Here is a 121896-nt window from a genome sequence, read left to right on the forward strand (position 1 = left end):
GGAAGGGATACGTCATCTGTTAATGCTTTTGTGAAGTGAGTTAAACGAGCTTTCTGTATTTTAATGCTTTAGTGTTTCAGTTTTATAAGTGAAGATTTTATTTTAAAAACCAGTGGGAAAGAGTGGGGTTTCTTTTTTTTTTTTTTTTTTTTTTTGGTATGTCTGCATCATTCAGGCAGTACATCTGAATTGAGCTGAATGTAGACAAATAAAGAAAAAACAAAATTCTGCGCCCGTCGTAGCCCTGGGTGTCTGGCCCACCTGCAGCAGGATGGGCAGGGTGCTGCCACCCTGTTCCCAGCACAGGAAGGCAGGGTGTGGGGGCAGTGCAGCTCCTGGTCACCAGAGAGGTCCAGGGCCAGCGACCCAGTGTCCTGGGAGCTTGGAGACCTAGTGCTGCAGCGACCCCGCAACCTCCGTTCTCCCGATGGCCTGCAGGGCAGCTTCCAGAGGCCCACACTGCTGTTTGGGTTTTGCTCACACATAATTGGGCAGGGTTTATTTTCTACTCCATGAATTCTAATAGAGTTTTTAAGTGCAATTTCAAATCACTGTGGAGTAAGGTGATTCCCGTACGTCAGTACACATAGCCGACTTTGAAGAAGCCCAGCTGAATCTGGCTGAAGGTTCCCAAGATCTGGGGAATGCAGCCCCAGAACCATTGCTGCAAGCAGGGCACTTCGTGTCTCCAGCAGCCCCTGCCTGGGGCCTGTCCCACTGAGTACACTTTTGGGATGCCTCTCCATCTTGGGCATTTGCAGTGTTTGGGAGACATTTGTCACCTAGGGGTTATCAATGTGCAGATGGAGGAGTGGCCACCCCCCTCCCCAAGCAGCCCTTCTCAACTCCGGCCCTGCCCCAGGGAGAGAGTGGTGTTACCTGCCTGTCTGGAAGGAGCTCCTCGGTGAGGCCTGGGACTGCCTGTCTGCAGAAACCCATCTAGTCTTGCCTCTCCACTCTTAGACCGTGTACTGTTCATGTTCTGAGCCCCAGGTGGCAGCCTGGCCTCCCACGCTTGGTTAACCTTGGCCATTGGAAGAAGTGTGAACCATTCTTGATGCAGAGGCACTCAACTGAGGCAGAAACCATCCAGCATGCCTTCAGAGGATAAAGATTTGCCTCCTTGGGGAGGTGAAGGAAAGGTGATTGCACTAAAAAAAGACATAAGAATTTTGTCAACTGCCAGAGCAGAGGCAGCTCTGGATATCAAATGGTCCAGCTTAGGGAATGGGGCCTGAAGTGCCCTGGTATCCCTTCAGTATATGTGCTAGTGGAGATCGATGCAGGGGCTCCACCGAGAGAGACCCACAACGAGATCCCTGGGATCCTGTGCTTGAGATGATAAAGGTGTGGGCAGAAGCTGTGTCACTCAGAAGTCCGTGGAGAGGAACACTCCTGTGCCGCCTGCCACATGACTTTAGCTCTGGACCTGCATTCTCCACACAGGTTTCACCATGGGTTTCCCAACAGCATCCGCCGCCACCATTCACATTTCTGGATGCTGACACCACAAGGGACACCATCTTAAGATCAAAGAAAGCAGCGGAGGAAGATGTCCCTGTGGTGACGTCTTCACAGACTTGGGACTTGCTGCCATGGCCTTCTCTTGGGGGAAGGGCTGGGGCCCAGGTGGCTTATCTTTGATGGAGGCCTGACCGAGTCCCTCCCACCATCAGGACAAGTTTATTGGGAAGAAGCAGGATTGCCGTCTTGCCGCCTCCAGCTCCTGGTGGCTCCAGGCATCCCTTGGTTTGTGACAGCATAATGCCAGTCTCCGCCTGTGTCTTCACATGAACTTTTCCTGTGAGTCTTTGTGTAAGGATAACGGTCATTGGATTTGGGCGCACCCTGGTCTAGGATGCATTCTTGCCGTGATCCTTTTTGAAAAAAAATCTAAAAAGATATGTTCCCAGGTAAAGTTAGGTTCACAGGTATTGGTGGTTGGGAATTGGACAGACCTGTTTGGGGAAACACTTCAACCCAGTACAAGGCTGGGTAAAGGTTCTACCCTCCATTGGTGCCATAGCCCTGGAAGCTTGTCAACCACAGTTAGGATTACTGTAGTCAGGTGTGGGCAGCACAGAGCCAACAGCATCTTTTCAGCAAGGTGAGTATCTGTCTGAGGAGCCCACTTGTGATCACAGATCCCTCGTCACCCTGACTCTGCTCAGGGACCTTGGTGGCGGTGATGCAGCTGACCATGGACAGTATCCCAGCCCTTGGGACCTACCACCGCAGGAAGCTGGATTCAGCAAGATGTGGCTACACCTTAGCATGGAGAAGGCCTTGCTGCTCACACCTCACCTCTTCAGAGCTGATCCAAGCTTACCCAGGCCTGTTGCCCTCTAAGCCTTGGAGGCCAGTGTGGAGGAGGTGGTCTCCAGCTCCTCCTCAGCCATGGCCATGGTAGGCAACAGCTGGCTTATGGAGAGACACGTTGGCCCATGTGTTGCTGGAGGATGGTGTCGTGTCCTTGAGTCACCAGCAGACAGCACCAGGAGCCTCAGCACAAGGATCGATTGGTGGCCCACACCCTTAGCAAGTTGATCAGGACAGGGTACTTGGTTGGATAGGCCGTGGGGGTCAATGACCTGGGACCAGACACCACCCTGAAGGGTGTTTTTGGAGGGAAGGTAGGAAGGGAGAAAGTATTATGACTTAATGCCTCATGGTGGTAAGAGATGATGTCACAGGGAAGGACAGGGCCTTGCCAGGAATTTGAACTGGTCACAGGGTGTAAGTACTGGGGACTAGTGACCTCCGACGAAAGAGGGCCTTTAGTAGCAATGGTGGAGACAAAAATCGGGGACATACGCCTCTCTAGATTTGCAGTCACCGGGGCCCTGGTTGTGCCTAGGTGCAGTCTGAGCTGCCCGACTACCCTCTACCCTAACAGGGAGACATTCATTTGTTCTCTCTGACCATTAGCCCGTTCTGGTGTAGTCAGCTGGGCTGTCCAGCCTCAGGATTCGGTGTCCAGGTGTGAGCCTTATGGGGCTCTTCCTTCCCTTCACAGGCCTGTTCTAAAACCTCTGGACACAATTTTGTGCAGCAATGCAGCACACATTTTTGGCTGAAATGCTCATTCTAACCCACTCCAGAATAAATGAAAATTTACTGTGCTCATTTGTTTCATTCACATAACGTATTTATTGGGTATTGCGTATGTTTCAGCCCTGTACTTAGCACTGGGAATATGGCAGTGAACCTGGTCCTAGGCCTCAAGGAGCTTCCAGGCACCAAGAGGGCCCCTCCCAGCTTGGGTGGAGTGTTAGGGGAAGGCATTCTATGTCTGGAGTGAGACAATATGGTTGAGTGGGACCAAAAGGTGTGTTGAGGATTAGCCAAGGGACTGACATGCTCAGAAAATTCTGGGAGGTGTGAATGTAATTCAAGGAGCTATACTCAGGTGAGTGAGCATTGTGTTCATGAAAAGGGAGAAGTGTGACTTGATGTAAGCCTGGAGCCATCCAGTGCAGGGGCTTGATTGGCAAGCAGAGGAGTTCTCAACTTCATCCTGAGGACAACAGAGAGCCGTGGAAAGATTCTGAGCTAGAAAGAACGTGCTCCAGAGCAATTCTTTCCGATACTGGGCAAAGAACCTGTGGTAGAGGCGAAAATAGACTGAGAGACCGACAAAAAGGTCCGTTCTGCAACAACTGAGCTGAGGTTCAGAGTGATGCTGTGGTCAAAGTCCGCTGGACTTTGCGAGGGACCACCTTCCAGACCCAAGAGGGGTTAAAACTGCATATCCTAAACAGCTGACTGGGACAAAGAGTGATGCATTATCTTGGACCAAGATAAGGAGAGGAGTCCAGGCTCACTACTCTGTTCTGTTGTGGGGGAGACAGGCTGGAATGTTCAGGCAGCGGCCATAGAGGTCATGCCACACAGGTCGGAAGTCCTAGCCCGTGGCCTTTCTGGTGTTTCCCAGAAAGCTGGCCTGGCACCAGGCTGTGGGGGCTGAGACTAGCACACGAGGACTGCTCCCAGCCCTGTCTGAATGAGTCAGGGAAAACATCGTCCCGGCTCCTGGGACAACTGATCCGATCCTGAGGCTGCAAGGACTTCTATTTCAACGTCAGAGGTACCCCTAACTCCGCTCCAGAGCAAACCCAACTCCTGCCGTTCTGCATCTGAGAACCGTAGTAGCTACCCCGTAAGGAGAACCCCCTACTTCCAGTTTTGGGGGCTCTTCTGCACAGTTGCGTCGACCCCATGGAGGGAAGGGTTGGGGGATTCACTGAGACTTTCAACCTGGGAAAGTACACCGGCTTCCACTTGGGTGCAGAAACCATCCAAGGATCGGTTTTTCCAAATTACCGTTTCGAAAATGACCTCTTTCAAGCTCTTAGGACCGCCTCTTGAGCAAGTTCAACAGGGCCAATCAACAATCCCCACTCCGCCTAGAGGCTTTCCACAGGCTCTGCCTCTCAACGTCGTTCGGTGCGTCATCGCTCCAACGCTCCCAATTGGACAGTTCCTGAAGCTCCTACCTATTGGGTGAGCCCTTTGTGCGCGGCGCGCGGCTTTTAATAGGCCGCTTCTTCAGGCTCCGCCCCCAGGTCTGCAGCTTCCCTGGCCTGGGGGCGGGGGGGTGGGGTGGGGTGGTGCATGGCGCTGTCCAGAGTGCTGAAGTCACGCACCCTGCTCCGGACGGCCTTGTGGCGCCCCACCAGGCCTCCCTGCTGAACAGCGCTAAAATCTTAAAGCAGGTGCCACTGAGCCTCGGCTGCAACCTACCTCCAGCCCCCGATTTTACCTCTGGGGATAGGAAAACCTCTCTAAACGCTCCGTTAAGAAACCGCCACGCTCCTATCTAGCTCAGAGGAATCCCAGAGTCCCCAATGCTAACCAGGGGTCTTGCGCGATCTCCACCTTCTGCGCCTTCCCTCACTCCCTGCAGCCACATTGCTCTCCCCGCTGCACCGCAAGTGATCCGGGTTCATTCCTACCTCAGCAGAGAATGTGCTCTCATGGTTCCCACTGCCTAAAATGACCTCTCAGATCTCATTTGAGTCCCTCTTCATTTCCTTCAGGCCTTGACTCAAACCTTATTGAGGTTGATCTAGACCACTCTACTTAAAATAGTCACCTCCCAACTCCTCTCCTGCCCTCATTATTCCCCCAACACTCTTCACTACCTGAGACTGATATGTTCTACAAATTTTTCTTGTTCATACTTCCAGGGCATGGATTTTTGTCTGCTTGTTTGCTGCTATGTTACCAGCAGTGAGAACAGTGCCTGACACAGAGTTGGTGCTCCCTAATATCCATTGCATGTATATTCATGTGTGTGTTTTGGCGTTTACTGTTTACCTTCATCATGATGCTCTGCCCCATTTTAAAGATGAAGAAACTGAGGTAGAGTGCCCATGATTTGACCAAAGTCACCTGGTTTCTGAGGGGCAGAGCCTGAATCCCCTTTTCTGGTTCTTCTGGCTGTAACCCTTTTGTCTCTGCCCTGAGCTAAAATCCCTAATACTGCCTTATTCAGGAAAAAAAGATGTATAAGAGGGTGGCTTAATGGGGCTCGGACAGAACTAGATTTCCTTCTTTTTAAAAAACTTTCCTTATTTGACTGTGCTGGGTCTTCACTGCTGCTTGGGCTTTTCTCTGGGGCTACTCTCTAGCTGTGGTGTTTGGGCTTCACTACAGTGGCTTCTATTGTTGTAGAGCTTGAACTCTCAGACACACAGCTTCAGTAGTTGCGGTTCCTGGGCTCTAGAGCACAGGCTCAGTAGTTGTGGCACATGGGCTTAGTTGCTCCGCAGCACGTGGGATCTTACCGGATCAGGGATCAAACCCACGTCTCCCGTATTGGCAGGTGGATTCCTTGCCACCAAAACTAGATTTCAATTCCTGTTCCTTGATTACTACTCATGTGACCAGGAGTGAGTTAGAAAATATCTCTGCCTCAGTGACTTTATTCATAAAATGGAGATAATAGCACCCGCCTTGTTATACTGTGAGAGTCAAATGAGGCAATGACAGCATATGGCTTCGCAGACACCTGACACACACTGGCACTTGCTCTGTTAGTGTTGGCAATGTTGGTTCTTAAACATCACCATCATATTATTATCTGGCAGAATTAAAAAGAAATACTAAAAACTAGGAGATTGAGGCTAGAAAGTCTATAGGAAGAATGTTTCAAGAAGGTGGGAGTGAAGAATAGATGCCAAACCTCACTGGGAATAAGACAAATGCACATTAAAAATGGCACGGAGTTACCAGAGTTCTCCTTTTAATGCAGCAGGTGACGAGAGAGGGTGGAGAGGTTGTGCTTCTGTTCTGTCAGTATAGTTGCCACAAACTTTATAGAGGGCATTTGCTAGGATCTCATTATAGTCTTTGACCTAGTCATCCAGCTGCTGGAAAATTTTCCTAAAGATATACGTGTTGCCCTGTGAAATGGTTTAAATACAAGATTATTCATTGCAGCCTTGTTTGTAGAAGCAAAAGATTTTACTCACAACCCAAGTGAAAAACAACCTGATAAGCAAGAGGTGGACTATCCATACTCTGGGATACTGGGCAACTTTTTTTAAAATGTAAGAACAGAAATTCCCAGGCAGTCCAATGGTTAGGACTCCATGGTTTCACTCTGAGGGCCCAGGTTCAACCTCTGGCCAGGAAACTAAGATCCCCTCCAAATTTTTGCTCAGTTCAGTTCAGTCGCTCAGTCGTGTCCAACTCTGCGACCCCATGGACTGGAGCACGCCAGGCCTCCCTGTCCATCACCAACTCCCGGAGTTTACTCACTCATGCCCGATGCCATCCAACCATCTCATCCTCTGTCATCCCCTTCTCTTTCTGCCTTCAGTCTTTCCCAGCATCAGGGTCTTTTCAAACGAGTCAGTTCTTCGCATCAGGTGGCCAAAGTATCGGAGTTTTTCTTTTTCAATGAATAAATTTTAAAAAGAATAAGGAGACTATGTACTAACATGAAATAGCCTCCAAGGTGTACACAAAAAGTGAAGTACACTCCCTACAGTAACTAGCAAGCCTGCTTTCGTGAACAAAGGGATATATGTAAATAAGTATGTAATAATATTTGCTTCTCTTTGCATGAAAAAAAAGCAAACACTAGAAGGACATAAGAATCTGATAAAACATGTTATTAGGAAAGGCTGAACTGGAAAGTGGGTGGATATGTTGGAAAGTCTGTGGGGGATGAGGTGGGACTGAGTTTGTTCACCTTTTGTTTTTTGAGTTTTTTAATACACTTGGATATGCGGAAAATTAAAAATGCAGAAAAGTGTATAAAATACAAAAGTGCAGTTCAATGAATACTCTTGTATTTACAATCTCCAAAGATCACTATTTTGTATTTTTGTTCCATATGGAGATTTTATATATAAGCTCAGCTCAGCTCAGCTGTGTTGGATCTGCTACCAAATTATCTGAGTAATGAAAGATGTCAAGACCAATACAGTATACTAACGCATATATATGGAATTTAGAAAGATGGTAACGATAACCCTATATGCAAAACAGAAAAAGAGACACAGATGTACAGAACAGACTTTTGGACTCTGTGGGAGAAGGCAAGGGTGGGATGTTTTGAGAGAACAGCATCGAAACATGTATATTATCAAGGGTGAAACAGATCACCAGCCCAGGTTGGATGCATGAGACAAGTGCTTAGGGCTGGTGCACTGGGAAGACCCAGAGGGATTGGGCGGGGAGGGAGGTGGGAGGGGGGATCAGGATGGGGAATACATGTAAATCCATGGCTGATTCATGTCAATGTATGGCAAAAACCACTACAATATTGTAAAGTAATTAGCCTCCAACTAATAAAAATAAATGGAAAATAAAATAATAATAAAAAAAGAAAGATGTCAGTAAATGTCTCAAACATCTGAAAAGGCATTCAACCTCAGCAGCAATCATGGAATGTAAATAAAAACCAATGGAGAGACCATTTCACAGGCACCTTATCGGCAAAATTGAACAGTTCTATAAACATGGCTGGCAATTTGATCTCTGGTTCCTTTGCCCTTTCTAAAACCATTTTGAACATCTGGAAGCTCATGGTTCATGTATTGTTGAAGACTGGCTTGGAGAATTTTGAGCATTACTTTACTAGCATGTGAGATAAGTGCAATTGTGTGGTAGTTTGAGCATTCTTTGGCATGGCATTTCTTTGGGACTGAAATGAAAACTGACCTTTTCCGGTCCTGTGGCCACTGCTGAATTTTCCAAATTTGCTGGAATATTGAGTGCAGCACTTTCACAGCATCATCTTTTAGGATTTGAAATAACGCAACTGGAATTCCATCAACTCCACTAGCTTTGTTCATAGTTATGCTTCGTAAGGCCCACCTGACTTCACATTCCAGGATGTCTGGCTCTAGGTGAGTGATCAAACGATCGTGATTATCTGAGTCATGAAGATATTTTTTGTACAGTTCTTCTGTGTATTCTTGCCACCTCTTCTTAATATCTTCTGCTTCTGTCACGTCCAAACAATTTCTGTCCTTTATTGAGCCCATCTTTGCATGAAATGTTCCCTTGGTATCTCTCGTTTTCTTGAAGAGATCTGTCTTTCCCATTCTATTGTTTTCCTCTATTTCTTTGCACTGATCACTGAGGAAGGCTTTCTTATCTCTCCTTGCTATTCTTTGGAACTCTGCATTCAAATGGGTATATCTTTCCTTTTCTCCTTTGCTTTTCACTTCTCTTCTTTTCACAGCTATTTGTAAGGCCTTCTCAGACAGCCATTTTGCTTTTTTGCATTTCTTCTTTCTTGGGGATGGTCTTGATTCCTGTCTCCTGTACAGTGTCATGAACCTCCGTCCATAGTTCATCAGGCATTCTATCAGATTAAGTCCCTTAAATCTATTTCTCACTTCCATTGTATAATTGTAAGGGATTTGAACTTCCAGATGTTCAAGCTGGTTTGAAAAAAAGCAGAGGAACCAGAGATCAAATTGCCAACATCTGCTGGATCATCGAAAAAGCAAGAGAGTTCCAGAAAAACATCTATTTCTGCTTTATTGACTACGCCAAAGCCTTCAACTGTGTGGATCACAATAAACTGTGGAAAATTCTGAAAAACATGGGAATACCAGACCACCTGACCTGCCTCTTGAGAAACCTGTATGCAGGTCAGGAAGCAACAGTTAGAACTGGACATGGAACAACAGACTGGTTCTAAATAGGGAAAGGAGTATGTGAGGGCTGTATATTGTCACCCTGCTTATTTAAGTTATATGCAGAGTACCTCATGAGAAATGCTGGACTGGATGAAGCACAAGAGGGAATCAAGATTGCCAGGAAAAAAAAAAAAAGATTGCCAGGAGAAATATCAATAACCTCAGATATGCAGATGACACCACCCTTATGGCAGAGAGTGAAGAGGAACTAAAAAGCCTCTTGATGAAAGTGAAAGAGGAGAGTGAAAAAGTTGACTTAAAGCTCATCATTCAGAAAACTAAGATCCTGGCATCTGGTCCCATCACTTCATGGCAAATAGATGGGGAAACAGTGGCAGATTTTATTTTTTTGGGCTCCAAAATCACTGCAGATGGTGATTGCAGCCATGAAATTAAAAGACGCTTACTCCTTGGAAGGAAAGTTATGACCAACCTAGATAACATATTGAAAAGCAGAGACCTTACTTTGCCAACAAAGGTCCGTCTAGTCAAGGCTATGGTTTTTCCAGTGGTCATGTATGGATGAGAGAGTTGGACTATAAAGAAAGCTGAGTGCTGAAGAATTGATGCTTTTGAACTGTGTTGTTGGAGAAGACTCTTGAGAGTCCCTTGGACTGCAAGGAGATCCAACTAGTTCATCCCAAAGGAGATCAGTCCTAGGTGTTCATTGGAAGGACTGATGCTGAAGCTGAAACTCCAATACTCTGGCCACCTGATGTGAAGAGCTGACTCATTTGAAAAGATCCTGATGCTGGGAAAGATTGAAGGCAGGAGGAGAAGGGGACAACAGATGTGGTATAATATGATTTTATTAGTGGAATAGACAGAAATTTCTCTCATACCTCCTTGGTGCTACTGAGTTCTTGAAAAACTATTATGAAACTTATATTGGAGTGAGTTGTTAGAGTTTTGAAATGTTAGGCAATTCCATGGGTCAGTGATCCATGACTAGTGGAAAAGGATAATTCAGAAACATCATCAGTCTAGTATGAAAGATTCCAGAAGATTAAAAAAAAAATCATTAGTATACTGAGATGAAATCAACTCCAAACAAAACAACTGCAGAAATAAAGTACGTATTTTCTTTTATCATGCTGTAAAATATGTCTGTAAGTATACATAAGAATGAATACTAAACATCACTTAATATTAAGAGGTTAAAAAACATTAAGACTATTACATGGGACAGGCATGGGAAAGGTAATTCACAGTATACATTTTATCCATATTTTTTGAATTACGTATTATCTATTTTAAAAGCTTAAATTAAAAAAACTTAAATAAATCTACTTTAAATAAAATGGAATCATAAGTCAAGTTTATTAAATTCTCGACTCATTGGAAAAGACCCTGGTGCTGGGAAAGATTGAGAACAGGAGGAGAAGGGGAGAACAAAGGATGAGATGGTTGGATGGGGAAGGAAGTAGATTCCATGTAACACAACTAAGAATTTGCATGCCATAACTAAGGCTCCTGCATGCTGCAACAAAGATTGAAGACCCTGCATGCTGCAACTAAGTCCCAGTGTAGCCAAATAAATAGATCAATGTTTGAAAAAAAAAAAAGTGGGCATTGTCAATGTAGTGCTGCTGCTGTTGCTAAGTTGATTCAGTCGTGTACAACTCTGTGCGACCCCATAGAGGGCAGCCCACCAGGCTCCCCCGTCCCTGGGATTCTCCAGGCAAGAACACTGGAGTGGGTTTCCATTTCCTTCTCCAATGCGTGAAAGAAAAAGTGAAACTGAAGTCGCTCAGTCGTGTCCGACTCTTAGCGACCCCATGGACTGCAGCCTACCAGGCTCCTCCATCCATGGGATTTTCCAGGCGAGAGTACTGGAGTGGGTTGCCATTGGTACAGAAGTCTTTAAAAGCATTATATGACTTACAGGCTATGTGATATACACTCATGGGTGATGGAAGGTTCTTTTTAAATTGTTTTTGCTTATCTAACTGTGGGTTCTTAGTAGCAGCATGTGGGATCTTTTTAATTGAGGCTTGCTGGTTCTAGTTTCCTGACCAGGGATGGAACCCACGCCACCTGCATTGGCAGCCTGGAAGTCTTAACCACTGGACCATTGCAGAAGTCCCTGGAAGGTTCTTAAGATTGGGGAAGTCATCCCTGGGGGCTCAGTGGTAATGAATCTACCTGTTAATGCAGGAGATACAGATTTGATCCCTGATCCAGGAGGATCCCACATGCCACGGAGCCAAAAAGCCCATGGGCCACAACTATTGAGCCTGTGCTCTAGAGCCCTAAAGCTGCAACTACTAAAGTTTGTGCACCCTAGAGCCTGTGCTCCGCAGCTAGAGAAGCCAGCACACCACAACTGGAGAGTAGCCTGAGCAGCAGTGAAAACCCAGGGCAGCCATAAACAAATAAATAAATAAACAAAATTATTTTTAAAAAAGATTGGGGGATTTCCCTGGTGGTACACTGGATAAGAACCTGCCAACGCAGGGGACACGGGCTCAATCCGAAGTCCAGGAAGATTCCGCATGCCGCGGAACAACTATGCCCATGTGCCACAATTACTGAAGCCCAGGCACCTAGAGCCCCGTGCTCTGCAACAAGAAAAGCCACCAAATGAGAAGCCTGAGCACCAGAATGAAGGGCAGCCCCTGCTTGCTGAAACTAGAGAAAGCCCGAGCACAGCAACGAAAACCCGGTGCAGCCACAAATAAAAATGAGAAAATAAATTATTAAAAAAAAGATTGGGAAAGTCAAAAGGAATGGGGCAGTGAGAATATAACCCAGTCATGGGTATATCACATCAATGTCGCTGACAATGGCGATAGCAAATGCAAAGGCCCTAAGGTGCGCTTTATTGGTGGATGTTTTCCAGACGTAGCCTAAGTGAGGACTCCACCACACTGCGAAACCCGAAGCATTAACCCAAGGCTTCTGGATCAGCGTCTTGCTGAGGTGAGTCCAGTGTAGGCCAGTGGTCCTGAAAGGAAGGCTTCTAGGGCAAACGCGCCCTCTGCTGGCAAGAATAGATATCAGCTCCATTTCCAATCCTGAGATTAATAAAATATATATGAGAGTTGGATAGGACTGAGCCACAAACACTTATTGGACTTCCCTGGCTCAGCCAGTAAACAATCTGCTTGCAACGCAGGAGACCCAGGTTTGATTCCTGGGTTGGGCAGATTCACTGGAAAAAGGAATGGCTACCCACTCCAGTATTCTTGCCTGGAGAATTCCATGGACAGAGGAACCTAGTGGGCCACAGTCCACGGGAGATCGCAGAATTGGACAGCACTGAACGACTAACACCTTCACTTTCACATTGCTGTTATTATTAGTGAAACACAGCCAGTGCTTAATAAATTCGTGACCCATCCTCTCTCACCCCTGTGCGACATGGAGGCTGGCACTAGTAGGAATGTATCTATAGATATAAGCTGAATGAATGGTCGAACAGTCTCCCCTTCTGTAAATCTGTCGTTCTTTCATTGCATAAACTGATGCTTATTGAGTATGTACTATGTGCTATGTCCTGTTCTAAGCCCTTGGAGCAAGGCAATAATCAAGATAGATAAAACAGAGAATCCCGTGGTTGTCCAGTGGTTAGGACTCTGCCCAGGATTGAGTCCTGGTTGGGGAACTAGGATCCCGCAAACTGTGAGGCGCGACCAGAAAAAGACAAAAGACTACGTAAGGCACGGTGTAAAAATCTATATACTTAGATCTTGTCATTCAACATCCAAGACATCCTTATGTCTAGGTAATAGAATTCGTGCCATTTGATGAAGGATACAATCAGACCGTAGAGAGGCTCTGACCGCGAGGAAGTGGCAGGAATGGGCCTCCAAACCAAGAAAATTTTAGCACTTTGCGGCAGTGCGCTGCCTGTAGGAACAAACTGGGTATCCAGCGGAGAGATGCGGGACGGCGTCCGTTTCCATGGTTCATCTGACGCCAGTCCCCAAGCTTCCGCCCTCATCGCGCGCCACGTGACCTCAGCCAACATGGCGCCGCCCAGGATGTTCCACTGCTCACGTGGTTAAGGCAGGCAAGATGGCGGCAGCCGCCAGCCAGACTTCCCTGGAGTCGGCCCCGCGGATCATGCGATTGGTGGCCGAGTGTAGCCGCTCCAGGGCCCGAGCCGGGGAGCTGCGGCTGCCACACGGACCGGTGGCTACTCCAGTGTTCATGCCAGTGGGCACGCAGGCCACTATGAAGGGCATCACGGCCGAGCAACTGGACGCGCTGGGCTGCCGCATCTGCCTGGGCAACACCTACCATCTGGGTCTGAGGCCGGTGGGTGGGCTACGCCCCAGCGGGGCGGCGGCGGCAGAGCGTGGAGGAGTCCAGGAGATTCCCTAGACCTGAGCACGCCTCCCAAAGTCTATCGACAAACGCGTATCGAGGGTCCCGGGTGGCCCAGGCCTTGTGCTGGGCGTGAGGGACCAGCGAGGATGGAAGCTGGCCAACCTTGTCGCCCCTAACATTTGAACCCAGGGTTGCACTCACCCCTAATCTGACCCTTTCTTCCGCCAAACCAGGGCCCAGAGCTGATCCAGAAGGCCCAAGGTCTCCACGGCTTTATGAATTGGCCCCACAATCTGCTGACGGTAAGGTGGGGTCGAGGGTGGGGTTCGACGGCATTCCTTGAGGGTAGATATTCCCCATCCAGTACCTGACAGCCCTGCGGTGGGATCTCCCTCAGGACAGCGGCGGCTTCCAGATGGTGTCCCTGGTGTCCCTGTCCGAAGTGACGGAGGAGGGCGTCCGCTTCCGTTCCCCTTATGACGGTGATGAGACCCTTCTGAGCCCAGAGAGGTCCGTGGAGATCCAGAACGCGCTAGGTGAGTGGATCCTGGGGAGTCTCTCCTTCCCCTGGTGGAGGTGAAATGGGCCTGCTCCTTTGGTGATGCTGGCTTTGGGCAAGGTCCTCACCCTCAGTTTAATCATCCTGAATGGGGATCGTTTACAAAGATAGTGATGTAATTTCGGTAAATCTCTTATCACAGTGCCTGACTTATAGCAGCTTTTAGTGTTATCTTTATTGCGGTTGTTTCTCTGTTATTGTTGTTCACTTGCTCAGTCCTTTGCAACTCTGCAGCCTCATGGACTGCAACACACCAGGCTTCCCTCTCCTTCACTGTCTCCCAGAGTTTGCTCAAACTCAAGTCCATTGAGTTGATGCCATCCAACAGTCTCATCCTCTGTCACCCCTTCTCCCCCCACCCTCCATCTTTCCCAGCATAAGGGTTTTTTCCAGTGAGTCAGCTCTTCCCATCAGGTGGCCAAAGTATTGGAGCTTCAGCTTCAGCATTGGTCCTTCCAGTGAACAGCATTCAGGGTTGATTTCCTTTAGGATTGACTGATTTGATCTCCTTGCAGTCTGAGGGACTCTCAATAGTCTTCTCCAGCACCACAGTTTGAAGGCATCAATTCTTCGGCGCTCAGCCTTCTTTATGATCCAACTCTCAACATCCATACATGACTACTGGAAAAACCATAGCTTTGACTATGTGGGCCTTTGTCGGTTGTTTCTCTCAGATAGTAAATTAGCTGGGCAAAGATATGTTGAAATAATGGGGGTGACAAGGAGGGTATCTGGGAGGCTTTAGACCCCTTCCATTGCCATCAATAACCTACATTTTTTGATATAGACAATTAGCATTTCTCAATCTAAAGTGCTATGAAAACAGGTTCAAAACATTCCATCTTCCAAGCAGATTGATGCTTTTAGACCCCCTCTATCCAGATATTCCGTGGTTTCTGCTCATAGCTATGGGCCTGGGTTCTGGTACCATACTATCTATGGAACTTGCAGTCCAAAAAGGAGACAAGGAATGATGAAAATGTCTTTTTTTTTTTTTTTTTTTTTAATGTCTTAATTAGAAAGACAGAGGGTCTTTCAATCTTTGTTTGGGCATATGCAATCTTTTTTTTTTTTTTTTTCAGTTGTGACATCCGTAATATTTAGTTATGGCGGGTGAGCTCTTAGTTGCAGCATGTGGGATCTAGTTCCCTGATCAGGGATGAAATTCTGGCCCCCTGTATTAGGAGCATGGTGGCCTAGCCACTGGGCCACCAAGGGAAGTCCCTCTTTCTTCATTTATTAGCCAGATTACTTCTGTAAAGAGAAAAGTTTCTCACCCACTACTGGGAGACCAAGTATGAATAATTTCAGTCATGTAGGAAGAGTAGGATTCATTCTTTCCCCACTTACTAGTTTTCATGGGTTGATTACTTAGCATCCTCTATTGATGACAAACTAATGTTTGGTTTTTAAGGATTGCCCTGAACTCATGGGTTTAAATGTATTTGATACATCTCACTGCACTGCAGTTAAAATCCTTGTTGCTTCTCTCATCTCCCCATCTTTGGCTAGCATGGTTCACCGTGCTTTTTTCCTGTAGTGACACATTGTAGCAGTATTTCTTTGAGCTTTTCTGATCTATAAATCCACAGTTTCTAATCTGAAATTCTTGGGGCCAGATAGGTATCAGAATTCCTACATTTTAGAGAGATAATAGAGGGTATATACCATTCATTACATAGTACCTCAGTGAGGCCTCGGGCAGTACCCTGTGGTATTACACTTCATTTTTTTTTCTAATTAAAAAATTGTAATAAAATGCACATAACATAAATTTACCATTTTAACCCTTCAGTGTCCAGTTCATTGGTGTTAAGTACATTCACCTTGTTGTGTAACCATCCCCACCATCCATCTTCAGAACTTTTTCATCTTCCCACAGTGAAACTCTTGTCCCCATGGAATACTCACTCCCCATTCTCCTTCCTCCAGTCCCTGGTACCTACCATTCCACTATATGAATTTGACTCCTCTCGGAACCTTGTATAAATGGAAATATACAGTATTTGTCTTTTTGTGATTGGCTTATTTCACTTGGCATGATGTCTTCAAGGTTCATCCATGTTACATCGTGTGGGAGAATTTCCCTTTTAGGGCTCCGTAATATTCCATGGGAGTGTCTCTGTGCCATTTTGTTCATCTGTTCAACTGTTGATGGATACTTGGGTTGCTTTCAGCTTTTAACTCTGGTGAATTTTGCTATTGTAAACCTGGCTGTGCAAATATTTCTGGGACCCTGCTTTCAGTCCTTTTGGGTATATATCCAGGAGTGGAATTGCTGGATCATATGGTATATACACTTTACATTTATTGCATTAACGCTTACGAATCTTCATGGTAAATTAGGTTGTTTAATAGATAACAACTAAAAAAAAAATGATAACTGTGTCAAGTTTTTCTACCACATGGGTATCCCATTAGCACAAGAAAAATCCTTTGATTTTTGAGAAGTTTCTGGATTTTGGAATTGTGGGAAAGAACCTTAATTTGACCCCTATTGAAGGACGCTTAGACTCCCGACACACTAGGAGGAATTACTTGGTACATACATCGTTTTATTCTTTTTGTTTTTCTGTAATTTATTTTCTTTATTTTTGGCTATGTTGGGTCTTCGTTGCTGCAAAGGCTTTTCTCTAGTTATTGGCAGCAGAGGGTCCTCCCTAATTACGGTTCGCTAGCTTCTCATTGCAGTGGCTGCTTTTGTTGCGGACAGTGGCCTCCAGAGTGCAGGCTTCAGTAGTTGCAGCACATGGGCTCAGCAGTTGCGACTTTCTGGCTCTGAAAGCCAGAAGCACAGGCTCAGTAGTTGTGGTACATGGGCTTAGTTGCTCCCCAGCATGTAGAATCTTCCCGGACCAGGGATCGGACTTCTATCTCCTGCATTGGCAGGCGGATTCTTTACCACTGAGCCACCTGGGAAGCTTCTTGTTTTGTTCTTAAAGGATAAATTTGCAGAGGTGGGAATTTTTTTTTTGCTTTCTGCTTTTGGCCACACCATGGGGCTTGTGAGATCTAAATTCCCTGACCAGGAATCAAACCTGAGGCCACGGCAGTGAAAGCACTGAGTTCTAACCCTGGACCACCAGGGAATTCCCCAGTTGGGATTTTATTCTGTATCCAGGGCAGGGTTTTAGTTGACAGGTGGCAAAATAAGATGTGGATTTTGTTTTTAAAATTTTATTTATTTGGCTGCGTTGAGTCTTAGTTTTAGCAGGCACAATCTTTGTTGCATCATGCGGGACTTTTCGTTGTGGTTCACTAAATCTCTAGTTGTGGAGCATGGGCTTAGTTGCCCCAGGGCATATAGGATCTTAGTTCCCTGACCAGGGATCAAACCCTCATTCCCTGCTTTGCAAGGCTGATTCTTAAACACTGGACCACCAGGGAAGTTCCCAGGTGTGCATTTATTTTTTTAACATTTTTGTTTATTTTATTTTTGGCTGCACTGGGTCTTCATCGCCGGGCAGGTTTTTCATCAGTGAGCTGGCTTTTCACTGCAGTGGCTTCGCTTGTTGTGGAGCACGGGCTCTGGGGTTCTTAGGCTCCAGGGCAAGGGCTCAGCCTTTGTGACACATGAGCTTACTTGTTCCGTGGCATATGTGGTCTTCCCGGACCAGGGATTGAACCCATGTCTCCTGCATTGGCTTGGCAGGCAGATTCTTCACCACTGAGCCATCAAGGAAGCACCCCCCGTACCCGCTGCCCCAGATGTGCATTTCTTTGCTGCTGTATAAACAGATTGGGGTGGTTAAGTGGGAGTCAGCAAGACCTGGAGAGGGACTTGTGGGGTCCTGCTCGTCCTCAGCATGGGGGCTTTCCCAGTAACTGTGGTCCTATCTCTCCAGGCTCGGACATCATTATGCAGCTGGATGATGTGGTCAGCAGTACTGTGACGGGGCCCCGTGTGGAAGAGGCCATGTACAGGTATGTGTGTGTACAGGGGTGTGTGTGTGTGTGTGTGTGTGGAGGGGGAGGGCCTCCTGGTCCTGCAGCCTATTCTCCCTGCCCCTCACCAGGTCTCTAGGTTTCACAACCAGGGTCCTCTTACAGATCAATCCGCTGGCTGGACCGGTGCATAGCAGCCCATCGGCGGCCGGACAAGCAGAACCTCTTTGCCATCATCCAGGGGGGGCTGGATGCGGATCTCCGAGCCACTTGCCTTGAAGGTAAAGCCATGTGCCAACAGGACCAGGGCTTTCCTATCACAGAGAGCCCCACACGGGCCTGGCATGCTTAGAGAGTGTTGTTTTTGTTTTCATTTTAATTTTGATTGCACCCCGGGACTTGTGGGATCTTAGTTCCCTGACCAGGGGTCGAACCCTGGCCGTTGGCAGTGAGCTCAGAGTCCTAGCCATTGGACTGCCAGGAAATTCCCGAGAGTGGTTGTTACTAGGCGAAAGAGCATTCTAGGTGCAAGGAATGGCTGAAGCAAAGGCCTGAACATCATGGAATAGAGAGTGTTAGGAGAATAATAATCATTTCAATAGCTATCAATCTCCCAGGTGGCACAGTGGTAAAGAACTCACCTGCTAATGCAGGAGACATGAGAGACACAGATTCAATCCCTGCGTTGGGAGGAACCCCTGGAGGAGTCCATGGCAACCCACTCCAGTATTCTTTCCTGGAAAATCCCATGGACAGAGAAGCCTGGTGGGCTACAGTCCATAGGGTCGCATGGATTCAGACACGACTGAAGCGACTTAGCACACAGAAGACATCAGTTTCCAGGTGTTCACCAGGCGTTCTGCCAAATGCTCTTCATGGATTGTCCGGTGGAGTTTTCATAAAGATCCTGTAATGTGGGAACTTGCAGATTCCCAAGGTTACAGAAGGAGAGACTGAGGCACAGAACTGTTAAGTTCCCATACTCAGTCACACAGCTTGGACGTTTCAGAGCTGGGGTTTGTGCCCAGACTTGGGGCTCTGCAACCTACAGCATTAACTCATACATTGTGCTGCTCTGGCCCTGGGGAGTAGGTCAGGAGCAAAGGGTTGGCCCGAGGCATTGTGCTGACAGTAGGGGGCCTGGGACACCACACTGAGGTGCTGGGGAGCCGTGGAGGGCTGTTGAGTGGGAGAAAAACCCCAGTGGGGTGGGAAGCATAAGGTCCAAGAGGAAGCTGGAGTAGTTGCCAGGGGGGCAGGGTGGGCGACAGAGGGCTTGAACCAAGGCTGTGGCCCCGGAGACGAAGGGGAGGCAGAGATGGGGGCCAAAGGCAGTGAGGTGTCATAGGCAGGACTCGGCATTCTGGAGTCAACGGAACTGGATCCAGCCCCTTGATGTGTTGCCTCATGGCTGTGCACCCTTGGGCTAGTGGCTTGACCTCTCTGAGCCTCACTTTCTTCCTCTGTAAAAATGGAAACCCATTCCCAATGGCAAGGGGTCAAAGTGAGAAATAAAGGGGGAATTTTGTTCAAGGTGTCCCGCCTGTACCTGGCATCATTGTGTACTCTTATGAAGATTGTATGTTTTTTTTTTTTTTTTTAATTTAATTTTTTGGCTGCGCCGTGTGATATGTGGGATCTTAGTTCCCCAACCAGGGATCAAACCTGTGCTCCCTGCAGAGGAAGCACAGAGTCTTAACTACTGGACCTCCAGGGAAGTCCCAGTTTGCCCACCTCTCATATCCAAAACCTGCAGGGATTTGCAATTCATTTGGTGGCAAGACCAGACCTCTTGATCCCAGTTATTAGGAGTCTGTACACATTTTGCTGTCCAAACATTACAGCATTCGATGACAGGCAACTGCCTGTTATTCCTCATGTAGGACGTGCTCTGTTGTAAAATCTGGAAAATTCTGAAACATATCTGGCTTCATCTTGGGTTTTGGCTGAGGCAGCGTGGGCCCTGGACCTCTCCTGAGGACTGAAGGAGAGACTGAGATGTCGCAGGCATTCTATAGACAATAGCTGACATCACCAGCAGCCCCAGGACACACAGACACATAAACACACACCCACTCTTTCCTGGGGGTGAAGAGGAGGAGGCTGAGGTCTGATCACCCCTCCTTCTTTCTGCCTGATCACCCCTGCCCTTGCTTCTCCACCTCCAGAGATGACCAAGCGAGATGTGCCAGGCTTCGCCATCGGGGGCCTGAGCGGGGGTGAGAGCAAGGGCGAGTTCTGGAGGATGGTGGCGCTGAGCACATCGCGGCTGCCTAAGGACAAGCCCCGCTACCTGATGGGCGTCGGGTACGTGGAGGAGAGGGGAGATGCCGCCCGCCCCCCCCACCCGCCTGTGGGGAGTGGATTCCTGGGAACCCTTGCCCCAGGGTGTCGGGGACCGGGGAAGGACACAGCCCTGTCTGGGAGGGAACTTAGCCCTCTGCTGGGGGTGAGGGTGCCCATGTTGGGAGGGGGGCCCTGGCTGTGTGATCAGGGCTTGAGGCTCTCTGCTATCCACCCCACCCCCCAGCTATGCCACAGATCTGGTGGTCTGCGTGGCTCTCGGATGCGATATGTTTGACTGTGTCTTCCCTACACGGACAGCGGTAAGGCCCAGGGCAGAGGCAGAAGTGGGGAGGGATTCGGGGGGGGGCGGGGCGGAAGTAGAGGTGAGGCCAGGCAGGGGCAAACCTGATTGACCCCCCTCCCCCTCTCCCTCCCCCCCTCCCCCCCGCAGCGCTTCGGTTCTGCCCTAGTGCCCACGGGGAACCTGCAACTGAAGAAGAAGCAGTATGAGAAGGACTTCCGCCCCATAGACCCCGAGTGTGACTGTCCCACCTGCCAGAAGTAGGAGAGGATGGAGGATGGAGCCAGGGGAGGGGGGGCGGGGGCAGGCGTGGGGCGGGGCGGGGGCGGGGCAGGCGTGGGGCGGGGCGGGGGCGGGGCAGGCGTGGGGCGGGGCGGGAGTGGGTAGGACCTGTCTCCACTGAGCGCCCCCTGCCGGCCACCTCCTGTCCGCAGGCACAGCCGGGCCTTCCTGCACTCCCTGCTCCATAGCGACAACACCGCGGCCCTGCATCACCTCACTGTTCACAACATCGCCTATCAGGTGGGCCTGTGGCTGGGAGGAGCAAGGCCAGGGGTCGGGGCGGGGGGGTCTCCCAGTGGGCTGGTGGCTGGTGGCTGACCTGCCTCCCGCCTTGCTCCCACCCTGCAGCTGCGGCTGATGAGCGCCGTGCGAGCCAGCATTGTGGAGAAACGCTTTCCGGACTTCGTGAGGGACTTCATGAGCACCATGTATGGGGACCCCACCCTCTGTCCCACCTGGGCCACTGAAGCCCTGGCCTCTGTGGGGATCACACTGGGTTGACCCTGCTTGGGGGGAGGGAGGGGAAAGGAGGGGATGGAATATATTGAAGGACTTTTCCTTTTTTTTTTTTTTAAATTATAACATAGAATATGTCTGTGTCTTCTTGGGGAAGTGGCCTCTCTAGGTCCCCTTTCTGGTCTGAGTGTCACTGGGGCCCGTCAACTAAAAAAAAAGATGCAAAAGGTGAGAGTTGCGAGTTAACCTTTGTTTGGGTCAAAATGAGGACTGCAGCCCAGGAGACAGGACCTCAGATAGCGCTGAGAGGCTGCTCCGAAGAGGCAGCGTAGGGGGAAGTCAGTATGTATGATTTTGGTGAAGGAGGAGTTCAAGGCATTCAGGCACTGATTTTACGAAAGGTTTTCTGCAAGTAATGAGGAGCTGATGGCACCATGAAGGGATTTAGTGCTTTTCCAGATCTGAAGAGATGCAAGGATTGGGATCATGAAATCAGTTCCTGAAAATATCTGACTAGCCAAAGACCTGTTCCGTGTTTCCCTGGAGCACAGAGTGCCTCATTCTCCGACCTGAAGGGAGTTCAGGGCAGGTCAAAGGTCAGCAGCTGCAACAGCGCAGGATCCAGTCTCCACGGAGGCAGACGGCAGATGTCCTTGGCAAGTGACAGTTACAGGCTCCGTCATGGTAATAGATTCGACCATACTTGGGGAGGCATTTCATGACCATTTCGTCCCACGCTACTAGGAATGCTCTCTGGAGAAGAATTTATTGATAAGCCACTCAGTGTGCTATTACTGGACTAGGTCCTAATAATCAAAGATCTCTGTACAGCTGTCTTCTAGTTATGGTCCAGGAAAATATTCCTTCTTACTGCATCTTCCCATAACTAGAGTTACACTATTCTAATAGTTGATCATGTACAGAACTGTATGTTTCATCAACTGCTGCAAGTCATCTAGTCGTCATCATTTTCATTGGAGGCTCAGTTACACATTTGATAATTGTAAGAAACAACAATTTTGTAAAACTGGCAGATACAAATAACAGAGCCGGCGGCATTGGGGTTCCTTGGTGGCTCAGTGGGTAAAGAATCCACCTGCAATGTGGGAAACCTGGGTTTGATCCCTGGGTTGGGAAGATCCCCTTCTGGAGGGCATGGCAAGCCACTCCAGTATTCTTGCTGGAGAATTCCATGGACAGAGGAGCCTGGCAGGCTGCAGTCCATGGGGTCCCAAAGAGTCACGACTGAGCTACTAAGCACAGCTAGCAGTATTACCAAAGTCATAAGAGAATTAAGGGCCTGACTTCCTGCACACCCTGAACTTCCGTTAGGTGCAGCCCAGTATATTCTTGGCCTTTCCCAGTGGCTCAGCGGGTAAAGAATACACCTGCAATGCAAGAGACAAAAGAGACCCAGGTTCGATCCCTGGGTCAGGAAGATCCCCTGGAGAAGGAAATGGCAAGCCACTCTAGTATTTTTGCCTGAAAAATCCCATGGACAGAAGAGTCTGGTGATTTATATCCATGGAGTCGCAGAGTCAGACACAACTGAGCAACGAAGCACAGTATATTGTTAGGTCATTTTACTTAGTCTGTTCTGTACCCATCTTTATTATTTCTAGGTAAATGACATATTTGCACCATCCTTAAGATTCTCAGCCCAAATTTCCTAGTGTTGCTAGGCTGGTTAGTCTAAATTTAAGCATTTAATTTACTTGTTCCTAAGATAAAGGGAGACCTTTAATACTTAAATGACCCCAGCCTGGTATTAATGATATAGATCCATCCCATTATGGGGGTTTTCCTGTAAAGATGAGATGTTACAGTTTTTGATTGAGACTCAGGTTTTCATTCTGATAGAGTTTTGAGTGTGCCTAAAAGAAAATTTAAATCTATGGCCAGAACAAGTATTATTAATTGACTAGGTGAGAGGATCCCATCTAGTAGTAATACCATGAGTAGAAAGAACAGGACTGAACTCTTCTGAAATAAATTTCCTAAGGTCTATCTATTCAGAGGCTTGGAGGGGAGAAATCCATCAAGATAATCCAGAAATACCAGACACAGGTAACTGGCCACAAACCCAACAATTCGATTGATTTTTAAAACTAGCACAGAATCCTGTCCATGAGAAAAAACATTTGATTTATATGCAAAAGTCCAAGAAGTCAAGAAAACACTATAAATGATCATACAAATCAGGTCTACCATCTTGGGCAAGCTGTCTGCTTCTGATATTGTCTTCTCATCCTGGTGGAGTGGACCAACGGACCTTTTTATCCTCTGATAAAATGTCCTTCCACCCAGGTTGGAAACAGTCCCTTAAGTGATGTCTTTTTCCAGTCTTATTGCAGGTTATGGCATTTGATCTTCATCCAAAGATTACTGAAATCAGCTTCAGAAACAAACTTAGAGTGTCCTTTAATAATTCAATTCTTTTACATTAATATAGCATAATAACACAGAACTATCCAGGAGATGAGTCTTAGTAGATACAGACCTCCAGTAACAAAACTAGGATTTAACATTCATTGAACCATCTTTTTCTCCCTAAAAATACCCTCATTTTTACCAAATATAACCAAATTAAGACCAGTTTGTGAAAAAAGTCTGATTTCAATAAACTTTTCCTGATGATTTATATAAACATAATTAATGATAGACTTTTTTGTTTTTTCCTTGCTGAAACTTATAAAATGAGTCTTGGGCTGAACTTTTTTTTTTTTTTTTTTAAGTCTTGGGCTGAACTTTTTAAAAAACTTCTCAGGGCTAGGAAAGTCAAGCCAAAGGCTTGTCACAGATTTCACCTAACAGGTTTAAGGGATTTCCTCCCTTCTCAAAGTCTCCAAAATTCCTTGAGATTTCTGTACCTGTTAGTGATGTAACCATTCTAACTTACCTGATAAAGCTAACTGGAAACCTAGGAGTTTCCAATCTCTGGAGGGGTCAGATAGAAAGGTAAATGTTTCAGTTTTGCTTACAGAATTATAATTTTACCAAATTACTATAAGTCATAATTAGTTTGAGGGGGAGAGTTTCCTTACACCTGGAAAAACATTCAAACCAGTCATTTTTCAGATAGAAACTATAAAAGTTACAAGCATATTCATGAGTTCATTCAGTCCTTTTGTTAATCTTTGTGAAGCCATCAGGTTTCCCATTAGAATCCTTTAATTTCTTACCCAGTTCAGCATTATAGTTTGAAAGTCAGAAACTTGTATTTATCCAAAAGTCCTTTCTGTAAATCAAAAGAGGATGCATTTTTGCAAAAAATATCAGAATAAAACCGTAACTGTCTATAATGGTGAAAGACTTAATAAGGCATGCTTAAAATCTAATTACAATGCAGTTGACAAAGAAACCTTGTTATGGCTGTGACCAGCACTTCAAGATAGTAACTAGAATCATGACTGATAACCTTCTACCAGGACATATCAGAATTTTACGTACTCCATATAATTTATAGGTTATCTATAATAATAGCATTTACCATACTACATAACCTGAGGAGATTGATTACTCAATTGATTACTTCCCATGCACTTCAACATACCAAATGAGCCTAATTAGTTTAATATCTCCCTTTGGAATGTTTCAGGGGGCCCTCTGAAGCATGCCAAAGTTACCTAGAAATTAAAATAATTTTAATTAAAATTTGATACTTGGGAAGCTAGTCAAAAAGTTTTAAAACACTTGGTTAAATGTCACCATGAGACAATACTTATTCCTTAACCAAAGTAACCAGAGATCTCGAAAGCAAATAAAAATCACTTGAAGGCAAAGAAATTCATAAACTCTGTTATCAAAAATGTCACTTCAAGAAAACTTTTCTCTGAACAGAAAGAAAAATCCAAATCTTTAGTATACTCCCAATAAGAGTCATTTACCCAACTAAATTCAATCTAGTCTTAGGAAATCCTGATCATGCATAACTTTTCAGTATTTTTTTATTCCTCACACCTTCATTTACTGAAAACAAGTATCTTAGTTTCCTTAAAGTTTTTTTCCACGTTGAGTTACTTTTCTTGTGGGCAAATTTGTAACAGGTAGAATAAGGTATTATTTGACCTCCAGTAAACCTAGGTACAATAGGAATATTATACTTAACACTGATAACTCTAGACATGTCTATATTAATCAAAGCAACAAACTTAAGCCATCTTCAGTAGTAAATATCAACTCAGTACTGGATTATTTCCCAGATCATGGATCCTAAAATTTATCTTGTTCAATTTTCTATAGATTTAATTACTAAGTACTTACTTTCAAGTCAGTTAAAATAGTTCATTTACAAGGGAACTTTTACATAAAGACAACCAAAAATCTTAAGTCTTTTCTTCTTGAATTCAAAAGCCTTTTCCCCTGCTCCCCACTTTTATTTTTTTTTTCTTCTCTGAGGGCCTGGGCAAAGGGGAGAGAAATACCATTGCTTTTATTTATTTACTTTTGGTTCTGCTGGGTCTTCACTGCTGTGTGAGGGCTTCCTCTAGTTGCAGCAAGTAGGGGCTACTCTTCACTGCAGTACACTGGCTTCTTGTGTTGGCTTCTCTTGTGGAGCAGAGGGGTTTTCATTCCAATCCCAAAGAAAGGCAATGCCAAAGAATGTTCAAACTACTGTACAATTGCACTCATTTCACGTGCTAGCAAGGTAATGCTCAAAATCCTTCAAGCTAGTCTTCAGAAGTATATGATCTGAGATCTTTCAGTTGTATAAGCTGGATTCAGAAAAGGCAGAGGAACCAGAGATCAAATTGCAAACATCCATTCGATCATAGAAAAAGCAAGGGAATTCCAGAAAATCTACTTTTGCTTCATTGACTATGCTAAAGCCTTTGACTGTGTGGATCACAACCAACTGGAAAACTCTTAAAGAGATGGGAATACCAGGCCACCTTACTTGTCTCCTGAGAAACCTGTTTGCAGGTCAAGAAGCCACAGTTAGAACCAGACATGGAGCAGTGTGAAAGTGAAAAGTGAAGTTGCTCAGTCTTGTCCGACTCTCTGCGACCCCAGGGACTGTAGCCCCCCCCCAGGCTCCTTGGTCCATGGGATTTTCCAGGCATGAATACTGGAGTGGGTTGCCATTTCCTTCTCCAGGGGATCTTCCCGACCCAGGGATCGAATCCAGGTCTCCCGCATTATAGGCAGACGCTTTACCGTCTGAGCTACCAGGGAAGCCCAATGGACTGGTTCAAATTTGGGAAAGGAGTACATCAAGGCTGTATATTGTCACCCTGCTTATTTAACTTAGATGCAGAGTACATCATGAGAAATGCTGGCCTGGATGAAGCACGAGCTGGAATCAAGATTGCCAGGACAAATAGCAACAACCTCAGATATACAAATGATACCACTCTAATGGCAGAAAGTGAGGAGGAACTAAAGAGCCTCTTGATGAGGGTAAAAGAGGAGAGTGAAAAAGCTGGCTTAAAATTCAACTTGCAAAAATCTAAGATCATGACATCCAGTCCCATCACTTCGTGGCAGATCAGTCAGTTCAGTTGCTTAGTCATGTCCAACTCTTTGGCAACCAATGGACTGCAGCACACCAGGCTTCCCTGTCCATCACCAATTCCCAGAGCTTGTTCAAACTCATGTCCATCAAGTCGGTGATACCATTCAACCATCTCATCATCTGTCATTCCCTTCTCTTCCTGCCTTCAATCTTTCCCAGCATCAGGGTCTTTTCTAATGAGTCAGTTCTTTGTATCAGGTAGCCTGATAAAACTACTAGAAAAATAGATGGGGAAAAAGTGGAAATAGTGACAGATTTTATTTTCTTGGGCTCCAAGATCACTATACACGGTGACCGCAGCCATGAAATTGAAAGACAGTTACTCCCTGGAAGAAAAGCTATGGCAAACCTAGACAGTGTATTAAAAAGCAGAGCGCTAATACCTTTGTATTAGCTGCAAAGGTCTGTCTAGACAAAGTTATGTTTTTTCTAGTAATCATGTATGGATGTGAGAGTTGGACCATACAGAAAGCTGAGTGCTGAAGAATTGATGCTTTTGAACTGTGGTGTTGGAGAAGACTCTTGAGAGTCGCTTGGACTGCAAGGAGATCAAACCAGTCAATCCTAAAGGAAATCAGTCCTGAATATTCATTGGAAGGACTGATGCTGAACTGAAGCTTCAATAATTTGGCCACCTGATATGAACAGCCAGCTCACTGGAAAAGACCTTGACGCTGGGAAAGATTGAGGGCAGGAGGAGAACGGGGTGACAGAGGATGAGATGGTTGGATGGCATCACCAACTCAATGGACATGGGTTTGAGGAAACTCCGGAAGATGGTGAAAGACAGGGAAGCCTGGTGTGCTGCAGTCCATGAGATCACAAAGGGTCAGCCATAACTTAGCGACTGAACAATAACAACCTAAAGACCTGTTTCACCAGTTTCCCTGGTGCATGAAGGGCCTCATTCTGCACCCTGAATTCCCTTCAGGGCAGATTGAAGGTCAACAGCTGCAGCAGCAAAGATTCAATCTCTGCAGAGGCAGATGATCAATGCCCTCGGCAAAGGCCAGTTTGTAGCTGACAGGCTCATGGTCCCCACTCCCACCCCCACTGACAATAATAAGTAACCATAGCAGCACTGGTGTCTGGGAACCCCGCTTATAGGTAATGCCTAGAGTGGGAGCTGCATCCCTTTCCTGTGACTCAGACCCCCAAGCCATCCTGGGGGGTAGGTGGCATGAGGACTCTTGTCCTCCCCTTTTTATAGATGAGGAAACAAGTCTAGAGAGGGGAAATCACTGGCCCAAGGTCACCATTAAGGAAGTAGCAGCTTGGCTCCAGAGATCTGGCTCTTAGCCTTGACTCTTCAGACTTGTGGCTTAATTTCATTGTCAGTAAACACAGTGATGATAATACATGTGATCCAGAAGGTGCTTACAGGGCTTCCCAGGTGGCTCAGTGGTAAATAATCTGCCTGCCAATGCAGGAAACATGGGTTTGATCCCCGGGTCAGGAAGATTCCTGAGGAAGATCTCCAGGAGAGGGAAATGAAAACCCACTACAGTATTCTTGCCTGGAGAATGCCATGGACAGAGGAGCCTAGCAGGCTACACTCCATGGGGTCGTAAGAGTCAGATACAACTTGGCGACTAAACCACCACCACAGTATTCTTGCCTGGGAAACCCCATGGACAGAGGAGGCTGTCAGGTTACAATCCATGGGATCGTGAAAGAGTTGGACATGACTTAGCTGACTAAACAACAACAAAGAAGGTGCTTACACCGTGCCTGGCACTGTTCTAAACAGTTGTCAAATGTATTTAACTTTTGCAACCTTATGGTTTCCCATTTTACAGATAAGGAAATTGAGAAATGAAGTCACTTGGTCATTATCACCCATCAAAGAAACAGACCCAGGATCTAATCCAGATATGGCCAGTTATAGAGCTGGTACTCTGAGCTGCAGTGTTTTTAAGTTGAAAAGTAACACGTGTAGAAGGATGTACAGTCAAATATCATAAAAATGAAACACTTTTTCTCAATTTGTGTATTCTATAAATTTTCCATGTGTACTTTTTTTTTAAATGAATGTCAGCATCTTTTACATGCTGTTCTGTACCTTGGTTTTTTTTTTTTTGCCAGTTAACAACTTAGTCTTTTATTTGCCCAAGGTCAGCTATTACAAGCAGTGAGGCCCCAAAACTTCCAGAAGGGATGGGGGTGGGGGGAGCCATCCTGCCTCCCAGGTGCTATCTGCCCTATCCTGCTTCCTGCAGGAGATGGGAGAGTAGATAAAGTGTACCCTGCACCATCAATTATCTCCTCAATTTTGTGTGTCAGTCGCTCAGTCATGTCTGACTCTGCGACCCCATGGACTGTAGCCCACCAGGCTCCTCTGTCCAAGGGATTCTCCAGGCAAGAGTACTGGAGTGGGTTGCCATTTCCTTCTTTAACTCCCCTTTCTCTTAGTATACTGTATCGCAAATTGTTTACACTTTAGTACATGAAAATTTACTCAATTTTGTTTATGGATGCTACATAGTATTTATTTAATGAGCTCCATGGATGAGCAGTTAGCGTATTTCAAGTTTCTGCCACCGTGGTCAAGGCTGCAGTACCAAACACTGTCAGTCTTTTTGCTTGTCTCTGAGACCTGCAGTTTTGGGTCATGAAGCGGGCAATACCACTCTGTCATTCTTTTACCCCTTGTTTCTCCATTCACCTATTACTGCCTGGCCCAGTCAGACTACTTCCCCACCTCCTTTGCTCCTAACTCCTTACTGAGCTACTTCTCTTTGGCCTGTCTATGCCCAGAATCATCAAATCACTTGTCTTAAACTTCGGTCCACCTATTATTCCTGGCCTCTCTTCCAGATGATCAAGAGTCCCAGTTCTCAGAACCCTCCATTTTGCCTGCAAAATAACGTGTCTTTTCCTAGGGAGAGGATCCCTTGAGTTTCATTGGGTACTTAAGATCCAAGGTGAGCCAAGGTTGAAGAGGTAGCGGAACAACGTTGGAGCATTAGCCGCATCAAGAAAGGCCTGAGCAGAAGGTGTTCCAAGGAGAGAGCACTGCATTTGCAAGGGCATGGAGACGTGACTTAACAGGAATGAAAGTGGGAGCCACCGTGGCCTCGCTAGACCACCTCTCCGTAGGAACCTCTAACCGCTTGACTTTCAAAGTATATTGGGACCTTCAAAATATGTTGTGACCCCGCGCAGGCAGCTGATTTGCAAGCTCGCGGCTGAGATGCATTCTGAGACTTGTAGTTTTCTTTAGAGCCCAGGAACACAAGTGACTATCAGCACTGAGTCCTACCACGAGGCGGCGCGCGTTGCCGCGTACTGTGGACCTATCCTCTGCTCCAGAAGATCCTACTTGACATACAGCATTCACAAGCAAGAACGGGAGGAGGTTCTTTGATGGACAGATACAGCTTTCAATCAGAGTCAAGATTTGGAAGTTAAATCCCACCCTCTTTGACTTGTGGGGTGATGGAAAGGAGTGATATTTATATAAACCAATGGGAAATTTTTAGGGAACTAGATAGCGTCAAGTGAAGAACCAATCCCTAGTATCATTGGCCAGCTTTGTTGACTGGTGGGTCTGCCTGCCAATAAGACTGGCGGATGTTCCTTCTATCCGGGAACACCCCCTAGTAGGCGGGGCCAACATGCCTTTTCCCGAAACACCGCCTCCCGGCCGAGACAACTCTTTTGCCACTGCTATTGGCTCTTGCACAATAGGGACAGTTCTTGCGCCCAATGAATCAGAGAATAGGCCTCAGGGGGCGGGCTCATTCGGCCATCGGCCCGTGCCTCACTTTCATTGGCTTGTGTGCAGGAGTGACAGTCAAGCAGGCCAATCGAAGTTGGCGCGAGGGTTTTTGGCGCAGCCCCAGGGCTCCGGCGGGAGGTCGGTCGGGTCGGGTGTCGCTTGAGAACCGGATGAGGCGGCGACCGTGAGGCCGAGCCGGGAGCGGGCGTCGCGCCGAGGCCCGGGCGGGCGGGGAGCAACGGCCGCGGACGCCGCGGGGCCGTGTCGTTGAGGGACAGGGGCGGGCGAGGAGCGCGGGGCGCTCGGGCCGGGGCCACCGGCGCCATGGGCAACCGCGGGATGGAAGAGCTGATCCCGCTGGTCAACAAGCTGCAGGATGCCTTCAGTTCCATCGGCCAGAGCTGCCACCTGGACCTGCCGCAGATCGCCGTGGTGGGCGGCCAGAGCGCCGGCAAGAGCTCTGTGCTCGAGAACTTCGTGGGCCGGTGAGCGAGCTAGGTGGCGACGGCGGGCGGGCGGCGGCCTACGGCGCGGAGGGCAGACTGGGAATGGCGCGCCCTGCGCCGCCGGCGTAACTGCGGCGCTTGCGTGCCCGCGACCGGGACGGGGACAGGGGGGCGGGCCCTGTGGGACGCCCTGGGTGGAGGGCTCCTTGCAGGGGCTGGGGAGCTGGCCCAGACCTAAGGGGCGTCCCACGCGCCGGGGGGGCGTGGGCCAGGAAGTGCAGTGCAAGACCTCTGACTCTCTGGCCCCCAGCTCTAGTGGGTGAATTCTACCATCTGGTTGTCTGTCTGTCCTGAACCTGTCTCCTAGATATTTACTGGGCCGATCCCCGTGGTCTGGCCGGCTGTTCATTGATTTGGAGCAGTTCCTGTCATCTGGCTTGCTGTCTCTCTGTCCTAGATAGGCTTCTCTGCCACGACCATTTGGCTGTCCATCTGTCCAGAACCGCAGGGCAGCCCCCTGCTGCCTGGCTAGCTAGCCAGAAGGCTCTGTCCTGTCTGGTTGCCCATCCATGCCCCTCAGAGACTTAGCTCTTCCTCTGTTGGGTTACCCAGCTGGCCTGTGCTGTCTGGCTGGCTGGCCAGACCCTCGGAGACCCTGTTGTCTGGCTCTCCTGGGCTGCCTCTTCAACTTGGTGCCTGGCGATTGCTGGCTCTTCACTTCCAAGTGGATCCTTTTGTTTTTGTGTCCTGGTGTCAGTCCTTCTCGTCTCCTTGACCCCACCTCTGGACAGGGGATGAGAAGAGCTTGCAGAAGAGTAGGGTGCTGAAGGGTGAGACTTGAACTCCTCTTCTCTGAGTTGGAAGTAGGACCCTGGGGGGCAGACTTACTCCAGGAGTCTTTTCTTGGCCCATGTCAGGGTGCCTGCAGGGCCCTGGAACATAGGGACCAGCCCCCAAGCCAAAGCCTGCATGGTGGGGGTCCTCCTTGGATCCTGGGAAGGAACTTCTGGCCTGATCAGGCTGCAGTGTCAAGAGCTGGGATATAGCTTTCCCTGGGAAGCCCCGAGAAGTTTCAGTTTGCCCATCTGTCCAGTGGACAAATTCCACTCTGGGCTGTTTCCAGGATTCACAAAGCTGATGGAGGAGAATGGGCCCCGTGGCCACTGAGGTTGGTTACCTCTCCCCTCTCCTCCCCCCACCTCTTTTCCTTCTGCCTCCCAGATGGAGGGCCACTTCTCCATTCTGGGAAGGACTCCATTTGCGACTGTGGCTGCCAGATGATAACGTCATGGCGGTTGGTGGTTTACTTGTGAAGTCGTGTGTCTGACTCTTTGCGACCCCATGGACTGTAGTCCACCAGACCTCCTGGTCCATGGTATTTCCCAAGCAAGAATACTGAAGTGGGTTGCCATTTCCTCATCCAGGGGATCATCCCGACCCAGGGATCGAACACGTGTCTCCTGCATTGCTGGCAGATTCTTTACTGCTTAGCCACCAGGGAAGCCCTGATAACATCATAGTCATCATCATGTTCATGTTGTTATCAGTGTTAAAGAGGTTCATCCAGCAGCTCCCAAGCTGACTTCTCTCTTGGTTCAGCTCAGAAAAGACTTGCTGTTTGCCCAAGGCCACCAGGCTGGCACTCAGTGAAGCCCAGCCCCGCCCTGCCTTCCCAGTGGCCTGGGGTTTTGCTCCCAGTGGCATGAATTTCCTCCTTTGCTGCTGTGTCTCTGGCGAAATGCCCTCTTTCTGCTATGGCGGAAAGGTGTGGACTTGGGATCAGCCCAGCCTGGGTCCCCTGCTTGGCCATCTTCTTGCCTGCCCAGGCTCTGGTGGGTGTCTGCAAAGCTCTGTCCATTTCATCTACCTCATGACCTTGTACAGCTTGTTTGACCTCTCTGAGCCTCAGTTTCCCCTCCAGAAAAAGGGCTGATGGATCCTTAACAGTACTTGCAAGGATGCAGTGACACAGTGTGTTAAAAGTGCTTACTTAGCATAGTGCCTGGCACCTAGTGGGTCTTCTTGGATGGGGCTTTTGCTCACTAGGCTGATTCCGTTCATGGGTGTTTATATGCTTATTTGCTCAGTCATGTCAACTCTTTGTGAGTCTATGGACTGTAGCCCTCAGGTTTCTCTGTCAATGGGATTTTCCAGGCGAGAATACTGAAGTGGGTTGCTATTTCCTTCTCCAGGGGATCTTCCCAACCCAGGGATCATAACCAGGTCTCCTGCCTTGCAGGCGGATTCTTTACTGGCTGAGCCACCGGGGAAGCCTCAGTTCCTTTCATATCAATAACCAAAGCTAGTCAGAATTAAAGTGCTCTGAAGTTACACACTGGACTTCACTGAAGCCTCATGAGGCTGGCACTGCTACGATCCCATTTTCCAGAGCAGAAAACTGAGGCCCAAAGAGCTGAGCATTCTTGCAAGAGGTTGTTCAGTGAAGGATCAAGGTCTTTGGGTTGGGGAAACCCAGGGTCTCTCTCTGATCCCCACCTCTCCTTGATCCCTCTGTCCCTCATCATTCCCTCCCAGCCACCCTGGAACCTGGTGACTGCTAGCTGCTACTGAGCTGGCTCCTGTGGCAACCTCCTCCTGAGCCTGCAGCGTGGCATCGGTCATTACGGGCATTGACTCAGGGCTCGAGGACCAAAACTGTGAAAAGGCCTCGCTTTGGATAGGGGGTTCTCAAACGAAGCCAACTTCTTTTTACTTATGGGGCGTGGGTAAGGCTTCTCGGCTACAAAGCCCTGATACCGCAGGGTGGCAAGCAGACCTCGCTTTAAATCCCCCTGCCTGCTTCTTTCTGTGACTGTCGCTGAACTGTGCTGCAGTCAGGGACCCCTTTCCTCCTGTGTACATTAGACCCGCACGGAACATCTCCTGGCTGGTTTCAAGGGACAGACAGGAAAGCATGTCTTCAGGCTCTCTGTGCCTGGGGCCAGCATGTCTGCTCTGTTTCCTTCCCTCCTCAGTGGATTTTTTAAGATTGAGGTCTGAGTGAGAACAGACCTGTTAGCTTAGCTTGGGAGACAAGCAGGAGAGGGAGGCAGAGGTCTAGTCCTCCAGCTCAGAGTCCTCCAGGCTTGGACTCGATCCTGTGAGTCTTTGCTTCTGAGCCTCAGTCTCCCCAGCTGGGAAATGGGGCTGTTAACAGTGTCTACTCATGGGCCCCATGCAGGCCACCAGGCTGGGTGTGCTTCACCTCTTAGGGTATTGAGGGCGGAGTGAGGATTTAAAATCTCTTAACAAAATTTTTTTTTCATTAACTTAAAATTTTATTTGTTTATTTTTGGTTGTCCTGGGTCTTCATTGCTGTGTGTGGACTTTCTCTAGTTGTGGCGAGCTGGGGCTGCTCTTCATTGTGGTGCATGGACTTCTTTTCGCGGTGGCTTCTCTTATTGCTGAGCACAGGCTCAGTAGTTGTGGTGTGGGCTCTGTTGCCCCCTGTATGCAACTGTGTAGAAGCCTCCCAGACCAGGGATCGAACCTGTGTCCCCTGCATTGGCAGACAGATTCTCAACCACTGAACCACCAGGAAAGTCTGAATTTACAGTTTTAAATGGAGGGTCAGGGAAGGCCTACATGGGAAGGTGACATTTGAGCAGAGACTTAAGGGGGTAAGGGAGGACTCACCAGCGTAATCTGCAGGAAGAGCATCCCGGCTGTGGGAACGACCGCTGCAGAGGCTCTGAGGTGGGAGAGTGCTGAGCACAGTGGGAGAGGAGAGGAGATGAGTTTAGTGGGATACTGGTGGGGTGAGGTGCACACCACAGGGAGCCCTGGGGCCAGGGGTTGCTCTGGGGAGAGGGAGTGCCGCCGGTCATGCTGCTCGGATACTCCTGGACCTGGTCCGGGACAAGCTGTGGGCCCTCACCTTTGATTTCCAGCAGTACCTTGACACTGTAGTGCCTGTAAGCACATCTGGACCTGGTGCCATTTTTTGTTTAACAAGGAGTAGCTGCCCACAGGTGCAGCCGTTTCCAGATGCATTTCCATTCGGTCTTGGGTGACGGGTCCCTGCAGGGAGACATAACTGTATCAAGAGGCCATCCCCGGACACAGTGGGGGCCAGGTGAATGCATGTCGGATGAATGTTGGTTCACTTTCCTGCCAGACTTGGGGGTGGGTGCATGGTTTGCCCTTTGGTCTGGTTTGTCCCTTAACAGATCTTGGGGGTTCAGAGATGCTTGAAAATGACAGCTGCTGTTTCCAAGGCCTTTCCTGTTGGGCAAAGCCAAAGTGCTTTTGCCTGTGTGGTCTGTAGTACCCAGGCCAGCCGGATCATGGAGAGTCCCAAGGCGCCTGTGGGAAGGTGGCTGTCCATCAGCTGAATGACCTCGCTTCTTGGCCTCAGTTTCATTGTCTGCAAAATGGGGGTCGTGTGGTCCCTCTCTCCTGGGAGCAGGCTGAGATTTCAAACGAGCTAATCCTTGTGAAAATATTAGACTGGTGCCATTTTGTACAGTCCTGGGTCAGGACTTTTAAAGGTCAGTTGTTAATTTCTCTTTTCTGAAAGAAAAGGAATTTGTGGTTATGTTGTTAATACAAGTAATGCCTCTTTTTAGCACAGCCACTTATTAAGCCTCTATCAATGTAGTTTGAGCTGTGGGGATGAGTTAGAACCAGCTGGTGAACCAGGTCCTGAAATGCTAGTGGGAGCCCGTTCCTGCTGTTTCTAAGTGGGAATGGTGACTGTGAACAAGTACTTGGCCATGAGAGTTTCTTAACGTTGTTCAGTATGTGATGGTGGGAAGTCGGGAGCAGAAAGGCCCAACAGTAGCCAGGTGACTCCTAGCCAATGTGTCCAGACACAACCCACTGCAAAACAGCTACTCAGAGTGATCTAGAAGATTTAATGACCCAGAAGAAAAGAGTGAGGGGAGAAGGGGGCGGCAGAGGATGAGATGGTTGGATGGCATCACCGACTCAATGGACGTGAATTTGAGGAAACTCCAGGAGAAGGTGGAGGACAGGGAAACCTGGCAGGCTACAGTCCGTGGGGTCGCAAAGAGTTGGACATGACTCATACAACAACAGGAACAACAACAAAATGTGTATGAGACCTATTAGGGTCCAGACCGAGTGGACGAGTGACCCCATCTTATTCCAGACAGTTGTATTTTCATAGTAAAGAGCCTGGGAAAATGTACAGCTCCAAACCCTACCTGTGGGTTGTCTCCGCACGTGATTGTTGGTTCTTTTTTGTTCTTTGGGGGTTATGTGTATCACCAGGAAGACAGCTGGTGGGCTGCTCAGTTGCTTTTCAGAGCTATTTGTCTGGGATAATGGCCCTCGCTAGGCACATGGATTGAAATCCCCTGGTGATAAGTCCGGTTGATTGTGAGTGAGGGCAGAGGACGGCCTCATGGATGGTTCTAGATTTGGAGTTTTCCAAGGTAGGGTGAGTGGAAGGGGCTGGGCGCAGCATGGAACCCTGGGACTCTCTGGTGTGTGCATTTGGCTCAGAGACCCATCTGCCAAGCTTTTGCCCAATTTGAATGAAAATGCCTGAAATTACAGACCCCTCCACTGCAGGAAAAAAATGGGGACATCAGCTAACCCTTAATTTACTGGGGTTGCCAACCGCATGCTGTAATTAAGCCCTTATTGTGTGAAAGCTTCGGAAAAACGCAAGCCGATAATGAGATATTTATAGGCCATTAGCAACGATCTGAATAAAGAAAAAAAATCGCCCTGCCTCCGAAGCAAAATGGTAGTAGGGAGAAAAGACTCCTACTTCCCGGTGTGTTTGTGGTTTCTGTTAGTATTGGCAGTGAGGTGCCTGCTTGATGCTGGCGATTTTTCCTTTTGCAGTCACCCTCACCTTGAACAGGGAGCAGGGTGGCCCTTTCGGTTTCACCTGCTGTTGGATGTTCATGACCCAGGAAGGGCTGGTGTTGGTGAAGGATCACTTGGTGCCGGGGCCCAGGGACTTATGTCTACAGTCTGACTGCCTGGTCTCAGCAGTCCTGGGGGGCAGATACTGCTCTTCGCATCCCTGCTTTACAGGTGGGGAAACTGAGGCCTGAGAAGGGAATGAGCTTGAAGTCACACAGGGAGGAGGCAGGCCTGCCTCCTTCAGAGCCCACTGCCCAGTGGGGTTGGCAAGGTGTGGTCGTGGCTTTTGACAGTTGGGTCATTAGTGGATGCTGCGATGCTTGTATCAGGGTCAGGCTGGGTTGTTGAATGGAATGACTTCTGGTTTTCGGGATCTCTGGAGGCTATTAGCCATGTGTCCAACAGCTTGCGGGGTGCTGGGGACCCAACGGGGACTGAGATGGACAGAGCCCAGCAGAATGGTTAAATTAGCAGCCACATTCTAAAGATAGAGAAATACAAGGAAGGTGATGGCGGGGAGTGAGAGTGGCTGAGCGGGGGCTGCTTCAGATGAGGAGGTTGGGGTGGGCCCTGCCATGGAGCCAGCCCCGGAAGGCGCCAGGGAGGGGTGTCCCAGGCAGAGGGCTTTGCAGGTGCCTTCCTCAGATGTGGAAAGGGAGCTGAGTCGAAGGCACGACCACTGCTGCTGCTGCTAAGTCACTTCAGTCGTGTCCGACTCTGTGCGACCCCATAGACGGCAGCCCACCATGCTCCCCCGTCCCTGGGATTCTCCAGGCAAGAGCACTGGAGAGGGTTGCCATTTCCTTCTCCAGCTGGGCACATGAGGGTCAGGAAACTGCATGTCAGATGTCCGCTTTTCCTGAATTTTAATTGTAAAAATAGAACACTGAAGACCACATTCTCAGAAAAAGGGAAACTCGGACACAGGAGGAAGAATACTGCCCACTCTGCCCCTCCCTTCCAGCTCCACATGGGAACACCATTGTCAGCTTGGCGTATATCCTGCCAGACCCCTCTCTTGTTTACATACCAATGGGCATGCTGGTACTTAGACAAAATACACAGCACTGTTTGGGGTTGCTTCTTTTTCAGGCACGTCTTCTTTCCAGAACTGGGACTACCCTGTTTATATCTTTCAGTAGCTGGTTTTTCCATCGCTCAACGCATCCTAGAGATCCTTCCCTGTTGGAATGTTTATAACTCTGCTTAGAGCTTTCTGACCTTCCTAGAAGGGTGAAGATGAAGGCGGGGGGCCAGCGGGAGTCACTGGAGCCGTCCCAGTAAGAGAGGACAGCGCTGTCACGAGTGCTGTTTGTCACAATCCAGGCGGGGACCTGGGCATAGTCACCTCACCCGCTTCGAGGCCAAGGCTTGATCTCTGTTTCCTGGTGGGGAAACTGAGTCACCGAGGTTTGCCCCAGTGGCCAGAGCCCAGAGGCTTGAGCTTCATGCGAGTCCCCTTCCCCCAAGGCCTGCTGGCCTGTTTCTAGAGCCGCACCCTTACCCCTGGCTTTGTTGGACTCTCCAAGCCCCCTTTTCCCTTTGGTTTGGTCTGTAGAAGGTCCAGTTTCCACTCCTGCACGGCGTTTATACTTGACAATGGCCTCAGAAGTTTCTGGTACGAGGCCAAGTTTCGAGGAATAATCCGAGCCCTCGCGGGGTCCCTGCAGTGCCCACTGGGGTGTCCAGTGCCCGGGCTCAGCTGCCCGAGTTGCCTCCCCTGGTGGCGGTCGGAGCAGGGCTCTGTTCTTCCGCTTGCACTGAGTGGACTTCCTGTGCCCTTGACGCACTCAGCGTGGGCCAGGCACTGGGTACTGTTGACACATCACCTCAGCTTGGCCCCATTTTACAGATGAGGCAGTTGAAGGGGTGGAAATGGGGCAGGCCAGGAAGGACACTTGTTCACTCTGCCCATATCTGTCCTCACTGGAGAGTGGTGTCCCCATGGTGAGCGGCAGAGTCTGGGTTTGAATGGGGACGGCACAGTGAGTGAGGCCCGAGGGGTCCTTCTGTCGGGATGCACTGCTCAGTGAGAAGTGAGCGGCGGCAGAAGCCCCTTAGGAAGCCTTGGCATTGGAATGGTGGTCAGCGGATACCTCTTAGAGGCGGCAGTAGGTCTCTCTGCCTAGACAGGTAAACAGAGACCTTTGTGCCCATCCTGCCTGGCTTGGGCCCCGGCTCAAAGCTCAGGGCCTGTTTTCCACAGGGCACTCTCTTATCTTTTTCACGGCTGCATAATACTCCACAGTAAGAAGCCACCTTTAGTTTATTCACCAGCCTCTTGGTGATGGATGTCAGGCTGCTTTTCTTCACCCAGTCCCAGGATTTGCACGTGGACTTGGGGCACCTGTGTAGGACACGGGAGAGGAGCATGTGGGGAGACTGGTGGCCAGGCCTGAGTGTGGAGGCCAGGATGCCTCCCAGCAGCTGCTTCCCCAGGGCTGAGTGAGTGGACTTGGGATTGACCAGAGAGTCCTGCCTGGTGCCCCCGTATCGGTGTGTCCTCACCACTCTTCACCCCTCCCACCCCCTTCTACAGCCCGGACGGCTGCATTGCCTCTGCCCTGCTGCATTGCCCTGGCGCCTGACCCCCCGCCACACCTTCCAAACGGTACCTGTGAACACCCGAGTCTGGGCATGGCCCTCTTCTTCCTACCACCCTCTGTGGCTGCCATCTCACTTGGGGTAAAAGTCCAAGTCCTCCACTTGCCCCCAGCACCTCCCCACCCCCACTGCTCCCACTCTCCCCCGAGCTCATCCTGCCAGGCACATGGCCTCTTGGCCGCCCCTCAACCGCGCCCCCCCCCCCCCCCCCCCGCCCCGCCCAGGGTTACGCCTACCCAGGGCCTTTCCCTTCCTTCCTCCACATCTCCTCTTTGTCCAGAGTTCTCCGTGTCCTGTTCCTCTCTTCTTGGGTGGATCCTTGCTCAAACCTCAGCTCTCCGAGAGGCTGGCCCTGACCTATCCCAGTCACTCGGCTGCCTGCCTCAACATGGTTTTTTCAGAGTTCTTACTGGGGCCTGCAGCGGTTTTATGTTTTTGTCTCCTCACGTTGCAGACGGCAGATCCCCCGGGGCAGGGATCTCTGACTGGCATAGAGTAGGAGCATGAATATTTGTTGCATGAATGTCCCTCCAAACCAGAATTGGATTGGCTTCACTGCACAGATGTTTACTGAGAAGGGACCCGAGGACAGCCCTGGGACTTGCCTGTGGGGGCCCATAGCCTGCCCATGATATGTGGGACCAAGAACAGAAGAGGGGCTTGGGGTGCCCCAGGGGGGACAGAAGCACATGTATCCCCTTATAAGGAGGGCTGTGGTTTGCAGAGTAATAACAGGGCTAAGGCCGCAGGGCCAGCCAGGCATGGCTATCTCTCTGGACTGACTTCCTAGCTATGAGATGGGGCCAAGCTGCCCCCCGTCCCCAACCCAGGAATGTGGGAGCTAAGACCCTGCAGTTTCCGGTGAGCCGCCCCCTCCGACTCTTGCTTCCTGCTCAGGTGCCTGGCGGCCCAGGCAGGAGGGGGTCCCCCTTGGTCCAGGCGCTGGCATCTTCTCACAGCGGGGCCCCAAGGTTTGAAGGAGGCTTCCCTTGGCTCAGATGGTAAGGAATCTGCCTGCACTGCAGGAGACCTGAGTTCAGTCCTTGGGTCTGGAAAACCCCCTGGAGAAGGGAATGGCTACTCACTCCAGTATTCTTGCCTGGAGAATTCCAAGGACAGAGTAGCCTGTGGGCTACAGTCCATGGGGTCCCAAAGGGTTGTACACAACTGAACGCCCAACACTTTCCCCACCCCCACCTCTGTCCCTCTGCCTGTTCTTGATCCAAGTGCCTGCTTGGATCAAGAACCAAGGGAAAGAAGCCACTGGAGGCTGGCAGCCCCATAAGTGTCTGTGCCAGACCCCTCCTGACACCCACTGAAAACTCCCAGGGGGATTCCAGTCACGTGCTGGAGCACAGTGGAGAACCGGTGCTGTTTGTCACTGGAGACCTTCTCTGGCTCAACTTGAACCTGCTTGGACCACAGACCCAGAGGTTGTGGCCAAGTGACCGTCAGACCTATCCAGGGCCCCGGTGACACCCTCACACCCGTGGAAGAGGTGGAGGCACCCTGAAGACTCTGCCCCATGACACATTTTCCCAGCGATAAGAGCCTTTAGGGACTTGCAGGCTGGCAGGCGAGTCCGCAGAGCAGGCAAGAACAGTCTCAGCTGGGGTCACGCCCGCCTGCCGGATGATACGGCCTGGCACGGCTGGCCAGCCCTGGAGGAAGCCCCACGCTGGGTGTGTGACAAGCCTCTTCTGTCCTAGCCGTGGGGCCTCTGTCTTCCGTGCTGATGGCCAGGACCCTTCTGGAGGGTCACAGTCCCCCCTTGCCTAGAAAGCCCCCCGCAGGCCCTGCAGCCAATGGCTTGGAGGATGATACCCTCAGAGTGGTTCTTTTCTGGATGGTGGGGCAGTGAAGACCCAGGGATCTATGAATCAAGATCGGGGGCTATGAACCGCAGACTGAGCTCGGGGGGAGGCTGCCAGCGGTTTGGGCTGACACGTCTCTTGTCTTGCAACACTTACTTCCCATCGTCTCAGCGGAAGCCCTTTAGACGGAAGTGGGCTGCGGCGGCCTCTGTCCTGTGGCACCGCCTGTCACAGGTCACCCGGGAGCTCAGAGCGGGCCACTTTCTGAGGTGGGGAGGCCCCACCTGGAATTCCCTCGGGCAAAAGGATGTCCTGGCTTGATTTTTAATTACAAGCGTTCTTGAACTGTTTACTTGTGAAATACGATTCTCTCCTATAGGAAGAATAAGGCAGGGGCTCCTGTTGCCCTTTGCTTGGAACCACCTTCATCAGCTTGTGGCTCTTGCCAGATCCTTTTTCATTATTTTTATGTGTGAGTGTCCCCGATTCCCCCTCCACCCCACCCCACCCCCTTAAGTGCCACAGTTAAGTCTATCTTCGTTTTTTTGTTTTTTTTTTTTTGGTGCCTGGTCCTGGGGCTTGCAGGATCTTAGTTTCTGACCAGGGATTGAACCCAGGCCCCCGCACAGAGAGGGCTGTCCTAACCACTGCACCACCAGGGGATTCCCAAGCCTGTCTCTGATCGTCCAAAATCTCACCAGAATGTATCCCCCCTCATCCCAAGCTCTTTGCTACTCAGTGTCTCAAGAGGTTTTTAAAGGAATTTTTCATTTTGGAATAATTTTAGATTTACAGAAAATAAGTAAGCTTTAAATTTACAGAAATTGTGAGGCTAGTACAGAGAGCTTCTGTATACTCTTCACCCATCTTTCGCTAACGTTAACCTCCTACTTTGATGTGATAACATTTCTCACAACTAAGAAGTTAACCTTCGGAATTCCCTGGTGGTCCAGTGGTTAAGAATCCGCCTTCTGATGCAGGGGACACAAGTTCAATCCCTGGTCAGGGAGCTTAATCCCACATGCCTCATAGTCAGAAAACCAGAACATAAAACAAACACTCTTGCAACATTCAATAAAAGACTTTAAAAGTTGTTTAAAAAAAAATAGTGCATCATGCAGCTGATTCAGAGTTGTGCAGTGATCACTATTATCTAATTTCAGAACATTTTCTTACCTCTCCCCCCGCCAAAAAAAAAAAAACCAGAAGAAAAACTGTGTGCTTTTTAAGTGGTCATTCTCCACTCTCAGTTCTTGGCAACTGCTCCTCTACTTTCTGTGAATTTGCCTCTTTGGATGTTTCTGTTGATGAATCATGCACTCTGTAGCTGTTTGTGGCTGGCTTCTTTTACTTTGCATTAATATGTTCAGAGTTCATCCTTATTGTAGCATCTATCAGAACTCCATTTCTTTTTAATGGCTGCTTAATATTCCACTCTATGGTTACACCACTTTGTGTTTATCCAGTCCTCAGTTAATGGACATTTGGATCGTTTCCACCTTTTGGCTAATAGGAATTGTGCTCTACTAAACATTTTTGTAGATTTTTTTGGGGGCACATATGTGTTCCTTCCTTCTTGGTTTGTACCTAGGAGTGGAAGTGCTGAGTCATATGGTAATCTTGAGAAACCCCTAGACAGTTTTCCACGGTGCCTGCATCACTTTGCATTCTTACCAGCATGTAGGAGGGTTCTGGTTTCTCCACAACATCGTCAGCACTTGGTATTATCAGCTTACTAGTGGGTGTGAAGTGGTTTTTTGCTCATAGGTGTTTTTTTTTCTCATTTCCCTGATGAGCTTCTCATGTGCTTATTGGCCATTTGTAAATCTTCTTTGGAGATATCTTTATTCACATCCTCTGTCACACTTTTAAGTTGGGTTATTTGTCTTTTTATTTTTGATGTGTAAAAATTCTTTACACCTGGTGTCAAAATGAGACCTTCTGACATAAATGATTTGCAGATATTTTCTCCCATTATGTGGGTTGCTTTTTCACTGTCTTGTGCCCTTTGAAGCAGAAAAGTTTTAAATTTTGGTGAAATCCTATCCTTTTTTCCTTTTATGTGTTTATTTGACTGGGTTGGGTCTTAATCGCATCCCTTGGGCTCAGTAGTTGCGGCTGTTGGGCTCGAGAGTGTTCAGGCTTGGTTGCCCTGTGGCATGTGGGCGCTTAATTCCGCAACCAGGGATGGAACCTACGTCCCCTGCATTGGATGGTGGCTTCTTAACCACTGAACCACCAAGGAAGTCCCCTATCTTTTTTTTTTTCTTTTGTCACTTATGCTTTTGGTATTATAGCCAAGAAGCCATTGACTAGTCCATGAAGATTTAGTCCCATATTTTCAATATTTTGTAGTTGTAGTGCTTCCATTTAGATTTCTGATCCATTTTGAGTTAACTTTTGTATATGGTGTAGGGTAGAAGTCCGATATTCTTTTGCTTGTAGCTATTAATAGTTGTCCCAGCACCAGTTGTTGAAAAGAACATTCTTAACTCATTGAATAGTTTTGGCGCCTTGGGTTCAAAATCATTTGGCCATTAGGAGTTCCCTGGTGGTCTAGTGGTTAGGACCTGGGGCTTTCTCCACTGTGGCCCTGGGTTCAATCCCTGGTCGGGGAACTAAGATCCCCTAAGCTGCACAGTGCACAGCCAAAAAAAAAGAGAAAGCTCAGTTGACCATAAATGCAGAGAGTCCAGAGTATATTTCTGGACTCTCAAATCTATTCTGTTGATGTCTCTGTCTCCCCTACTGCCAGGACTACACAGTCTTCATTTCTGGACCTTTGCAGTAAGTTTTGAAATTGGCAAGTGTGAGTCTGGTAGCTTTGTTCTTTTTTCAAGCTTGTTTTGGCTAGTCTTGTGTCCCTTGCATTTCCGTGTGAATTTTAGGATCAGCTTATTCATCATTGCAAAAAATGCTGTTGAGATTTTGAGAATTTTGTTAAATCTCTAGGTCAATCTGGGGAGTATTGCCATCTTAACAATATTAAGTCTTCCATTGGGGAGGGATAAATTAGGAGACTGGAATTAGCATATACACACTACTATATTTAAAATGAAAGGTGAAAGGAGAAAGGGTTAGTCGCTCAATCATGTCCAACTCTTTGCAACCCCATGGACTGCAGTCCCCCAGGCTTCTCTGTCCATGGAATTCTTTAGGCAAGAGTACTGGAGTGGGTAGCCATTTCTTTCTTCAGGGGATCTTCCCGACCCAGGGATCGAACTAGGGTCTCCTGTATTGCAGGCAGATAAAATAGATAACTAATAAAGACCTACTGTATAACCCAGGGACGCCTACTCAGTATTCTGTAGTAACCTATATGGGAAAAGGATCTAAAAAAGAATGAATATACGTATAACCGATGCATTTTGCTACACATTTGAAACTAACACAACATTGTAAATCAACTATACTCCAATTAAAAAGAAAAAAAGTCTTCCAGTCTGTGAACACAAGCTGTGTTTCTATTTATTTAGGACTTTAATTTCTTTCAACAATATATTTTACTTTTCAGTGTAGAAATTTCATGCTTCTTTTGTTAAATTTATCCCGAAGTACTTAATTTTTTTCATGCTTTTAAATGGAATTTCTCCCTTAATTTCATTTTCAGATTGTTCACTGCTGGTGTGTAATAATATGACTGATTTTTGTATATTGATCTTGCATCCTGCAACCTTGTTGAACTCATTTACCTTTTTTTTTTTTGGTAAGTTTTAAGATTCCTCAACATATTCTGTAGACATGATCATGTCATCTGTGAATGGTTTTCCTTCTTCCTTTGCATGCCTTCTTTTTCAGCCTGACTGCTCTGGCTGGACACCCCCCATATAGTGTTGAACAGAAGTGAGAGTGGGCATCTTTGCCTTGTTCCGGATCTTTGTGGGAAAGCTTTCAGTCTTTCACTGTTAAGTATGACATTAGCTGTGGGTTTCCTATAGATACATCTGTCCTTTATTAAGATGAGAAGAAGAAGAAAGTCGCTCAGTTGTGTCCGACTCTTTGCGACCCCGTGGACTATACAGTCCATGTAATTCTCCAGGCTGGAATACTGGAGTGGGTAGCCTTTCCCTTCTCCAGGGAATCTTCCCAACCCAGGGATCGAACCCAGGTCTCCCGCAAGGCAGGCAGATTCTTGACCAGCTGAGCCACCAGGGAAGCCGATTAAGATGAGGAAGTTCCCTTCTGTTCCTAGTTTGTTGAGTGTCTTTTTCATGAAAGGGTGTTGAATTTTGCCAAATGCTATTTCTGCATCTATTGAGATAATCATACAGTTTTGTCATTGAGTCTGTTAATATGGTGTAATTTAAAAAAACAATAATATTTCGTTACTTATTTTTGGCTGAACTGGGTTTTCGTTGCTGTGCAGGCTTTTTTCTAGTCGCAGCAAGTGGGACATGGGGAGGGCTACCCTCTAGATGCGGTGCTTGGGCTTCTCACTGCGGTGTCTTCTCTTGTGAAACCCGGGCTCTGGGGCTCAGGTTTCAGTAGCTCCAGCCCCCGGGCTCTGGGAGCACAGGCTCTGTAGTTGTGGCACGTGCGTTTAGTTGCTCCGAGGCATGTGGAGTCTTCCTGGACCAGCCATTGAACCCATGTTTCCTTCATCGGCAGTGGATTCTTTACCACTGAGCCATCGGGGAAGTCCAGTGTGGTGTGTTATATTGATTCATTTTTCCCTTCGGACCAACACCGCACTCCTGGAATAAATCTCACTTGACTGTGGCATATTTTTCATGTTACCGGATTTAGTTTGCTAGTGTTTTGTTGTGGATTTTCTTGGGTGTCTTTATTCATAAGAGATACTGGTTTGTGGTTTTCTTGTGATATTTTTGTCTAGCTTTGGTATCAGGGTAATGTTGCCCTCACAGAATGAGCTAGAAGGTGTTTCTATTTTGGGGAAGAGTTTGTAAAAGATTGGTATTAATTCTTTACATGTTTGTGAGAGTTGACCAGTGAAGCTGTTCAAGTCAGGCCTTTCTTTGTGGGTAAATTTTTGCTTTACTTGTTTTGGGTCTATTCAGGTTTCTTTCTTCTTCTTTTTTTTTTTTTGGCTGCAGTGTGGGGCATGTGGGATCTTAGTTCCGCAAACCAGGTATTGAAACCATGCTCCTTGCTGTGGAAGCATGGAGTCAATCACTGGCCTTCCAGGGAAGCCCCAGTGGAAGATCAATTTTTTTTTTTTTTTTGAAGATCAATTTTAAATTAAAAATCTTTCTTCTTTCTAAAAACAAATTTAAAAATGGTTTTTAATTAGAAAAAAATTGCTAAAGCTTTATTGAGGTGTAATTGACATGTAGAAAATTGCAATCTTCTGTAACGTCAGTACTTGCATCCATACATTTCCCTCTGTGTACTGCTTTAGCTGTGCCCTACAAGATTTCTGATGTGCTTTCATTTTCATTCATCTCAACGTATTTTCTAATTCCCTTTGTGATTTCTTCTTTGACTCACTGGCTATTTAGGAATGTATGGTTTAGTTTCCACATATTTGTGAATTTCCCACACTTTCCTGCTGTTACTTTTTTCAAACTTGCTACAGTGTGGTCACAAAGCATACTTTGTATGATTTTATTCAGGCCTTTCACAGTTACTCAGTATCATTTTATGACCCAAATGTGGCCTATCCCAGAAGACCTATTCCAGGTGCCCTTGATAAGAATGTGGATTCTGCTCTTGTGGGTGGAGTGCTCTATACATGCCTTGAGGTCTTGTTGGTTTATAGTGGTGGTGGTTGGTTTATGGTGGTGGAGTTTACATTTTCTTGTTTCCTCAGCCATCATTGGTCCAGTGATTTTTTTTCTATTTTTTTGTTTTGGCCCCGTCTCTTAGTTTCCTAGCATCTTAGTTTCCCAACTGGGGATGGAACCCGTGCCCTCTGCAGTGAAAGCCCGGAGTCCTAACCACTGGACCACCAGCAAAAATGAAAGTGGTAGTCCCTTAGTCATGTCCTACTCATTGCCACCTCATGGACTGTCACCTCTGTTCACGGAATTCTCCACACAAGAATACTGGAGTGGATGGCCATTCCCTTCTCCAGGGGGATCTTCCTGGCCCAGGGGTTGAACCCGGGTCTGCCACTTTGCAGGCAGATTCTTTACCGTCTGCGCCACCAGGGAGGCCCCTGCTACTGAAGGTGGGGTATTGACGTCTCCAGCTGTTATCATTGACTCGGCTGTATTTCCCTTGCTCTGTGCTGTCTTTACAGCTGTGTCGTATTCCTCGGTCTCACTAAATCCAGTCACTCTCTTGCATGAGGTTTTTTTCCCTCCCTTAATTGAAATATAGTTTCAGTTATACACACAGAATATAGAAAAAGAATATACTCTTCTTTTTTAGATTCTTTTCCATGAAAGGTTATTATAAGATCTTGAAAATAGTTCTGTGTTCTATACAGTAGGTCTGTGTTATTTATTTTATATATAGTAGTATGGATGTGTTAATCCCAACCTCCTAATTTATCTTCCCCCTCCCACCCCTCTATCCTCTTTGGTAATCATGAGTGTGTTTCTGCATGTGCTTTTAGGTCGTTTCTTGTTTTCTCCACCTTGGAGGTCGACAGATTTGTGGGTCTGCTAGGCTAAGGGCTGATCCCTGGAAGGGGGCTGCTGTGCTGAAAAGGGGGCAGACTTAGAATCTTCTTGCCAGAGACCTGGGAGTGCCAGGGGGTGACATCCTCCTCCATCCCCTTGTGAATGATCCTGTGGGACAGGGCCCCACGTGTGCCAGGCGCTGGGCTTCATGTGACTCGTCCTCCTCGTCCTGCCTGCCAACGACCTGATGGGGCAGGCACTGTTTTTTATGCTCATTTTATTGTTTCGTTGCTAAATCGTGTCCAACTTTTTTGTGACCCTGTAGACTGTAGCCTGCCAGGCTCCTCTGTCCATGGGGTTCTCCAGGCAAGAATGCTGGTGCAGGCAGGGCCTTGTGGGCTGTGAGGAGGATGACACTGATTCTGTCCCAGGTGTGCAGGAATCTACAAATGAATTTTTGTTTGTTTTAATCTGGCTGTGCTGATTAAGTTGCAGCACGAGGAGTCTTTAATTGTGGCATGTAGGATCAAGTCCCTGACCGGGGATCGGACCCGGGCCCCCCTGTCTTGGGAGGGTGGAGTCTTAGCCTCTGAACCACCAGGGAAGTCCCTTCAGATGCGTTTTAAGCGTGTGCAGCATGATCTGGCCTTCAGTTTGAAAAATCCTCTTTGCCTGCTGCCTGAGAACATCAGGGACGACCTGGGGAGACAGGGGTGCGGGGGTGTGACTGTGACCTCGGGGACTTAGTCTAAGGATGTTGGGACTGAGCAGAGAGAAGGGGAGCATCTGTGTATGTCGAAGTCAGGATTCGCTGAGACGTGGGCTCTAGGGGGTGGGAAAGAGACCACCTGGGGAAAGGCGGGAAGGCCTTCCTGTTCGTGTGATACTGCGCCCTGCTCTGCCCGGGCCGGTTCCTCCGTGTGGCACCCCGTCACGCTGGGAGATGAGGAGACGTACTCATCCCCAGAGGCCAGTCATCTGCCCTCTTGCTCTTTTATTTTGTTGTTAAATAATTTTATTTATTTATTTGGCTATAATTAATTTATTTGGCTATATTAATTGGCTTTAATATTTATTTATTTATAAAATAAATTTTATTTCTTTATGCTGGGTCTTCGATGCTGCATGGGCTTCTCTAGTTGTGGTCAGCGGGGGGTTACTTTCTGGTTGTGGTGTGCAGGCTTCTCATGGCTTCTGCTATTGCAGAGCACAGGCTCTAGGGCTCAGTGGTTGTGGCACATGGGCTAAGTTGCTCTGCAGCGTGTGGGGTCTTCTTGGACCAGGGATCGAACCCGTGTCCCCTGCATCGGGTGGCAGATTCTCCACCACTGAGCCACTGGGGAAGCCCCAGCTTCTTGCTTGAAGGAAGCCTGCAAGGAGGATGGTTCTGGAATGCCAGGAGTGGCGTGGGGCGCTGCCTTGCCTTCCATTCCATGTATTTACCAACACCCTGCCCCTGGGGTCAGTTGGGCCCCTCTGGGTGGTAGACCACTGCAGAGCTAGAAATCCCGTGTGGCTGACCGCCGCCCAGGGGCTGCAGTTTCGCAGCGAGTACCCAATATCTCCGTGGCACCTGCGCTGTCTCCTCCCACCCCCACCACATCCCATTTTAGAGATGACACAAGGCCTAGGAAGTGGTGACCTTGCTGCCAAGGTCACACAGGTCAGGCCCCTGCTGCAGTGTAGAGCAGCCAGGAGGTGTCAGAGGGCCCCAGGAGGTGGAGTTGAGAGCTCGGTTTTCCAGTTCCCGGTGGTTTCCTCATCACCCTTAAAAATGCGGCTTGGCTGACCGGTGGCTTTGGAGCCTCACTACAACTGAAAAGTTACAAATTAGAATTCTCTGGCCATCCAGTGGTTAGGACTTGGCCTGTTTACTGCTGTGGCCCAGGTTCAGTGCATGGTTGGGGAACTAAGATTCCGCAGGCCTCATGGTGTGGCCAAAAAAGAACTTACAAATTCGTATTTGCTTGTTATAATGTTGTTGTTTGTTGTTCAGTCACTAAGTTGTGTCCTGCTCTTTGCAACCGCATGGACCACAGCACGCCAGGCTCCCCTGTCCTTCACTATCTCCCGGAGATGCCATCCAACCATCTCATCTTTGGTTGCCCTCTTCTCCTCCTGCCTTCAGTATTTCCCAGCATCAGGATCTTTTCCAGTGAGTCGGCTCTTCGCATCAGATGGCCAAAGTATTGGAGCTTTAGCGTCAGTCCTTCCAATGAATATTCAGGACTGATTTCCTTTAGGATTGACTGATTGGATCTCCCTGCAGTTCAAGGGACTCTCAAGAGTCTTCTCCAGCACCAGCACAATTCAAAAAATTATAAAATGGGATTTCCTGGTGATTCAGTGGTTAAGACTCCATGCTGCCAATTCAGGTGGCACAGGCTCAATCCTTGGTTGGGGAACTAAGATCCTCATGTGTATGCCTCATAGCACAGCCAAAAAGAAAAAGTTATAAAACACCAAAATCCAGATGGCATCGGAGATTATAAAATAGATAGTTTTCCATTCTCACGCCATCAGCGATCTCCATTAAGGGCTCAGGGTGTCACCTTCAAGCTTACTGTCCATACACAGGCAGAAAGGAAAAATTGGAGCACACAAACTGTTCTGCCCATCGCACTTTGCTTTTAGTGATGTGGCCTGGATTGCTCCTTGGGACAGTTCCAAGGCTGATTTAGCCAATTCCCTGCTGATGGACCTCTAGGTGGTTGATGGGCTTCACTCCAGAAAGCACTGCTGCAGGGAGTAGCTGTTCTTGCAAACCTGCTCAGGGAAACCCAAGGGCCAGGACAGGGGCCGTCAGAAGAGGACAGTCAGGCCTCTTAGGGAGGTGACATCTGAGTTGAGTCCTGAGTGACCAGAGGAAGCCAGGATTGTGGAAAAACTGTGGAGGGGGAGTTGGAAGTCATTCCAGGTGGAGAATGGGCATGTGCAAAGGTCCTGAGGCAGGAATTGCTTTGGTCTGCTTGCTCTACCTTTATCACCAGTGTGGCCAGAAGGAGTGAGCGAGGGGAAGGTGGGGATGAGGGCAGAGAAGTGATGGGATGATTGCTCAGGGTGGGGAGGCGGGGTGCTTTGAGCAAAGGTGGATGTGATCTGACTCATACTGTGTTGAGTTTTTCTTTTTTGTTTTTGATTGAGTTGCTAAGTTGTGTCCTACTCTTTGAGACCCTGTGGATTGCAGCACACCAGGCTTCCCTGTCCTTCCCTATCTCCTGGAGCTTGCTCAAACTCATGTTCATTGAGTTGGTGATGCCATCCAACTATCTTGTCTTTGTTGCCCCACTTCTCCTCTGCCTTTAGTCTTTCCCAGCATCAGGGTCTTTTCCAATGAGTAGGCTCTTCGAATCAGGTGGCCAAGTATTGGAGCTTCAGCTTCAGCATCAGTCCTTCCAGTGAATGTTCAGGATTGATTTCCTAGTGGGAACTCTTGCAGACCTTTCCATCTACCTTATCGCACTTGACAGATGAAGAAACTGAGGTACACAGGTGTGATCTGACCTGCACAGGTTGTCTGGAGTAGAAGTGGCCCCATCTAGATGCTAACCAGGATCTGAGTAACCCAGAGCCAGGGCTGCTCGGTCCCGTGGGCCACTTCCTGCCTTTGCTCCTGGCCTGGCCATGAGGGCACAGAGCAGGTGACCCGATGGCTGAGTGCCAGGGGTGGGGCCGGCCCTGGAACCTGCAGGATTCCTGAACAGGGAGGCACCTGCTGGGAATGTTGTGAAGGGTGGCACCTGGGAGTGGGATTGTGAAAGCCAGGGAGGGTGCCCACGACCTGTCCATCGTCCCATTGCCATCCGCGCCTCAGCCTCCTTACCTGTACGATGGCATGCTGCAAACATCAGTCCCCTGCCTCCTGCTGGGCTCTGTGCCTGGGAACTGGGGAGAGACGAGGGAATGAGCCAGATGGAGGACCTTTGCCCCACGAAGCTGCCACTCTTCTGAAGGGCAGTGGGTGGGAAAGGACAGACCACAACCATGTGAGCAAATCAACAAGCTGGAAGGAGGCAGTTATGAATAGAAATAAGAATTGAGCAGGATGGTGGGTAATGGATGGGGAGCTGCTTCATATCGGTGGTGGAGCAGGGAGGAGAGAGGCCAGGAGTTGCCAGCTGACTGTGTGAAGGCTGCAGGGAGGATTCCAGGTCCACGGAGCGGCCAGTGCAAAGGCCCTGAGGCACACTGTGAACATGGAGGAGGCCAGTGTGGCAGGAACTAAGTGAGCGAGGGGATGACAGGAGGAGGTGAGGGCAGCAAGGTGACGGGAAGATGACGCCGGGAAGGTCACATGGGCTGTAAGAAGGACTTGGACTTTTCTCCCCCCTTGGCTATGGTCTGCGGCATGCGGGGTCTTCATTCCCCAACCAGGGATGAAACCCATGCTCCCTGCAGTGGAAGCACGGAGTCTTAACCACTGGACCATTAGGGAAGTCCCCAGGACCTGGACTTCTAACCTGAGTTAGGTAGGAGTCCTGGGAGGGCTCTGAACAGAGGGAGGTCATGCCTGACTTGGTGTCCCCGGGTGGCCTGTGGATGCTCTGGGAAGAACAGAGTGTAGGGGTGAGGGTGGGCAGGTGAGGGGCAGCCACTGGTGGGCCAGGCAGAAGGCCTCGGATATGGAGGGAAGGGGGCCCATTCAGGCTCCATTCGGAGGTGGAGCCAACAGGACTTGCCCCTGGGCGGGGTGGAAGACAAGAGGCAGGAGGGGTCCTGTGGTCTGAGTCAGGGGTGTAACCACACTGCCTGCCCCGTGGGTTGACCAGAACACACAGTGGCACCTGCCTTGGGCCACTGAGGGCAGGCCGGTGACCGATGGTTACTGTTGGCTGGTATCCAGAGGGGACATGGACGAGGCAGGGAGCAGGGCTGGACCAGCGGGGTGTGCGCAGACTGGATGCTGTAGCCTTGGAGACTGAATTGTGATGACCTCTGTTCTAGTAATACCACAGAGAGGCCACTGGGTGGGTGACGGGGGCAACTAGGGGCTCTGCTTCATTGGTGTCCCACCCAGGCTCCCCTCCTGATTCTGCTGCTTCCTTGCTGAGTGGCCTGGGCAGGTCCTGAAACAGAGCCTTAGTCTACCTACCTGTGAAATGGGAGCATCGGCCCTGACATCATTCCTTTGGCATTGCTAGAGGGTTTGTTGTTGTTTAGTCGCTCAGTTGTGTCTGACTCTCTGCACCCCATGGACTGTAACCCTCCAGGCTCTTCTGTCCATGGCATTTCCCAGGCAAGAATACTGGAGTGGGTTGCCATTTCCTCCTCCAGGGAATCTTCCTGACCCAGGGATTAAACCCATGTTTCCTGCATTGCAGGCAGATTCTTCCTGTCTGAGCCACCAGGAAAGCCCAGAGGGTTTACCGAGATGTTACTCAGAATGGATTAGAGCCGGGCTGGGCGGGCAGCCCAGGGTTCTCTGTGTGAGAGCCTGAGAGAGGGGGTCGGTATTACTCTGGCACGTGGGGCTCCTAGCCAGGAACTCTTCCTGTGTCTGGCATTGGGCTGATGTTTCCCAGGCACACTGAGGCTTAGGGTGACCCCATGAGGATTTTTTTTTTTTGGCTGTACCTTGCAGCATGCAGAACTTCTTAGACCAGGGATCAGACCCACGCCCCCTGCAGTGGAAGCGTGGAGTCTTAACACCTGGACCAGCAGGGAAATCCAGCCTGGTGAGGATTTGATTATGAGGGAGGGATGGATCCCAGTCTGGGCCCTTGACTGGGCCCTCACAGGCCCTGGATTCGGGCTGGTTCATCCGCTGCTAACTTCTCTGTTTTCCCTCTCTCGGGGTCTTCTTGGTTTCTGTTGCTCCACCCTCCTGGGGGTGGGGAGAGGGGTGGAAGTCAAAGGGCTGCCGGAGAGGCCTTGTGTTCCCTTCAGAGGTAAATAAACAACCTGGGCTTCTGAGTGGCCCACGGTCCCTCCTGCTGCTGTGCCTTTCCCTCTCTGCCCCCACTGCCTTTCCAAGAGCCCGCAGCACCTTCTGGGGAGAGGTGGCCCCATTCAGAGCCTCCAAGAGGGTGTCGTGACTCGTGCCAGGTCATGCATCCTGATGATGGGTGGTGTCCTTCCATCCCATAGACAGCAGGACCAGTGCCCAGAGAGGACAGAGACTTGCCCAGGGTGGGAGCGGATCTGGGCGTCGAACCCAGGTTGTTTGGCTCCAGAGGTCATTCAGCATTGAATGAGCACCTGCTTTATGACAGAGCTTCCCAGGTGGCTCCGTGGTAAAGAATCCACCTGTCAAACAGGAGATGCTGGTTTGATTCCTGCCTTGGGAAGATCCCCTGGAGAAGGAAGTGGCAACCCATTCCAGTATTCTTGCCTGGAGAATCCCATTGACAGAGGAGCCTGGCGGGGCTACAGTCCATGGGGTTGGGAAGAGTCGGACACGACTGAGTGACTGAACGACGACAGCTGTGTGACAGGCGCTGTTCTGGGTGCTGTGGATCCAGTGGTGGCCAGTCTAGGTTAAGTCTTGTCCCAACACAGTCCTGGCCCTTCGCTGGAGGCCCTGTTGGTGGGAGTGGGAAGGGGAGGGTGTGCATTTGGGAGGGAGAGGTGCAATCCGCTGTACCTGCAGAGCCTGAGCGGAAGGGTTTCCTGGCAGAGGGAACAGCTTTTGCAAAGGCTTGGAGGCCAGAAGCACAGGGGAGAATCCAGTGGCTGAGGGGAGAGGGGCTCAGCTAAAAGGGGGCGGTCCTGGGGGGATGGGCAGGTGAGGGACCCTGTCAAACCTGGGATCAGTCATGTGACCTCTGCAGGAGGAAGGCTTGGAGGCCCAGGCCTCTGTTTTAGGAGGATAACCACCTATTAACCTGGGAGGAGTAGGGGTCAGACGCCTGGGGCCAGGGCTGGACCCAGTGGATTAGAGGACAGGGATGGTGCTGAAACTATCAGAGTTAACATTTATTGGAGGGCTTCCCGGTGGCTCAGTGGTAAAGAATCCACCTGCAATGCAGGTGATGCAGGTTTGATCCCTAAAGCAGGAAGACTCCCCTGGAGAAGGAAATGGCAACCCACTCCAGTATTCTTACTTGGAGGATCCCATGGACAGAGGAGCCTGGTGGGTTACTGTCCATGGGGTCGCCAAAGAGTAGGACATGGCTGAGCAACTGAACAACACTTACTGAGCACCTTCTGTGTACCAGAATAAACTCCAGATCATGTTCTGGGGAGCTGACATGGGGAAGCAGACAGGAAGCAGATAAGTGGCATGTAGAGTGTTAGTGCTTTGGAAGAAGATTGGGGGGCGGGGGGGGGGGGGCTTGGACCTGTGAACAAGAATGGGAGAAATCTCCCCAGGGAGGTAACATTTGAGCCAGAGCTTCGGAGTCATGGGCGGAGGAGGAGCCTGTTTGTCTGGTACCCAGCTGCCCTCTGAGATAAGTGGAATTTTCCCATTGTGCATGCATGCCCAGCCACTGAGTCGTGTCCAACTCTTTTGCGACCCCACGGACTATAGCCCACCAGGCTCCTCTGTTCATGGGATTTTCCAGGGAAGAATACTGGAGCAGGTTGTCATTTCCTTCTCCAGGGAATCTTCCTGACCCAGGGAAGGAACCTGCATCTCTTACGTCTCCTGGATTGGCAGGACATTCTTTCCCCATTACTAACTAGGAAACCCAAATCAGAGAGGCTGGGAAGCCCGCCCAAGGTCACACAGTACGAAGGGCAGCCTGGGGGCACAGTGGCCCTTGCGGCAAGAGAAGAGGAGGAGGGGCAGGAACACTTTGAATCGGGGGGAGGGACTTGGTGTGACCAGCGGAATGTGGGTGGGGCCTGGGAGGAGGAAGCCGGAGACAGACTTGAAAGTCTCTTGTTGAGAAGTGGATAGTCTGTGAAGCGGCAGAGGGGCCTGAGGGGGTGGGGGTGTGTGTGGCTTCCTTCCACCACCCAGACCGGGAAGGCCCCAAGAATGTCGCTGCTGCTGGGTGTCAGGAAACCCTGTGGGTGGGCCTTAGGGCACAGCTGAACCTTAGGCCTGTCACTGAGCCCCTCGGAGATTGTGGGGGGCGGGGACTGCTTTTTTTTTTGGCTGCTGCCAGGTCTTAGTTGCAGCACTTCGGTTGCATGGCATGTGGGATCTAGTTCCCTGACAAGGGATCAGACCCAGGCCCCCTGCAATGTGAGCTCAGAGTCTTAGCCATTGGACCACGGGAAAGTCCCTTTTATGAAGTTTTTGTTTTGAATTGGGGTATAGCTGACTAACGAACATTGTTGTGATAGTTTCACGTGAACAGCGAGGGGACTCAGCCATACATATCCATGTATCCATCCTCTCTGGGGACTGCTTTTCAGGGACTGTTGAGACCAAGGGTGCCTGGTGCTGTCTGAGGCTTCTAGATGCACAATCAGATGGATCCCAGGGCTCCTGAAACTCCCAGCCTGATGTGTGAGGCCCCCCCCTGCCCACCCAGCCTCGTCCCTCAGCCTTCTCCCCTTCAGCCTCTGCCTCCTCCTGGCCTCTACTCATCCCTCCCACTTGCCCACCAAGTCCCAGCCCCAGAAAGGCATCTTTGCCCGGCTAGGGCCCGGAGCACCCATCACACTGGCCCTCATGTTCCTCTGAGGCGCTCATTGTCCACAGTCTGTGGTGTCATCATTGTGCTCACGGTGCCCGGGCCCGTGGACGCACCCAGAGTGGTCACAGGACAGCATGTGCCAACAGCAGGATCGAAAGCCTAGTCATGGCCGGGGAGATGCCTGCAGCTTCCACAGCAGACGTGCAGGCCCAGTGGCTGGGGGCCCGGCGGTCAGAGGCTCAGACGCCATGGGCTTCAGTCCACACTCCTGGGTGCCGAGTGACCCCAGTGCCCAGCCTCCGGGCCTAGTGACTTCCATAAAATGAGTTCACAGACCCACCTCGTCGGACATTGTCATGGTTAAGTAGGCCAGAGGAGCCCTCGACAAATGTGAGCTACTGTAAAATAATTTTTTGGAGTCAGTAGTCCATGTGGATGATGCAGAATTCAAAGATGTTTCAGAACCTGCCACGACTCTCCCTCCCAACAGGCCCTTGGCCAACCTGGGCTCTGGTTTAAGGCTTTTTATTTACTTAGAAAACACAGGCTCTCTTCCGCACCTTTTGTTTTCCTTACTTGATACACCCAGAAGGAAGTTCCATGTCAGGAGATAAAAAGCTCTTTTTTGTTGTTATTCTTGGAGTATGTATTTGTGGATGTGTGTGTAACTGCAAAGTGACATGAATGGGTCATCATTTGTTTAATTAGCCTCTTCCATGGGCTTTAAAGTTCTTTCTGGCTGTTGTTTATTTGCTAAGTTGAGTCCAACTCTGAGGTCCCATGAACCATTGCCCTCCAGGCTCCTCTGTCCGTGGGATTTCCCAGGCAAGAATACTGGAGTGGGTTGCCATTTCCTCCGCCAGGAGATCTTCCCAACCCCGGGATCGAACCCACCTGTCCTGCGTTGCAGGCATATTCTTTACCACTGAGCCACCAGGGAAGCCCTTTAAAGTTCTTTAGAACTGAGCTATTCCCTCCTGGGAAACTAAAAAGATAATAATATGTCCGTGGACAGATTTTAATGGAGTGCTTTCTCTGTGCTTGAGTGTCTGAATCTTCGGGAGCGCATCTTCCTGGACCTCCTTGTATTCATGACCTTCCTGAGACTGAACTCAGATGTGGTACATTGTCCCAATTGTAGATGTACACCTTCATTGTTTTCTTTTTTGAAATAAATGCATGCACTGGTCAGATCAAGATAAGAGGGCGTTATCATCATCTCCAAAAGTCTCCTCCTGCCCCTTCTAGTCAGTTCCCCACCCCTCCCCCGCTACCAGGGGAGAGGGGGAACCAACTGCTCTGATTTCTATCAGCGGAGACTCATTTTGCCTGTTCAAGGTCAGGTCTGCCCTATGACTCAGCAAGAGAAATGAGGCATTTGTCAACAAAAGGCACAGGTGAGAACATTCAGAGTGGCTTTATTTGTAATGGCCCCGAGCTGGAAGAAGACCCCCAAAAGCCACATCAGCTAGTGAGTGGATGATCAGACTGTGGTCCACTCCTGCAGGGGCTTCCCAGGTGGCTCAGTGGTAAAGAATCCGCCTGCCAAGCAGGAGACAATGGGTCCGATCCCTGGATGGGGAAGATCCCCTGGAGAAGGAAATGGCATTCCAGTCCAGTATTCTTGTCTGGAGAATTGCATGGACGGAGGAGCCTGACAGGCTACAGTCCATGGGGTCGCCAAGAGTCGGACACAGTTGAGTGACTATAACGACAACGACAAATCTGCATCACTTAGTGGATGAACGCACCAGTCCATCCGTGCAGTGGCGCACCAGTCAGCGAGGAACAGGAGCCAGCTGCAGTCACACACAGCAGCGTGGGCGAGCCCTCGCGTGGGACTTGGGGACTCCTTCACACGTTGCTCCTGACTCGTTTGCTCACTGACCAAAGCCGTCCTACCCCCTGATGTGTCTTCTTTGTCCCTAGCACCTCCACTGTTGGGTTGGTGTGAGTAATACTTGAGTGAACAAGCTGGTGACCTTGGCCAGGTTGCAAATCCTCACTGATCCTCATTCTCCTTATCTGCCAAATGGGAGGATGGGAGTCACATTCAGACAGTTACATACACTGCATGAAGCGGGCGTGACGTGCTCTGAGCAGGGCAGGGGTGGCCCACAGATTCTTTGTCCTCTGGAGCGGGGCTCCGTGGGTAGCGTGCAAGAATCCCAGGGACAGAGGAGCCTAGTGGGCTGCCGTCTATGGGGTTGCACAGAGTCGGACACGACTGAAGCGACTTAGCAGCAGCAGGGTCTTTTCCAGTGAGTCAGCTCTTTGCATCAGGTGGCCAAAGTACTGGAGCTTCAGTTTCAGCATCAGTCCTTCTAATGAATATTCAGGATTGATTTCCTTTAGGATGGACTGGTTTGCCCTCCTTGCTGTACAAGGGACTCTCAAGAGTCTTCTCCAGCTCCACAGTTCGGAAGCATCAATTCTTTCTTTATAGAAGTGGCCAGAGGGGTCTTTTAAAGTCACACACCTTTAAAAGCAAATGAGATAGGGAATTCCCTGGCAGCCCAGTGGTTAAGACTCCGAGCTCCCACTGCAGGGGTTGCGGGGTTCAATTCCTAGTTGGGGAACTAAGATCCTGCGTGCTATGTGCTGTGGCCAAAAAAAAAAAACAACAAAAAACTCTGACTGTCCCTAAACCCCATCAGGTAGCTTTGCTTTAAGAATGATGACCTCTTAAAAAAAAAAAAAAGAAGAATGATGACCTCTCATTGTGACCTCCAGCGTCACCTCACGCACCCCTCTCGGCCTGTCCATTCATCCTACTCCAGCTTCCTACTCTGCTGCTTGCCAGTAGTACTCCCGTAGGACCTCCAGAGCCAGCCTGCCTTTGCAGGGTCCCTCATCTCGAAGGCCCACCTGCCGTGTGGTCACTGCAGCTCCTGTGTCCAGCCAGAGTGTGGTGGGACCACCCACAGTCCGATGGGGCTCAGACCTCACAGTGCATGGCGTGTGGCAAGGAAACGCTTCCTCCCTTATTCCTCCCACTGGGTGAACAGCTTCTCAGCCTGTGCTGAGAACCAACGCCCTCCTCTGGGGCTCTGTCGGTGTTCCCAGTCAGACAGAGGTGCTGGGGTGCTTCTGAGACACTGTCTGTCACAGTACTGGGGAGCCAGATGGCACCAAGGATGTTTGCTTAGTGTTTTGCACAAATTTCAGATCCAAAATGTTTACCTGGGTGCAAACTTGTTTAAAATTCCCTGAGCCTAGAGCCTTTCTCAATTTTACATGAAATAGAATCCTTTGCATGCCCTAGTGACCTCTGAAAATATTGCTTCTGCTCCTTTGCCCACCTGGATCCCCTGCTCTTTCCATTGCCTTTATTTAAAAAATACATATATATGTTTATTTGGCTATGCTGGGTCTTAGTTGTAACACGCAGGCTCTTTAGTTGTGGTGTGCACTGTCTCGCTTGCAGCATGTGGGATCTAGTTCCCTGCCCAGGGATCAAACCCAGGCCCCTTGCACTAGGAGCATGGAGTCTTAGACACTGGGCCACCAGGGAAGTCTCAGTTGCCTTTCTGAATGGTCCAGGGTGGTTTCCAGTTTTCCCACCCTATGTGAAACCAGGTGTAAGTCAGTGCAGGTAATGCCTGAATTTTTCCATAGTAAATCCATAGCATATTTTTTTCTAAATAAATTACTTATTGAGGGATCATTTACATGATAGGAGATTCACCCATTTCAAATGCAGTGATTTTTAAAGAAACTTACAGTATTAGTAAACAGTACCACAGTCCAGTTTTAGAACATTTCCATCCCCCAGAAAGCTCACCACTCTGTTTGTCATCCCCAAGACAACCAGTGATCCACTTCCCACCTCTTTCAATTTGTCTTTTGGGGACATGAAATACATTGTAATTCTTTTTAAGTCTGTTTTTTTTTTTTTAATTTGTTAAAACATTCTGGTGTTTTAAAAAGTTTTTTGTTGGAGTGTAGCTGATTTGCAGTGTCGATTTAGTTTCAGGTGTACAACAAAGACAATATTCTGTTTTATGTTTCGGTTTTTTGGCTGTGAGGCAGGTGGAGATCTTAGCTGTGAGGCAGGTGGAGAGCTTAGCTGTGAGGAAGGTGGAGATTTTAGCTTACCGACCAGGGATCAAACTCGCACCTCCTGTGTTGGAATGCAAGGTCTTAACCCCTGGATCACCAGGGAAGTCCCGAAACAGCGTATTTTGTCATTAAATAACTTTCCTTTTATTTTAGTCTTTATATCGTATGTATGGGATTATATTACTTTAAAACATGTAGGTCAGAAATGTACTGATCTCTGTTGATATATGGCAGAAACCAACACAATATTGTAATTATCCTTCAATTATAAATAAAAAAACTGCAGAATATATACTGATCTCTTTTGAGTCTGGGGGAGATGGTCCAGGCATTTGTCAGGACAAGGGGCCTCTGAGCGTGCTGGGGCTGGCACATAGCCAGCCAAAGGGAAAGGGTTCCCTTTGTCACCAGCCTTCAATCCAGTCCCTCCCCTGTCCCTCCGTGGCCTCAGGACCCTCCAGGGCCAGAGCATTCCCTGGTGCCCTGCTAGGGTGGATGTCTTTGCTGAACTCACCCAGATTGCAAGAGGGGATTGCTCCACCACATGTGGTCACACTTCCTGCCTCCTGCTAGCCGGCCTCGTGAGTAATTTCTGTCCATTTCCCCTCCCACAGGGACTTCCTTCCCCGAGGTTCAGGAATCGTCACTCGGCGGCCTCTCATCCTGCAGCTCATCTTCTCAAAAACAGGTACGCTGGGGCGGCTGGCAGCCCACACAGGAAACAAGCGTGGCGGCTGTGCCCAGTGGGAGCCCGGGGGCTTCCGAGGCGTCTCGGGTCCTGGGTGGCCATTTGGGTCTACATTCCCTTTTTCCCGGTGGGCAAGGAAGTTGAAGCATGGTTCATTCAATGCCTCCACCTGCCCCAAGTATCAGCTGTGAGTAGGCTGCCGGGTGCCACATTTTTTGCTCTCTCGTAGATGATACGTTCTTGCTGGACACTTTCAAAATCAATAGCAGACACTGACACGTCAGCCCGAAAGGCTTTGGTGCACTCCCTTTGCAATAAGGACACCCTCTTGCACTCACAGAACCACACCCAAGAAAAGTCATCATTTCTGCATGTTCCCTTACCCCAGTCCATACTCGGGTTGTCAGTTGTACTCCAGATATCTTCCCTGGCTGGTTCCACAACTGCTGGGATCAATACCATGCTGCCTTTCATTGTCATGTCTACTCTTTTCATGAGAGCAGCATTCTCACCACTTCTTCTTGTTTTTAATCTTGTTTTTCCATTACTTCTTTCTGCATTACAGCACTGACTTTAGGGAGAGACCTGACCTGTTGCATGTAGAATGGCCCACATGTAGACTTTTCCTATCCCCCCCTCTGTGGCCTCTGTTCTTCCTACACAAGTCTGATATGACATGGGCATGTCTCCCAGGATGAAACCCACCTAGCTTCCTTGTAAAAGCATCTCAGGTCAGAGGCTGGAAGGGGTGAAAAGGGCCATTGGAGGTGGGACCTCTCTTCTCTCCAGAGCCCCCAGGAGTCTTCCCTACTGACCTGGAATGTCAGCCACAGCTGGTTCAGCACTTGGGGTGCCGGTGTCACCCCAGGCTGTGTTAAACACCCCCACTCTGGGGAGGCCGCTGACATATCCCCATTTTACAGATGGGGAAACTGAGGTTTAACCACCTGCCTTTCTGGTGGGCGCCAGACCTGGGATGGGCACCCAGGCAGGGTCAGACCTCAGACTCCACAGCTCAGCTGACCACAGTCCCGCCCTCTCATCTTCATTCACCCAATCCACAGGATTGCAGGAGGGTGTGACACTAGTGAGAGACGGCAACAGATTGGTCCAGTGGCAAGCCAATCGGCTGCCTCTTCTGGGTTCAAGTGTCCAGTCAGCTGTGCCAGGAAGGCCAGTGGCAGAGCCTGGATTGTGAGATGCCAGTGGGATCCGAGTCACATAGGGCTTGGTACATTGGTTTTCTGTTGCACATTCACTGGGTTGGTGGCCGAGGGTGGTGAGAATCTGCATTTTCAATGAGTTTCCAGGTCATGCTGATGCTTTTGCTGATGCTCTGCCTACACTGGGAAAACCCTCTGCCCCCTGGTTTGTGGGGACTGAGAGCTAATACTGCCCAGGTTCAAACCCTGGAGCTGTAGCTTACTGGCTGTCTGGCCCCTGGGGAGGGAGTGCCGCTCACAGCTGTGCTTCCTGTCTGGACAGTGAAGATAATAATAGTACTGCGTTTGTCAGTTGCTGTGAAGACCATGTTATTCAATACATGTACAGCCCGTAGAGCAGTGCCAGGCACGCTGCAGGCCCTTGCTGTGTGGTGCCATCCCAATGGCTTCAGCACAGCTTGTTGGGAGAGCAGGTTGGCTGGCTTTCTGCACTGGAAGGTCGCAGGCTTCGTCATGGCAGCAGGGCTCCCCCATCACCTCACCAGTGACTGTCACCCAACAGTGGTCCAGGGAGCACTGGGCTCCTGCCACAAGCTGGTCCCAGGCTGGGGCACAGTGGTGAGTAGGACCAGGGCTGCTGCCACCACCTGTCGCCTTTCCTGTTCTTTAATGTAATTAAATTAGTTATTTGTTTTTGGCTGTGCTGAGTCTTCATTGCTGCGAGAGCTTTTCTCTAGTTGCAGCAAGCAGGGGCTGCTCTCTAGTTGGGGTGCCCGGCTTCTCATTGTGGCCTCTCTTGTGTAGCACGAGCTCTAGGGAATGCGGGCTTCAGTAGTTGCCTCGTTCAGGCTTCGGTAGTTGTGATCTGCAGTTTCTGGAGCACAGGCTCAATAGTTGTGGTACATGGGCTTAGCCTGCCCCGCAGCATGTGAGATCTTCCTGGACCAGGGATCGAACCTGTGACCCCTGCATTGGCAGGCGAGTCCGTCACCACTGAGCCACCCTGTCACCTTCCCTCTTGATGCCTGTTAGTGCTGGCGGTCAATGCGGGGGACCCTTGGGTGGGGACCAAGAGGGAGACACATAGGCGTGGCCCTCCCCTGATGGAAGTGCGTGTGGTGGTGGTGAAGGGAGTCTCGCACGACTTCTCTGAGGAAGTGATGTGTGAGCTGAGGCTGACAGGTGCTTGGGGGTGTGTTGGGGAATGGGAACTCTCCTTCACAGCAGAGAGGGGTTGCTTGTGAAGACCCTAAGGCAACGATGCCCATTGTGGCCTGCTGGAGGAACTGAAAATTCCTTCTAGTGGCGGGGAGGAACGAGAAGCATGTGACAAGTGACAGTCCCGGGAGAGCACACATCTGCTCACAGCCTGACCCGGAATGATGTTGAAATCACCATTCCTGTCGTCCCACCTCACAGAGGAGCGAGCTGAGGCCACTTGCCTGAGGATACGCAGGGAGGCCGTCCTAAAAGCCCAGTCGTGAACTCATTCTTAGGGGTGGTTTGACCAGATCCTGTGGCCACAGGTGGAGAAGAGGCCACAGGGACCACCAGCTCTGGGGCAGGGGTCCCAGGAAGGGATGGGATGGGAGCCATGGCGATGAAGACACTGGTGAATCCTGTTGGACTCGGGGAGAGAGGCCCGGGGTGTCCCACATGGGCATGCTCCTTTCTGTGTCCCAGCTTGCATATTCCACCGCCACCCCCATCTGACCGTGGCATTCAAAGTCCCTTAATGCAGACGTGAGCTCGGCCTCGGCCGGATGCCAGGGAGGCAGTGTGAGCTCTCCGAGGGGCCCGGCCGACCCTGAGCTCAGCCTGTTGGGTACGACAGACATGGCGTTGCTGTGGCCAGGCTGAGGGGAGAGCGCAGGGGATTGTGGGAGGGTACATCAGGCGTTGGGCTTCCTTGGTGGCTCAGAATCCATTTGTCAACGCAGGAGACACGAGTTCCATCCCTGGGTTGGGAAGATCCCCTGGAGAAGGAGACGGCAACCCACTCCAGTATTCTTGCCTGAGAAATCCTGTGGACAGGAGCCTGTGGGCTGCAGTCCGGGGGGGTCACAAAGAGTCGGACACGACTGAGCGACTAAACAGCAACCACAGTATCAGGCACTGGCTCTGCTTTGAGCCAGGGCTTGGGGAAAACTTTCCAGCCGGGGCAGCAGCTGTGCTGTGAAGCTGTGAGATGAGGCTGGGGAGGGGCCGGGAGGCAGGTGTGATGAGGGACCCAGACACTGGGAACCTGAGTGGTGTTCCGGGCATGGAGAGACTGGCTTAGCCCACTGGCTGACTTGTGGAGGAGGGCCGGGCAGAGGCAGGAGGGTGGGTGGGGAGGCTGGGGGTGGGGGGCGGTGAGCCTGGTGCCAAGGGAGAGGTGTTGGGGCCCGGGCCAGGGTGGTACTGTGGGGGCAAGGGCAGAGTCTAGAGTGACCTCGAGGTGGGGAGCACAGGTCCCTGGACTGGGGGAGACACCTTACCCCTAGGGAGCAGGCTGAGTGCAGTGCAGGACGTGGTTGTGGCTGGGGCTTTTAGAGATTCCTGGCGGCCACGCAGGGCTGCAAGGCTCCCCGAGATGGAAGTTTTGTTCAGCTGGCCCTCAGAGACAGGACTTCAGAACCAGGCTGCCACCTCTTGCTGTCTGGGCCCTCCGTCGAGCAGCTTCCCTCTCTGTCTCAGCCTTCTTACCTGAGGTGAGAAGGTAAAATGGGGGTGGTAGTGGTGACTGCCTCGGGGCCCTGGCACCCCATGAGACTGGGGTGGCCATCGCCTCTTATGGGGTCTAAAGTTCCTGGTACTTTAAGGTTCTAATCCTCTGACTCCTGGGACTCCCCTGGTGATCCAGTGGTTAAGACTCCATGTTTCCATTGCTTCTGGGCCTTTTGGCTAAGATCAAATGAAGACTCCTTGCTTCCACTGCAGGGGGCACAGGTTCGGTCCCTAGTCTGGAAACTGAGGTTCCACATGCCACACAGCATGGCCAAAAATAAAACGAAAAACGAATTCTCTGACTCTTGCAGCGCACAGAGGTGCCCTACTTCTCCTGGTCCACACCGGTCTCAGTGAGCCATTATTTTAATGGGCTTAGTTTAAAAATTACCTCAGACCGCAGCCACCAGGAAGTTCAGTGGCTCGTAGGTGAACCCTGCTCCTCCTTGCGAACCACCCCTGGACCTCGTAAGCCCTGAGTGCTGGGGACTGTTCTCGTGTGGAATGTGCCCAATCAGGGCCTCCAGAACCTTCCGTCCCAGCTCTGACCTTGGCTGCTGCTCACCGGAGCCAGAGAGATGTCAGGGCTTGGCTCTTGGCCTCCTTCTTGAGGCTTCGTGGCCCCCTGGGACCAGGCTGGCCTCTGAAACCTCACTTCCTCCTGGTGCCCCAGTCTTGCTCCTCTTCCTCCAGACCAGCTCAATTGTTTCCGCCTCTGGACCTTCCTCCTCACTGCCAACCCTGCCTGGAGCACCCTGCCTCCTCCCCCTCCTCCTCGGGGTGAGCCTCGCCCCCAGGCCCCACCCCAGTCACTGCTGCCTCGGTTATTGTGCAGCGTATGTTGTCAGGCAGCATCCTGTTCTCCCGGTTTCTTTCTTGTTGTGGTTTTAAAAGGTTTGTTTATTTATTTGTTTTATTTGTTATTTTTTGGCTGTGCTGTCTGCAGGCTTTCTCTTGCTGCTGAGCACGGGCTCTGGAATGCGCAGGCTCCAGTCGTTGCGGCGCTCGGGCCCTAGAGCGCAGGCTCAGTAGTTGCAGCACCCAGGCTTACTTGTCCCGTGGTATGTGAAATCTTCCTGGACCAGGGATCGAACCCGTGTTCCCTACATTGGCAAACAGATTCTTAACCCCTGGACCACCAGGGAAGTCCTCGTATTTTGTTGATGGTCTGTCTCTCCGCTGCAACATCAGTTCTGCCAGGGCAGGGCCGCTGACCTGCTGTCCATCACTCTTCTCCCCGCCCAGCATAGGTTCTGGCTCCCAGGAGGTGCTCCATCAGCCCTGGGCTGGTGCCTCACCATGCCCTAAGGGCCGCTGCCATGTCCTTTCCCCTGTGGGAGCGCAGCCATAACTGTGTGTACAGCATCTTTCCCCACCTGCCCTGGCCGCAGCAGGGCCCTCTCTGTAAAGCCTGTAGACCTTGCAGCAGCCTTGTGTCTTCACGTGGAAAACAAGCTGGGAGCTGATGAGGGTCAGGTTGGTAGCCTGGGGCTGTCACCTTCTGCTGCTGCTAAGCTGCTCCAGTGTCCAGCTCTTTGTGACCCCATGGACGGGAGCCTGCCAAGCTCCTCTGTCCATGGGATTCTCCAGGCACAAATACTGGAGTGGGTTGCCCTTTCCTTCTCTAGAGGATCTTCCCAGCCGAGGGACCAAACTCGCGTCTCCCATGTCTCCTGCATTGGCAGGCAGGTTCTTTCCCACTAGGTCCACCCAGGAAGCTCCAAGGGCTTCTCCAGGTGTATTTGTTTATTTTCCCCACATCAACAAGCAGTTCTCCAGTTCTTAGTAGACTCTTATCAGGTGCCCTCCAGTTTAACTCAGTTCTTTTTTTCTTTTTTTTTTTTTAAGTCTTTATTGAATTTGTTACAGCATTGCTTCTGTTTTATGTTCTGTGTTTTTTGATGGGAGGCATGTAGGATCTTAGCTCCCTGACTAGGGATTGAACCCACCCCCTGCCCCCCGCATTGGAACGTGAAATCTTATCCACTGGACCTTCAGGGAAATCTGCAATTTAACTCAGTTCTGACACTCCCTCCCTGCAAGTAGCATCACATCCCACAGGTTAAGGGCTCAGTCCCACCAGACTGTCCCCTTGTCCCCGCTTCCAATGCCAACCCCAAGTCCAGGCTGTCACCTGTGTTTCTGACCCATTGACTATAGATCAGATGTTCCAGCATGCCCCTCCTTGGGTTTGATCAGTTTCCTGCAGAACTCAAAACATTTCACTCCCAGAAGGGACAGAGGGGACTGCTGCATGAGGCAAGGTGTGGGGAAGGGGCAGGGATTCCTCACCGTGTCTGAGCTCACACACACTCCCCCTGCACCTGCTCCCCACCCTGGAAGCTCTCTGAATGCCATCCTTTTGGGGTTTCATCAGAATGGTTGATGAAATCGATCCCATTAGTGCTTCAACCTCCAGGCCCCGTCTTCTTCCCAGAGGTCAAAGGATGGGGACTGTAAGATTCCAAACTTTTTTTTTTTAATTTTTGTTTATTTATTGACTGTACCACGTGGCTTGTAGGATCTTAGTTCCCTGACCAGTGCTCGAACCCTTGCCCCCTGCATTGGAAACTTGGATTCCTAACTCCTGGACCACCCTGTCCTGTGTCACTGTGGGGAAAGTGAGATGCTCTCTACCTGACTCTGGTCTTTCTGTCACCTCCCCAAGTCGTGTGATGATGCCTGACTCGCCCTGTCCGAGCCTGAGGGGCTGTGGCTGTTTTGTTTGTTTTTTAAATATTTTATGAAGTTTTAGCATACCAAATTCTTAAAGATATACAGTAAATTCTTTTTTTACTGTATCATACATCTCTCCTAAATTTTTCTCCTTTTGTTTTCTTTCTATACCCTTGATCATTTTTTTTTTTTTTTTTTTGGCTACACCACTCGGCTTGTGAGATCTTAGTTCTCAGACCAGGGATCAAACCCACGTCCCCTGCAGGGGAAGCTCAGAGTCTTAACCAGTGGACCACCAGGGAAGTCCCTGTCCTGTTTCACTGTGGGAAAATTGCAGTGTTAAATTAGTTTTTGAAATATTTTGTCAAATTTTAGCATCCCATAGTCTTAAAGACATACACTAAATGCTTTTTACTTTATCACACATCTCTCCTGTCTTTTTCGTTTTCTCTCTATACCCTTGATCTTCCCATACCACCTGGCTTGTGGGATCTTAGTTCCCAGACCAGGGATCAAACCCAAACCCCCTGCAATAGAAGCTCAGAGTCTTAACTGCTGGACCACCAGGGAAGTTCCTACTTCATTATTCTTAAGCAGTGCCAATCCCTCGAGGGCACCATCTTGAGGGGTGTGCCTGGGGGATGCCCGAGGTGGGAGATTGGCTGTTGAACACAATGGGGACCCGCGTGGGAGTCACAGAGTAGGGAATGCTCTCTTAGGCTCTGGCACCTAATGCTTTGCAGCAGGCCGCTCAGTAATTAAGTTTTAAGCCGTTACTATTCACTGGGTGCCAGGGAGAGCAGAGACTGGGACCGAGTCGCTCACAGTCCCCCTTGCAGCTCAGTCCCCTTCCGCAGCTCTGGCTTTAGGCAGGGATGCAGAGCAGGTGCTGTGTCCACATGAGGAGCACCTTGAAGGGCTGGGTGGTCCAGGTGGGCCTCCCCGAGCAGCTTGACCTGAAGGAGACAGCAAACAAGTCCTGGGCAGAGGGCTGGACCTCCTCCTAGGAGAAAAACTGCAAGTGCATTCACAGACCCCACAGGACGCAGGAGCTGGCCCCTCGGAGTTCGCAGCTCGACGGCCGGATGAGGGCTCTTCCTGCTGTATTCCAGGCCCGGGACCTGATCCCACACGCCTGGCCCTCCTGCCAGGGAAGCGCTCCAGGGCTGCAGTGGATGGGTGGTTGTTGGGGCTGTCCAAATGTTATGGCAGGGGCCAGAGACCCAAGGGACTGGCAGTGTTCTGAGCACGAGGAAGGGAAGGTTTGAAAAGGCTATAGCCGCTGTGGGGACAGAGAGACCACTTCTGTAGGAAGGCCCGGGGATCAATGCAGGCAGAGACCTGGCAGTGGCCAGGGTGGCAAAAATTTTCTCCAGCCTCCAAGCATTTATAGAGCTGTGGAGCCGCAGGCTGAGCACTCTGCCTGTTTGTCTTTTTTTTAATTTTGTTGGCATTTTTTAAAAAATTGTTTGGCTGCACCACTCTGCATGTAGGACCTCAGTTCCCGGACAAGGATTGCACCCGTGTCCCCTGCATTGGAAGTGCGGCGTCTTAACTACTGGGCTGCCAGGGACATCCCTACCTGCATCATATCTTAACTTTCCTCATGGGGAAACTGAGGCACAGAGGGGTAGCCTGGCCACTGGGGACACCCCTGTGCTTTATCTCCCTTAGACCCCGCTGGGTCCGGAGCCTCCTCAGGGCCTGGGGGAAGGTCTTCATTTCAGAGAGATGAGGTGGATACCACCTCTGCCCACCCCCTCTAGGAGGCCCGTCCTGGTTCCTGGTATGTTGGGGCTCTTGGCTGAGCTCCCCAGGCACCTGCTATGACTTGCTCATGCCAAGCCTGTCTCCCCCATCAGGCCAGGCTCCTGGCTCTGGGTTGGGCCTGTGTTGACAGGAAGTGCATTGGGAAGACGGCAGATGACCCAACCGGACCCTGTTCCTGTCCAGCCTCCTGGTGTCCCACTTGGTGACCGTGGGGGCGCTGGGCCACCTCCCAGAAGCGGAAGCAGGGGCCGTGTTGCCCTTCCAGCAGCATTTTGGTTGTGCATGTGGTTGCAGAGCGCCTACTGTGCGCTCAGAGCCCTGTGCCCCGGACACAGAACAGCACAGATTCAGATCCCTGCACTGTAGGTTGACCTTCTCCTGGGGATCAGAGGAAATGCACAGGCTGACAAGGTCCACCATATTAGAAGGTGGTGGGTACTTGGAGGACCCTAAGGAAGGGAGAGGGGAAGGCAACTGAGGAGCTCTGTTGTCTTACTTGGGAGTTGGAGAAGATGAACCCTGGAGAGAAACCTGAAGGAGGAGAGGAAGGGACCCATGTGGGTGTCCGCAGGCAGAGAGAAGAGCCAGTGCAAAGGCCCTGAGGCAGGAATTCAAGGGCTTGGAGTGAGAAACCAAATAAGCCCGTGTGGCTGGCGGGGCGTGAGTTGAGATCAGAAGTGGGGGGAGGAAACTTAGTAGGGCTCTGTGGTGTTGGTAAAGACTAGGTCTTATTGGGGTGAGGTGGGAGCTCTGGAAGATTTCACGGAGAGGTGGCCGGGCTCTGGCTTTAAGAGGGTCAGTGCTCAGGGGTGGTGGGAAAGCATGATTGTAGGAGCTTTCTTACCTTGGTCTGATGCTGGAGTCTGGCACATGGTCCTCAAGTGACGAGGAGCCCAGGGAGAGAAGGCAGGCGGTGAGGGATGAGCCTGGCTGACTCCTGGACCTTCCGCTTGGGCACAGAGCGTATGATGTCTGCTGTCCACTGACCTTGTGGGGAAGATGTCATGGCTTTCTAGTACATCTCCTGCTCATCTTTGACTCGCACAAAGGGGCTGGCAGAAGGGGAGGCTGCCAGCACCTGCTGGGTCCCCTAAACAGAACCTGGCTCTGACAGGAGAGGAAAATGCCAAAATGCAGGATGGCGTGCCTGGTGATGTGGAGTCAGGAAAGGCTCCCTGGAAGAGGCAGCAGGCAGGCAGGCCCTGGAGGAGGAAGTGAGCTGCAGCAGGCCTGGCAGGGCAGAGGTTTTGCAAGGGACAGCGCCCATGTCCTGGTCCCCAACCCTGTTCCTGTCTTCCATCCCCCTGCACTCCTGAAAGGGGAAGGGGTCTCTTGCGAATGCTGAGCCCTCGGCCTTGAACCGGAAGAGAACTGAGGTTTGCTGTGGGGGTTGGAGGACCGTTCCATTTTTGCAGGTGGCTGCAGGAAGAGCAGCTGAGAGTAGCCGAGGATTTCCTCCTGTTCCCGTGGAGGGCTGGAGCCCGACCGTCCTTGGGAACTGGGTCAGCTGATGGGGGTGGGGTGGTTGATGCCGCACTCTCCAACCACTCTCCTCAGTGCCTTGCTTCCCGGTGACCAGTGTCTGTATTGATCTGAGCCCACACAGTCCCCTGACCCCTGCAACGGAGGTTAGAGGTGCAGAGTCTGCCTATGGCCTCAGGAAGCCCCTGTGACTTGAGAGCCACTACCTGAAGACAGATTATCTGAGCTCCAAATCCCAGCTCCACTGGTGAACTTGAGCCAGCTTGCTTCACCCCCCTTTGGCCTCAGTTTTCCCATCTGTGATATGGGCATCGTGGAGATGCCTACCTGCTAAGCTGCTGATTTGTGAAGAGCAAATGGGACCACAGACAGGGCCTGGCCAGAGGAAGCAAGCATTTGTTAGGTGACAAATGGAATGACAGACCTTGCACTCATGACTTTCTGCTGTGTTATGCCTCCGGGCAGAGATTCTCGACCTGCCTGGCCTTTCTCTGTTGCAGGGCTCTTTCTCCATCCTTTGTTCTGATGCAGCTGTAGCTATGTCTGTGCTGAGATTTGTGTAGCCAGGTTTCCTCCTGGTGGACATGAAGGCTATTTCCAGTTTTTTATGCTGAGAAGCAGTGCACATCTTCGCATCTCTGTCATGAGCTAGCTCTTTAGGCTGTTTGCCAGCCAAACTTATTTCCCTCTTTGTAGCATCACTTGCAGGAGCCATGATCTCTGGGCCTAGAAGGTTCCCCCTACTCCAACATTTACTATGAAATTCAGATATATGGAAAAGTCAGAAATTGTATAGTGAACACCCATCAACTCAGCACCTGTGTCCTGCAGTAAAAGTTTTTTTTTCTTCCTGCTTTACCCACATCTCTGCTTTGGATTTCTCTACCTTGATGACAGGACCAGCACTGTCATTAGTCTGTTTTTTTTTTTTTTTTAATATATATTGATTTTATTTATTTATTTGGCCGCACCAGGTCTTAGCTGCAGCACGTGGGATCTTCATTTGGGGTGTGTGGGCTCAGTTGCCCCGAGGCATGTGGGATCATGGTTCCCCAAACAGGGATTGTACCCGTGTCCCCTGCACTGGAAGGCGGGTTCTCACTGGACCACCAAAGAAACTCCTCTAGTTACTTCTTTATTCCCCTTCATCTCAGTGTCAGTAATGGCTTTCAGACACCTCGGGCTTAGAAGGCCTGAAGAGGCCAGAAAGCATTTCTTCTGAGAGGGTCATGTCTAAGGGCCCCATGAACAGCCAGGAAGGAAGGAAGGATAGCGAGAAGGGCTTTGGTGAGGCCAGCCGTGGTGGGGGTGCCTTGGGGAAGGAGAATGGTGAGTCCCAGGGACATGCGCCGGGGATCTTGCTACCCTGGAGGGCGCTGGTGGCTTAGCATCCCATCAGGGCAGCAGCTTTAGCCTGTGACCCACACGAGGGAGGTTCTGTGTCACCATCCAGGACTATCTCATGTTTAACACCAGAGCAAAAGCTTCATCAGTCATCCATCCCAGTGCTCCAAGGGATGCAGGTCAATAAAGAATAAAGAGTAATTTCTGGTCACACCCAGCTGTTGGATGCTGGTTTTTGTGGGGCTTTTTATTTTTGTTTTACTTGTAATATGTCATGACTTAAACTATGTAGTTCTGCAAAATGCTTCATGAGAATGTGCATTCCACAGAGTCAGCATTTTTGCCACTTTTCACCTTGTGGAGTAGCCGAGGTCTAGAAGGGAGCGCTATCTGTGGGAGGGCCCCCCTCAAATACCTGTTAAGAGAATGAATCCATTGCTCCCCAGTTTCCTGGAGGGCCTGTGAATGAGTCTTCACTTTCTCTACTTGACAAAGCTCTTTTCCCAGGAGGCCATCTGGTTCCCCCCAACCCTCCACAGCAAGACTGCTTCTCTTTCTCACTTGGAGCATCTTTCTTCCCTTTTCAGAATATGCCGAATTTTTGCACTGCAAGTCCAGAAAGTTTACAGACTTTGAGGAAGTCCGACAGGAGATCGAAGCGGAGACTGACAGGGTCACGGGGACCAACAAAGGCATCTCCCCAGTGCCCATTAACCTGCGGGTCTACTCGCCACACGGTAGGAAGCAAAGACCCCTCACTTGGGCTGGGGAAAGCTGACAGTGGGTCAGTCACGGGTTGGGGCAGCCTCACTCTCATGAAGAATACGCCTCCTCCTGGTTTTCCTCACACATACACAGAGCCCTCTTGATCCACATCTGATAGGAACGTGGTATGGAGAAATCGACCTCGGCTCCAATAAAAACAGCATGCCAGGGAGACTGTCGGGGGTGGTGGGGCGTGGGGAGAATTAATTGGAGCACGTATATCCATTTTAAGGGAGTAACCACAGCTTGGCTCCCCGGTAAATCTAGTCCACCCAGTGATGCCAGCCCAAGGCAGCCAGGTCTTCTGGTTCCTCGAGAGGAGGCAGAAAGCCAGATTTTGCTGCATAAGGTCCAGATTTTAAAACTGCATCGTGTAAACAGAACAGGCAGCCTGTAGCCACACACAGCCTCTGATTCAGCAGCATGGACTGCTGACTTAAATGGTGTTTGTTGAATATACCAGCCGACTTCTAACACCTCAGTATGGGTTCTTTATGATTTTTTTTTTTGTATATGAACTTTTATTTATCTTATTTAAAAATTTTTGGCCACACCCCACAGTGTGTGGGACCTTAGTTCCCCAGCCAGGGATTGAACCCGTGCCCCCTGCATTGTGGGGTGGAGTCTTAACCACTGGACCCCCAGCGAAGTCCCTGTGATGAGTTTTTTAATATATTTATTTTCAAATAAATGATTCCTGTGCATGATGCATATTCAGAAGTTATAAAAAAGGTATATCCAGCAAAAATCTACTTTCAAAAAATTACTTTCAAAATTACAGATATATTTCATGTTTTTCAAATGCTATACAGTGCATATGTAGGCAATTATGAATATGTGTGTACGTCACATATGTGTGTTTTGCTACTTTTACTCAAATCGTAGCCTGATAGAAAAGTTATTGATGTCTCTTTTCTTGTATGAGTGCATCTTCAAATGCGTTTTTATTTTTTTGGCCATACCACATAGTATGTGGGCATGTGGCATCTTAATCACCTACCAGGGATCAAACCCATACCCCCTTCATTGGGAGCACAGAGTCTTAACCACTGAGACACCAGGATAGTCCCTCAGAGTGTGTTTCTTACCAGAGAATCTTCTTTTTTGCTTTTAATTGATATTGAATATTGACTGAATCAACGTGCTGAAAGTTATTTAACCTTTGAGAGCAGTTCCAATCTACACATGCAGGTATCCAGATTTAAAATGGTATTGCTAAGAATAATTATAGATGGAACATAACCTTTAAAGATTGTGAATCACTGTATTATATGCCTGAAACTCATACAGTATTGTACTTTAGCAATAGTTCAATAAGAAAAAAATAACAGTGACTTCACTAAAAAACAAACTGGAACTTCTCTGATGGTCTAGTGGCTAAAATTCCGAGCTCCCGGTGTAGGGGTCCCAGGTTCGATCCCTGGTCGGGGAACTAGATCCCACATGCTGCAACTAAGACCCAATGCACTCAAATAAATATTTAAAAAGAAAACAAAACTGTCTCACTGAAATAGAGTACAGAGGGAGTGTCCATAGGATGGGACCCTAGGAGGGAGTTACCGAGTCAAGAGGTGGGATCCAGTTGAAACACAGGAATAATCCTGAGGCCTGATGCCCAGCACTGGGGGAAGCAGGCCAGGTCTCTCCAGGGCTGTGCACGCCTCCCCTGCGCCCAGCTCTTGACGGCCTCTCTCTCTGATTTCCCCCGTAGTGTTGAACCTGACCCTCATCGACCTCCCAGGCATCACCAAGGTGCCCGTGGGGGACCAGCCCCAGGATATCGAGTACCAGATCAAGGACATGATCTTGCAGTTCATCAGCCGGGAGAGCAGCCTCATCCTTGCCGTCACCCCTGCCAACATGGACCTGGCCAACTCAGACGCCCTCAAGCTGGCCAAGGAGGTCGATCCTCAAGGTACCCACCAAGCCCAATGGCAGCAGCTCCCTCTTCCCCACATTTCTTAGCATCTCGACTTGCCCCACATTCTCAACTCCGCATCACTGGCGATCTCTTTGACTCACAGTTTCCCCTAGAAAAGGCCTGGGACACTGCATTTCCCATGAGGGCCAGCTGTTCTAGGAGGTGTCCACTGGGAGGCCAGTGTATGGTGGGCGGCATCCCCCCTTGGCAAGCTGGTCCCTGCTTTGCCTGCGCAGAGAGCTGGTGTGGGGAGTTGGGTGTAGGAAGAATGCAGGCCTCTTTGGGCACAGATGGGAGTCCAGATCCCACTTTGAGAAGTTATTCTTCCCCCTTGAGGCTTTGTCCCTCCTGTTGAAATAAGAACTGCAGTCCTGATTTAGAGAGCTGCCAAGAGGACCGGGGGTCTCTGCATCAGTGCTCAGGGGCCAGTGGGAAAGGTGAAAGGATGATGAGGTAGTGAAGCCAGTGGGGCAGTAGGGAGTGGTGGAGACTTGGGCATCTCTGGGTCATCTCTGGCTCTGGGAATTCATTCAATAAATGTCAATTAAGCCCTGGCTGTGTGTCGGGATCTGTTACAGCCTTGGGGACCCTGCATGGGACAGAGTTGACAGGGAGCCCTGCCACCAGTGGGAGCAACAGACTCCAACAAGGAAATATGCACGTGGGATAACTTCAGGTAGTGGTAAGCACTAGGAGAAAATGGAGCCCATTGAAAGAGTCTGGGGTGGAAGGGGGTGGCCTGAGGCCTCTGAAGATGGGGGTTTTAGGCAGGACCAGAAGTATGAAAAGAGGCAAAGTCCAGGAATACAGACAGTGGTTGCTGAAGAGGCTGGGGTGCCCAGGACACAGTGGGAAGGCTGGTGTGGCTGGAGCAGAGTGAGCTAAAGGACAAGATGGGGAGGCTGCTGGGAGTGGCTTGGCCAGTCTTTGGGCCTTGGGTCTTTGGGCTGCGGTGGGGAGTTGGGTGTATTTTGACAGTGATGGAGGGTTAGCAGAGTCTGACACACACACAAATACATTTTCCGAATTGTCTGCCGACTGCTGGAATCCCACAGCATTCTGGAAGCAGTTAGGGACCAGTGAGGAGCTGAGGAAGACAGGCTCTGTGGCTCATACTACCCGGTTCACAGGCCTGGGAGACGGTCAGTGAAGGTGGCTCCTTTCTTGCCTTGGACCACGAGCTTCTCGAAGCTCAGGGCTCTGCCAGCTCCACCCCCAAGGTCATCCAGGTTCACTTCCCTGGGAGGACACCCCCTGCCCTTAGCCCCCCAGGCCCTCCTTGTCCCTCATGTCCAGTACCAGGACATGGTTGTGACTATAACTGAAGAGGCTGACCAGGCAGCAAGGAAGTAGGGATGAAAATGGTTAAGCATCATTGGTGAACTAGTTGCTGACCTTCTTCCTGAAAAAAAGTAGCTGTCTAACTTTGAAAGTATTCATGATGGTTACCCCTAAATGTCACTGTTGTGAAATGTCACCATTGTCACATCAGACCCTAAACTGACAGCTCCTCTCCCCCTGCAGATGCTGGTGGCCCCACTTGGCAAGCATTCTTTCAGAGTTTGTTCTTCCATGTCAAAGTGTTAGTCACTCAGTCGTGTCCAACTCTTGGCCACCCCATGGACTGTAGCCCGCCAGGGTCCTCTGTCCTTGGATTTCTCCAGGCAAGAATACTGGATTAGGTTGCCATTCCCTTCTCCAGGGGATCTTCCCTATCCAGGAATCGAAGCTGGGTCTCCTCCATGGCAGGTGGATTCTTTACCATCTGAGTCACTGGGGAAGCCCCATAAGCTCACGTGTTAACAAATGAGATGAAAAGAAAATGGGATGACCTTCCTTTGTTTTCCTGTTGTGTGAGTGTGTTTGCCTCTTGCCGTGGGGACATCAGTCGGTAGCCATCCATCGGACAGCCTACTGCTTCCTTTCTTTTGTTCTTGAACATTTGAGTTCTTTCTGATCTTTGACCTCCCCTCCCCCAATCACATCACATCCCTCTACCCCGGGCTGCGTCTCCCCTCCCCACCCCACACAAGCTTTGTGGGTGTTTGCAGTGGTGGTTCCTTTGACCTCCGCAAAGGTGATGCCAGCTCATGATCTCACAGCAGAATGTGGGCAGGTGGGCACACCGGGGGGGGGGCACAATTGGCACCTGCTTAATGCCCACTTTAGCACCCCCCCCAGAGACCTCCCTGGGCTTCCCTCTGTCCCCTGCATGCGTCTCACACACACACGGCTAACATGGGGGGGGTCCCTCGGGCACCAGTGGGGGACAGTTGGTTGGCAGGGTTCCCTCGATTCAGGGCAGTTTGGGACAATTTGGGATGAGCAGGAATTCCACAGGATGGTGTCCACAGTGTCATTCTGGCCATTCATATGAGAGATAACCCTGGAAACAGTTGTCTCAGGTTGGCGTGTTACGTTGGATCTCTGCGTGCCACTCAGAAAGCACAGCATGGAGATACTGACCTGGGTTCATGTTTGATAAGGTTGCCCCCCGATTCTGCAGCAGCAAGACTGGTCGTACACATGACCGACAATGGCCAGCATTGATTGATTGAACATGTGCCCTGTGCCAGGTTTATTGTCATGGACACACCTCTGAGATGGGTGTGTTACTGCCTTCATTTGACAAGAGGGAAACTAGTGTCTAGGCAGGTGACGTCATGGCTTCTCTCAGGTCACATGATCTGGAAGTGGGGGCCCAGCTGGACTCCAGGTGGCCTAGGGTTCCATGGCCAAGTTCAAGGCTTCCATGAGCTCCTTGCTCATGGTGCCCTCTGATCTCTGTGCTCTTTCAGGCCTGCGGACCATCGGCGTCATCACCAAACTCGACCTGATGGATGAAGGCACAGATGCCAGGGACGTCCTGGAGAACAAGCTACTCCCCTTGAGAAGAGGTGCGGCCCAGGGGGTCTAGGGGTCATGAGGTGGGGGCAGGGGGTTGATCAAGATGGGTAGACTTGAGCCACAGGAGAGCTGGGGCACCTCTGCTTTTGGAAAATGACTTGTTTGGTTGTTGTCTTGCCTGAAACCTCAGCAAATGCTCACAAATTCATTTACCACCCCACTTCCCCACTGCCCAGAAGAAACTGCTTCTTAATCCCATTGTAGACCCTTTTTCTCTGCCCAAGTGAACGCATGTAGCTTTTTCTTTTAAAAAAAAAAAAAAAAGATTTTATTTTTTGGCCGTGCTGGGTCTTCACTGCTGCATGTGGGCTTTCTCTAATTGTAGCGACAAGCGGGGGCTACTCTTCGCTGCAGTGCGCAGGCTTCTCCCTGCAGTGGCTTTTCTTGTTCTGGAGCATAGGCTCTGGGGTGCACAGGCTTCAGCAGTTGTGTGACATGGGCTTAGTTACTCCGTCGCATGTGCAATCTTCCTGGACCAGGGGGTCGAGCCTGTGTCACCTGCATTGGCAGGCAGATTCTTAACCACTGGACCACCAGGGAAGCTCTAGCTTTTTCTTCCGATGTGTGTACATTCTTTTTTCGGTTATACGATGAAGAGCTACTCATTTGGGGAACAAAAAGAAGTGTCCAGGAGAAGAAAACCGAAATCACTCATCACTGAGTTTCTCCCCATAGTTACTACTCTGGCTCTCCTTCCTAAGAGTTCCCGAGGATTTATAACTTTTCTTTTCTTAGATTTTTTTTTCTTTTGGACAGGGACCATTTTTTTTAAGTCTTTACTGAATTTGTTAACAATATTTCTTCTTCCTCTTCTTTTTTTTTCTTTTTGGGATTTTGGCCACGAGGCATGTGGAATCTTAGCTCCCCGACCAGGGATCAAACCTACATCCCCTGTGTTGGCAGGCAGAATCTTAACCACTGGACACCGGAGAAGTCCCTGTGCCTTTTAGTGTTCAGTACTCGCTATTAAGCATTTTCTCATGTGGAGAGAAAAATGTGAGGTGTTCCCCCCAGACCAGCCTTGTTGCTCATCACACACAGCTAATCATCACTATCCTGAATATCCTCTCCTGTTGTTCTTCCCTTCTTGGGGGATTATGAAGCAAATCCAGGCACCCTGTCATTTGACACATAAACACCTATGTTTCTATTCCAATGACTTCCCCCTCCGGCCATTTGATCTGTGCGCCTTGCTCGAGATCTGGCCAATTATAGTCCTTGTAAACCAGTAATTAGATCTAGACAGAGGCTGGTCAGTCTCGTGTTTAGTGGAGCTTCAGATTTTTAAAGAATTTTTATTTTTATTTATTTATTTTTTTCAAGAATTTTTATTTATTCATTCTGTTTTATTTATTTTGGGCTGGGCTGGGTCTTCCTTGCTGCATGGGCTTTTCTCTGGTTGAGGTGAGCGGGGCCTACTCTCCAGTTGTGATGCTCGGCCTTCTCATTGCTTCTCAGTGGCTTCTCTTGTCACGGAGCACAGGCTGCAGGCGCATAGGCTTCGGGAGTCATTGCCTAGTGGCCCCAAGGCATGTGGAATCCTCCCGGGCCAGTGATTGAACCCGTGTCCCCTGCATAGCAAGCTGGCTTCTTAACCACTAGACCACCAGGGAAGTCCCTGGATCCTTCTTTCTTGAGTTAGCAAAAGGAACCACAAAACAAGCCAGACACCATCTCTGCCCCTTGCTCTTTGCCCTTCGCACTAATCTGGGTTCGCACCTTGCTGCCACTGATCCTCCATGTGACCATGTGGGCAAGGGGCCCCTCCTTGGCCTACCTCGCTTCCCTCATCTGGAAGGTGGACTTGATGATAGATCCAGAGAGGACGAAAACCATCAGGTCTGCACAAGACTCGGCAGGATAGTTGGCTAGTGCCGCGCCCCTCCTCTCCAAAGAGGAGGTCCTCACTAAGAGAAGGGGGTACAGATATGTGTGTCTATCCTTTCGCCCTAGGCCCAGTTGACCTTTCCACCTTTCATCATATGGACAACAGTAACACCTGTTGACTCAGCACCTCCCATGTGTTGGCCACCAGGCTGTTTTCTGCTTCCCACGACGCCCATTTGTGCACCCGTGCGGCGGGGTGCCTTGTGTCCACACTCGGGGCTCCTGGCTGTTTGAATCCCTCTTCGCTCATCCTCTTCCAACTCCTTTATGTCCAAATATTGTAGATCCTCTTTTCAAAGTAGTTTTCTTATGCTAAAAGTGGTTTTTTGTGTTTAAAGAAAATTCCCGAATGGTACCTTAAACTGTCATTTCGGAACCTGGCTCCCAACCCCCTCCTGTATAAGCCCCACTTCTCTTACACTTAGAATTAATTGTTGCTTATGTTCTGTTCAGACAATTTTAATACAAATACAGTAATGTTGAAAAACCACCCATTCAAGTACTTCCAGTTATGTTTTATGTGGAAATCTATGAATCCCTAGAGAGTTCACTTTGGTGGCCACCAGACTTTGTTTCTTTGCCAACCGTTGTTGTTTAGTCACTAAGTTGTATTTGACTCTTTGGGACCCCATGGACTGTAGCACGCCAGGCTCCCCTGTTCTCCACTGTTTCCCAGAGCTTGCTCAGATTCATGTCCATCGAGTCGGTGATGCCATCCAGTCATCTCATCATCTGTCACCCTGTTCTCCTCCTGCCCTCAGTCTTTCCCAGCATCAAGGTCTTTTCCAGTGAGTCAGCTCCTCGCATCAGGTGGCCAAAGTATTGGAGCTTCACCTTTAGCATTAGTCCTTCTAATGAATATTCAGGGTTGATTTCCTTTAGGATTGACTGTTTGATATCCTTGTGGATCTTAGTTCCCTGACCAGGAGTCAAACCTGTGCCCTCCACATTGGAAACGCAGGGTCTTAACTGGACCGCCAGCTAAGTCCCCAGATATAATGGCTTTAGAATAAGTACTAATATCTGGAACAATCACCTTTTCCCATTGGCCTTCTTTTTCACATACTGTTTTCTGTCTTTAAAACTCAGATTATGGATTTCATCTCCTCCCGAGCTTTTCTCTCTCCAGCCCCTCTCATCAGGCTGAATGTAATCTCTCCTTCCTCCGAACACTCATGTTGCTCTGTGTTTGCATTCTCAGTGTTGCCTCTGAGTAATTCATAAGGTTTGTCACCTCATCTGTGAGTGACTTGTAGGGCGGGATCCATGTCTACACCAGCATGTTGCCCAGTCCCATGGCTGGCCTGTAGTGGGCATCTGGGTTCCTGGACTTTCCAGGCACTGCCATGACCTGACCCTCTCTCTTCACAGGCTACATTGGAGTGGTCAACCGCAGCCAGAAGGATATTGAGGGCAAGAAGGACATCCGCACAGCGCTGGCAGCTGAGAGGAAGTTTTTCCTCTCCCACCCAGCCTACCGGCACATAGCTGACCGCATGGGAACCCCGCACCTGCAGAAGACTCTGAATCAGGTACGGTGAGGATTTTGTGCAGTTGCTCAGGCTGTGCACTGCAAAACGGCTGCCTTCCACAGTGGTGCTGGCGTTAGTCTAGAGCAGCACTCATTTTAGCAAAGTTGGGTTCAGTGAACATTTGAATCAGTGCCTAGAGGAGAGTCAGTATTGGTATTATTATTACCATCACTACTATTGTTACCGTTTTTTAAAATTTTTATTGAAGTATAGTTGGTTTACGATGTTATGTTGGTTTCTTCTGTGCAGCAAAGCAGCTCAGTTATACATACGTGTATTCCTTTTTTTTTTTTTTTAAGTAGCTTATTTATTTAATTTGGCTGCACTGGGTCCTTGTGGCTGTGTGGCCTTTTCTCTTATGGCGCTGAGCAGGGGTCTACTCTCTGGTTGCAGTGCACGGGCTTCTCATTGCAGTGAGTTCTCTTGCTGCGGACCATGGGCTCTAGAGCACTGAGCCCGTACTTGTGGCTCACGGACTCAGTTGCTCTGCGACATGTGGTATCTTCCCGGACCAGGGATTGAACCTCTGTCTCCTGCACTAGCAGGCAGATTCAGAAAGATACAGTGAAATGCCGTGTGCCCCCTGCCTCCCACCCACCACTGTTAACACTGCCTGAGTTTCTCTCTGCCCATGAGCGCAGAAAGGACTTCTGAGAAGCACATTTCCCCCTTTATCCACAGTCATGGATGCCCCCCATTTCCTTTTCTTTTTTTTAACTCAACAGTATCTCCTAGAGTTCTGTCCCTATAGAAGCCTTCTTCACTCTTTTTCGTGGCCCTGTAGAAGCCTCTGAACAGATGGACCCTTGTCTGTTTAGCCAGGCTCTTTTTGGAGAGCCTCGTGGCTGGTCTCTGAGGCTCCCAGTCAATAAAGGGCTAATGTTTACACTTGATCTTAGCCCAAAGGCGAGAAGCTATTGGGCTGCTGTTTAATAGCATTGTTTTGCATATGTGCCAGGTTCTCTGAGAGTAAAATCCCCTATGTGGGGTTATGTAGCTGTGGTGTAGCAGGCAGTGTGGTCCTCCGTGGCCTTGGGGTTATGGGTTATCCCCCCTTGGTGCTATATAGTAGCACCTCTGGCCTCAGGGTAACAGTGTAAAAGTTCTTCCCGCCTGCAGTGGGACACCATGCCAGCAGGGGAGCTGGGCCCTATCCTGGGGAAAAAGCATATTTCTCTCTTTTTTTTTTTGGCCACTCCACATGGCATGTGGGATCTTAGTTACCTGACCAAGGATCGAACCTGTGCCCTTGCAGTGGAAGCACAGAATCTTAACCTCTGGACCACCAGGGAAGTGCCAGGGGAAGGCATATTTCTGATTGGGGGTACTGACTCAGGACAAATCCCCAGATAAAGGCTAGAAACACTTCAAGTCTTAGGAAGTGATGAGGCCTGGCAGAGGGTGCAAAGGCAGAGCATACCTCTCAGGAGAACCAACAGGGAAGTGAGTGTCTGGTGGGAGGGGCCCTGCAGGAAAGGAAGCGGGGGTCTGTCTGGGCAGAGGGGCGGGAGGAGGGGAAGGGAAGTAAAACTGCCCACAGGTGCCTGGGGCCTCCTCTGAGAGCCCAGCTGGCCTCCTGGGAGCCTGGGCCCACATCCTGGTGCTTCCCAGAACAGGGTTCCCCTGCCCCTCTATTGCCCCATGACCCTGTTTAGGATCATGCCCCAGAAAGGCGACAGGGACCAGAGTGGACTGCCACCCTTGGGGACCTGCAGCTCCCCCAGGAGGGGGCGCCCAGTCACAGAGGTTTTTGGGGTGACTGTCAGATTCATGCCACGATGCGTGAGGCTCCTTCACACCTTTTTCCTACATCAATAGATAGTTTGCCTTTTTTTTTTGTCTTGTAGGACAGATGGCCACACAGCAGTGCATTTCCATTTGGGTGGTTTGAGTTGATTTTATGGCTTTTATTTATTTTTTTCATTCCTTTTCTCTTTCTCTTTTGAAAGAGTATTTTTAAAAAGACAGTCCGGATACAATGAATGTTCCACTTCCTCCCATGCTGTGACAGGCTCCCCCGCTACCACCCCCAGGCGGCCCGTGTCGCCACTTCCTGGGCTGCTTTCTCAAGACTATAAACACTGGAGGGGCCGATGTGCCTGGACTGCTGGCCTCCCTCCTGCCTGCTCACCCCGCACGCCCCGCCTCCTCTCTTTTCCTATTCTGTCCTTTCTGTCTTCCTTCTTGCCACCTGAACAGTTAATATATTTACCGGCTGCTCTGTATCTGACTTTTTTCTGTTTTGGCCATGCCATGTGGCCTGCCGGACTTCGGTTCCCTGATCAGGGATGGAACCCATGCCCATTGCAGTGGAAGCGAGGAGTTCTAACCACTGGACCATCAGGGAAGTCTCTGCCTAGGTTTTTCTTGAACAGCTAATCTCAAGGCTCACTACCTAATCTTTTCTGCACCGCTGCCTCCTTTTAAAGTTTGTGAATAACAAACAAGTCCCCATGGTTAAAAACCAAACAATAGAGGGGAGTCTGCGGTAAGGGTCCTCATGACCCTCATGAACCATCCTGCACTCTGTGCAGATAAAAATGTGTTCTCGCTTTCTCCCCATCTTCTCAGAAGGGATCACATCCTACATGTGTCCTGCGCCTTTTTCAGTGAGCTGTTTCTGTCATAGTTTGTAGGGCCCATTCCTGTGGTCTGTCCATACACCATGGCCTCTCTGTCAGTCCTCCCGTGCCTGGGTCCTGCAGTGGCCTCGTAGTCTTTAAAACTTCATTTATTTATTTCTTTGGCTGCATCAGGTCTTAGTTGTGGCACGCAGGCTTTGTTGCCTCACAACCTGTGGAATCTTAGTTCCCCAACCAGGGATCAAACCCCTGACCCCTGCAGTGGAAGGTAGATTTTTAACCACTGGACCACCAGGGAAGTCCCTCCTAGACTTTGTTTTGTTTTCCAGTGAGCGACACTGGCTGTTCACGGCCAGCACTTGGGTCCTGCCGTCTTGACCAATGTGTGCACGGCCCAGTTGATCTGCCCTCTCCCAGGTCCCCGTGGGCTGTCTGCAGCCTTGCACTGCTGTGGACCAGGCTGTGTCATCTTCTCTGCTGCTCGGAGTTTCCATTCGTCCCTTGAGGCTGGGGATGGAGCAGGGCTGCCCCTTCTCAGCATCCTGCCTATGCTGACCTCTGACCTCTCTCCCACAGCAACTGACCAACCACATCCGGGAATCGCTGCCGGCCCTGCGCAGCAAGCTGCAGAGCCAGCTGCTGTCCCTGGAGAAGGAGGTGGAGGAGTACAAGAACTTCCGGCCCGATGACCCCACACGCAAGACCAAAGCTCTGCTGCAGTACGTGCCCCTCCCCCAGCCTGGCGCCCAAGGGCCTCCTCCCAGCCACAGGCTCCCCACCCATCCATCCATCTGTCTGTTCAGCAAACCCTTCACCAGAACCTCCTGTGTTCTGGGCTCTGTTCTGAACACCAGGGTTGCTCCAGTGTGTGGGGCAGACTCCCCATGTGCTCAGAAAGAGGAGGGGAGAGGGATGAGACAAGAAAAGTAAATAAGACTATGTGAATAATCTGTGAAATGGCAAAATGTCAAAGTGGGGAAGGGGCTGGAGAGTGCCAGGGTAGGCTTAGGGTGCTGTTTAAAATCAAGTGGTCAGTGAAGAGTCAGGCAGAGACCTGAAGAGGTGAGGAAGGGGCTGTGCAGTCCTGGGGGTGGGGGCCTGGCCAGTGCAAAGGCCCTGAGGCAGGATTGCATCCAGTATGTTGGAGAAGGCCCACGTGGCTGGAGTGGAGTGAGCGAGGGGAGAGTAGGAAGAAATGAGGCCCAGGAGGGGACAGGGTAGGCCCTGCAGGGCCTCGTAGGCCACGGGGAGGACTTAGTTTTTGCTCTGAGTAAGGTGGGAGCCATGGAGTGTTCTGAGCCCTGGTAGGACCTGTCCTGACTCAGGTGTTCATGGGCGCCCCCTGGAGGCTGCAGGGAGAACAGACATGGGGGGAGGGTGCCGTGCCTTGTGCCAGCTACTCCTGCTTCAGTTCAGTTCAGTCGCTCAGTCGTGTCTGACTCTTTGCGACCCCATGGACTGCAGCACGCCAGGCCTCCCTGTCCATTACCAACTCCTGGAGTTTACTCAAACTCATGTCCATTGAGTCGGTGATGCCATCCAGCCATCTCATCCTGTCGTCCACTTCTTCTCCCGCCTTCAATCTTTCCCAGCATCAGGGTCTTTTCAAATGAGTCAGCTCTTCGCATCAGGTGGCCTAAGTATTGAAGTTGCAGCTTCAACATCAGGCCTTCCAATTAACACCCAGGACTGATCTCCTTTAGAATGGACTGGTTGGCTCTCCTTGCAGTTCAAGGGACTCTCAAGAGTCTTCTCCACCATCACAGTTCCAAGAGCATCAATTCTTTGGCGCTCAACTTTCTTCACAGTCCAACTGTCACATCCACACATGACCACTGGAAAAACCATAGCCTTGGCTAGACGGACCTTTGTTGGCAAAGTAATGTCTCTGCTTTTTAATATGCTGTCTAGGTTGGTCATAACTTTCCTTCCAAGGAGTAGGCGTCTTTTAATTTCATGGCTGCAGTCACCACCTGCAGTGATTTTGGAGCCCCCAAAAATAAAGTCACCCACTGTTTTTACTGTTTCCCCATCTATTTGCCACGAAGTGATGGGACTGGATGACATGATCTTAGTTTTCTGAATATTGAGCTTTAAGCCAACTTTTTCACTGTCCACTTTAACTTTCATCAAGAGGCTCGTTCTTCACTTTCTGACATAAGGATGGTGCCATCTGCATATCTGAGGCTATTGATGTTTTTCCTGGCAATCTTGATTCCAGCTTGTGCTTCCTCCAGCCCAGTGTTTCTCATGATGTACTATGCATATAAGTTAAATAAGCAGGGTGACAATATACAGCCTTAATGTATTCCTAGGACAGTGCAGAGGACTGGGGTAAAACAGTTAGAAATGCTAAAGACAACCATAACACTAATAAATATCCTAGTTCTTTACCACTCACTTCGTCACAGCCTTAATCAGCAATACTCTTGAGACACTTTTTAAGGGCTGGGCTGCATTCTAAGGGGCCAGGCGTGGTTTTACCACATTTCATGAATTATGTGTACACTAAAAAAATCTTCACTTCTCTGAAAGCAAGTTTCAGGTGGATTACTATTCATTGACGGCATGTTTCTTTTTTTGTGGGGTGTCCAGGCTAATAGTGCATTTTGAGATTGATGCCTTTTTTGAGTTGATAAAATCTTAAAACTCCTTAAATATCCTTACAGAGATGGAGAAACTGAGGCTTAGAGGGCAAACCCACCTGTCCAAGGCCTCATAGCCCATCAGTGGTAGGGTCTGCCCCAAACAGACTAGGAGGTGGTAGGAACTGGAGGAAGCCACCCAAGTGGTGTGGAGGTGCTCCATTTAAATATCACAGTCCTGCTGGATCAGGCCAAACCTCAGAGCAGAGGTTGCTGAGCTGTGATCCCCACCTCCCCCACACCTCACTCTTTTGCAAAAGGGAGTGATAACTGCCCCTCACGTCCCCAGTTCAATGAATGAATGATCACAGTAGGCCTGTGGAAGGGGCCTGGCATGTAGCGAGTGCTTGCCCTCGACAGCGCCTGGATTTTGTCTGTTTTTTTGACCCACACATACATTTTGTTCCCAAAAAAATAAAAGGAGGAAAGTAAGCCATGACTCAACTTGGGACATAATTCCAGAGCTGTGTCAGTACCTCTGCTTTGACATTCAGATTTTCTCTTTCCTCACAGGATGGTCCAGCAGTTTGGGGTGGACTTTGAGAAGAGGATCGAGGGCTCTGGAGACCAAGTGGACACACTGGAGCTCTCTGGGGGTGCCCGGATTAATCGCATCTTCCACGAGCGATTTCCCTTCGAGCTGGTGAAGGTAGCGCTGCGCGGGCCGGGCCCTCTGCCCAACCTTGACCCACCTGCTCAGTTGACCTTGAACCTGGCTTCCTCCCAGGCTGTGAGGTCTTGAGCTCCCACCTGCAAACCCCACGGGCCTCCTTCTCTGAGCTTAGTGATTTCCAGCAGAGTCATATGAAAAGCTCCATCATTTTCCTCTGAATACATGCTCTTTGCAAAATACATAGAACATACAGGTAAATTCACCTGGGAAAATGTCCCCATTGAAAGGGAAAAAGACTATGGAGCCAGCCTGGGCACCAGAACATAACAGTTGTTATAAATAATATCCTTCATATGAAATCATACACGCCCAGTGAGATGGGTGTCTTTGCGGAGACAGATCTGCAAGGATGTTCACGAAATGTCAGCTCTGGGTGCTGGAATTAAGAGGTTTTTCTTTTTGTTTTAATTGCTGGAAGTTGTACAGGTTTTACAGTGAGCACATAACATCTTTGTAAAAACCAGTCATGTTATTTTCAGAAGAAGAGCAAAAGCTGAAAGGAGAAAAGAACAAATTATGCTTCTTTATATGCTTTTTTCACATAATTGCCATCATTCCAAATTAGTATCTACATTTCATGCACCGTCAATGGCAAAACACTATCTTCTTTTTTAACTAGTCTCCCATTTGGGGGCATTTAAGTGCGTTGCACATTTTTTTAGCACTTACAGATTGTTTTGGGAATTTAGCTAATTCTTAATTCATTGCTCAAGATAAATTCCCAGTGCACTTAAAACTACTTGGTGGTAGTAGAAGTATGTTTTTAGAGGTTTTTAATTTGTCCTGCCATATAGCCCAGAAGAGTGTGTGTATAAGTCGATTTTTCTTCCAACAGAGTAAGAGTGTTAGTTTCAGAGCATCCTTGCTGAAACTGAGTTTTAACATTTTTAAACATTTTTGACCAATCAAATATCCTACCATGTGACTACAAATGGTACACAGGAGGTAACAGTCCCCAGATACAGACCTGAATTGGGGGGTCCCCCGGGTCCCTCCTTGCATATGTTTGGTTTGTCTTTTCTCAGATGGAGTTCGATGAGAAAGACTTAAGACGGGAGATCAGCTACGCCATTAAAAATATCCACGGAGTCAGGCAAGTTCCTCGGGGAGAGGCACCATGTTCCCTCCATCTCCATGGTGTCACCCTAGAGCCAATCAGTCCCCCTGAACCTCTGGGTACCCCAAATGTGAGGACTGAAGGCGGGGTGGGGGGGGGTTGCAGTAGCTGTAAGTCTTTCCCTCTGGGTCTCCAAGGGTACTCGAGGTGGATGTGCTTAGTTCTGTTTATCTATTGAAGGCCCCGGGGCTGTCCACTGCCCAGTGTTCAGCATTGGTTCAAGGGCCCAGTCACCAGCCAAGGCAGAAACCTCACTGCACATTTGCCCTGGGGGTGTGGGGGGGGGAGCCAGAGCTGCGGCACTGGGTCATAGGAACCCAGCATTTATTTGTCCCTGTCACGGGGGCCCTGTGAACCTCCTGGGTCCCCGCTGTCTTGCAACAAAAATCACGGCTCCCTTACTCTAGTCTCGCATGGCCGTGGGGTCCTCGGATCGCCCTGGGTGGGGGGTTCCGGGTAGCGGACACAGGCCTCCGCCCCCCTGACCTGCGTGACCTGGGCTGTCCCGGGAACCCGGCCCGTGCCTGTGAGATGCTGACCGTGCTGTGTTTCTCTCCGACTTATCTCCCCTGCCCCCGGGTTCGGATGCTTTCAGGACCGGGCTCTTCACCCCGGACTTGGCATTCGAGGCCATTGTGAAAAAGCAGGTCGTCAAGCTGAAAGAGCCCTGTCTGAAATGTGTCGACCTGGTTATCCAGGAGCTAATCAATACAGTTAGGCAGTGTACCAGTAAGGTATTGGACCGTTGGCAGGGTGACTCCTGGCCTTGTGGAAACGGGGCTATGGGTGCTTGGTATCAGGCTCCCAGTGCTGCTCAGCCTTTGCCCCACTGGTCTCCCCCGCCCCCCACCCCCTTACCAGATTGCCTCGGTTTCCAAGAATGTGACCTCTTCCCAGAGGCTGGGGCGGGAGTGTTTCGGCCTGGGTGCAGCCCTGGGGGTCCAGGCCTCCAGTCTCCACAGACTGGTGGGCAGGGCTCCCTGGGACCCTGATACCAAGCTTAGCATGTGTCTGATGGGGGTTCCGTTGGGCTGTTGCTTTGCTGTCTTCTGGGGAGCAGAGAGGGACCTTGAGTCACCTGCTGGAGGCCAGGCTCCCTGAACCTCCCTGCCCCTCACTCCTTGACAAATGCCTGGTGGGTGCCCTCAGGCTTTCCCGGAGCCAGGCAAGAAAGGCCCGAACACCACCCATGTAAGGAGCGCCCAGGCTTGGGCTTGGTCCCTGCTGGCTTCTGCCAGCTTCCCCACCCCTCCCCAGGAGCGGGGCTGTTCCCCCAGGCCCCCAGTCCTCAGATCCCCTAGGTCACCTGCACTTGTGTGCCGGTGTTCACGGGCTGCTGCCCCCACTCAAGCAGGACACATCGGCGCCGCCGCCAGCCTGGTTCCCTGGGCCGCACGCTTTGGCCAAACAGCTGAAGCGCTTCCTGGTGGGTGATTTGTGCTTGCACGTCCACCATGGCCGAGGAGCTCTGGGTCGGCCTTCCACGGCAGGAGTTTCTGCTTGATCCTTCTGTTCTCAGTCTGGAAAAGCCCACATTTGCTTCCTAAGCTTCTTCGATTGAAACAGGGAGGGGAAAGACACCCCAGTGGTTCAGAGATGTTCACACATACAAAAATTCAAGGCCTCTGCACCCTCTTAGTTGTTCGGATGTTGGCTCTGACCCGTAGCACTTTTATATAATCAAACCCTGCCCACCCCTCGGACCCAGGACGCCTCCTGATCCGAAGCAGCTTCCGGGGCAAATGCGGGCACAGGCTCCTCCGTGCATGTCACTAACCAGCTGACTCTTGTTTCTTCTCTCTCTGTCTCCCGTCCTGCGTGTGTGGCCTGCACTGCCCCCGGGTGTCTTTCTACCTCGTCCTGCCCTCCGCATGACCCAGGACGGGGCTCTTCACCCCCGACATGGCCTTTGAAGCCATTGTGAAAAAACAGATTGTAAAACTCAAAGAGCCGAGTTTGAAGTGTGTTGACCTCGTGGTCTCAGAACTGGCCACGGTCATTAAAAAGTGTGCCGAGAAGGTAACAGAAGGTTTCGTTTTTCTCACATACGCATCTGTTCCCCATCTTCCCCTTCCCATCGTTGAGCGTTCACCCACGCAGCTAGGTAACTGCCTTGGCAGGACACCCCTTCCAAGGGCCAGCGGCCGCTTGGCAACATCTCGGCTTTTCCTTGACTGACCCAGGGGGGTGGTCCAAGCACACGTGGGATCCACCTTTGCAGTTTGGGCCTCCCCTGCGGCTGGAAGGCCTTCGGTGTTTCCAGATGCGCTTACTCACCTGCAGCAGGGATCAGAGTCCAGGCTCAACACTGGACTGCTTTGAGAAAGGGGGTTTTCAAACCAACACTGAGGCAATAAAACACCTTGCCAGTGTACTGATCTGCATGTTCTTATATCACTGGCATTTAAGAAAGTTTCAGAATTCCTTGGTGGTGCAGTGGTTAGGACTGTAATTCTGTTGCAGGGGACTCGAGTTTGATTCCTGATTGGGAAACTAAAATCCCACAAGCTATGTGGTGTGACCAAAAAAAAAAAAAGTTTTTCCCCTGACTCATGGACTTTGCCCAAACTGTGAAAGGTGGGCTTCTGTGCATTGGTTTGGTTGCCATTGCACAGGCCAGGGCAGTGGGGGTGTCGGAGGACTGGATCCCTAAGGCAAGGTGCTTGGGCATGGTGTTCTGCCAAGGGAGTGCCTCTGAGGTAGATGGCCCAGATGCTGCCCCTCGCCCTGGTGACCAAGCGGCTTTGATTACACTGTGTCCTCACTCTTACCCAGCACTTCGAGGCAGTTGGATGGCTGTCTCTTGCTTTCTCTGCCACTTGCCACCTCAGAATCGCATTCTCTGAAAAGCATCTCTGCTTGTGCGTGGGCATCCACTCGGGCTCTCTGGCCCACCGTCCCCCCACCGCCCCTTCTTGTCTCATAGCTGCAGCCGCTGTGAGATAGGAGCAGGGTGGGGTCTCGGTGGGTCCACCCCATGTCAGCCCCCCAACCATGTTCTCCATTTGGCTCACATTGTGTGCCCCCCGCGAGGACCCCGCCAACGTCACCACTCTGCTTTCCCCCAGCTCAGCTCCTACCCCCGATTGCGAGAGGAAACAGAACGAATCGTCACCACTTATATCCGGGAACGGGAGGGGAGGACCAAGGACCAGGTACTGGCTCTTGTTTGATACATTTGTAATTTATGTGCAGCAGATCTTGGTGGTACAGTTACCTGAGTTTTGACAAATGCACACAGCAAGGTGGTCTGTCCGGTGACTCAGTGGTGAAGAACTCACCTGGCAATGCAGGAGACATGGGTTTGATCCCTGAGTTGGGAAGATCCGCTGGAGAAGGAAATGGCAACCCACTGGAGTATTCTTGTCTGAGAAATCCCATGGGCAGAGGAGCCTGGCGGACTACAGTCCATGGGGTCACACAGAGTCAGACACAACTGATCGACTGAACAGCAACATACAGCAAGGTCACCCCCACTTCACTCCACACGCAGAATGGATCTGTCACCGCCCCCTGAGTTCCCATCACTGAGCCGCTTGGTCGGTCCCTCCCCAGCCCTCAGGCCCTGGTGACCACCAGGCTGCTGGTTGCCTTTTCCATGGCGTCATGTGAACAGACTCCTGCTGTCGTAGCCTCTTGATTCTGTCTCCCCTCACTCGGCACCACGCTCTCGAGATTCATCCCTGATGTTTGTAGTGTTGCCAGAGTGTCTCCTTGGACAGCTGAGTGGTGTTTCATGGCAGGGGTGGACCACAGCCTGCTTGTCAGCAGTAACCCAGCGGAACACCTTTGGGTGTTTTATCTGTTTTCACATTGTCTTGAGAAGACCATGCAAGCACACCTGAAGGTAGAGAGTAGGACATCCCCACGCAACCACAGTCCCAGTCTTACCTGTCACCTGCTCGGCCCGGGGCTGCCAGTCTGCCTTCATGTGGCCCAGCGTCTGATCTGGGTCATTTCCCCCACCCGCCACCTCTTCCCAGTCTGCTGTTATCTCTTTCTTTCTCTACTCTCTCTCTCTTTTTTTAGATTTGCCGCATTTTAAAAAATTGAAGTGTTGTTGATTTACAACATTGTGCCAATCTCTGCTGTAGAGCGGACTGACTCAGTTATACATACATATACACTATTTGGCTCAGAGGGTTAAGAACCTGCCTGCAGCGCAGGAGACTTGGAGCCCATCCCCGAGTCGGGAAGATCCCCTGAAGTAGGGAGTGGTGACCCAGTATTACTGTCTGAAGAATCCCATGGACACAGGAGCCTGGCAGGGGCTACAGTCCATGGGGTCACAAAGAGTCAGACACAACTGAGCGTCTAACACTTTTACTTTCCTGCATTCTTTTATGTATGTGTGTTTATTCACACACACACACATATATATTCTTTTCCATGATGGTTTATCCCAGGAGTTTGGCAGCTGTTTGTTTATTCAAACTGGAACTGAAATAAACCCACCTATTGTATCTGGTTGTGGGAGCACCTTATTGAGAACAGTCCTTCTCCCCTTGACATTGGTAGAGGAGAGACTGGCTCATTTGTCCCCCAAATCTGCGTGCCTGGCCCGCGTTATCCCTGAGGGTTCAGGGGCACAGTGAAGTGATAGAAAGGGCCGGGATGTTTGAGAGCTGGTGCCTTGTCTGAGATGATGTCCCAGCTGGCTGGTGTGTGTCTGTGTGTTTCATGTTAATGTCCTTACCTGACCAAATTACTATTGCTGTTTGTTTTTAATTTTAAAGAAGTGGAGTTGATTTACAGTGTTGTGGTAATTTCTACCAAGCAGCAAAATGATTCAGTTATACATGTAGGTCGTTTTCCATATTCTTTCTCATGACAGTTTATCACAGGATTTTGACTGTAGTTCTCTCCTTTGCTGTTTTAATGAGGCACTTAAACCAAAGAAGTGAAAGTGTTAGTTGCTCAGTCGTGTCTGATCCTTTGTGACCCCATGGGCTGTAGCCCACCAGGCTCCTCTGTCCGTGGGATTCTCCAGTCTAGAATCCTGGAGTGGGTCGCCATTCCCTTCTTCGGGAGATCTTCCCAACCAGCGCTACTCTAAATGTGACGACATAGTGTGACTTGGTTAAGCCTTTGCCGTGGGGCCTTATTGCCTCGCTCCACGCCTTGGAGGCCGCCCTTATGACCACCACATTGCTCTGTTGGCCCAGTGTGAGGCCGTGGGGTCTGGAAGCATCCACGCCCCATTTTCCATCCCAGTAGTCCCCAGGCTACGGGAAGGGGTGGGTGCCCTGCCTGGAAATGGTGCAGTTCCAGCTCCCCCTGCTGGTGGGTGTGGTAATTGCTCTGACAGCAGCCCCTCTCTGGCTTGGCTCTGTACTCACAGCAACCCCCCACCACCTTTCCCCCCAGATTCTTCTTCTGATTGACATCGAGCAGTCCTACATCAACACCAACCACGAAGACTTCATTGGATTTGCCAAGTATGTATTTTTCAAGACAGCAGCTGGTGGGGCGGACCATTGTCCCCCGTCAGAGTCAGGCCCTGAGAGAGGCAGTTGAATGGGATTCCCACAGTGGGCCGAGGCCCGAGGGTCTCTCTGTCAGGAGTCCCTGGGTGAATCGAGGGGCCATTGGAGAACATCTGGACACTTTCCTAGGCTAACAGCAACGTCCAGTCTTGTCCCCAGTGCACCTCTGGTGGAACACCCCCATGGTTAGTTTAAGGAGGAAAGGACAGCCCTGTGACCAGACCCTTCAGGAAAGGGCAAGACTGACCAGTGTTCAGTGCTTCCCTTGCTGCAGGACTTCTCAGAGCCTTTGATCACTCGCACGAAGCTTTCCCAGACTCCCCCATGCTCGCTGGGCCCCTTTCCTTAGCATCTCAGGGGCTCAGGGCTCCAGAGGCCGCCCTTCAGGAAATGCTGCCAGGTTTGCATGGCTTCTGTCCACACGCTGTAGATTGAGAACCAGAACCTTCCAGGGCACCCAGACAAGGGCCCAGAGCAGGGAGCTCTGATTTCTGCAGAATGGAAGACTAAATGCTGGTGGCCTCTGGGCCCTTGCCTCAGCAAGCTGGAGTGTCACACAGGTCGTTCTGATGGCTCACAACGGTCTTCTTTCCAGAGCCTGGTAGAATAACAGGTGGCTGGTATCCAGCCTCCTTCTATTTGTTTAGCAAATACTGCTGGTGTACTTTCTCTATGCCAGGCCCTGTGCTACAGCAGGGAACAAGCACAGACCCAGGTCCCCACCCTCAAAGGAAGGTCCCATGCCAGGGATAGACGTGCACCCAGGCAGTTAAGATATGGTGTGGTCAGGCCAGGGTGGTGGCTGGGCATGGCCCGTGGGAATCCAGAGGGTAGCCTTGTGGCCTGGCCTTAGAGATACAGGGAGGCTTCTTAGGGAGTCAGGCCCTGCAGAGCCCAGTCTTGGGCTAGCAGGCTGGGTCAGAGGGTCTTCCCGTCCAGGTGTCTGCTGGGTAGGCATTTATCAGTGCACTCAGCTGTTCTCTTGTGGGCACGTGGTCGGTGGTGGGATGAATGAATGAACGAGTGGATGAGTGAACTGGGGGCATTATCAGAAGGTGGTCCCCCAGCCCAGATGAGCTGAGGGTCCCCCGCTGCACTGTCCCTGCTGGGGGAGAACTGGGGGCCCTGGCCGGGGGGCTGCCCCTCAGGTGGGGCTGAAAACGCCAGTCCCCCTCTTCGGGTTGCTGCTCTCACCTTGACGTCTCTGCTTCTCACACTTCATCTGCAGTTCCTTCTCACAATCTCTCGTGTTTTTCCTTTGACCACTTCACTCTTTCCTCTGGATTCCTGGGCCTTCCCACCTCCCCCAGCTGTTACTATACTGAGCAGCTGGTGACCGGGTGGGTATTGCCTGCTGTGTGCCTTTTCCCTGGTGTGTGAACGGGGGCCGACCTGGCTGGGGGTGGGGCCCGGGGTGCCAGGCTCCTCCCGGCCCAGGCCCCAGCCCTGGGTGGGATGTCTCAGGGGCTCCGGGAATAGCCATGGAGCGCTGTGCGGGCCTTTGGACTCGGACAGCGAACAAGCCGGACTTGGGCCTTGCCCTTTCAGAGTCCACACTGTTGAGCCAGTTATCATAGGAGGATGAGATGTGGAAAGGAGGGCAAGTGGAGGGGCTGTGGGAGAGGAGACCATCCCAAAGAAATCATGACAGCCAGGTGATGGGGATGGAGGGAGGCAGAGAGCAGTAAAGATGGGGAAGGATGACTGAGAACGAGGAGCCCAAGGCCTCATTGCCAGGAGAGCCTGCAGGCCAAGGGGAAGACTTTGGACTTGCCCCATGACACTCCTGTGCACACATGCACGCATGCACACACACTGAGGCAGTGGCAAATCTCTGACTGGGTGAAGGCAATTGAGAAAGGCAGCCAAGGGGCCTGCCAAGCATGGGTGAGACCCAGGAATCCCTCAGGAAGTAGCATATCTGGGACCTCAGCAGCACGCAGACCCTGAATGGCTTAGCTTTGTGTCTTCAGACACCACTGATCAACCTTCCTGTGCTTAGAAGTTCTGGGGTGCTTTCTCAATGCCCTCTAAACACTTAAAATAGGGCCCAGAGAAAAAGTCATTGTATCAGTAGTAAATGTATTGAATCATAGTCTGATCTCCTAGGCTGGGTGGCCCTGTGCTAGAGCTTTTCATGACCTGGTGCTGGGTCAGAAATAGGAGGAGAAAGCAGGAAGAAGCCTCAAGTTTGACCCTCAAACATTGAAAGTATTTTGAAGCCAGCATGGCTACCTCCCAGCCACCCGGGAATCCAGCCTCCCATAGCCCCTCTTGGAGGCTCCAGGACCCAGTGACTTTTAGAAATAGCTGGCACTCTCAAGAGTGGCCAAGGTCTGGGCTGAGAAGTCATGGTTTAACTGGCTGCATGTTCTTGTTCATTCCACAAGCCTGCACTCTTTCCTTGGGCAGCCCTTTGTATGCAGGGGGTTTCTTTCTGCCTCTATCTAGAGCTTGTCCCTTGGCCTCCTTTAGGGAGAGAACCCTACCGGGGCCACAGGGGCCTTTTGCCTCTTGTCCCTCTTGCTCCTCATCCCTCTGGGCGTCCTGCTGCGTAAACCCTCTCTGTTTTTTTGATTTCAGCGCCCAGCAGAGGAGCACACAGCTGAATAAGAAGAGAGCCGTCCCCAATCAGGTAGCCTACCCCACTGTGGCCTGCACCTCCTCCCTTGAGGGCGGGAGGGCACTAAAGGACAACCAAGCCCAGCGATGGCGCCTGGCTCAGAGCCTGTCCCGCCAGAACCCCCCACCCCACCCCACCCCACTCCCAGCCTCTCAAGTCCACTTAGGTTTTGATAATTTGGGAAATGGATCTTTGAGTGCAGCTCTGGCAGGGTCTGGGGGCAAACTGCTCACATGCATAAGGCCCTATCTGCCATCCAAGGCCATGGCTAGAACTTGACACCAAGGAGAGAGGCCACCCAGTCCCCCTGGTGTCCACAGGAAAATTGGGTTCCTGTCCCAGCCCCAGAGACTTGGAGGTCATGGGAGAGGGCCAGGAGTGGGCAGGGAAGCTGGCTGTGATCAGCAGTTCTGGAGCACCTGGAGGTGCTTTCAGCCTCATATCTGGGGGAACCCAGAACTGTTTAAGAGATTCTCTACCTTGATGTCATACTCTAACCAGAGGCCTTGTGAAATAAGGACAGCTTTATATATGCCAGTATTAGATGCCTTCCCCCCCTTTTTTCCCCCTGCTTAAGAAAACACATCATCTTTGCAAAAATTTCTGCCAGTGTCCCCTGCCTTCTCCACATCGGGTGGGGGTGGGAGTGTGGGTGCTGCTGTTCATCGCACAAGATGACGGAGCCCCCTGGAAAGAAAGAAGGGATGTAACCACTGCATGATTTTTTTTGCGCTTGCTGTAGGTAATTCATATGTTGTTGCTTTTTCGTTTCGGGAGATGATAATGAATTAAATATTAACACCATGAATATAATTAATAGCATGTAATTTTTTTTTCTTTTGCTGTTTTCTCTCCCCTTGCTCTTCTCTCTCCTCGTTTTTGTGCTTTTCCTGCTTTTTCTCCATCCCCTCACGTCCCTTATGTCTCTTTTCTTCCACCTGCTCTTCTTTGATTTACCCACAACCCTAACTTTGCATTTTCAAAGGGGGAGATCTTGGTAAGTACTCACTTAGTGTGGTAGCAAATGTTAGAGAACCTGGTAGTGGTGGAGATGCTGCCACCCCATAATATTCCGCCCCCCCCCGCCCCCCACCCAAATAACAGAACCACTAAAAATCCAGCTAACCTAAAAAAAAAAAAAAAAAAAAATCCCCTGCCATGGCCACTGCATGCCAGACTTTGTGTTGCCCTGGGCGTGAGCTGACTCACACAGACACTAACCTGCCCACTGCCTGCCTCCAGCACCCACCCCTCCAGCCCATTCTGGACACATTTTCCTCCTTTCCTGTAGGTCAGGGATGGCAGATACTCAGCTAACACCCCAGGCCTTCCTCCCATCACACCTCTGGCCAGGGAAGATTTTGTTCAAGCCCTGCTAGAGAGCCTGTTCTTGCCACTGCCACTGCTTTGTTTCCAGACAATACCCTGCAGAAATGTCCCCCTCCTGCACTCAAGGCAGATATTACTAATCGGTCCGGCACTCTTTCCCTCCTGCCTCTCCCCTCTAATGTGCCCCTGGCAGACATCACTAATCAATCCTGGCCTTTTTTTTTTTTTTTTGCAAAGCATGTGACAGATGTGTCGAACTAGTTAAGGAATTTTTTTCTTTCTCCATGTGATAGCTTTGCACATGACACCCCTCCCGTCCCCATGACAGACATGGCTAATCGGTTGGGGTACTCTCTCTTGGATGCTGCCAATCTCCTCCCACCTCCACAGCAGATATGATAACTGATTAGGCTGTTCCTCTTGCCCCCGTCTCTTTGCTGATAGTAGACATCACTAATTGATCCTAGTATCCTTTCCCCCTGTGCCCAAAGTGCCACCCATGGATTGGTGAGTGGCGTTTGCCATCCCTGTTTTAGGTATCACCTCCTGTCTGTGTGTGGCCCAGCCCTGACCAGCAGTGAGCAGACACTGCTCACATCTGAGAGCTGAGCTCTTTTCAAGGTGCCTGCCCTTTAGGCAGCTCTCCACCCTGGAGATCATGGCTTGGGCCAACAGCCCCCACTGATCCTTCCTTTTCCTGGCTACTCTCCCACCACACTGAGCAGGCCCTACGGCTGCCCCGCTGGTGATCCCAGGGTCTTTCAAGTAGCTGAGCTAACCCTGTACCAGGGTCTGGAAGATCCAGAAAGACCCCAAAGCTTGGCATGGCTGGTGCGGCCACAGGAGGAATGGATCGTCCTTGGACCCTTGGTTCCTGCTTTTCCCATGTGTCACAGCCCCCCCGTCCCAGTCCCCCTTGAACTTGAATGATTTCCTCCCTCCAGACAGACCAGGGCCATGTTTCTCCCCACACCCACACCCTAAGAGGTTTAGTCATTCTTTTCCCACTGGATCCCACACCCCCGGCCATGAAGCCCAGCTCTGCCCTGTGCCTGGCTGTGGCACCTGGATCTCCCAGCCACGATTCTCCTCCCCGCCCAGACCTCTAACCTGGGAGGAGGTGGGCTCCGCTGCCCTGCTTGCCTGCTGCCCATGCCCCCCCAGCAACCTTTCCTCCTGCCCCTAGCATGCCTGCGTCCTAGAGCATGGGAAGCCCGCCTGCCTCTCTGTCTCCCCAGCTGACCCTAGTCCTGCCCCCCTCCTTTTTCTGAGCCCAGTCCCTTCAGCACACATCACTTGGATGAGAAGGCCCGATCGCCCCTTCTTGCTCTAGACTCAGCGCTTATGTCTGCCACCAGCAGCTTGCTCCTCCCCATGGGGTAGAGTTTTTGTCTCTGAGTCCTCTTGGGCTCCTGCATGAGCAGCTCTCAGGGTGGCTTGAGGGCAGAGGGACTTGGGGGTGCAGTGCTTCTCCAGATCCCGAGGCTCTCGGTATGCCATTCCCAACATGGCCACACCCCTTGCCACGTGCCCCGGAGCTGGTCAAGGGCCCCATCTGCCGACTCTGACCTCAGCTGACCGAGGGTGGAGGCAGGCAAGCCAGACCACAGAGGGAGAGGGGCCCATCTGCCCCCTTGGGGACAAGGCTGGGCCTGGGCGTACAGGGGTCTCGCCATGTGAGGGTGTCTCCTCTGGGGAGCACCCAGCAAGCACGGCCTCTGCCCTCATCTCCCCCCCACCTATCAGTCAGTGGGTGAAGTTTAGAAGCACCCACTCTGGGCCTGGGCTAAGACAAGACAGGCCTTACACTCCCCCTGGGGAGAGAGGATTGTCGTGGACAGACCCCCTCGTAACTGGAGCTGGATGTGTTTGCCAGGTGCAGGGGTTCCCTCCTGGGTCCTGTGTGGGATGGCCTTGACTGGAGGCCTGAGTCTGGAGAACTGCGGTCCCACCTTGCCTGGGCCTGAGGGCGTCCCTGGGACTGTTAGTGCTCAGCCAGGGGCCTCCTGGGCAAACCAGGCTGTCTGTCAGCTTGTTGCCAGGAAGGAACCCATGACCTTGTCGGGGCTGACAGTCTCTGCCTGCTCCCTGGCGGCCACAAGCCTCGCAGGTGCTGTCTCGTTATCCTAGGGAGAGAATAGTCTAAATCCTGGGCCTTAGCAAGGGCTTCCAGGTGGCGTCCCACGGGTCACAGCCTAGGCAGGGATATCTCTGCGGCCACCTCTGCCTTCATGGCCCCTGAGGCTCAGAGCTCACTTCCAGGTGGCCCTGTGACAATGTGGTGGGCCTGGGGACAGGGCAGAGTAGACAGGATGAAGGCCCTCTTGAGATCCATCCACTGGGGAGGCGTGGGAGCCCCAGAGACAGCCTCACCCCGCCCTGGGGGGCCCAGTGCTCACTCATCCCAGCCGGCCCCGGCCGCTTGCAGCGCGCCTCCCTGCAGCTTAGCCGTTCGTCGCTGCCTCGGCCTCAGGCCTCCTCGCCCGCCCCCGCTCATGCTTCCCACTGCCACAGGGCCCCCAGTCCAGAGTGGCGGGGGGCTTCAGCCCACAAGTGCCTCCGTGGCCCAGAGAACACGCGAGTGTGCCCCCCCACACACCCCAGGCTAGCCGCCTGCCTTTAGCTGTCAGGTGAGTCCCTCACACAGGCCTGGGTTCTGCCCCCTGCTCAGGTGACAGCTGCAGCCGGAGGGGAGCCCCACAGGGGGTTCTTCCAGCCCAGGACCTGAATGTCCCGGTCAGAGAAAAGTGGGGCCACATGGCTTGAAGCAGAGCGTAGGGCATGGTCCCCGGCAGGTCCCCTGGGCTCACGCCCTCTGGGTGGAGGCATTCCTTCATCGTGGTGTTCTGGAAAGAGCCTGTGGGGAGGAGAGCCCTGGGGCAGGAGCTGGCCTGACCTCCTGGTCAGAGCAGGACCCTGTGCCCGCTGAGTGCCTGGGTGAGCTGGGCAGCGGCATCCAGCCTCTGCCAGTTGGCCCCTAGAAGGAGAGAAAGAACCGTTCCATTGCCCAGCAGTCCCTACAGCTCTCCATCAACGGCTGCCTTCCGGGGGATGCGAGGGGCAGGGCCCAAGGGTGTCCCTAGTACCCATGTCTCACCAAGGCAAGTCTGATTCCTTCAGTGTCACATCTCATCCTACACATGACACAGCCCACCCATAAGCCTGGGGTCCCCCTCCCCTAGGCTCCTTCTAGCTGAGCGTACCTCTTGCCACCTGTGCTAGTTTAATCTAACCGCAAGGGCAGAGGGGTTCCCCAGGGACCCAGCTCCCCAGCAGCCCAGGGCCTGTGAGTCAGTCCACGTCTGTCCATCGAGGGCCCCACCTTGGTTCCAGTGGGTAGCACTTGGGGCAAGGCGGAGTGGAGTTGGGTTGCCTGGCTCTGGGCTGGAGGTTTCTCTGCCGTGGCGGCCTGGTTTTTCTGCCTTGCTGGGGGCAGGGGGCAGGCTGGGCTGGGTGGTGGCTGTGGTCTGCTGCTGAGCCTGGCTGGCCCTCCATCCTCCCCAGGTGATCCGCAGGGGCTGGCTAACCATCAACAACATCAGCCTGATGAAGGGCGGCTCCAAAGAGTACTGGTTCGTGCTGACGGCTGAGTCACTGTCCTGGTACAAGGACGAGGAGGTGAGTGGCTGGCTGGGTGGGGCAGTCAATGGGTGCTGTCCACACCTCCTGCCTCTGGGTGGCGCTCTCTCAACTTACTGTGGATTCGGAAAAGGCGACTTGAGTGCCCCTGTGATTAGGATGGTATCGGCCAGGTCTGGAGGGTGTGCAAAAGGCTCTGTGCCTCCTATCCCAGCCCCTCACAACCCATTGTGGGGTCAGGCCTGAGAGGGGCTGTGCTCCCTGAGAGAAAAAGGGACGTGGGGGAGGGGGAGCTACCCACAGGCTCCAAACTGATCCCACCCTCCAGCAGCACGGCAAGGGGGGCTCTCAGATGGGGCACAGACTGGGGCCAGGGGCTCAGATTCACGACCAGGCCCTTAGCTTCTCTGGGCCTCAGTTTTCCCATCTGTGAAGTGGGGCAGAATGGTCCTTGCATCTGTGAGGTGCTCGATTCCATGTCTGCCTTGAGATTATTCCGCATGGGCTCATCCTTCTCAGAAGGATGAGGGAGGCCCCTGGGAACAGCAGCAGGACTAATAGCACCAGGAGCGGGTCGCACACTGCCTGTGGGCCTGTGGACGGGGCTGTGAGTGAGTGCAGCCCCTGCTGACACAGGCTCCGTGGCCTGGGCCACTGGGTTTTTCTCCTGTCCCTGGAGAGGTGCAGAGGCGCTCCTTGTTATCAAGGTGATGTTAGGTGGCTATCGTTTGGGGTCTGTGACAGAGGCCCCAGCTGGAGGCACTTACAGAGATGGTGTGTTTCTTTTCCACATCCCTGTGAGCCGTGCACCTCTGTGCTGTGAGGCTGCCTGGGGCCCGGGCTCCACCTCACCCGTTGCCACCGTAATACACAGCTCCTCCCTGTGGTCCAAGACGGCTTCCTCATGCCCATCACCATACAGCCCTGAGATCACTCTGCTCACATGCCCGTGAATCTTGTCATACAATTGCTGTTTGTTTAGCTCATGTTGGATGGCACAGCCTCCAAGGTGCCCTTGGAGGAGAGGCCGGGCATCTCTGATGAGCCCTGGAGATGCCCCACCTGGCTCTCCCCTCTTGGGGGTTTTGGGAAGGACCCCCCCCCCGCCCCCAGGCCTGGGCCTCACTGGCAGCTGGTTGACCCCACCCCAACTGGGTGTATTTCCACCCAGGCTCAGAGAGAAGGCAGGTAGAACTTGAGCTCTCCCAGGGCCCGTGGGGGAGCCCTCTCTTGTTCATGAAGCCCTTGCCCCATGCCAGGTTCACTGGCTAGGGGAGCCCACCATGGTCACCCGGGGAAGGCATTCTCTTCCTCCCCTTCCTCCTCAGTCAATACTCACACTCCTTTTGTCAGGTAAGGAAACTGCAGCTCTGAGCAGTGACCGGCCCCGTGTCACAGCGTGGGGAAGGGTCCCTGACCCTCAGCCCCTCAGCCCCACACCTGGACGGTTCCCCACCGCCCAGACCGGAAGCAGTTTGGACAAGAGGCAGGTGTTTGAGAGAGATCATCATCACCCCACTCCCCTTGAGGCCTGAGACTCCTGGAATGTTGCGAAGCCTTGGGAGGCCTGAGTCCCTGAGGGGACCCTGTCTGGGTGGCTGTTTCTACACCCCTGGGGTGGGGGAGATATGATGTCCAGGGAGCCTTCCAGGGTTGCGTTGTGGAGGGAGGGCGGGACCGGGCAGTCCTCAGGGAACCTGCGCGGCCACATCTGCTCCTCAAGATGGCCGGGGTGAAGTGGGGGTGGGGGTCGGCGCGTACACATTCCTTCCCTCTCTTTCCACCCCCGGAGTCTGAAACCTTGTCATCAGCTGTCAGCTGGCTTGCGCCTTTGGGCTTCGGGGGGTCCCCAGGGCAGGAGTGACAGACCTCGGGCAGTTGGAGAGGGGCGTCTGGGCTGAGACCCCAGCCTGGCAGTTTGCCTCAGGGCACCATCACGAGCCCGGTTTTTAACTTCAGGAGGGGCCCTTCATTCCTCCTTCATCTCGGGGTTGAAAGTGGGAGCCCCCGACCCTCCCACGGGGGCCCCAGAGCAGAGGCTAGGGCTGTGTTGGGAGGAGGGTCGTGCGCCCGCCGGCGGTAATGAGAACCAGCAGTCCTGTGAATGAGGCCTGTGTGCGCCCCAGACACAAAGCGGGCTGAGACGGGGCGGGGCGGGCGCAAAGTCCCTTCCGTCTGTCCGTCCCCTGCCCTCTCCCCCTCCCCAAAGTTAGGATCCCCAGCAAGGACCCTGAGAATCCCACCCCACCGGAGTGGCCACTCCCGGGGTCAGGCCACCTTTGTAGAGAAGCCTCAGAGAGAGGCAAGACACCAGGATTACTTTATTTAAAGAATAAACAAGAGATGGTGGTTACAGGAGGGTAGGCACAGGGGACCAATTCCGCCAGAGCCCCTAGCCCCCCAGCCAGTGTCGGGGTGCCCTTGGCCTTTTCCTGGCACCTCTCCCCCCACCCCCGCCCAAGCCCTTCTTTATTCCAGAATCTTCTGTCCAGATCCCCGCCCCTGTGGGGAACAGGGCAGTGGGCGATGACACTCACCTCTGGTGTGCCTCACTGTGGGGGTGGCAGCGAGTTTGGAGGGGGCCCATCCCGATGCGCTGCTCGCCCGAGCCCAGCCTAACCAATGTGCAGACTACTGTACACATTCAGAGCCCCCTGAACAGGTAGTCTGAACACTGGGTTGGCGGGGCCGGCTGTCCATCCATCCCGCGGGCCCCCTGGGCAGCGGCAGGGCCACCGCGCCTCTGGCACCTCCGAGGAAGCCACCCCTCTACCCGCCTGCGACCGTCTGCTCGTCTCTTCTGACGTGGCACGGCTGGGGCCAGCGAGCATCTGGAGAAAGTTGTGGGTTTTCAGGAAATCCTAGGGAGGCGGTGGGGGAGGCGGGGGTGGGGGTGGGGGCCGGGAGGGAGGGTCTGGGACCAGGGCCTCTGCCAGCAGGAGAAGGCCTCTGCCAGCAGGAGAAGGCCTCTGCGGGTGGGGGCGGGGTGCACACGCGCCTCCGTGTCTGTGTGATGTGTGTGTGTGTCGTGTGTGAGTGTGTGTGTGTGCGTGCCCGCAGCATCAGGAAGGCGGCCGCCCTGCTCTGGGCGGAATCACACTATAAACAATTCCAGATGTGGTGTCTTGCTCAGGGCCCAAAAGGACTGTGACTCAGTGACTTGGCCTGGCCGGCCGACTGAAAGCTTCCTGCCTCGTGATGACACGATAGGGTGGGGGCAAGCAGAGGCTCTTCCACAAATATCTGGGCCAGGAACTCGGACCCCACCCATTTGTGAAGCCCCCAGAGCTCTTCCCCGAGAGGTCAGAGGGCCTGCCCACACCCCTTGCGGCATGGATGGGGGGCGCTCACCTCTTTGGCCGCCGGGCTCCTCTTCCTGCCTCTCACTGTGGCTCAGCCTGGAGGAGCACTGCCCTGCTTCCTTCTTGATGGAGCCCCGTGGCCTGACTGACCCTGGAGCATAGAGGGACAGACAGACAGGAAGACAGACGAAAACCCGTGGTGCCTTGTAAGCGCTGACTCCAGGGTGGGCATGTGCTCAGTTTTCAGTGTCCTCCCTCACCCTGGACCAGGAGGCCAAGGCTCCTATCCACCTTTTTAATTTTAGTTATTTGTTAATAATTTTTTTTACTGTGCCATAGGGCATGTGGGATCTTAGTTACCTGACTAGGGATTGAAGCCATGCTCCCTGCATTGGAAGCATGGAGTCTTAACCCCTGGACTGCCAGGGAAGCCCTTCCGACCCACCTTGGACAGCTGAAGAAACTGAGGCAGAGGAGGGACAGTGAGTGGGGCGGGGCCCGGCCCATCTGCTCTCCTAACACCCCAGTCAGGACTGAGCCCCCGCACCAAGCCTGCCCCTTCAGTAGTCCTGAAACTCCAGGCGGCCCTCCACCCACCGGGGAGCCCCCAGCTCCCTTTCCCACCACCACTGTGGCCGCTTGAGTTCGGAAGCAGCCATCATTGTGGGGCTTTGTTCTGATAACCTTCTGGAGTTCAGGGGTAGGACGGCTGTAGTGTGAGGGAGCTGGTCTCTATTCTCCAAGATGTCCAAGAGGTCAAAGGCCAGGAGGGCAGTGGGGAGAACCTGGTTTCTGAAGTCCCATGTGGCCCACTCCACTGCTGTGTGCCCTTGGGCGACCAGCAGCCCTCTCTGATCATGCTGCTTACCAAGCAGGGGCATGTGAGAGGGTTCCATGAGCTGTTGGACACAGCATGTCTCCTCAGCCCTTGAGAGCTGCTGTGAGTTGGGAGTAGGGGGAGAACTGGGGGGACCCCGACACTGTGCTTTGGTTTTCTGATGTAGAAAACCCAGTTAATATGCTGCCACCTCCACCCCCGAACAAAGACTAATAATGATGCATTTGCAGGGGCAAACAGTAGGTACCTAGCTGACATCACTGGGGTTCCGGAGTGTGACTCCCAACCCTGAGACTCACCAGGCCCAGAACTTTGGCCAGGAGAAACGCCCTTTCTGAGCTCTTTGCTCGGTAGCTGGCAGGACTGCCGTGCCTGGCAGTCAGTAGGCACTTTCTGAACAAGGCCAGCCAGGCTTTGGAACTCAGGCCTCAGCTCTAGGGGGCCTCCCTTTCCAGCTCTGCCCAACCCCTGCCCCCACTGCCTGCCCTTCTGTGCCTCAGTCTGTCTCTCTTGAAAATGGGATCATAGTGGTAACTCACTCGCAGGCTTGTTGTGAAACTGTAGGCGAGTTAACAGTTCCGTTCACTTAGTGGTTGGGATCCGGGGAGAGTCAGAACTGGCCAGTTTTCAGCATCCCCTGTGTGTCAGCAGTGAACTAGACAGGAGTCCCCACCCTTGAGGATTCAGTGGTCCCAGTGACCTAGGTCAATAAGCAAGATATGTGGTGTGCTGTGTTTTGTGAGGAGAAGCACCAGGGCGAAAATTAGAGGGAGAGTTTGGGGTGGGGTTGGAGCAGGCCTTGCCCTCTGCACAAAGGTGTCAAGGAGGGAACCATGCAGACGTTGAGGGTGCAGGGCAGCATTCCACGTGCAAAGGCCCTGGGGTAGGAGCCCACTTAAGATGTTCAGAGAGAGTCAGAGGCCAGCATGGCTGGGTCGGGTGAGCGCGGGGGAGATGGGGCAGGTAAGTTCATCTGGGGAGAGCAAGCCACATGAGAGGCGTTGGATGTTGGCCATGGTCCTTGTGGTAGAATCTAGCCAAGGCTGACCCCTCCCCTTCCTCCCTCAGGAGAAAGAGAAGAAGTACATGCTGCCTCTGGACAACCTCAAAATCCGTGACGTGGAGAAGGGCTTCATGTCCAACAAGCACGTCTTCGCCATCTTCAACACAGAGCAGAGGTGAGCCCGCCCGGAACCCAGGTCCCGGGGAGACCTGTGGCCCCCATTCGGTCCTTCTGCAGCATCCGCAGAACGCTTGCTGTGAACAGTCCCTACCTGGGGTCTCAACGGTCCAGAAAGGGAGTCAGTCAAGAAACAAAAACGTGCTTCTGTGGGTCGGTCAGGGAAGGCCCTTCTGGGGAGAGGTGAGAATGAAGTGAGCAGGGCCATGGCGGGTTCTAAGCAGACAGGGGATTGGACCTGGCGCTGGTACTCACGGGCGCCCCCTAGTGGTCATGAGGGGAACAGGCTGAGGCGGCGAGGGTGAGGGAGGGAGACCAGGGAGGAGACACCGGCAGTGGCCCCGGTGGGCAATGGTGGGGCTGGACCCGAGTGGGGCTGAGGACATAGAGGAGGAAGGGATGGCTTCCAACAGAGGGACCAAATTCCTAGTGCCTGTGGGTGTGAGAACAAGAAGGCATTGCCCAGGGATGGAGCTGTCGTTGGCTGACATGGGGCAGGCAGAGGCAGAAAAGGCTTGGGGCCAGTCAGAGGCTGGGTTTGGGCGATGCTGAGGGAGGGGGGCCCGTGAGACACCACGTGGAGTGTGGGGGAGGCAGCTGGGAAGGTATAAGAGACGTGTTCAGGACTGCGCTCTGGGCAGGAATATGAACTGGGGATTCACTGCTTTGTGGTGGTGTTTCAGGTCTAGAGGGGGCAAGATCCCTGGGCCAGTGTAACAGAGAACAGAACAGCCCAGGAGACTCTAAGTAAACCCATCCCCAGGGATGCTGATGGGTGACTTTAGCAAAAGCCAAGGCACTTCTAGTCAGCTCGGGAGAAGACCCAATTGGCAGGGGGTCTGAGAGCAGGAGGAACAGCTGAGCGTGGACCCAGGAGGGCCCCTGCTCAGATTCACACCATCACGCAGGGACCCCGTCAAGCCAGGGGTCAGCCAGAGGCTGGTTGTTCTTCATGACTGGCCAGCAGGCACTGGCTTCCTCTCTGCTGGCCCCTGGACCACCTTCCCCACTGCCCATTCACACCCACTAGTTCCACCTGAGCCACCTGGCTTGTGCAAGAACAGCTCGTCCTGCTCCTTTCTGGGATGGCCGAAAGCTCTGAGATCTCTTTGACCATCAGCTGCCTCCAAAGTCTTTTATAGCCCTTTTAGGCACATTCCTCCCACTCCCCACCACCCATGCCTAAGAAGCCCTAGAGTATGTGGGAGAAACTGGACTCTGCAGTAGGACAGACCTGCTGGGAAGTCGTTCCTGGCTGCAAGATGCCAGGCATCCAACACACTTCCCTGGTCCTGTGATCTTCCATGCAGTAGGGTGAAGACATTGCATAATATTGAGGGGTGAGTTCAAGAAACAAAGAACAATAATAGCAGAAACAAGATAGAAGTCTGGTGTTTTCTTTAATATAAATCAAATTCAGACTTTACCATCAAGGGCAGGTTGGACAAGCCCACAGGCATCCAGACCCAAGCCGCCCTCCTTATTTCTCAGCTTTCCTCCTCTTTGTCCAAGATGGCTGCCTAATCTCCAGCCATCATGATGATGTTCCAGGCAGCAGGAAGGAGGAGGAGGAGCAACAAAGAAATGCCCTGGAAATCTCAGGGCAGCCACTCACTGACTGCCGGTTGGCCTAAGGACTGTCGTGAGGCCATGTGTGCCTAATCTCCAACCCAAACCTCACTGGAAGACTTTGGGACAGCTTGGCCATCTCAGCCACACCTGCCGTGTGGGACAGGGTGACATGCATGTAGCATGGATCCTGGCCCCTATATAGAGAGAACACTGTCCTTAAATGCTGGTTAGTGCCCGTCTGTTTCCCCTTATCTCCCAGCCTTGTGGCTCTGCACCTTCTGCTCATAGACCCACATGTGCCCAGCAATTCACAAGCCTTCACTGGGAGTCTTGGTCCTGTCCTTGGCCATCTCTACCTCCCTTCTAAGAATCTGGGCACGTGCTAGACCTTCTGTGTCCAATGCAGTAGCCACTGCATTTAAATATAAATCAATGGAAAAAAAAAATCTTAAGATCACTTTCTTGTTCACCCTGGTCCCATTTCTTGTGCTCAGAAAGAAACTACCTGTAATTCATGGCTACTGTGTCAGGCAGCACAGGCAGAAAATGTTTCCACTATCACAGAACTTTCTTTTGGACAATGCGGTAGTCTTTCTACCAGGGCTTCCCTGGTGGCTCAGAAGGTAAAGAATCCACCTGCAGTGCAGGAGACCCAGGTTCAATCGCTGTGTTGGGAAGATCCCCTGGAGAAGAGAATGGCAACCCACTTCAGTATTTTTGCCCAGAGAATTCCATGGACACGACTGAGTGACACACACTGAGTCACCTCTCTAGAAACACTTTGTTGGGAGCTCCGCAACTGGCAGAGTGTTATGGGTCACTACCCACTTCTAGTCACTGCCCTCCAGGAGAGCATACAGGAGGGGAGTAGCTGAGCTCACAAACAGAGCACCATGGATGCCACTAGATGCAGGCTCTTACGGAGCACACACCCTACTCTCGTCACGGTTTTGGGTGTCACAGGCATAAACTCATGAAGCCTCCATCAGGCCAATATGGTGTAGAGGCCACTGCCATCCTGGAGCCTCTGGTCATGAGCACCTGGGTCAGGGGTGAATCCCCGTCAGTCAGACCAACCCCAGAGCCTGCACGCCAGCTCCTTGTACCCGCTGGGCTCCGGGCAGGGTTAACCACAGACCTTTCCCTCTCTCCCTCGCCCTGCAGGAATGTCTACAAGGACCTGCGGCAGATCGAGCTGGCCTGTGACTCCCAGGAGGACGTGGACAGCTGGAAGGCCTCATTCCTCCGAGCTGGGGTCTACCCAGAGAAGGACCAGGTGAGACCACCCTGAGCTGACCCCTCCCTCCCGAGAGAAGAAGGGGAGCCAGCATCTCACAGGCTGGGTCGTTTCAGGCTGTTTGCCAGAACTCTCTAAAGGCATGTGGCCCATACCCCCTCACTCTGTTTTTTAAATTTTTATTTATTTATTTGGCTGTGCCAAGTCTTAGTTGCAGCACATGGAATCTAGTTCCCTGACCAGGGAGTGAATCTGAACCCCCTGTATTAGGAGCATAGAATCTTAGCCCCTGGACCACCAGGGAAGACCTCCCATGCTCTCTTGAACAAGCAGAGCAGAAAGGGGCTGGGAGGGGTCCTGTCATCAGCACCTAGAAGATTCTCCATCTGAAGTCAAGGACAGGGATGCACGTGGGCCGGGACCCTCTCTGCTTTATCCTCTCTCTTCCTGTCCTGAGGCAGAGTGAACATGGCCCCACATTCACGTGGTGTCCCATTCCCCAGCTGAGCGTCTCTAGCCCACCTTGAGCCACAGTCACCCCAGGTCCAAGCAGCTCAGGCCAGGGGCAGGCAGGGCCGCACAGTGCCAATGCAGCCACCAGGGGCCAGCTCCAGGGAGTCATTTGCGGGTGGGAGAGGGCAAGCAATTCCCAGAGGAGCGGGGGGCTCCCCAGGCTCGCCTCAGACCACGGTCACTACCTCACCACCTCTTCTCCCTCCTTGCAGGCCGAAAACGAGGACGGAGCCCAGGAGAACACCTTCTCCATGGACCCGCAGTTGGAGCGGCAGGTGGAAACCATTCGCAACCTGGTGGATTCGTACGTGGCCATAATCAACAAGTCCATCCGTGACCTCATGCCAAAGACCATCATGCACCTCATGATCAACAACGTGAGTGCCCGCCCCTCTGGGGCCCGCCCCACCCTGCAGCCAGATGTGGCCTGAGCACACTCTGTACCAAATTAAAACAGGGACTTCCCTGGCAGTCCAGTGATCAGGACTCCGTGCTTCCACTGCAGTGGCAAAGGTTCGATTTCTGGCTGGGGAACTAGGATCTCGCATGCTTCATGGCCAAAATAAAGGCAAAGAAAAAAATTAAGAGTCTCACCACCTGATTCAAACATCACAATCAGGACCCCTAGCCTATCTTGGGAAATGGGAAGGTACAGGCCACCTGGCCTACACCCCCGCTCAGTTGGGTCATCGAAGCTACCACCACATGTGTGCACTTTCTCCGAAGTTTTTTAGCTTTATAGTAACCCTAGGAGAAGGGACTGCTGTCATCCCCATTTTAGAGACAGGAAAACAGAGGCCCAGAGAGGTTAAGAAACCTGTTCCAAGTCACTCAGAAGGGTGAGAGGTGGGATTCAAACCCCGGCTGAGTCTGTCCCCACTGTGGCCTCTAATGGCCTATGCCCTGCCTGCCTTCAGCCTAGGGCGTTACCTGCTGCCCCAGGCTCCCGAGCCTCTCGGGGCATCCAACGTCTCTTGAGTGAAACATAGCTACGCTAATGTCTCCTGCTGCAGGCCTGCTGGGACGGCTCAGGCCCTGGGCTCAGCACTAGGCACTTAGCTGTGTGTAGCCCAGGTTCAGTTTGTCTGGTGACTATAAGAGCTCATAGTAGGACAGTGCCTAAAGCAAAAATCTCGTGTCCCTTCCCTTTCACTCTGTTCTTCCCAGTCTCCTCCTCATGGGTGTCCTGATACATTCTTACATATGGATGGGATTGGCAATATATAGGGTGCTGCAGGTATGCAATTTTAAATGCATGTATGCTTTGATCCAGCAGTTCCACTTGCAGGAATTTCTCCCCACAGAGACATTTGCCAACATGCAAATTGAGCACATGCAGGGTTATTCTTTTCAGCATGTTTTATAATAGCCAAGAAATAGAAATCTCTATCCATTTCTTAGAATTCGTTAAGTAAATATCCATTTTATTGCAAAAAAATACCCAAAAACAAAAGGATGAAAACTTTTTCCAGGTCTGTACTAACTTTATTAAAGTGAAAAAGGTATAGAGCATAACAGAATGATCAAGAAGGCTCTATTTGTGTAAAAAGAGATGGGAAATCTTCTCTATATATAATATGGAATATTATAAGAATCTGGAAGTTTGTACAGGAACCTAGTGACCCTGGAAGGGGAACCCAAGGGACCTAAAGAGACCAGAGTGGACAAAGGAGATTTTTCACTTAAAAAAAGTGATACTTTTTTCCCTTTACTTGTTTTTCAAAATTTAAATGTTTGAATAGCTAATGCATTTGCATGGTTTGCAAATGCAAAACTATCCAGCACTGTCAGCTTTGTGTGTGTTGAAAGTTCATTTGAGAAAATCCATCTAGATATATATTCTTTTTCATGTTCTTTCCCATTATAGTTTATTGTAGGATATTGAATATAGTTCCCTGTGGTATTTACAGTAGAGCAGTGTTGTTTATCTATTTTATATATAGTAGTTTGTGTTGGCTAATCCCAAACTCCTAATTTATCCACCACCACAACCACCAGTGTCTGTTTGGTAACCATAAGCCTGTTTCTGTTTTGTAAATGAGCCCACTTATATCATATTTTAGATTCCACATATAAGTGTCTTACTCTCTGTCTTACTTAATATGATGACATCTAAGTCCATCCATGTTGCTGCAGATGGCATTGTATCATTCTTTTTTTAATCATGGAGTAATATTCTACTCTGTGTGTGTGTGTGTGTGTGTGTGTGTGTGTGTGTGTGTGTGTACCACATCATTGTTCATTCATCTGTTGATGGACATTTAGGTTGCTTCCATGTCTTAGCTATTGTAAATAGTGCTTCAGTGGACATTGAGGATGCATGTATCTTTTCGAATTACAGTTTTCTCTGAATATATGCCCGGGAGTGGGATTGCTGGATCATATGGTAGTTCTGTTTTTAGTTTTTTTTTGTTTGTTTTTTGTTTTTAGTTTTTAAAAGAACCTCCATACTGTTTTCCATAGTGGCTGCACCAATTTACATTCCCACCAACAATATAGGAGGATTCATTTTTTACACACCCTCTCCAGCATTTATTATTTGTACACGTTTTGATGGTGACCATCTGACTGGTGTGATGTGTACTTCACTGTAATTTTGATTTGCAGTTCTCTAATAACTGGTGGTGGACATCTATTCTTAACAAGACAATTGTAGGAGGAGACTTTGGTTACAAGATCTCATGTATCCATCGATTCGATATTTCTGTCTCAAAGCCACTCTTGCCCTTAATGGGGAAGCTCTGGAAGCATCCCTTCCAAAATCAACAAGTTGGCCATTTCCATTCTTATTTAACCTTCTTGTAGAGTTACTAGCCAATGCATTTAGACAAGAAAAATAATTTAAAGGTGTGAATGTTGAAAAAGAATGGGAAAAATTGTCCTTATGTAAACATGAACTTGTGTACCTAGAAACTCCAAGAAAAGTAACTGAAAAACTACTATAACAAAGTATAAAGTTAATGAACAGAAACTAGCAGTTTTTAAACAAAAGTCAGTTTCAAGATATAATGGGAGAAAAGAGCTATTAAAGATAAGATTCTACGAATAAGTTTCACAAGAACCTCATGATTGAAAGAACACTGGCAAGCACCCCTGAGAGACCCAGGAGACAACTGAGTAGAAAGCTCACCTCCTTATAAATATTGCCCATGTTCCGTAGTAAAGCTAAAGACTTTAAAGAAGAGCATGGTGAATGCTCTTCCAAGCCCATCACAGCAGCTGGCTGAGCTCTTGGCTGGTGTGGTGGGAACCTCTGACCTCTCCAACCCTTGCCCCCAGACGAAGGCCTTCATCCACCATGAGCTGCTGGCCTACCTATACTCGTCGGCGGACCAGAGCAGCCTCATGGAAGAGTCGGCCGACCAGGCCCAGCGGCGGGACGACATGCTGCGCATGTACCACGCGCTCAAGGAGGCGCTCAACATCATTGGGGACATCAGCACCAGCACTGTGTCCACGCCCGTGCCCCCACCCGTTGATGACACCTGGATCCAGAACGCCAGCAGCCACAGGTCCGTGAGGCTGGATTGCCCACTGGCTGCAGAGGGTGCTGCCTGTGGGTTCTTAGCTCTGCCCATCCCCCCCACCCCCATGTGTCCATCAGGGCACAGCCATGGGTGGCCAGGGTGCGGGGTTCCTGACCACAGATAGCACAGCACCCAGGGCTGGCCGTAGTGTGGTTCTGCCACCCTGCCTAGGCCTGAAGGGGCAGGGAGAGAAAAGGGTTAGTGGCCTGCCCATCTCCTGATGCCTTCTATTGGTTAAGGCCAAACCGAAACCAGAGAGGGCAAGGGGCCTGGGCAACCCTGGCCATACAGGTGAGCCTCCTAAAGCACAGAGCACAGCTGAGAACGGCTGGTAGGAGAGGACCTAGAGGGACACGTGGAGGGCAAAACCAGCATCCCCAGCCCTGACCACCTAGAGTGGAGGTGCAATGAGGCCCTGACATGGGCATGTCAGAGCCTCGGGCAGGGACACCTGACCAGTAACAGGGCAGGTAGTGGGAGGAGAGAGGATGGCCCAGAGAAGTCTCAGAAGGTGCCGAGCTTTCCAAGCCCTCAGGGAGCTATGAGGTTCCTTGGAGAGCAGACCCAGCCTCCAGCTTGAGATGCAGCACCCAGAGGGGAGCCTGTGGGGCGTGTGGGACAGGGACCCATGGACCTTACAACCTCTGGAGGCATGCTGGGCTCTGGAAGGATTTTTGGCTTTAAAGGGTGGATTGGGGTCAGTGGGGAGGCTGGAGTGGGGCCAGTGAGAGGGAGATGCCAGAAGGAGTGAGACCAGAGGGAAGCAGGAATGCTTGTTGACCGAGGACAGGTGCTGGGCCCTGGCCCAGAGCATCTGTGCTGACCTGCCCAGGACCAGCTACTCACTGCTTCTGGCTGGGTGGTAGCTGGTACTAGCCTGTGTTACAGAGGAGGCCACCCTGGCCAGTGCCCTGGCCCCACCTTGGGCTTCTGCGCCCATACCCATGTGGCCAGCGCACCCACCCACCAGCTTCACCTCACACCTCTCCTCCCTCCACAGCCCCACACCGCAGCGTCGGCCAGTATCCAGCGTGCACCCCCCAGGCCGGCCCCCAGCAGTGAGGGGTCCCACCCCGGGGCCACCCCTGATTCCTGTGCCGGTGGGGGCAGCTTCCTTCTCAGCGCCCCCGATCCCGTCCCGGCCCGGCCCCCACCCTGGCGTGTTTGCCAACAACGACCCCTTCTCGGCCCCACCTCAGATCCCATCTCGGCCGGCTCGGATTCCACCCGGCATTCCCCCTGGAGTGCCCAGGTAAGGCTAGACCCCCTTGCCACCTGCCACCTAGAGCCACCTGCCTGTGCCCTGTAGGGAGCAAAGAAGTCACCAGCATCCCTGTGGGGCTCATGGGGAAACTGAGGCCCCAAGAGGCCTAATTCACAAAGCAGCGGAGTCCAGGCGACTCCCAAGCTCCCTCGCCCGTCTACATGAGCAAGTGGGCCCCCTTGTAGCTCGGGGCCCCTCCCATGGGACCCTTTCTTCTGGTTTTGATCAGTTTCCTTTCTGAGGACACGCATATCAGGCGCTGCCCATCCCCTGCCCTGCCTTGCCCCTCCCTGCCTGCCAGGCTCTTTCTTCCCCTTTTCTCCCGTGAGCAACCTGTGGTCCAGAGTGGGCGCAGGTGCTGATGCCCCGGTTTGGCTCATTCCTTCCCAACACCAAAGCTGCCATCATGTAGCACCCTGGTGGGAGCTGGCCTACCTGTGCTCATCGACAGGGCTTCCCACCACACCAGCCAAGAACTCGGCCAGCTGTTGTGATGGGCTTGGAAGAGCATTCACCATGCTCTTCTTTAAAGTCTTTAACTTTACTACAGAACACGGGCAATGTTTACCAGGGGTGGGGAAGGTGGGGCCTGGGTCCTCGGCCTTGCCCGGCTTCTGGCCTCACTGCCCTCTTCCCCTCCTGTCTTTATTCTCTTTGCAGCAGAAGACCCCCTGCTGCACCCAGCCGGCCCACCATTATCCGCCCAGCCGAGCCATCTCTGCTCGACTAGGCTGCAGGGGTTGGGGGGCATGTTCTTGGGAGTCCTCGAGCAGGACCCTTGGTGTAGGAGCTTCGGTGGTCTAAGCCCACCTGCCGCCCCTGGCCCTCCCGTCCCCAGGCGGGACCAGGCTCCCTGCGGGCAGCCCCTGGTTCTTCCCTAACCGTGGCCCCCATCCCCGACTGGACACAGCACTGAAAGGAGGGCCCCTGGAGCCCCGGGATGAGGGGTGCTGGGGTGTTGCACTTTGGGAGATGGGGTCTCAGGTACCAGAGGAGACAGCTGCATCCTGAGTGCCATCTTGAACGAGGGAGCCAGGCTGGCGTGGGGGGCGGGGTTCACCCCCGGAGTTCTCTGGCCAGGAAAGCCTGAGTGGACCAGGCCTAAGAATCGGCACCGAGGTGTCCCTGCCCCCGAGGCCTCGCTCTGCTACTCAGCAGCTGGGGCTCCCAGTGGCAAGTCAGGCCCCGCGGGCCCAGCACTACCTGCCCGCCTGCCCAAGTTGTACATATTCCTTCCTCGGCTGCCGGAGGTGCCTTTGCCAGGTCCGGAACCCTCGGCCCCGGCTGACCTCTCTCATCCCTGGGCACCCCCCTTCTCCTCCTGGGTTCCCAGGGCAGCCTGGGTTCGGGGCTGAATGGGATAGGGAAGCTTGGGGGGCCCTCTGGGTTCCCACCCAGGCCTCCCCCACGGGTCAGGCTCCGGGCGGCCTCTCCGTGAGCAAACCTTCTCGCTCGCTCGGTTTGACCACTGTAAGTGCCTGCACTCTGTATCCTATTAATAAACTAAAATAAAGGGAAGACGCTTCTGGTGGCTCGTGTGTGGGCCTTTTGTGTTGCCATTCAGGCTGAGGGGGTGGGTGGCTGGCCTTCTCTCTGCCCCTCCCACCACGGGCCCCCCGCCCCCATTCCTCACTCACAGGGCCTCGGGGCTCTCAAGTGGGTGGGTTCACTTCTAAGGGGGAGAGCTTTTACTTTCCTAAACACCTCAGGAGTAGAAGCAAATATTCCCCCTCCCCCCATCCCCACGTGCTTCCCAAGTGGCACTGGTGGTAAAGACTGCCTGCTAATGCCAGAGACATAAGAGAGACCAATTCAATCCCTGGGTCAGGAAGATCCCCTGGAGGAGGGCATGGCAACCCACTCCAGTATTCTTGCCTGGAGAATCCCATGGACAGAGGAGGCTTGCAGGCTACCGTCCATAGGGTTGCAAAGAGTCAGACATGACTGAAGCGACTTAACATGCATACACACACTCCATCCCCACACACTTGGCTGGAGCCCCTGACACAGCGCTGATAACAGACCAGGATGGGGAATTGGGACACGTGTGTGAGTTACTGAAGGGAGAGGGTATCCTGGCCGTCCACCTTATACTGTGCAGTGATCAGGCTCCTCCTCACCCCTACAGTCCTGAGGGCTTCCCCCTTCACCTTCTTGGGGGCACAGGCCTTCCGGCCCAGCCCTGGTCACAGTTAAACTTTGCTTTCTGATTTTTTCTCTTGTGCCCAGGCGACCACCTCCATCGGCTCCTGCCCGGCCTTTCTTCTGAGCTTCGTGGGAGACCCCTCCCGCCTGCCCGGCTGCCCTTGGGGGCAGGACTGTCCTGGCTGGTGTCCCTGAGCCCCAATCACCAGGCACTGTGATTTTTTTCTGACCATAATTTATTGACTCTGGTGCCCAGACCACCCTTTGTTCCAGGAGGCTCCCGTGCAGGCTTGAACTGGGCCATTCCTTGGCCCCATCTGGAGCCCCTGCAGGGAGAGCAGGAGGGCCGGGTGGTCTTGCAGACTCCGCTCCCCGAGTTCTGTAACCAGACCTCACACCCAGCCACTCCCCGCTGGGCCAAGGGGCCAGGCCCCTTCCTGTCAATAAAAGTGACTGTTCTGGCAAGAACACTGCAGCCACGTCTTGTTCCCCCTGGCCCCTGGCACAGCAGGCCACCACAGTAGCAGCACAGGCCTCGGGTGGAGCCACAAGGAGAAGGCAGGCAGGCCTAGGATCCCGCAGCAGTCAGCCCCCTCCTATCGGGACCTGACTTTGAAGGCCAGCGGGAAGAGAACAGGGAGTTTGCTTCCTGGGCCCGGTCCAGCACTGCACAGGGCTGGCGCAAACTGGAAGACTGGCTAAGGCACATTACAGTAGGGGACAGAGGCAGGGCCAGAAAACCCCAGGTTGCCTTCGAACCCTGCAGTGCCCCCCATGCACCGTATCTAGGAAAACAGGTGCAGCCCTGAGCCATCCCTCCTGGAGGGACCCACACCTGCAAGCCAGCCGGTGCTCCCCACCCAGGCCTGAAAGGGTGGAGACACGGCAGGTGCCCCACCTCAGGGCTGGAACTACACAGCCTCCCCTTGGGTAGGAAACTGAGTTGGGGAAGGGACGCCTCTAAGTCTCACATGCATGCGCCCTGCTGCCCCTCCTCTCCCCTGTTCTTCCACAGCAGCAGGCTACGTAGGCACAGGCCGCTTGTCCTGAAAGAAGCGCTTGAGCGTGCAGACTTGCAGCACGGCCACAAGCAGCAGCACGGCCACGTTCACGGCCGACCAGAAGTTGACCCGCTCCAGGTTGCCTTCTTGCAGGTTACGGTCACGTGCCTCAAAGGCTCGCAGCAGAGTCAGCACTTGGATGCTGCGCTCCAGCCGGGTCCTCATGGTCTCGATGGACTCCTGTGGCAGAGAGGGGAAAGGCAAGGCTTTGTCCTGCAAGATGGGAGTGAGGGTTCGTTTGTGGGGGAGAGAGGGAGAGAGCTGAGAGCACAGATTCAGTGGCCAGGCTGCCTGAGCCTCAAGCCCTTTGCCATTCACTGGCTGTGTTACCATGAGCAAGTAAGCAACCTCTCTGGGCCTCAGTTTCCTCCTCCGAATTAAACCTCAGGGTTGTAGGAAATGAATGCCCAATTAGGTATAAAGAGCATACTAATTAGTAATTAATAAAAAGCAGTAGGTGACGCCATACTGCTTGGGTTCAAATACTGGCTCTGTTGCTGGCTGTGTGGCCTTAGGAGAATTACTTAGCCATCCTGTTCATCAGTTTCCCCAACTGTAAAATGGGAGATAATTAGAGTACACTCCCTATATATAGAGGGCTTCCCTGGTGGCTCAGATGGTAAAGAATCTGCTTGCAATGTGGGAGAACTGGGTTCGATCCCTGGTCTGGAAGATCCCCTGGAGAAGGGAATCTAATCTAATACCTAATCCAGTATTCTTCCCTACATATACAGTGGTTATGGAGACTTCAAGAGATATTTAAGCCCTTAAACCTTAGAACAAAGTTTATACCTAGAAATGTTCTACTGTTATTAGGTTGGGGGCACCAGTATGTAGGGGGCTTCCCAGGTGAGGCTAGTGGTAAAGAACCTGCCTGCCAGTGCAGGAGACATAAGAGAAGTGGGTTCGGTCCCTGGGTTGGGAAGATCCCCTGGAGAAGGGCACAGTAACCCATTCCAGTATTTTTGCCTGGAGAGTCCCATGGACAGAGGAGCCTGGTGGGCTACAGTCCACAGGGTCACAAAGAGTTGGATATGATAGGAGTGAAGCAATTTAGCATGCAGGCACCAATATGGAGGAAAAGCGGGGTCAGGCCCAGGCAGACCCCAGCCAAGGTGAGAGGGCAGGGAGCAATGCCAGAGATCTGGAAGGAGTGGCCCCAGCTCTCCTGGGCGCACCTTGATGTCCTCCATCTTGACATCCAGAATCTCCTCAGGCTCCACAGCCTCTGCCCAGCCCTCGACCTCCTCCTCATCCTGCAGGCTGTCAAAGATGAGTTCAAAGAACACCAGCTTCTCCGAGATGGTGCTGAAGGAGTTGTCAAAGCACAGCTTGTAGTCGCCGGCCTCCGTGGGCTCCACCCTGGGCACACAGACACACAGGACCCTGAGTGGCCGACCAGCAGGCAGGGTGGTAACCCGAGGCCGCCGGCGAGGGCAGGGCTGTAACTGAACCCGGACAGCCAGCGGGACTTAACTCACGTGTGCACACCGTCTGCCTTGCGGGACTCGCTGACCAGCAGCACTCCCTGAGGGCTCTCGAGACTGAAATCCACGTCCAGCCCAGCACCTCCGATCACCTGGGGGGCAGGTAAGAGCAGGATAGAGGGCTAGGGCTAAGCCAAAGGCACCTGCCAGAGAAGGTCAGGGCTAGACCGACCCGCATAGACCCATACCGACCACCACCCAGAGGTCTACCTGAGTTCTGACACCTACACCTTCAAGCCAGTCTAGCCCCACTCCCTCCCTCTGGCGCGCCCCTTGCCTTGGCTCCGCCCCCACTGATTTGTCGCCCTCTTATCTGGCCACGCCCCCCATAGAGATCACGTCCCGACTAGGCCATACCCCAAATGAGATGACGGAGCCCTGCCTTCTTTCCTTAGCCCAACCTCCGAGAACTTATCAGGTTGACCACACCTTTTTTTGTATAGCATCCTGGGCTTCCCTCCCAACTCCCTCAAACGACCCAATCGTTTTGACCACGCCCACTCGCGACGGTCCTGCCTTCTGACGGGCTCCCTCGTTCTCCCGATGGCCCCGCCTCCCCGCTGTCCCACTCTAGCCCCGCCTTCTATTCCCACCCCTTCCGCTCCCACGCGCTGTCCCCGCCCCCCGCCGCGCGCTCTCTGGCTCCGCCCCCGAGCGCTACGCTAAGGCTCCTCCTCCTTCCCTCTTCAGTGCATACAAAGCATGCTCCGGTTTGGCCACGCCCCGCCTCCCTGCCTCCGCTCGTTCCCCAACCCGGGACCCTGTACCTGGTACTCAGTCTCAAGGCTTGCGTTGGCCGGCGCGGATTGATAGAAACACTGCTTCCGCCCCGCAGGCAGCAGGAACGTGAACTCGCCGTCCTGGATCGGCGGGGGCCCTGCTCCTCCCACGCCCAGTGGCGGCAGTAGTAGCCACAGGGCCAAGCCTAAGGCCGCGCCGGCCGCCATCATCCGGGTCACTCTCTGGTCTGCTAACCGGTTGCGGTTCCTTTAAGGAAGAGCCCTGTCCCCTATGCTGTTCGGCGGAGTTCATTGGCAGCCGGTCCTGTCCGTTATCCGAGGCCCGCGGAACCAGGAGTGAAGGACCCCGGAGAGCCTAGCTGCCCGAATGAATGCCTGATGCGCCTGAAAACACTCGATCTTTTACAGATTTTTTTTCTTTGTAAAGCCTCCTTTCTAACCTCAAACACTGTGGGGAAAATTACAAAAATAAGACCACGATGGTACATTCTCCTCAGGCAAAAGTTAAGACAACTGTGGTGGAGGCAGCTAGGTCCTGCGGTTTTCCCAAAGTACCCCGCGCGCGACGACTGTTGTTCGAATCAGTCTGGGTGTAAAGTGTCGAAAATAGAAGCAGGGAGTGTGCCTGCACGCGACCCGTAGGGCTCGCGTGTAAAAAAAGCTCAGCTAGGGTGGGTGGAGACTTTTCTATTAACGTGGGTTCTTGCCCGTCTCAGGCCCTTGAGCTTGGCCCTAGGTCCGATGCCTAATCCTTCATTCCTTGACGCCTTAGAACCGTCGCTTTATCAGTCTCCTTGTTTCTAAATCGGAGGTGATGAGAACTGAGATGAGGCCTGGCCCATAGTGAGCTCTCTGCATTTGTTACATATTGTTTGCTCCGGGGCCTGGGCTAACCCTGCACGCGAAAGGTCTCAAACTCGACTGCTCAGGTGCTTAGCCTCAGCAGAGAAAAGCAGAGTGTGGGCTTTCAAGGCAGATTGCCTAGTTCAAACCATGCCCCATGCGTTACTTGAGGCATCACACTGCTGGGCCTCACGGGATGATACTAGTCCTTGACTGGGCTGTTATGAAGATTAAGTAAAGTGATGTTTATTTAGTGCTTGGTGTGTCCATAGGCCCTCAGTAAATATTAATTTATATTCCAGGTTTATCGCCTTGCTTTGGGCATGACGCCAATTAATCTCTCATTCTGGTTTAGAGAATTTGGAGGCAACCTAAGCAAACAGATAAGAAAGATGTCATTGGAGAATCAGACTATGAAGATTCCATTTAAACATAAGAAAAAATGTTCCGCTGACAGTGTTGAGTTGTTCAAGATAGGCCTGAAAGAGGTTGGCAGGTGGTGACAATTATGCTTTGAATACAGCTGGTGGCTGTCAACTACACATTTGGAGAGCTTGGGGAAATAACACTTTGTAATGTCAAAGTTTATGTATGGTCATGCTTGGTATTCCTTTTGCCGGCGGAGGGCAGGAGTACACCACAAGGTGTGTGGGTGTTCCTTACTGTTCCAAGTTTTCCTGTCATTCAGAGTTAGTAGTTGAATATTTTGAAGTAGTTGTGGAAAATGGGTGATAAATTTTTGTTAAGGATTCTTTTTTAACAAGGGGAAACTCACATTAAAAAGAATCATTTTAAGTAAACAACTCAGTGGCGTTTAATTCATTTACAATATTGTACAACCAAACTACTTCTACTCACTTCCAAAACATTTTCATCAGGAAGGAATCCCTGTACCCATTCATCAATTATTCCTCATTCTTTCCTCACCCCAATCTGGTGATCAATCTGCCTCCATGGATTTGCTAATTCTGGATATTTCATGTAAATGGGATGTTTGACTATTAGTGTCTGCCTTGTTTTTCTTAGCATAATGTTTTTAA

The 121896-nt window shown here is 51.4% G+C and overlaps 4 protein-coding genes across 13 annotated transcripts in view; 3 read left to right on the forward strand and 1 right to left on the reverse strand.

Annotated features, from left to right (window-relative positions):
• Positions 1-112, forward strand: part of ILF3 (interleukin enhancer binding factor 3) — a 17700-nt gene extending 17588 nt beyond the window's left edge. For both annotated transcript variants that reach the window (XM_020902390.2, XM_070464347.1), the window contains exon 20: positions 1-112. This exon is cut by the window's left edge and continues 471 nt beyond it. The gene's annotated coding sequence lies outside the window, so the exon portion shown is untranslated.
• A 13027-nt stretch (positions 113-13139) lies between these two features.
• QTRT1 (queuine tRNA-ribosyltransferase catalytic subunit 1) lies at positions 13140-21440 on the forward strand. The gene is made up of 10 exons (XM_070464371.1): positions 13140-13427; positions 13673-13741; positions 13837-13975; positions 17844-17922; positions 18049-18164; positions 20052-20190; positions 20414-20489; positions 20621-20730; positions 20905-20992; positions 21101-21440. The coding sequence occupies exons 1-10, from the start codon at positions 13185-13187 to the stop codon at positions 21251-21253; spliced, it is 1212 nt and encodes a 403-aa protein (XP_070320472.1). The 5' UTR covers positions 13140-13184; the 3' UTR covers positions 21254-21440.
• Positions 21441-30605: 9165 nt separating this feature from the next.
• On the forward strand, positions 30606-117193 carry DNM2 (dynamin 2). 9 transcript variants are annotated; one of them, XM_020902402.2, is made up of 21 exons: positions 30606-30929; positions 60884-60957; positions 72689-72838; positions 74578-74781; positions 77586-77684; positions 80953-81113; positions 84272-84414; positions 86854-86989; positions 88039-88106; positions 88726-88864; positions 91199-91285; positions 93498-93568; positions 96200-96251; positions 97225-97236; positions 101073-101186; positions 106356-106465; positions 109204-109315; positions 110002-110166; positions 113069-113301; positions 114317-114568; positions 116810-117193. In XM_020902402.2, the coding sequence occupies exons 1-21, from the start codon at positions 30769-30771 to the stop codon at positions 116847-116849; spliced, it is 2583 nt and encodes an 860-aa protein (XP_020758061.1). In that variant the 5' UTR covers positions 30606-30768; the 3' UTR covers positions 116850-117193. The 9 variants fall into 9 exon arrangements, with proteins under 9 accessions (XP_020758061.1, XP_020758060.1, XP_020758054.1 ...); XM_020902401.2 differs by lacking the exon at positions 88726-88864 and adding an exon at positions 90011-90149; XM_020902395.2 differs by lacking the exon at positions 116810-117193 and adding an exon at positions 115241-116111.
• Positions 117194-117289: 96 nt separating this feature from the next.
• Positions 117290-120342, reverse strand: TMED1 (transmembrane p24 trafficking protein 1). Its single transcript, XM_020902403.2, has 4 exons — positions 120041-120342; positions 119268-119365; positions 118965-119148; positions 117290-117966 (listed from the first exon to the last, which is right to left on the reverse strand). The coding sequence occupies exons 1-4, from the start codon at positions 120221-120223 to the stop codon at positions 117748-117750; spliced, it is 684 nt and encodes a 227-aa protein (XP_020758062.1). The 5' UTR covers positions 120224-120342; the 3' UTR covers positions 117290-117747.
• Positions 120343-121896: the final 1554 nt, after the last annotated feature.

This window comes from Odocoileus virginianus, chromosome 3, assembly GCF_023699985.2.
Source record: "Odocoileus virginianus isolate 20LAN1187 ecotype Illinois chromosome 3, Ovbor_1.2, whole genome shotgun sequence".
In the NCBI taxonomy this organism is placed as follows: Eukaryota; Metazoa; Chordata; class Mammalia; order Artiodactyla; family Cervidae; genus Odocoileus; species Odocoileus virginianus.

Bases quoted from the DNA above. Each gene is read 5' to 3' on its own strand.
- QTRT1 (XM_070464371.1), top strand. From the start codon at position 13,185: ATGGCGGCAGCCGCCAGCCAGACTTCCCTGGAGTCGGCCCCGCGGATC. The intron at 13,428-13,672 runs GTGGGTGGGCTA...CCGCCAAACCAG, and splicing joins ACCATCTGGGTCTGAGGCCG to GGCCCAGAGCTGATCCAGAA. The intron at 20,993-21,100 runs GTGGGCCTGTGG...CCCACCCTGCAG, and splicing joins TTCACAACATCGCCTATCAG to CTGCGGCTGATGAGCGCCGT.
- DNM2 (XM_020902395.2), top strand. From the start codon at position 30,769: ATGGGCAACCGCGGGATGGAAGAGCTGATCCCGCTGGTCAACAAGCTG. The intron at 72,839-74,577 runs GTAGGAAGCAAA...TTTCCCCCGTAG, and splicing joins GCGGGTCTACTCGCCACACG to TGTTGAACCTGACCCTCATC. The intron at 110,167-113,068 runs GTGAGTGCCCGC...CCTTGCCCCCAG, and splicing joins TGCACCTCATGATCAACAAC to ACGAAGGCCTTCATCCACCA.
- TMED1 (XM_020902403.2), bottom strand. From the start codon at position 120,223: ATGATGGCGGCCGGCGCGGCCTTAGGCTTGGCCCTGTGGCTACTACTG. The intron at 119,366-120,040 runs GTACAGGGTCCC...CCTGCCCCCCAG, and splicing joins GCCTTGAGACTGAGTACCAG to GTGATCGGAGGTGCTGGGCT. The intron at 119,149-119,267 runs GTGAGTTAAGTC...CTGTGTGCCCAG, and splicing joins AAGGCAGACGGTGTGCACAC to GGTGGAGCCCACGGAGGCCG.